Source organism: Cavia porcellus, unplaced genomic scaffold, assembly GCF_034190915.1.
Source record: "Cavia porcellus strain 051 isolate PalLab524CR breed Dunkin Hartley unplaced genomic scaffold, mCavPor4.1 scaffold_1, whole genome shotgun sequence".
Classification (NCBI taxonomy): domain Eukaryota; kingdom Metazoa; phylum Chordata; class Mammalia; order Rodentia; family Caviidae; genus Cavia; species Cavia porcellus.
In genome coordinates, this window is record NW_026947484.1 from 110,651,779 (window position 1) to 110,795,957 (window position 144,179).

Below are 144,179 nucleotides of genomic sequence, written 5' to 3' on the forward strand. Positions count from 1 at the left end.
ATCTATACTCAGCACTATGCTGATGTAATCCAGGTGACATTAAGTTGACCAACAGTTCTTATTTTTTCATTGATTCTAAATTTTATTTAAAGAGAAAATAAACAAAGCAGAAAAGGGATAGAAATAATACATAATTTCAAAAACAGTAAACAGTAAGAAATCATTAGTTGATAAATTACATAGTGTCCTCTTAGAAATAGTTATTCAAGTTACAAAAATAAAGCATACAAAGTGGACATTCAAACAGCAAGACTTCAAACAGTTCTGTTCAATGATCCAACAAAAACCTAGTAATATGGTTATCAATCCTACACACTTAAACTAACATGCAGTTATATCTTTTAGAGTACTTTATTTTCCTCTCTTTTTTACAATAACAATTAAACATTTTGGGTTTTATTACTCCTACATTTCTTATTACTTTTTACACTAGAGGCAATGTGATATTTATAAATATGATTCTTATTTATTTCACTAATGAGGATCGTCTCAAGTTGTTTCCATGTACCTATGAAGGACTCAAGATCATCCTTTTTATAGCTGGGTAACATTCCATCGTATAAAAATACCACATCTTTTTCATCCACTCTTCAGTTAATGGGCATGGTTGTCTCCAAGATTTAGCTATTACAAATTGTGCTGCTATGAATATGGGTGCACATATATCAGACCACCAGTTCTTAATTTGTAACAATCCATCCCTGGTCAACTTAATAACCATATGCATTTCCTTAAACTATAGTCCTTAGTGGTAGATTTGTGAAAATTAACACATCTTGCTCTATTCAGATTTACATTAATACAACAATTACATATATACAATTCTTTTTACACTTAAGTCCTGCACTGAAAGCAAAACATTTAAAGGATGATCAAGGTTCACCATTAAAACACAGTACTTTGATAAATTAACCTGGTTACAAACATAGAAACATTAAAGTCACACTAAAAGAACAATTACAATCACAGTCCTTGCTTCCCATTAACTCTTAATGTAGCATGGCAGACTAAAACATGAGGATCTCCTGCAATTCAAATGTACTTTTGATTTTTTTCATTGTCCTATTCTTCTAAACAACCATGGTCTCTGTTTCATCTCTGCAACCTACAATTCCAATAGAGCCTTCTCTCTGGACAAGTTTTTTAAATTACTCTGCTAGCTCTTTGCTGTAAATTTCCAACATAAATCTAGTCAAAGGTTCTCTAAAGCAACCATGTGACCATCCTAACAGTAGACTGCACTGAAATTTTTCTGCCACCCAGGTAATACCTCTAAATACAAGCAAAATGAAGACCAACTTTCAGCTAAAGCACAATATACTAGCTGGACTCCAGCAGCCATTGCAGTCTTTCCCAACAGAAGCCTCCCGAGCTTCATCTTAACTGGTAGCATTTCCATTAGTACTCTGATTTTCTGGGTTCTGACCAGACTCAATATAGTTTACAGCATACAGGGCTGTCTCTTTAACCAGTGTCTCAAAAATTTTCCAAATTAATTTCTAAGGCTCTTAAGACAAATGACCAGACAACATAACAGCAATAACCCCACTCTCCTGGTATCAATTTCTGTTGTAGCTAGGGGTTGTACACAGAGAACAATTAGAACCAGGACATGGATTTATAATATTATTTTTATGATGGTCACCCAGCGTTAACACAAGAAAATGCAGGAAATCTACCCACAGCGCTAAAGACATAAAATATTTAGCCAAGCGCCTGAATCCCACAGCAATGTCCCACTTGAATCCAGATGAAGACCCAGCATTCATGACAGTGCCTCCCATGAGTCCAACTGGAGGTCTAGAGCCTACAAGAAGGACTCATGCCAGTCTCTTTTACAGATACATTCCGGGAAACTAGGAAGTCTATGCCAGCAGAGTGAAGGAGCTGTGCTAGTATGTTGAGGGTTCTATGCTGGAGCTGAGAAGTCACACTCACAACAAAGACCATGGCTGTCCTGAAAAGCACCACAGTGATCCTCAGTGACATGGAGGCCCCGAGCTCCTCTGACCATAAGGACATTCCAGGAGTACATGCCAGGAAGCCAGCGTGATGGAGTTTATCCTGGAGACCAAGCAGCACATATCTTCCCCTCTGGGGCCAGGAAGTAATGCTCAATGTGAGGACCAGAGTTTCTCCAGGAGAACCTAATGGCTCAAATAGCAACACATAGGAGAACCCACATTACCTCAACACCTCAATGCATTAACACTTCAATGCAATAATTTCTCCTTCTGAATATTTCTATTTATGATGGCAACTTCCCTCAGGTGGAACATCTATGCTCAGCATCATGCTGATGTAATCCAGCTTGTGTTAAATTGACCAACAGTTCATAATCCATATACAAAAGATTGAAAGTAGAACCTTATTGTTACTCTTATTGTTACAAAAATCAATTCAAAATGAATCCAAGACAAAATGTAAGATCTGAGACTTGAACATTAGAAGGAAACACTTAAAGATATTTGGAAACAACTTCTGAACAAGATTCAAATAGCCCAGGAAATAACAAAGTCAACAGATTGAATTGTGTCAGGTTAAAAACTTCCTGCACCATAAAGGAAGTAACAAAGTGAGAAGACAGCCTACACAAAAAGAGAGAATCTTTTCCAGCTACTCTTCTGATAGGATTAATGTCTGTATAAATAAATTTAAAAATTCAAATTTACAGCAAAACAAAAATAAATTCAATCAGTAAATGTAAAAATGACAGGACAGTTCACAAAAGAACCACAAGTGGCCAACAATTGTATAAAACTGTGTTTAATACTTTTAGCCCTCAGGTAAATGCAAATCAAAACTACACAGAGATTCCATCTCACTCCAGTCAGTATGGCAGTACTCAGGGTACAAACAATATTACATGTTGGTAAGAATGCAGGGGAAAATATTTACTGACATTTTGTGAATATAAATTAGTACAACTACAATAGGAATCAATATGGAGGTTCCTCAAAAACTAAAAATAGCATTACCATGTGACTCAGATATACACCTTGGAATCTATTCAAAGAAATTAAAGTCAACATACAAGACAGATAATGGTACATCGTATTAACTGCAGCACAATTCATAATAGTCAAGTTATATAATCAGTCGGTGATCCTATCAACTAATGGAAATGCCACTAATTTTACTAAAAATAACAAAATCATGTCATTCTCAGGAAGAGAAAACTGGGGAAGTTCACTGTGGGTGAAATAAGCAAGACTCAGAAACACACATGTCACATTATTAAAGTAGAAGAGAAACTATTGAACAAGAGGAAGGGAAGGAAGAAGGGAAAAGTAAGAAAATTAATGGGATGTAGGTATAACTAAAGTATGTCCCATGCAAGCTTGAAAATCTCACAATAAAACCCAATGACTATCATAATACAATGACATAATACAATAATAAAAATTTGTAATTATTATTTGTTTTACAGCTTGAACATCTTTGCACACATTGTGACATGTTGCATATTTAAAGTGGAGACAATATGTTCCATAAATAATATATGTAAAATTCTTACATAAAAAGAAAAAGTGGAGTGGATATAAATAACCTCATAACAATAAATCCTACAACTGACAAAAAGTACAAATTTATTGGAACTATAGCAAAGACTAACACATAAAGAAATACGAATTTGGATAGTGCTGTGATGTTTGCTCTTGGATGTATCAACTTGGTGAGGTGAATGTTCTCTAGTTATTTACTGAAATACTAATCTAGGTGTTGCTGGGAAGGCAGACTAATAAGACAATGATAAATTAACTTAAAGAGAAGAAAATCCTAAGACATGTAGATTTTTCTGATTCATGTTGAAAAGTTCACAAGAACTGTTCCCTTTATGAAGAATATATTCTCTGAATGGACTCTAGCTTCACCTCACACCAAATGCCCCTTCCTGGTCTCCAGTCCTATTTGTTTAGTCAGCCTCCACAATCCTGTAAACCTCCAGCTTGGCAACAAATCTCTGAACATAACTTTCCTCTGTCTTGTTTTGCTCGCTCAGCATTCACTGACATAATTCTTGTAATTACTAGGGAAATTCAATTCACAATCCAAAACTTCCCCATATTGAAAGCCTCAGGTCCAAATAACTTACTGATGAATTATACCAAACACTTAAGGAAATAAAACTTCGGTCACACATAAGCTCGTTCACAAATCAGAGGGAGTGGTGTTTTAGTTTCCTTTCTCCTTGCTGAGAAAAAGCACCAAACACTTAAAGGTGGAAAAAGCTTATTTAGCTCACAATCTGTAGAAGTTTCAGTCCATAATTGACTATCTTCAAGGCAACATAGCATGGCAGACAAATATCACAGAGAAGGAACAATTCATGGTGGGCAGAAGTAGAAAACAAGCAAGAGACCTTAGCAGCCTTTTTTGACCTCCTTTATACACTAAACTACAGGGATTAAAGCAGTGTCAAATCAATCAATGGACTGAGTCAGTAATCACACCTTTAATCCTATTATAATGTATTCTCTATTCAGCCACTTCTGTAAAATTCCCACATATAACCTCATGAGGCTTTGCAGGGACATAGAGACACAAAACCTAACAAGTGGGAATATTAAGGGAGCATAGAGTAAGTTCCAGCAAGAAAAGAAATTTAAAGTCAAGTGCTCCAACTGATGAATGAAGATTTAGAAAGGTAAAACAGCATGTCAGGGTCATGCTGTCAGTATCTGATAATCTGGCTATAGTAGATCTCATTCAGTCTGCTCCAGCCTTGGAATGCTGAGTGAAAGACAATTGAAACAGATAGTAAAAAGGCACTTAACAACATATATTAAAGGCCACAAACCTCCCAGGAACTCTTAAGCACCGGGCATGGGTGAGTAATACATGGAACTTAAATTCAGCAAGGACAATAGACTTCAAACAAATGGCTATATTCATGATTATTTAATTGTAATGGTTAGGTATGTATTGAAGTCATGGGTCAGATTTATATGAGCATAAAACAACAGGAACAAACTTCATCTGAAGAATCAAGAGAAATCTTGAACCCATTATTGTATAGAGACTTTCAAGTGAAGAGGACTGTTTGTGGAAATCCTAGGGTGGGTGTAGAGAAAGGGATTTGGTGCATATAGCAGCACAATAAGCCAGCATCAAGAGGGAGCAATATGGGCCTGGATATTTGGAGATGGTCAAACAATTAGGGTATTTTCTAAATGCAACTGCTTGAACATCTTTGCACACATTGTAACATGTTGCATATCTAAATTGGAGAAAACAGAAAACAAATCTCACAGTTCCTCTAGCAATTTGGGAAGGAACAAGGACTAAGACCTTACCAGTCAAGATTATATCTGAGAAAGGAGGAGCTAGAAGGAGGCCTCCCTTCAGAACACATTTTGCTAGCAAGTGTGCTGGCTCCCTTTAGCTTCTCACTGAAGGTGCAAAGGTATATTTCTGTCACAGGTGTCACACTGATACTGCAGCACTGGTAGAAGTAACTTCTCTACCAGGCCACTTCTGTGGTGTGGCTTCAGACATTGTTCCTTTATACTTAGGTGCAAGGCTGTTTGTTCAATCTTCCCAACACGTTTTAACCTATCCAAGGTCTTTTAACTATCATTTTCCTGCTCACTAAGCCAGATTGAGCTTCCATTGTTTATAATTAATATTCCCAAACTGATCTAACCCTAAGTGTTATTCACTGCTATATGTTGGTTGCTCTGATCTCATTAAAGAGACATCATAATATTAGGGTCACTGGAAGAATTACTGAACAGAAAAATTAGGTCCAATTAATGCTATCATTCATTTTGGTCTTCATATGGATTATGCCAAACATTTATCACTAAGGGGGAGAAATGTATATTTAGAATATTCCAAGAAATCTCTTCCATAGGGCCTTCTTACAGGTGAATTTCTGAGTCCAGCTGCTAAAAATTCAATTTAACAAAATAAAAAATGTGACTGTCTCTGAACTACTGAATTTTTTTTCCAGCTCCATCCTTCCACAATATGAAAAGACTGGTATAATTTCCTGAGGGAATCCATAACCAGATGGAAGAGTAGCCAATGCTGGAATGGGGAAACCAAGAAATACAGTGTTAATGATAACTAGGAATTCAGTCAGCCTCCCCTATCACTGAGTCAAGACCTCGAGTGTCTGCTGTTACATCTCAAAGAATGGAGAGGCAATAGCTCTTCAAAATACTGTTCCCTAGGCAGATTGATGTGGAGTGTCTGCCTTCTACCAAACTGATCTTTGCTCCCCTACTTAACTTCTATTCTGCATTAGCTGCCACTATTGCATAAAGAATTCCTGCATCCTCTTGCATGGCTTTCTGTTCTCTCTTCATAAAATCTTACCTTTTGTAGCCTAAACAACTCTATTTTCTCTCCATTTCTATATATGGCCCAACCTGATGGCTTAAAGAAGCAGTATGGGCAGAGTTGGAGTCAGATAGACTATGCTATTTATTAAAAACATAACCCAGGTCAACTTATGTAATGACATATATTATCACATATATTAGAAAAGTAATATGCTGCAAGCATTAGTGATTCAATTTATATCTTGATTGTACACTATTTCTCAATGAGCAAAAATCATTTCTATATTGAACTACAATTGATTTAATAGATCAGTCATTGGTGATTGTGAACATTAAACACAAGTCAAACCTGGTTTCCAGAACATGCTCTAAAATGATAGTTATTCCATTGTTGTTATTCACAACAAAACTTGGAAGTATAATAAATTCTTCACCAAGAAGGAGAGATGAATATGGCAAAAAAAGTCTTGATTTTGGGACAAAAGAGAAATGTTTTGTTTTCCCAGCTGCCAGAAGCAGTCAGCTTTGTCAATGTTTGCTTAAGAGCAGTTTCCCAGGATGAGCCACAGCCAGTGCCTGCTAAAGATGGGAGCAATGTTCAAGCATTTAACCCACCTCTCTTTCTGAGAACAACTATTGCCTCCATGTTATAGATAGCACAGCCAGATCCAGAAAGGCCGCATCATTTACCTAAAATAACACTTGATGACTGACAGAACTGGGATTGAACTCTTTGATCCCAGAGTTAGGGCTTTTTACCACTGCACACCAACCAAGCTCCTTTGTTGAATAGGAACTCTTAGCCTCTCAGGAAATAACTGTGTAGCCATTTAAAGAGTGAATTTTCTTTATAACAGTCAATTGCAACTCCCTGAGCATCTTGGAGTTGTCAGGTTTTGTCTTTATTGGACACTGTCAGTCCTGGTCAAAGCACTAGTGTTTTGCCCTTGCCCTTCCTCCTAGGGAAAGAAGAATCATCTTTATGACTATAAGGAAAGGGTCCAGAACTTGTTCCATTTGTTCAGCCAACACTGCTGGACAGCTTCATGTATGAATGCCTTTGTTGGAATTGAGAGGGCCCAATGTAGGTGCTTTATGTTTGGGACAGAAACTTTAAGCTGATATGAATGACAGCTATTTGCAATATCAGAAACAGGAAGTCCATGTATTTTGTATTCCAGAGTAGAATTTTCATTAAAGAATAGAAGTTCCTGGGAGGTAGGTTTCATTCCCATGCAGGAAAAAGTTTCTAACCATGTGATTAACAGCAGAACTTGTTGCCTACCACCTATCAAGGCTTGTATTGATGGCAGAGTTTGAGCAAACACTGAGAGACCATTTCCCAGTAGGTATTTTAGAGCAGGCACCTATTAAGCATGTGGTTCTGCTCCTGTGATTTTTTTTCTCATCAGAGAATATTTCTCTTTAACTTTTCTCAAAGTTTTCATCAATTTTCCTCCCTCTGTAGGATAACCTCCATATGTTCTTTCTTTCCTGGGACATTATTTAAATTCCTTCTCCAACATCTTTGTCTAAAGCAAACATCTGACAGAGGATCCAGGTAGGAACAGAAAATCATATGCCTGGGAATTCCAGAAGTCTTATTTATTCAGTCTGATCTATGATTTTAGCTCAAATTCTTTAGTCTATACCTCCCTCTAACATTATCCTTTCTTGCTTTTGAGTATCTGGCTTTGGCCTCACCTGCAAGTTAAACAAGGCCCCTTTAGGTTGGTGAGAGTCCCTGAGATGGGTGTATGATCTGGACTGTCCAGTTGTTTCATTTAGGTCTAGGCACCTGTATGCTATCTAAAACTTCTTCATCTGTGACACTGAAATTTTTGATTTGAAAATTTCTTAGTAAATTCCACATTTATGTTGTCTGTCTATATTTCTATTTATGTACCTAACTATTCTATTCCTTCAAAATTCCATTTGGAAGAAAATGTCACTGGATCCAACCTCACATCTTCTAGCACAGATGGGCACTAGCCCAAGTCCTAAGGGAAGTCATCCCTACTTGCAGCTATCGCTTCAGCCATCATTCTTTAGCATGTGCTTCAGTGAGTGAAGGTGCTATAAGAAGGGCCTAACTTGGTGCCTTTGATATAACACTCAGTCAATTTTTATGAAAACAAAGTTTTTCCCAGCTTCTCATTTCTTCATTCTAAAATGAAACCTCTAACTCTTTTGTGTGGCAATCTCCAGTTTGTCAGGTACTGAATGACTCTCAAGTTTCCTTCACCTCAGCCAGTACAGGAACAGGGCAGAGATGTCATATGTCACAGTGCCCCTGGGGCCCTCAGTAGTGTATGAATAAAGGAGATGTGTCTTAGGAGGCAGAAGGGGGGAAGACCGTGTGTGGGGATGGCAGGTGGTAAACAAGTGGTGAAAGTCATAAACCTGGTGTTCTAGTCCTCAGCAAAAGTAAACTATGTATGTCCAGAGCACATATTATGTTAGTTAATACCAGAAAATAACCCTGGATTGGAAAGATTAAAAAAAAGGCCAGGAAAAAAATCTTAATGAGAATCTGATAAATAGACTGAGACTTCTCAGCACAAGAGCTGTTTTTGTGGACTTTTGATAGACCAAGGAAGGTGGGAGGTAGAGTAGATGTCAGTCCTGTCCTATCTAATGAGTGCTAACTGGCCATCAATTGTTCCATGGAATCAGGGGGATGCTGGGGGGCAGTCTTTCACCTGAAGATGGTTGGGGAGGATTAGAGTTGAGAGTAAGAGGAAACTGATAAACCAAAGACAACAATAGGAATGTGTTCTGAGGATATGGTCATGGGACAGAAGTAAATACTCATAAATGAAATACAGCTATCACAAGAGGAAAGCAGAAATCACTGGGCAGAGATAGAGAGGAGAGTAGGGGTCTTTGGGCAGTGCACAAATGATCACTAATTCCACAAGGTTGTGAGTACTGCCTTTCAAGGTTCTCAGAGCCAGGCCCATCTTTAAGATGTACTAAGCCACATCCACCTGCTCCCTACCCACCTGCATAATACTACCTCAATCATGCCTGCAGAAATATTCACCAAAATGCATGTAATTAGAATAGACTTCGTTAGAACCATGAAGCCACAAAGTTCAGGGACTACCCTTAGTGTAAACTCTATCACTCTACCTCCAGCCCTGGTGACAACCTATACCTCTCTCTCTTGGTTCACAGATGATAGATAAAAGGCTTTACTCCTACAGTTGATACCATATTTAGAAGATGAGAGCAAGCCAGGATTGTGATCTGATCTCACTCTGCCCTTCATATCTCTCTCCTCTCTCTCTTTCTCTCTCTCTCTTCCTCTCTCTCCCTCTCTCCCTCTCTCTGTGATCTAGGTGTGGTTCATATCTTGTGAGCAAATATGCCTGCTCTTTTGCTTCTCCAACAAAGTAAAAGTGCCACTGTCTTAATAAGCATGCTCAATGATTTTGAGGGAAATTATCTTAATCTGATTCCAAACATCAATGCTAGAAATGCTGTATAATGTTTAGCTTCTTGGTATAAAACGTGAGGGAGAGACACTAGCATAAAATATAAAGTACATTAAGATTTAGTCATACCATCCATAGACAAAGCCACAACTCCAAAAGTGCAGCACTGGAATTGATTTTTTCTCCTCTCCCCTTAACCACCCTGCAGGGCCCAGGCACGTGTGACTAAAATACGTCTATCTCTGTATCACTCTGCCTACCCACCACACTCATATTTCTTCCAGAGGAAATGGAACTGTGATTCATCAGAAAGTTGTAAAGCTAGAGTTCTCAGTGCAGAGGGAGTTTGACAAGTTTTTCAGAAGCTGGGTGAGACATAGGGGTGCCAGGAAATAATGGAAAATGGTTAAACCTGTTTGTTTTCTTTCTGCCCAGGTTGAGCCCAGGTTTAAAAAAAAAAAGAAAAGAAAAGAAGAAAACCTGCCCTGGATTTCATGCCACAAGGATCTCTAGGGCACAACAGACTGAAGATAGGCAGATCAGTGGAAAGACTATGCTGTGGTGGACAAAAAAAAAAAAAAAAAAAAAAAAAAAAAAAAACCTCCAAGGGGTTACCAGTAGCTCTATTTGAATAGAAAAAGACTGCAGTTATACACTGGAGTGAGGTGCAAGAAGGAAAGACATAAGACTAGAAAGACCTATAAAACATATATACAAAACAGACTGCAAAATAAGACAAAGCAGGACAGGCAACTAGCAGGAAAAAGTGAGGGGGTCACACCCAAAAGTCAGATGCACTGAGAGAATTCAGCAAAGGATACTTATGGCTCAAATCCATTTGACACCTGCTTGTCCCAATAAGAAGTAAGAGTACGGTCACTCCTGTTTATGTATTGTGCATGACTACTTTTCCCTACAATGAAAGAAAAGTTGAGAAAGTTGATACTAGTCTGATAAATCTAAAATGCTTATTATATGGACCTTGAAAACAAATGTTGGCTGACTACTGTTCTAGATCTACAGTGGCCTTTGAGGTGACTGAGTTTGAAGATTCTGGAGAGCAACACAAAGTTCCAGGTCACCCAATAGAATTTGGTAAAAATGAGGTAAAAACCCAGTGTGTTCACAATTCCCAGTAGTTTTTCAACTTCATTTTGAATGTTTCTTTTCCTTGTTGATTAAGCTTTGGGATCTAATTTAAAGCATGATGAGATATCAAGTTGAGGGTTTTACTCATGCTCCAGGCTAAGCTTTCTTACTGACCTAGATTTATTTGTCCCCTTTGCTCGTCTAACACATAAGATGGGCCACCACAAGAGACACAAATTAACAACAAAGAGGAATGACCGAGCTGTAAAGTGGTAGAACAGGTAAAGAAGTCCTAGGAAAATTTCCAACAGGGGCTGAGTAAGAAAAATGCCACAGCCACCCAAACACAATACATGCTTACATTCTTCTAGGGAGTGGATACATTTACCTATCTTGATTCTTTTTATTCCACTTTCCCTCCCCACCAACCTCTTTCCCTCTATCTCTACCTGCCTTCCTCCACTTGCATTATTATGCTTTTAGTTGCTGTTTGTAACATATAATGATTAGCTTCATTGTGGGTTTTTGGTTCATGTACATGGTGAAAGAGTTGTTGGCATGATAAAAGAGAAAATATAAAGTAAAAAATATCCTTTATTCCAAGAATGTGGAGAAAAGTTTATGACCATAGATGGTCTAGCCACCTCTACCAGAACCTGCAGTATGGGATATACAGGTAACCTCTGACCGGGAGTGGCGCTTAGGTGGGCATTGATTGAGGCACGAGGAGCTGATTGGAATTTTCTTCACATGCAAACAGGAAGGGGAATTGCAATTAAGGAAGAAACAGGAAGCAGTAGGCATTTCCACTTTGGCCTTCCGCCACATTAGACCACCACCATAACTGTACAGTAATTTACTCTAGGGCAAAAACCTATCACATGCCACATCTTACATCTTTTTATGTTCCTGTCTTCTGTCCTCTTCCCCTTACCCTTTGTCTCTTGGTCCCTTTCCCATTTGCAAAACATTTCCTTCCCTGTTTCTTTTTATCAATCTTTTATTTTGTGCTTCATTTATACTTTGCCTTATTCAAATGAGAAAAGCCATACAATATTTTAAGCGTGTATGTCTGACTTATTTCATTTAATATTACATTTTCAAGGTGTACCCATTTTTCCACATATATATCAGATTTATCCCCATTTATAGATGATTAGCATTCCATTAGGTATGGATACCACATTTTCTTTACTCATCTATCCCTTATTTCTTTACTCATTTATTGATGCTATTACAGATTGCTTCAGAGGATTAGCTATCATGAATTGTGCTGCTGTAATGATTGACATGCATGTACTGCTATAATATGATGTCTTTCACTCTTTTTGGAAGATAACTGGAGAGGAAATGCCTGGAACAAACAGAATTTCTACTTTTAGTTGTCTGAGAAATTTCTGTACTGATTTCTATAATAGTTTACATTCCCAACAACCTAGAATGACTCCTTTTTTACCAAAGCCATACTAGCATTTTTTTTTATTATTGGATTCCTTGATTAAAACTGCTATTCTTTCTGGCATGAGATGAAATCATAGTGTTGTTGTACTCTGTATTTCTCTAATGTCCAGAAATGTTGAGAATGTTTTCATTTGATTGATCATTTGTATTTCTTCTTCTGAGAAGTAGCTATTCATTGCATTTTCACGTTTCTATTAATTCCTTTATTTGGGGGAATCTACTGTTTTAAGTTATGTTTTCTAAATATTAGTTCTCTGTTTGAAGATTAACTAGCAATTTTCCCCCATTTTATAAGTAGTCTCTTCACTCGTTGTGTCCTTTGCTCTAGAAAAGCTTTTTACTGTAATTTGATGTAACCTCATTTGTTGATGCTTGCTATAATTTCTTATGCAATTGGAATTTTGTTCAGAAAGTCCTTATAAAATAGATAAAACTGGAGAGTTTTATCTATTTTATTTTCCAATAGGTTGTTTAATATTTAGATTTTTGATCTATTTTAATTTTAATTAGGTACATAATGAGAGATGAGGACAGCTTCTATATTCTGCATACAGGTAGCAAATTTTCCCAGCACTATTTGATGAAGAGGCTATCTTTCCTCCAATGTATGTCTTTGGCTCCTTTGTCAAGGATCAAACAGCTGAATGTATCTGGGGTTGTTTCGGCATCCTCTATTCTATTCCACTGATTTTTGTGCCTGTTTTTGTACCAATACCAGGCTTTTTAAAAAGTATTTTTTTATTAATACCAGGTTTTTTTTTTTTATCTGTAGTTTTTTTATGTGACTTGAAGTCCCAAGTCTCCTGCTTTGTTCTTGTTGCCTAGGATTACTTTGCAATTCTAGATCTCTTTTAGTTCCATACGAATTTTAGGGTTGTTTTTCTCTAGTTCTGTGAAGAATTCTCTAGATATTTTGACTGGGATTACATTAAATCTATGTCAGTTTTGCAAGTATGACTATTTTGAGAATACCCTATTCTCAAGTATGCAACTATGACTATTTTTAGAATATTCTACTTATGCAAGAAAAGGAGATAACTTTCCATTTTCTAATGTCCTCATCAATATCCTTTTCCAAAGTGAAAGGGTTTTGGCCCAGATAGGACACTGTAGCCAGGAAAACCTCAACCGGAAGCAGGAAGCCCCATCTCCCCTGCCCCTAGGAAGTTACCTGTGACGCCATCTTCCCACCCCTGGAAATTTACATATGGCGCCAAACCTGGGACCAATGGGCTACCTGTGTATCCCTAATGCCCGCCTTAGGTTCCACCCCAAACCGAGGCTATTTACAGGCCCCACGCCATGTGTCCGCCGGAGAGATCACCTGACGCCAGCGGTGGGGGTGCCGGTCATCTCTCTCTGTGTTCTCAGAATAAAGGCAGCTTTTTATTTTATATTTCTCATCTTTTGTTAATATTTTTCACCTTTTGGAAATAACCCTAGCACAAAGTACTATACATTTTAATTTTTTTGATTAGATTAATTCCTAAGTAACTAACTTTTCTTGTTGGTATTATTGATGGTATCATTTTCCTAATTTTTCACAGTGCATTTGTTACTGGTGTACAGAAACACTACTGATTTTTGTGTGTTGATTTTGTATCCTCATACATTGCTTAATTTGATTATTAATTCTAGGAGTCTTTTGGTAGAATTTTTATGTAGAGGATCATTTATTCTTCAAATAATGATAATTTGACCTCTTCCTTTCCTGTGGATATCCCTTTTATTTCTTTCTCTTGCTTGATTTCTCTGGTTAATGTTTTGAGTACTATGCTGCACAGAAATAGTCATAGTGGGCATTCTTGTCCTGTTGGTGATTTTACAGGTTAAGTTTCCCATTTTTTTATTTAATATGATATTGGCCATTGTTTTATAGTAAATAACTTTTATCAGGTTCAGTTAAAGTCTTTCTATATCTGTTTTCTACAGGGTTATTATCATATATGGATGCTATATTTTGTCAAAAGTTTTTCTGCATCTACTGATAAAATAAAGTGATATTTGTACTTGCTTTTATTTATGTGGTATACTACATTTATTGATCTGCACATATTGAACCATTCTTGCAACAGTGGGACGAAACCTAGTCATGATGTATAACCTTTTTGATGATATATTGCATAATATCTTTTTTTAAAAAATAGTAAAATCCAACAAAACAAAATGGAACAAAGCCTATCAAAACCAAGTAGCAAAACTGGTACAGAACGTCAAAGCCTATTACTAGGAAAACTACAATAGCTACCATAGTATATGTTGTTATCTTCACAATAGTTGTCTATTCTATCAGGTGTAGCAAAATCAAACCAAAAGAAAAACAAAATAAAACCAATAAAATATAATATTGAGTAAAACAAAATAATTAGAACAAACTAAAACAATGAGAATACTAAATTTCAAAGACAAGAAGAAGGAAATTCCCTATGTTTGCTATATTGCATAGTCATGCTGCCAAAAGATGCTCAGATTGCTGGACTCAGGCAAGCAAAATCAACCAGACAATACAACCATTTAGTTGCTTTATGTACCTTAGATGCTATCAACCCAGCCTGTCCTCTGAACCAGCTTTGCTTATGAGGGACGGGGGTTTGATTCTCAGCTTGCAGGCCAGTACGCTTACAAAGGCACTACTTTTCCTGGAAGCCACATGTGGCCTGCATGACTTAACAGAAAGGCTGGCTAGGTGGCTTCTTGTTGGATTGTCCCAGTACCAGTACCTATCTGCCAATATCTTAGTGAGGGTTTTTGCATCTATGTTCATTAGAAAATTGGCCTCTAATTTACTTTTTTAGTAGGGGCTTTCTCTTGTTTTGGGATCAAAGCCATGCTGAATTCCAGAAATAAGTTTGGAAGCAAACTTTTACTTTCAATTTAATTTATTAAAGAATTTGAGGAGTACTAATATTATTACATCCGTAAAAGTCTTACAGAATTCAGCAATGGATCCATCCTTTGACATTCCTTGACAAGAATTTTACTACTGCCTCACTTTAATTGCTTGTCATTGGGTTGTTTAGTATATTTATGTCATCTTGATTTAGTTGAGCTATCTGTCTATTTATTCAAGGTCTTCCAGTTTCTAGGAATATAATCTTTCACAGTGCTGTACACTAGCAAAAAGAGCTTCATTATGTTATGTTTGCTTTATGCCTAAGTTGTATGACTAAAGTACCTGTGACACCGCCATACTGTTCTGTATGTGTTTTTTTTTTTTTTTTTTTTTTTCCTGGGTGATCTAATTGATAAGTTAACCAATGCTCCTCCTGTAAAACATTGTAAATCCCTGGGAACCTGACCTAATTGATGTGTTAACCATTGCTGCCCTCTACAAATAACAGATGTTATCTAAAAGTGAGTGCTAAAATAAATTGACAAAGGATTGTTAATTCCTGCTAGACTTCTATGTCCTCTGCAAAGGGAAGCAAAGGTCTTCCTCATTCCTTAGCAGATTTCCTGATCCACACCCATAACCCCTTACTTTGTAAACTGTGCTTTCTACAAAAAGTCTAGAAAGTTTTGAGAGACATACAGCTTTTGCAAACTCCAACTGCACTGTGTCGCTGGGCCTAGGATAAAATAAATCAATGCTTCTTTTTTAAAAAAAAGAAAAAAACATGTCTTGCCTCATTTTTGGACTCGAGATTGGGAGTTCTAGGGGACTCATCTGTGGATTGCAAGACACAGTACCTATTATCTTGAAGTTCGACAGTACCCATTGTGACTTTACCTTTCGCATTTCTAATTTCACTTATATATTTTTTTCTCTTTCTTTTGGTGAGTTTGCCTAAGGGTTTGTCTATTTTGTTTATTCTTTTAAACAACAAGCTCTTGAGTGTGGCTGATGTGCTCCTGTCTTCTACTCTTTCTTTTTCTTTTTCTTGTTAGATGCAGAAATTTTTCCTTTTATTCCAAAGATCACCTTTCAGACATTTTCCACTTTCTTTCTTTCCCCTGACTCCAAGAAATATGAAAATATTCCATTCAAAAGACACAGTCACAAATCCCACAAACACATGGAGACTGAATAACACACTCTTGAGTAATCAGTGGGTCACAGGGGAAATTAAAGAAGAAATTAAACAATACCTACAAGCAAACAAAAATACAAATACAACTTACAGGAATCTGTGGGATACAATGAAAGCTGTCCTCAGAGGAAAATTTATTGCACTGAGTTCCCACATCAGGAAAACGGTTAGGGTTTGGGTTAGGGTTAGCATATGAAGTCAAATATTTCAAGGAAAGAGACACTATGGTAACTACTGTTAAGTCAGGTTATCCTGCGGTGAAACACTATGTTGCTTAAATTGTTCTGTTCTGACCTGTCTTGTTATGTCCTCTTTCATCTTAATCTCCCCCTATGTATATTTTTTTAATTAAAAAAAAAAAAAAGACACAGCCAGGCAGCATCCCCTGGGAAGGCTGGGCTGATCACACAGCCATCAGTGTGTTTTAGAAGAAAGATATTGCTTACATCCTTTTTCTGACCTTTCACCTCTGAATCAACATTCCAGTGTTCTCAGCTGCCACCTTCTCTGTCATACTGCCTTCTGCTGGTTACATGAGATCACTACAAAATACAGAAATTCCTGGTTTCTATCCACATTGAATTAAACAACTTTACTAAGGTTTCCAGAAGGATATACGGCTAAAAACTTAACACAGATATTTAACTTCATAGAAAACATGCCAGAATGTTTACAACTCCAACCCCCTTACTGAAGGCAATAATCTGTTTTTGTTTTCCCTTTAATAACCTCCACAAACCCTAAAAAATCATATCCTTTCCTCCAGACTCTGAGGTTATTACATGACTTCTACTGATGAGTCTTGTCTCCTGCCTGTTGTTGAGCATAGGGGAATTTCACAGAGGGAGGAAAGAGCCTGTGATGGGAGGCATAGATTATGCAATAAATTGTTGGAGTGACTCTAGAGGCAGTCAGGGGCCACATGATTGTGAGATGTGGACCCCCTTCAAGCAACAGAGTGTGCTTTTCCTCTTTGGTTACATAAAGAGAGTAAAATAAAGTCTCTAGTGAAGTATTCTCAGTGGTCTGCTAGATATTTACATCATCTACTCAGTTTTCCTCCCACTGGAAACTGGTTGTATGGACAGACCAGAGATGCCTGAGCTATGTCTAGGAATACAATGTGAATGCCTTTTTAAGGCAATGCTAGGACTAGGTTTCTTTTTCTTTAACTTTTGGCTAAATGTTTCTCAAGTCTCTACATTGTACTGTACACAATGAATTTTTCTCTGCAATGCATCACTTGAATAAATTTCAGCTAAACTACTGCCTTGGTAGGTAAGAACTCCCATCCATCTACACCACTGCCCAAGTCACTGATGTGTTTCTAGCACCACCATCTGGGAACTGCTGGTACTGTCATATTAAGGACACCCAAACTGCACTTAAGAAAGGAGCACAAGGCAAGTACATTTGTTTGTGAGGTAAGGCTTCAACAATACAGGCACACACTTCAATAAACTGTGGGTAATGAGGGAAGCCTTTTCCTGGTCCAGTAAAAAATCTGGGAAGTCATGTTTGTCAAGGGAAGTAAAGAATGAAGTACCATCCAAATGAAATAAGTTGCCATAGGTGGGTTAGGCATAGGAAAGTCCCAGAATGAGACAAATACCTACACAACATCTGTGTAAGAAGTGTTATACACTAACAAAAAGAGCTTCATTATGTTTGTGTTATGTCCAAGTTATATGACCAAAGTGCCTGTAGCACCGTCATATTGTTCTATATGTGCCATTTTCCTGGGTGACCTAATTGATATGTTAATCATTGCTTCCCTCTGCAAAAGACTGTAAATTCCTGGGAATCTTACCTAATTGATACGTTAACCATTGCTGCCTTCTGCAAAGGACAGATGTTATCTAAAGTTGAGTGCTAAAATTAGTTGACAAAGATTGTAAATTCCTGTCCTCCTTCTTCTCTGTCCTCTGCAAAGGGAAACAAAGGTCTTCCTCATTCCTGGTACAACTCAAGCAGATCAAAAATTGTTTACTTCCTGATCCATGCCCATAACCCCTTACAAAAGTAAATCGTGCTTTCTACAAAAAAGTCTGGAAAGTTTTGAGCAAGACACACAGCTTTTGCAAACTCCAACTGCACTGTGTCGCTGGGCCCAAGATAAAATAAATCAGCGCTGCTTTTTAAAAACATGTCTTTTTGGACACCAGGTTGGGGGCCCTTGGGGGGCTCGATTTTGGGCTACAAGAGTAGTAACTCCCCAGGAGATTTTCTACAACTCTTCCACCAGACCTTAATCTCAACATGTGGCTTTCACAACATGTTGATAAAACTTCTGTTTCATCTTTCTACAATATAGCTCTGTGAGTAAACAGCAACAAACCCACTTTACTCCTACCTGAACTATGGTATGCTTCAAGTCTTCTGCATCTTTGCACCCAAATGATGACCTCCATGCACATGTGCTTGCACACACACACACACACACACACACACACAGAGGGATGGGAGATGGAGAAAGGAAAAGAGAGAAGCTGTCTGCCTTGAGATGCTCAATAACTGTTAAAATGAGCTTCATTTGATGATAAAGATCAGAGCTGGAGGAGGTAAGTGTTAATATTGATAGTAATTTCACTTCAAGTATTTGAAAGAGATTGAGATTGCAGTAGTGAATATGAAAAATGCTAGACACTCAACCCTGGACTTCGCAGAGGACATTTTCCTGTGATGAGGAGCTCAGCAAGCCCTTACTGTGTCCTCTAACAAAGAAAGATGCCCAAGGACCTGAGGTGCAACTAAGCAAAATGGACCTGCCTCAGCCTCCTTTCTCCTCCCCATCTCCATCTAATGAGATATCACCAAGTAGTTTCCAAACCAAAGTTGTACCAGGGGCTTAGAGCAATAATGTCACTGCAGGTCCATGAGCAGTACGTGGATGAACATGAGAGCCCATTAACACTCTGCTTGGGGACCTTCCTGCTGCCTATGAGATGGCCCACTAGAGATGAGGAAGCCAAAGACCCAAATTACAGATGTGTTCTCTTAGTTTTAGGGCAGGGTATAATTTCCTTTGTTCCTTGTATATAGCTCTTCACTCAGAATTACTGTGCTGTGCTCAGCTGTGAGCAACAAATAGAGAAAAATGTCTTTACAGACCAGCTATTCCACATCAGTTCATGAAAGATCTCCCCCAAGCTCCTCCTTCAGAAACATCAACAGTGAACTACACAAATAGCCCTCTTTGGAGCATCTATTCCTAGACACCAGATTTGTTCTCTGGTCTCAGTTTTAATCTTGTGGCCAGGGTCAGCCTGTCCTCCTTAATGCTGCCTTCATCATTACTGCTGCCCTCTGCTGGCTAAGGCAGGAGGGAGCCACACCAGGAATCCTTCCTTCGCTCTGTGCCCTTGGTTTCACTAATGGGATTGGGATTCTTGAACATCAAGGAGAGACTGTCTTCTTAAAATTTTAAAAAGGTAGTAACAACTTACACAACAGACCCAGGATATTCTTACTTTCTTGGTCCCTCATCATCAAGAAGACATTTACAATACTTTGTATTCATCCCTTCCTCTCCTCAGACAGCAGACTCCTCTGTCAGCCCCCGAACTTTGCTGAGCACTCTGAGAGGATGAAACTTGCTTTCTACTCCCTCAATAAAGCAGCACCTCAGAATATTCCTGCACCTGCTCTCTTATTAGGTCTGAGGATGAAGTGTTTTCTACCAGAAAGGAGCAGCCTACTAAGCAAGCAGATCCTAAGGAGATAGTGTGGGACATTACAGAGTAAGGTAGAAGCGCAGCTGAATTAGGAGAACCCACTGGCTTACAAACTCCTCTCATTATTCCTCGTGGAGCCATCTGCTTTCCTCTCAAATAGAAGGACTCTCCCAGGCAGCATTATAGGAAGTGGGAGTAATGGGACCACCAGCCTCAGGGCCCTACTACATACTGGAGAAGAGTCTACAAGACACAATGAGTAGGATTTCAACTCTGAGCCAGCCTCCCAGGGACTAGTGTAGGGGAGAACATCTCCGGAGCAATTCTCTCAGCCTGGCTCTGGATCTGTTCATAAATGAGAAAGATATAAATCCAGGCAGGCCAACGGTTTGGTAAAAATCACACATGATTTCTATACATTCACCTGACTCCACTGCTTTCATAGATTAATGATTCTGTCAGTTCTACACTGACAAATTCATATTTATATCTTTGGATTCTTTAATCTTTTCTCTCTAAAACTGCTAAATTGTTTCAATTTATTGAACATATGTGTGATTCCTTGACTTGGGTGCTAGGGATACAGTCAAAAGTAGAATAGGACCAGAGAAGTCAGTGGTTTCCATCTTTCCTGCTGTGTAAGTACAGATCTTACAGAGGAGGCAGGAGTAGTGGGATACTAAAAGTAAGTCTGTAGGGTCATTGAAGAGTGTTCATTGTGTAAGCAAGGGATAGGCATTCCATACAGAGGAAACAACCCACAAAACTACCTCAGTTTTCATGGCCTGCATTCATTCAGTGTTTTACTCTTTCATTCACCAAATGCTTTTTTTCCTTAGCTCCATCTCCTTCTAGAACTAGATACAAAGCATCCTTCACATGGGAGGCAGAAAGATAAAGTACAGCCAGTTTAATTGTTTCAATGCAGCAACCAAAAGTGACAATTGAAATTTTCACCTGTGTTTATCCAGGAATGAAACCAGTGTTAGCAAAGCCAATCCTAAGATTATTCTTCCAGTTCTTGAGACTCTGTTGGAACAAAGATCCCTAGCCACTGGAAGAACCTTCCCATCGGACCCTTCACCTTAGGTAAGGGATATTAGGGGAAAAGGATGAGCACCTGGAGCTCAACCTCCCCACCAAAACTATAAGCCAAAGGCCAAATTTTATACCCTCAGGGGAATCAGGAAATATTCAGCCTTCAAATACTTGACAGGCAAAGGAATGGTTATCCCCAGTGTGTTTCCCTGGGATTTTAGGTTGAACCAGGCCAAATATGTGAGTCCTGGAGAATCATCTTGAAGTCATTGTCCCAGTTGTGGTCTCCTTTTTGAGAAAACTGATAGCTCATCGGTCTTGGGATAAGACTCCAGGGTAACACGGACTGGTACAGAGAGCATAGAAAGGGGGCTGAACCTGGGTTTCAGTCCAGAATTAGGAATGCAGATAACAAAAAAGGAGGATTGAAAGCACCACAAGATGGCAAGATCTAGTGGGTCACCAGATGAGAATCTTTTAAACAAGTCTTTACCTTGTCAACAAACCATTGTTTGAGCACTTCCTAAGATAAGGCACACAATTTAGGTAGGGACTCTTGTACCAGAATTCACTGTTAAGTGCTGAAAATTTCCTTAAGGCATCCAATAACTTTAAACCTCTTTCCCCTCAGCCACCAATTATGCTCAAGAGCTATATAAAGCAGTAATGCTCTATCCCTTGGCTTCTTCCAAGAGTGTACATGGGTTTGCCTCCTGCTTATCACATTATCTCTACCTATCCCATTGTCTCCTGATGACCAGATAATTTCCTTAGGGTAAGGATTAACATGCTAAATTCACAAGGACTTAAGCACTGACGACTGCTTTAAAGTCCTGAATAATACAAGTAGGTTAATAGAATGGAATGGTGGCTGAAATAAGTAAAGCATTGTACTCAGCCAGCAAACAGCTGCTCTTCTGCAGTCATGTTTGGAGACCTGATCCCAATTCTCCACTTGGAGCTGTTATAACCTAAGCCCCCCTAACTATCTCGCCATGAAGCCTGTTCTATATAAGCACCACCTGCTGCTTTCCCTCCCCTTCTCCCTTCACATCTAACTAGGTTAAGTTTTAATTTCCTGAAAGGCCACAAAACAAAGGCCTGAGGTAATAGCTCCTGACAACCCCCTTCCCTACCCGGTGGCCAGTCACAAATTGTGTTAATTGCATTAGATTGTACTATTCTTCACAAAAATAGTTTCGTTATATTTGTATCATAGCAATACCTGTAACTTGGCCTTACTGTGTATGTGTTTTCCTTTTCCCTCTGGGTAAAGGATTGATATGTTAATCAATCCTCTCCTGTGTAAAGAGTTGTATAATCTTACCTAATTGATATGTTAACCATTGTTGCCCTCTACAAATAACAGTTGTGGTGCTAAAGTAAGGTAACTAAGGTTGTTAATTGCTGTTAGACTTCTCTATTCTTTGCTAAGGAAAACAAGATTGCTTCTTATCTAAACTTGCTTGTATGCAGGGAGAGTTTTTAGCACAACCCTTACCTGATCTTGCTCTTCCCAAGACGTGTAATCGCCATTTCTGTTTGTAGTACACCACATCCCCATCCCCCTCTTTACATTGTGTGACCAGCAGCTGTTTGTGGATTTACAAGATAAAAGCCCTGACTTTTAGCTGTCAGGTACGCAGTCTCCAATTTGGCTCCCAGAGACTCATCACCAGGCCTGGCCTAATAAAGCCTTTGCTCCCTAAATTTTAATTTCTTGCTTCCTTGGATTTTATACCGGGGTCTGAGTTATCACATTTGGGGGCTCGTCTGGGATGGCAGCAAGACCCCAGGCCCATTTCTGAACATCTGAAAGTAAAGTAAGTACTCTGGAGGGGTTTGTTTGGGCCGTGGTCAGTTGTAGTTGTATTCTTGGAGGGGACACCCTCAAACTTTGGGAGTGTGGACCTCCTGAAGACAGAGTTAATTGGTTTTTTGGACAAATTCCATCTGTTTGTGACTCTGCCCTGGGTGGGGAACCGCTTCGTTGGTTAATTTAATTCCTCCAGATCCCAAAATTTGACTAATTTTTGAGCAAAGGCCATTTTGCTGCAGCTTGTCTTGTCTTGTATGTCTGTGTGACCATTTGTTCTAATTGTTCTCCTTTTGGTTACCCCAAATCTAACAGAAAATTCTCTCCTAGGAACCCCTTCTATGAGCCCAAAATGGACAAAGGGATTTAGATATTTATGTTCAGAGTTTTTGTACTTTAGAATTGTTTGCCTGTTTGAATTTGTTACTAACTTAGGGGCTTGTTGCTCATTTCTGTTGCAGGATCCATATGGCTTATTAGATTCAAGATTCATAATAAGAAAGATTATTTCCTTTAGCTCACCAAACTGTGCACGAAACAACCTTTGTTTGTGTGTTTAATGTTGTGGTGCCTTGTTTAATATTTTAGTCCTCAATTGATTACTTGCAACCTTGGCATGCCTTTTAAAAAAGAGTATTTTTCTTTCTGGTTAAAATGTAAACATATGTGCACACATATATGTATATATATGGTTTTTAAGAATCATATCAACTTTACCAAGTAAAAACCAGGTCCTACTGTAATTGAGCCAATTAAAAGGTTACAGTTTTGTTTTTAAAATACAGCATTTTTATGTGGTAAAAAAACATAAAATAATTAAATATGTTTTAGACTACTAAAAGGTGACTTCAAGGGTTTTGTTGAGAGTTTTGATGTTGTCTGAGAAGCGAGAGGAAAGGTAATTGACTGGTCATAGTAAAAAAGAGGGACAAGGAAAGTGGTTTTGTCTTCAAGTAAAAACGTCTGGCTGTGCCAGAATGTGAAAGAAGATAAAAACTCAACTTGGGGGATATATTGTAAGTTGTAGAAGGCTCAAGAGGATGTGACTTTTATTTGTCTTGCTTTATGGTACTGCAAATAACAGATTTGACAAGAAGCAAATGTGTTCAAAATTTGACAGTATTAGATCAGTTTTGATAGATTTATTTATAAGATTGGTAAACCTTTGCTGCAAAATGTGTCCATTAAAATGAGATTATAAGTGATACTAGAGATAAGATACAAGTTCTTGCATGTACTGTGAACATCTGGGAGATTATGCAGCACAATTTTGTTACCTATGAAAAAGCCCTTTTTTGTTAAGAATGTAATTTCAGTAAAATGATGGCCTGCCACGTGACATCCTGGGACAAAAAAGCGGTGTGCCATCCAGATGAAGCCGGCTCTCTGATCCGGAATGACAAAAACATGTTCTCCTTTTGTCCCACCCCAATTGGACATCCAGAGGTAAGGAGGCTTCCCAGTATCGCCAGTTGTTCTCTTTGCAACTCAGTTCAGCCCCACATGTTAGACAAAAATTGCAAAGGTTTGAGAGATTTGAGAAAATGCCCCTCAGCCAGTTAATAGAGATAGCACAAAAAGTCTTTGAGAACTAGAAAATTTACAAGAAGCTACCAACAAAAAGATAACTGAGGTGTTAGAATTGCTCTATGAGAGAAAATTTTTAAAAAACAGATGAGAGTTTGGATACTGTAGGCTAAATTTTACTGAAAAGCTCACCTCTATATGACTCCCATAAGGGGGAAACTCAAAACTCACTGAACTGGACTGATGAATATGAACAGGCCTTCCAGTAGCTCAAGCGGGCCTTGACAAAGGTCCCAGCCCTGGGACTCCCTGATGTTACCAAGCCGTTCACCTTGTTCATAGATAAACTCAGGGGCATTGCCAAAGGGGTCCTAACTCAGGACATTGGCCCTTGGAAGAGGCCTATAGCCTACCTCTCCAAAAGACTTGATCCCGTGACAGGAGGATGGCGCCCTGCCTAAGAATACAAGCTGCTATGACAATGTTACTTAAGGAGGGGAAGAAACTCGCTTTGGGCAAATGATTTCTGTGGTAACCTCTCACAGTTTAGAGACTCTTATCAAAACCCCTCCTGAAAAAAAAAAGGCTCTCAAATGCCAGAATTCTATACTGTCAAGCCCTGCTTCTAGACCCAGAGTCAGTGATATTCAAGACTTCTTCAGCTTTAAAGCCAGTCACTCTTATGCCTGATGACGACCTGGAGGAACAAAGGACACCTCTCCATGAGTGTGCTGACTGCAGCAGAACCTACAGGCTGATCTTACTGAACAGCCTTTGGGAAATGCCAACAACTATTTCATCGATGGAAGCAGCTTCATCCAGAATGGCAAACGAGTGGCCGGGGCAGCAGTGACCACCGAAAAGGAGGTACTCTGGGTTAAGCGGTTAGAGCCTGGCACCTCTGCCCAAAAGGCAGAGCTTGTTGCTTTGACTGAGAGGCTAAAACTAGCCATGGGAAAGAGGGTAAACATTTTTACTGACAGTAGATATGCTTTTGCTACTGTACATGTACATGGAGCCATCTATCAGGAGCAAGGTCTCTTAACCTCAGCTAGAACTAAGATTAAAAATGCTCCACAGATTGTAGACTTGCTGGAAGCTGTCTGGCTACCTCAACGAGTTGCTATTAATCATTGCAAGGCTCACCAGACAGGAAATGACCCTGTGACCTTAGAAAACAGTTTGGCAGATCAAGCTGCTCGAAAAATAGCAACCACATCAGAGGGGCCAACCATGGAAGTAACTCTGATGCTAGTCCCTCTGATCTTGTCAAAACCAGTCTACACAAAGAAAGACCTACAGTTAGCATCTCAACTTGGAGTGAAGTCCCCGTCTCCGGGGGCTGGTACCAGTTACCTGATGAACAAGTACTGTTATCAGAGGCACTAGGGCAGGAGCTGTTACACCGGGCTCACCAGACTAACCATTAAAAAAAAAAAAAAAAACTAAACTTGTGGAATTGTTCAGAACTCAGTTTTTATTCCAAAACTCTGCAAACTGACTGCTTCTTTGAGCTCCAGATGCCCACAGTGATTGTTAGTCAACTCAGCCAAGAGCTCTGCACTGGAGAACACCTGACATCAGGAGAACATTGGGAAGTAGACTTCATGGACATGGTAAAACTTAATTTACAGGGACACCACTATCTCTTGATATTAATAGACACTTTTACTGGCTGGGTAGAGGCTTTTCCTAGTAAGTCTGAGTCAGCATTAATGGTAGTTAAAAGGCTATTGCATGAGATCATACCTTGATTTGGCCTCCCACTATCAATGGGGTCTGATAATGACCTGGCTTTCATAGCCCAACTCACCCAAAAGTTAGCCCAGGCATTAAAGATTAATTAAAACTCCACTGTGCCTATCAGCTACAAAGCTCAGGGCAAGTAGAATGTATGAACCTAAGTCTCAAGGACATTTTAGCTAAGCTGTCTTCAAAAACTGGCAATAATTGGGTGAGCCTTCTTCCCTTTGCACTGTTAAGAGCTAGATGTACCCCATATGTTTCTAGAACTTCCCCCTTTGAAGCCATGTTTGGGATGCCCCCGCCATTGGTTCCAAGATTGTCAGAAGACAAATTAGTTGAAATTACTAATCGAGATCTTAAGTCCCTGCAGACACTCCAACCTGTGTTGGCCTCGATCCACCAGCTGTTTAGACAAAAACACCTGGACCCGCCTTCAGATTCACCTCTCAAGGTGCCAATCGAGCCGAGGACTCCAGTCTTGGTGCGATGTCACCACCGTGACTCCCTCGAACCGCGCTGGGAAGGATCTTTCATCGTGGTGCTCAGCACTCCCACTGCTGTCAAGGTAGCAGAAAAGACTGCATGGATTCACCATACCCCCGTCAAACCACTGGAAGCAACAGACAGCGAGGATTGTTCTCAATGGACTGTACAGCAGACTGGTAACCCCTTAAAGTTAAAATTGACTAAAACATAGTTAGATTATGCCAGTCATGAACTGGTTTAGCTTGCTTGCTTTGATTTTAATAACATTGATGCTGACCTTGCATGGTGGCTTTGATCCCCCTGTAAGCAAAGAACAATTGTTAAAGATCTTTGTATGGGAGCCCCTGTGATTGCAGAGGGGGCTTATTACTAAAGGTAGGGGTTATATTACTAAAGGTAAAGACACCAACTGGGGGGCAATTATACATACAATAGGAAACAAGGATTGAGATCCTTCCCACACAAATGATAAGTTGTATACATACAGTCTTCGGACAGATTGTGGGGACAAGTTAACATTCCTTGTTGCTATACCCTCAGTTACAGGGGGTTTGACTCAAAGGTGGATGTGTATGTTAAAGCCCCACGTGATACCTAACAAAGGCAGCCAGCCAGGGCCATGCCCTCAGAATTATTCTTAGTAATCAGAAATGCATTCCTCCTGCTATGACTCTGTATAAGAATGTATAGGCATAGAGAGCAAAACTTACTTCACTGCTGAGCTTATGAGGACAAGGGTCGAAAGTGTTAGAGGTCATTGGTCCACCAATCCGACAGTAATAGGAAGTTCAAAGTATGCCCAAGCCTCATGTCTCGGCAGTTGATAAATCAGTGTGCTGGAGCAGGGTGGCCCCTATACATGTATCTGATGGGGCAGCCCACAAGATAAGGTCAGAAAACTCATGATTGAGGAATGAGTCAAGCAGCAAGTAAAAATAATGTTTCCCCAGATAGATTACCACCCCTTGATGCTGCCTAAATTGTGGGGAGTTGATCTGGATGCTCAAACTTCTGATATTTTAGAGGCCACTCATAAAGCCTTAAATGCTTCCAACCTAACTTTGGTTAAAGAATTGCTGGTTATGCATTGCACAGGGCTCCCCCATGCTCCTTGCAATCCCCACCAATGTTTCTCTGACTATGGTGGAGGAACAAGATTACTTAAATTGTAGTGCTGGTCTCTCCCCACCCCCCTTTAGAGTACAACCAGTAGGCTTCAAGGACTCTCTCTGTCTCCAAGGAGGTTTTCATAATGATACCTCCAACACTGACGTGGGGTTCGTTGCATTTACTAATTGTAGTTCCATAATTAACTGGACTACCTCCCTTTATCCCGCCAAAGGACAAGTATTTATTTGTGGAGGAAATATGGCCTATACTTTCCTCCCAACTACCTGAAGAGGGATATATGTAACAGCGGTCCTATTGCCTGATATAGAGATCCTACCTGGGGATGAGCCTGTCCCCATTCCTAGTTTAGATTACATCACAGGCCACTCAAAGAAGGCAATTCAATTTATTCCTTATTGGTAGGCCTAGAAATATCAGAAGCCTTAGGTATGGGGACAGCAGGAGTAGGGGTTTCCGTCCAACTTTCCAACCAGATTGTTAGTGATGTGCAGGCATTATCTAATACTATTCAGGTCATTCAAGACCAAATAGACTCATTGGCTGAAGTAGTTCTCCAAAACAGAAGGGGACTAGATCTCCTAACAGCAGAACAAGTAGGGATCTGTGTGGCATTGCAGGAATGATGCTGCTTTTATGTAAATAAGTCTGGCATTGTCCAAGATAAAAATCAAGAGACTACAGGAAGACCTTAGAAACCTCAATTGACTCCTTAGCTGAAGTAGCTCTCCAAAATCGCAGAGGGCTAGACCTCCTGTTAGCTGAAAAAGGAGGACTATGCTTGGCTTTAGGAGAACAATGCTGCCTGTATGCTAATAAGTCTGGGGAGGTAAAACAAAATTTAGCTGAACTCCAAAAAGGTATTGAAGAAAGAAAAAGACTAAGGCGAGAAACTCTGTCCTCCTTCCCATCATGGATGACAAACATAAGAGCGACCATAGCCAGTCCTCTTGTTATGATTCTAATGTTAGTTACTTTAGGTCCCTACATAGTAAACAGGCTAACTGCATATATCAGGCATCAGATGCAGAGCATAAAATTAATGATGGTTAAACAACAAACATATGAACTTGTCCCCGAGATCTTTAGGTCAAAGATTTGACCTCAGTCACAACATCAGAGGGGAATGTTACAACCTAAGCCCCCCTAACTATCGCGCCGTGAAGCCTGTTCGGTATAAGTGCCACCTGCTGCTTTCCCTCCCCTTCCCCCTTCACATCTAACTAGGTTAAGTTTTAACTTCCCAAAAGGCCACAAAACAAAGGCCTGAGGTAATAGCTCCTGACAACCCCCTTCCCTACCCGGTGGCCAGTCACAAATTGTGTTAATTGCATTAGATTGTATTAGATTGTACTATTCTTCACAAAAATAGCTTCGTTATATTTGTATCATAGCAATACCTGTAACTTGGCCTTACTGTGTATGTGTTTTCCTTTTCCCTCTGGGTAAAGGATTGATATATTAATCAATCCTCTCCTGTGTAAAGAGTTGTATAATCTTACCTAATTGATATGTTAACCATTGTTGCCCTCTACAAATAACAGTTGTGGTGCTAAAGTAAGGTAACTAAGGTTGTTAACTGCTGTTAGACTTCTCTATTCTTTGCTAAGGAAAACAAGATTGCTTCTTATCTAAACTTGCTTGTATGCAGGGAGAGTTTTTAGCACAACCCTTACCTGATCTTGCTCTTCCCAAGACGTGTAATTGCCATTTCTGTTTTGTAGTACACCACATCCCCATCCCCCTCTTTACATTATGTGACCAGCAGCTGTTTGTGGATTTACAAGATAAAAGCCCTGACTTTTAGCTGTCAGGTACGCAGTCTCCAATTTGGCTCCCAGAGACTCATCACCAGGCCTGGCCTAATAAAGCCTTTGCTCCCTAAATTTTAATTTCTTGCTTCCTTGGATTTTATACCGGGATCCAAGTTATCACAGGAGCCAGCAACATTTTCCTTAACCCTCTTTTTGCACTCTCTACGCCTCCACTCAAAGTGTTTACCAACTTCTCTGTGACAGCCACATAGCAGTCTGTCCGCCTGCAGATCACTGTGCCTCTTTTTTAAATTTTTTTTATTTTAAAGATTAAGACAAATGAGGACATAACAAAGCAGATCAGAACAGAACAATTTAAGCAACACAGTAATTCACCACAAGACAACCCAATATAATAGTAGCTACCATAATATCTCTTTGAAATAGTTGAGCATGCCTTCATATACAATAGTATTAAGCATAACAAAATAGTATAAAACCATTCAAGTACTACAGGGCATTCAGAATCAAATAACAGAAAATGAACAATGACTACTATATTATCTCACTGTCCATAAAAATTTTGTTGATACTATCACACATATTAAAATCCAGTAAGATACAACATGATAGAACCAATGGAAACAAAAGAACAAAAGCATGGTAGGGCTTCAAAGCAAGATGATATTAAATCAGCACTGGCTATTATAATGTCTTGCTTTCTTCAAAATAGCTGTTCATACCATCACACATAATAAAATCAAACAAACCAAGATAAAATCATTCCAACTAATGAATGAAAACATTATAAATCTTCAAAGCAATGTAATGGAGAATCATGATTACCATACAATCTTACATACTCTTACCATTTCCTTACACCAGGGAGACTATAAATATTTACACAAGTGAGTTTGGTTTATTTCACTTATGAGTATGATCTCAAGTTGTATCTATCTACCTATAAATATCTCAAATTGACCATTCTTTATAGCTGAGTAGTACTCCATTGTATACAAATACCACAACTTTTTATCCATTCTTCTGTTGATGGACACTTAGGTTGTTTCAAAAATCTGGCTATTACAAATTGTGCTGCTATAAACATGGCTGCACATATATCACTGTGGTATGATGTTTTCAGTTCTTCTGGGAATATGCCCAGAAGTTCAATAGCTGGGTCGAATGGGACTTTCAATTCCAGTTATTGGAGGAATTTCCAGACTGACCTGCACAGTGGTTGCACCAGTCTACACTCCATCAACAGTGCAGGACAGTTCCTTTCTCCCCACAGCCTCTCAACCATTTGTTGTTGGTAGTTTTCTTAATCCTGACCATTCTTTCTGGAGTGAGATGGAATCTCAGTGTGGTTTCAATTTGCATTTCTCTAATGACTGATGATGAAGAACATTTTTTCATGTACTTATTTGCCATTTGTATTTCTTCATCTGAGAACTGTGTATTCATCTCAGATGCCCATTTTTAGATTGGATCTTTGAATTTGGGGGGGGGCTGATATTTTTAAATTCTTTATATGTTTTAGGCAAAAGTCCCTTGTCTGAGGGGGAGTTCACTAAGATCTTTTTCCCAGTTTGTGGGTTTTCTTTTCACTATGCTGGAGATTTCTTTTGACATGCAGACACTTTTCCCATCTCCTCTTTCTCTTCACACCCCACTTTTGTTCATTTTTATGCTTAATAGTCAAGAACCTTCACAAGGCCTGTAGTTAGGATACTATCCATCTCCCTGCCTCCACAGGGTGATCCAGCTCTTACGGATTTTTAAAGGGAGGAATAATAGTTATTTTTACCAGTTTTTAGTTCAGCCAGAAGTAAATCAGCAGTCAGTTCATCTGCATATACTGATTACTATTCCAGCCACTGGACCAGACAGAATAATTAGAGAGCAGAATATAAACACAGAGTATATAAAGAGTGAATAATGTAATTTAAGAACTTACCTATTACTTTAAATCAATAGAATTTGAGTAAAGCAAATTTTCCTCCTTAATGGAGATAGTCTTCATCCAATCATTTAAAGCTTGTGTTAAAAAAAAAAAGACTGATCTCTCTCAAAGGAATTCTGCCAGGAGATTGCCCTTGCATTTGAATTTATTGTGGATTCATCCTGGGGAGCAACTCCTTAAAAAAAAAAGAAACAAGACTTGCTAGGAAGATGGTAGAATGATAGGTACCAGGGTAGAGAGCCTCTCTGAGAAAAATAACTTAGATACTAGAATTTAACACCATGGAGAAGACCAGATGTAAGGAGAGGGATTCTCAAAACCCAGGAAGAAACTGATGAAAAAGAAAAAGAAAAAAAAAAAGAAAGAAAGAAGGAAAAATGTGGACAAAAGGCTGGAACCAGATGCACTCTCACTGGAGCTGGACCTGCCCTGTGCTAAGCATGCTTTGGAATCACACAACTCATAGTCACGCTGAAATCATAGTAGCACCAAAATCAGGGGTTAGTGAGTCCAAGGCCCTAGGCAGGAGGATGCGGCACAACAGAAAGCGGAATCAACATAGAGAGCTGCACTAACCTGTCATGAGTGGTAGGAATTGGGTCCCATGAAGGGGGTGACCAGCTGAACAACATTAGTGGAGTTGGGCAGGATGGGCCTGAACCCGGAACTGCAATGACATCAGTTGGCCACCTGTGGCCCAAAGAGGGATCTGCAAGGGCTAGGTCACAACCCTGGTTGGGTCCCAATAGCCAGGGACGAAACTGTCCCAAACCTGTGATATTCACACGGCACAGACTAATGTACTGAACGTACTCACTGGTTGACTAGCTCAGAGGAGAGGGGTCACTCCACATCATCCCTGCATGCACCTCACAGATCAACAGTAAACTGGAGAAGGCAGCAATGCCCTATCCAGCATGCTTCAGAAAAACCATAAGAAATACGGAAAGGGCCTGAGACCTCCACTATACACCTGTCTGAAAGAAACCAGAAACATGACAAGAGAAAGAAACAAGAAAAAGCCTCCAGCCACTAACCCAGGGAAAATAAGCCCAGGAGAGGTAAATACAAAAGAGATTGAGGACAGCAAACATGCAATATTGGCCACAGCATCAGCAGACATAAAGAAATACCTTTGGAACCTCATAGACAAACTTAAAACTAAAATTCTAATTCAAGTGAGGCAAGATATAAAAAGATTACCAAAAAAAGTGCTAAGCACCTCTCAAGAAGACACAGATGGAAGAACAGAGGAACTCAAAAAAAGGAGAGAAACCTTTGATAAAGAATATAGACAAAATCTAGAATACATGAAACAGATCCAAAGAGATTATCAGGAAACTAAAAACTCCATTGAAAGCTGGCACAATTCCTTGGCAGAAACTAAAGTTAGATTTTTAAAACTTGAAGATACATTTACAAGATGTAGTCATGAAAGGAGAGATCTCTTAAAAATAACAAGGAACTAAGAAGTAACAGTACAAAGGCTAGAAGATGACAAGAGAATCTATGACTTAAGAATAAAAAATGTGAACGAAGAAGCAGGAGTAAACCTAAATGAAATACAAAGGCTATTCACAGAAATAATTAAAGAAAACTTCTCATGCATAGTAAAAGGAAATGATATTCAGATATATGAGGCATACAGAACTCCAGCCAGCTACAACCAAAATATATCTACACCCAGCTATATAATAATCAAGATCCCAGAAATTCATCACAAGAACAGAATATTAAAAGTGATCAGAGAAAACAAACATCACCTATAAGGCAAAACTCATCAAAATTAAGACAGACTTCTTGACACAATCTATCAAAACAAGAAGAGCTTGGAGCAAAATATTGTACTCTGAAAAACTCTCTCTCAAAATTAGTGGAGAAACAAGTGTTTCCATGACAAAGAGGAACTGTGGGAGTTCATTACCATTAATCCAACCCTATAAAAATTTCTGAAGGACATTCTACAGAGAGAGAAAAAAATCACCAAGATTCCAGCAATAGTGGCAAAGAGGCCTCAATGATTGGGGCAGACAGTGGAATGAAGGAGAAAAGTAGACAACAAACAGCACAAAAATAGCACAGCAGAGATGAGGCAGAGAAGACTGGCTATAATCTCTAACACAGATGGCCTTGATACACTAACAAAAAGAAACACAGGCAGAGTAGATCAAGGGAAAGGGTCTATATTGAGATGCTCTGAAAAGGAAATATAATCTACCTGAAAGAGGGTTAATGAACCAAAAGTCAAAGATGAGAAAACAATGTTTGACGTGACAGGGAACCAGCGAGAAATAGGGGCAGCTCATCCCGCAGCTGCTGATAGGTTGCATAGTCATAACACTTTTGTGTAGTGGAGAACTACTCAGCTATAAGGAAGGAAAACCTTGAGGCTTTATTAGGTAGAGGAATACAGCTCAAGATCAAGCTAATGGATAAAAAGGTTCAGAACCATTTAGGTAGAGAGCAGGTTGCCCTCTAATCTAAAAACTAAAGGTGTTAGTGGCACCCAAAATGTACAAAAGACCCTGAGAAAGGGAAAGGGGAGGAACTGTCTAAAAAAGGAAGGCAGAGGACACTGTTAATAGTGTATCAGGATTTAAAAGCCACATTAGTCTTATCACTCTGTTTAGTTTTATTCTGTTCCAGTCTGTCTACTTATATTAGATTTGAGGGCACAGACAGCTATCCCAAAAAATAGTAGCATATACTATGGTAACTATCCTTAATTTCCTATTAACTTAACCTGAAGCCCTGTATTACTTACACTGTCTTACTATGACTGATCTTATTTGAATCAGGTTTGTTAGATCACTGTTTTGTCTTGACCAATTTTATTCAAATTTGGTATACTGAATAGTGTCAAGTCTAAGAGCAGAGGCAACTACTCTGAAGATGATAAGACGCAATAGAATACCCATTCTGGTTGGATTATTAACTGCTTTTGAAGCCCTATAATGTCTCCAATGTTTTGTTTTTATTAATATTGCTATGCAATGCTATGTTCAATTATATTATGCCAGATGATATAGACAATTGCATTGACAATAACAAGAGACATCATAGTACCTACTGTAAATCACCTAGTATTGTGGTTTTATATGTCTTTTTCATTTCATGTTTTTTCTAGGAATTTGTTTTGTTGTCTTGTTTTGATCTGTTTTTCCCTCAGATACAGAAAGGATAGGTATACATATAGAGATTCACACATGTATAGAACTTCTAAACAGTTTATGAGAACAGATTTTATAATGTACAGTGTAATGGACAGATACTCTGAAGAAAATGAGACAGTAAGATACCTAGTACTAATTCTGTAGCATCATGATATAACATCTAGCAATACTATTATTATCTGTCCAGAGTGATATTAGTCTGTTTTCTTTTGTTTAATTTCATCATACGTGAAGATATGGACAGTTATTTTGATGAGAATGAGAGACAATATGGCAGTCATTGTTGACTTCCCTGTTGTCTAGTCTTGAAGACCTAAAATGCCTTCCTGTTCCGATCAGTTTAGTACTATTTTGTTCAGGATGAATTCACTGTGTGTGAAGATATGGACAACTATTTGGAAGAAAACAAGAGGTAATAAGATAGACATTGAACATCTCCGGTGGTCTCGCTTTGAAATCTCTGATTCTTAACATGTTTCCTTATGATCTGTTTTATTGTTTAATTTTACCCTCTTTAAAATAAATTTAAAAATATACAAGGTATGTATGTAATATATAAGCATACATATTGGTTCTGCTTCTCCAAAGAACCTTAGCTAATACACTCATTCAAAAGTGTTCACCAAGGGATTACCAGGGACCCTTGGTCAGTGCAGAGAAGCAGCAGTGTAGCAATAGGAGCTGAGAAGTTGGATGTCTTGGCCCAGCCTGCAAAAGTCCACAGTGATGATCTTCTACCTGGAACTTTAATGCTCCAGGTGAAAGAATAGGTGTGGACTGACTCATAGCAGAGTATGAGGGCAGAATCAAAATCTCCTGGAGAAGCTCTGAGGAGACTGATATTGGGCTTCTCTTCAATGAAAGATGCGTTAGACATCTAGATTAAGAAGCTTAAAACTTTGGTCACAGTCGAGATGAATCAGATTGGAGAGACTGCTTCTGTACTCAATGCAATGGAAAACATTTCTGACTGGGTCTAGTGTGAATTTCTGGAATATTTTTGCTAGAAATTTACACACACATACACACATCTCATTTCTACTCAAAATAACTGAGTAATAGCAAGTATCCTTTCAGTCAGTGGCAGGAAGCTCCTTTGTCCCCCTCATTCATAGGTTGAGAAGCACCCTTTACTCCACACCATGATACAATCCATTTACTGGTGGTTTTCCTTTGGATACTCACTGGGTATCAGCTTAACCATCAAATTTATCCCTTTAATTCTTGTCATCTTGGCATGTGGTCACTGTTTTCCTCATTTAGGGAGAAGTTTGCTCCTCTTCTCACAGCCAGCAGATGATGATGCAGGTCTCTCTGACTTCAACCCTCCTGCCTCTGACCTCCACAGTGACACACTGATCCCTGGGCCCCCTTGCTTCCTCCCCTGAACAAGGTACCACATGAATGGCAGGGCTCAGGTTGAGTCACAATCTGGGAGTGGTCACCTGAGGGCAGAGTGGAGTGTGGCCACAGTCCCCCAAGGTTTCCTGTAGGCAGCTGTAGACTTCAGAGCTGTGCCAGAAAGTTTGCTGTGGTCATCCCCTAGGATGATGGCAGACATATGGTGCTTTAATTGAGAAGCTCTTCCTGCAAAGTGAAACATACAAAACAAAAAAGTATCTTCTATTTCTTACAGATTCTCATCGATGGAGTAAAGCAGCAGCAGCAATGACACTAAGACCTCTGCCAGCCCTACTCCGCCCACTGCCTGAGTCCTGTTGCCTCAGGCTAGCTGGCTAGCACTGACATGTTCTCCAGGCTCTCCTTTCAGTACCAGTCTTCTCTAGCTACCACTGGCTGGAGTGGGTAAAACAAGGCCCATTCCTCTATGGCTGCAACCTTTAACCACTGGTTTGCTGTTGACTTTGCCGATAATACTTGTCTCACAAGTGTCCTCAGACTCAGTTTATTGGTGCATACAATAAAATATTCAGACATCAAGAATTCTTGACAGGGCATTTTATTTCTGCAGAAAGACACAACAGTGCAGTAGCAGATGTGCCAGGCTCTGGAGAAGTGAAGTTTTAAGTCCTAGTAGGGGAAGCACCTGACCCTTTTCTCCACTGGCTGGGTTGAAAGTTCACAGTCTATCCTGATTGGCTATTTTAAGGAGCACTAAGAATGGACCCGAGGAGTTGCTAAACAGTGTTGTTAAGGAAGGGAAGAGCAGGAGAAAAGAGAGTAGGGGGAACAGAAGGTCCTTGGCTATTGATAAACTCTGGATTTATAGCTATTTTTCAGAATTTGAACTAAGCACGCCTTTCCCATAATTTCAGTGTGTTCTAGAAGGGCTGCCTTGGTTGAACTACAGTCTAAAGAAGAGGCACTCCTGTTTATACCCTTTTATAGAAAAGATGGCCAAAGTTTCTCACAGAAGGCTGCCGAAGAATCTCATAGAGGGAAAAACAACACAACCATATTCCATTTTTTTTCAGATTTCAGAGAGCAAGGTAATACTATCACCAGGTTGAAGTTTCCTGCCACTCTCTCCATGTTATCTCTTACTGTCATTTTAGTGTTAGTTAGACTCTTTCCAGGACAGACCACTTTCTCTCTGCAATCCCAGACCTGCAAGAATCATGGCCCAGCCTCTACTTGATCCATTAAAATGTTATCATTGAGGAATCTTGACTTTTTTTTTTTACAAAAAGATTAAACAAATCAGAAAATAGGTAGAAATATTACATACATTCAGAGAAAAAAAACAGTAAGAAATCATTAGTTGATGTTGTCGTTTTACAAATAGTTGTTCAAGGGACAAAAAAGGAACATGTAAAGTGGGAATTCAGAGAGACTGCAAAAAGTTCTAATCAACTGTCCAACAAAAACTTAGTAACATGGTTGTCAATCCTATGCATTTAAACATACATGCAGTTATCCATATCTTCATTTATGTTTAGATTAAACTAAAGCAGGTTAAAATCATTTTGAACAAAGAATAATAACATTGCTGGATTTCACTTCATAACACTCCACGATCAGCACTGGGTACTGCAGTGTCTTCTTTTTAAAACTGAATTTAGGCGACCTGCCTGGGCGGCTCTGGTAGGCGTCTCGGCAGCCAGAGTGGCCGCCTCCACAGCTGCCTTTAGTGGGATCCGGTTGAAGAGGAAGTGGAGGCGGCGCTCCCCTCAGCTTTCGCTTTGGCTCTCTGTGGACACTTAAGGGGAAACACAGTGCTTCTTCACGTGTTGCTAAAGGAGGAGTGGACAACACCAAAATGAGTCTGCATGGTGCTAGTGGGGGACATGAGAGATCAAGAGACAGGCGAACGTCAAGTGACAGATCACGAGATTCATCACATGAAAGAACAGAATCGCAGCTAACTCCTTGCATTAGAAATGTTACTTCTCCAACACAGCAGCACATGTTGAAAGAGAAAAAGATCACAGTTCCTCTCGTCCAAGCAGTACTGGTCCACAAAAAGCCTCTCCGAATGGTTCAGTTAGCAGTGCTGGGAACAGCAGAAAAGTAGTCAGTCAAGCTCAGACGGTAGCTGTAAGACACTTGGGGAGATGATATTTGTATATGAAAATGCAAAAGAAGGTGCTCGGAATATAAGAATGTCAGAACGAGTGACATTAATAGTGGATAACACTAGATTTGTTGTAGACCCATCCATTTTTACTGCATAGCCAAATACAATGTAGGGCAGGATGTTTGGGTCTGGCCAAAAACATAACTTTACATGTCCCAGTGAGAAAGGAGAGTATGAGGTGGCAGAAGGAATCGGTTCTACTGTATTTCGAGCTATTCTAGATTACTATAAGACAGGAATAATTCGTTGTCCTGATGGCATATCAATTCCTGAGCCAAGAGAAGCATGTGATATATCTCTTTTGAATACAGTACTATTAAATGTAGAGATCTCAGTGCCCTGATGCATGAGTTGTCCAATGATGGTGCTCGTAGACAATTTGAATTTTATCTGGAAGAAATGATCCTTCCTCTTATGGTAGCTAGTGCCCAGAGTGGGGAACGAGAATGCCATATAGTGGTGCTTACAGATGACGATGTAGTTGACTGGGACAAAGAGTATCCACCACAGATGGGAGAAGAATATTCGCAAATTATTTATAGCACAAAATTGTATAGATTTTTCAAGTACATCGAAAACAGAGACGTGGCCAAATCAGTTTTGAAGGAGAGGGGTCTGAAGAAAATTAGATTGGGAATAGAAGGCTATCCTACCTACAAAGAAAAAGTAAAGAAAAGGCCTGGGGGCTGCCCAGAAGTCATTTACAACTACGTCCAAAGACCCTTTATTCGAATGTCCTGGGAGAAGGAAGAAGGGAAGAGTCGGCATGTAGACTTCCAGTGTGTAAAGAGTAAATCTATCACCAACCTGGCAGCAGCTGCTGCAGACATTCCCCAGGACCAGCTGGTGGTCATGCACCCCACTCCACAGGTGGATGAGCTGGACATCTTCCCCATGCACCCTGCTTCTGGCAACAATGACCTCGATCCTGACGCACAGAACCCAATGCTGTGACGCTGTCGTGGAAACCATAGCACGCTACTCTTTGCAGTCTCATTCTGCACTGCAAGGCCACTCTTCTTCATTGTGAGGTGCACATGTTTAGGGTATTGCAGTGTAGGTTTGTTTAAAGACCAAAGGTAGCTGAATGGTTTTTTAAATGAGTACAACTCTAGCATCCTGAGGTTCCAGTTATAAAAATCTATTTGTTTACCAGTAGGTTTGTGAAATTGGTTCTTTGTATGGGGACAGTCCTTTTTCACATGTTAAGTCTTTTCAGAAGTGATGGGAATTGGCAGCTGGGGTGATTTCAATAAAGACTGATACTTATCACACCCCAGATAAAATGCAGAATATTATATAGTTGCACTTTATAAATGGTGGTTAAATGGAACTGTTCAAGCCATTTTATAGTTGTGATGTATAATGTAATTTAATAAATGCTTCTATCAAAGTATTCCTTCAGTAAAATGTGTATAGTTTGCTGCCCATGGTGAACAAAATAGTATTTATCTTGGGCTTATTTGAATGAGTAGGATGAGATTCAGTGCTCATATCTTATTGGTTCACTATCTCCAGTGCTGTTTCACCTTTTGAGAGTGAGTCCATGCAGGGAGTGTGAACATCAGAGGTGGTTTATTACCCAGTCTGCCTTACCCTTAATCTGTTCACAGATACTTATTTACTAATGCTTTTTTTCTTAAGCGTTATGAGATAGGAAAATGAAGTGTTTGCTCTTCATTTACTAAATGATTGTAAACTCAAGTTTTTCATCAAAATAAAATTCCATTGTTTTAATGTTTCAGACCAACTTTATAACCACCTTGGCAGATTTTTAGTCATAATTAGATTTTCTGTCTTACTGGCGTAAGTAAAACTAGCAATTAAATAGCTTTTGAAAGGAACTCTTATGTGTGACAAAGCACCTAAATTTCTAACTAATAATAAAATATACTATAAATCTAAAGTAACACAAAAGCTGAAAAGAGTATTTCCTATCTACCCTGTAATAAAATGAAATGACTTTACCTAAGTTTAAGAGCCAGCTTCAGATACTATTTCCATGTTATTTGCATTATATTGTGCTGCTCTGCCTAGCAGATTATTTATACAAATGTTGTCTTAAATATTCTGTGGCCTAATTCAAGAAAGAATCAGAAATATTTAGGTGGTTTTGGGTGTGTGGTCTCTTAATGCTTGAAGCTGGAAATACAGTTGGAAATAGTAAAGAAAGGTAGCAGTGGAGAGAAGTCAGTTCATTGCATGTAATTGTGAATATGTACATTCAAAGGATTTGAACTTTGTGTGTAAGCAATAATAACTTTGTTTTCACATAAATCAAAATGGCAACAATCTGGAAATTAACTTTTTCACAACACCTCTAGCATGGAGGAACTGATATAAATCCCAGAACTGTTATGAAGATCAGAAAGGCACTGCAAATGCTGGCTGTTGGAATACCCACGGGTGGAACTGGTGATACAACCCTAAAGCATGTACGAGTTTTTCTAATTATTTGAAGCGAGAACAGTATTTATAGAACAAGGGAAACATTTATTAAAAATATTTAACTGTCTAATACATTATACTTTAACCCATATTTATAGTAAAGGATTCTTACAAGGAAGAATAAACAGCTTTATAAATACAATTAGTATAAGAAATATCCACATGGGGGACTTCTTTGTAGTGTAAAAACACCATACATCTGAAATGACCATTTGCATATAAAAGCTACCAATGATGCTTCTGTGCACAATGATTAAAAAATTCAACACAAACAGAATCCAAAATATACAAGTAATGCAAGCTATCCACAGTTAGCCCAATAATCAATGATGAGGAAACACTGGAGCAGGCTTAGTTCCACTTTGTCTGAAGTTACACATAGTAGGATTGACTTGTATCAATGGCTCTGAGATGGCTTTTATGAAGTCAGTACATAAAAGCTGTTCTCTCCCTATCAAGTAAGCTTCACAGACCGTAAAACTCCACGAGTACTGCACTTTGATACTGTAGCTGTTGCCAAAGCAACATGTAGTGTTTACAGCGGCCATGGCAAGTCGCTGAAGTCAACAGGGCCACCCAGCCCAGTGTCTGCTTCCAGGAGGTTCATGATGACAGCCATTGCGGCCTCATCATTACTGGGGCTACTTGATCCTTGGTCATTATCTATCATGTCTATGCCTATGTGGGGGTTCTCACCTGTGAAAAGAAATAGAGACTGGTCAGTGATTAAAATAATCAAAGCATGTTCAGATCAAGTGATTTCTAAGTTTTTGTTTTGTTTTGTTTTGATCCTGGAGATTGAATCTAGGGCCCTGTGCCACTAAGCTACTTCCCCAGCCTTTTTTGTTTTGTCTTGAGACGAGGTCTCACTTAAATTGGTCAGGCTGGCCTTGAGCTTGCAATCTTTTTGCATCAGCCTCTTGTGACAGTAGTATAGATGTGTGCTGCCTTTAACAAGAAAATTATATTTCACAGTACAGGGAGACAGGCTGGTTCTGGGGCTATCCTGGCAATATATATTATATATTATATATTATAAACAGAGTCCAATGAAAAACAGTATACACACTTGAACAGTTTGCCATACAACAAATGTCTGCAAGTTAGTGGCCACTACTTTGAGTACCTCTTAGAATTTTACAGGCCAAAGGTTATTTCTATTAATCTTATGATATCAATAAATTTAGTATTAAAATATTTATAAATTTATAAAAGTTTTTCTTTTCCTAGTGTATACATTTTTTGGCAGACTCTGCATATTATATATAATATGTATTTATATATGTATAAATACGTTGCTGTTTTTCAGAGATAAAAACCAGAAATAACATAGTGCTTAAAATTCAATAAATGTTAAAAATAAAAAAATAAATAAAAAAAAACTGAATTTAAAGAAAGACTAAAAAAACCAGAAAACGGGTAGAAATAATACATAATTTCAAAGAAAAATAAACAGTAGAAAATCACTAGTTGATGATTACAGATTGTCTTCTTACAAATAGTTATTCCAGATACTAAATTGGAACATATAAAATGGGGATTCAAACAGTGAGATTGCAACCAGTACTGTTCAACTATCCAACAAAAACTTAGAAATATGGTTATCAATCCTCTACACTTAAACATATATGCAGTTACCCATATTCTCAATTATGTTGACTTTCAAAAAACTCAAGCAGGCTAATATCACTCTGAACAAAGAGTAACACAATTGCTGGGTTTCACATTATGACACTCCAGGATCAGCACTGGGTATTTTAGTGTCTCCTTTTCTTCAAAGTATCTGTTCATTTCATCAGTTGTCATAAGATCAGTTCTCATAAACTGTTTATAGATTCTACATATGCATGGGTCTTAACATGTATTTTTTTTTTAATTTTTAAAGTAGCAAATATGCAACAGCGAAAGACAGAACAAAGCCAATCGAGACAATGCAGTGAAATTGGTACAGGATTTCACAGTAGGATACTGGCGTAGTAGTACTAAGTACTATGGTATCTCTCTTTAACAATAGCTATCCAATCAATTACATATTGTAAAATCAAACCAAAAATAGAACATTGTAAAACCAATTGAGAATACTGAATAGAGCAAAAGAAATATAACAAAAAGTGAAAACAACCTACGCCTTCAAACAGAAGATAGAAGGAAATCCCCTATATTTACTATACTGCATATGGTCATCCTCCCAAGCGATGTTGAAATATCTATCCCTAGTAGCTAAGAGGGGAGGGGGCAGGTGGGAGAAGGGTGCTTGATTTTCAGCTCGCGTGGAAGTTGGCTCACAGGTAATAGCTCTCCTCCAGGCCCAAGCTGTAGGTACTTATCAAGAGGGCAGGTGAATAAGCTGCCTGAGTCCCTCCATGGCCGGAGCTCTGGAGCTCTGTTCTCCTCCTGGCCCGCGTTGCAGATGCTTACCAAGAGGGCAGGTGGATAAGCTGCCTGAATCCCTCCATGGCTGGAACTCTAGGAATCTTGGCTTTTGCTCAGTTAATTTCAAGACTGTTGTAGGTCCATAAAGGTAAAATTGACCACTGAGGACCAGCAAGAGTTACTAGAAAAGGATTAATAACTTAGTGAAGGAAACAGAGCCAAGGAAAAAGGAGAAATATCTTCCTTATGAGGGCCTCTTCCCTGGTCTCCAAGCCCAACTCCCAAAAAGAACTCTCCCCTTAGACCTTCAGCCTTCATTCAAGGGAAAGACATAGTTACTGGACAGAATGGGAGACATGGCATCTGTAGGACCCTAAGGACAAAGCATGACAGAAATTGGACAAGAGTACTGCTATCTTGACAAAAGCCCACCATTTCAGGAAACATTAAGTCTCTGTTTATTTAACCTTCAGTTTTTCAAACAAAAGATCAGATTACTAAAAAAGGGAATCAAAAGTTCCCTGCTAAAGTTTCCTTAAAGTCTGTCAGAAAACACTGCCACCCTTCCCAAACTTTAAAAGCTCCCCTGAGTCTGTAAGACAGCACCTTCTCCTGCCCATCATATCATAGAAGTTCCTCTCGGATTTGCCAATAAACCTGCTTGGACCATTGAGTTTACATCATGCCTCTCTCTCCTCTCAGTGGAGAATAAAATATTCCCTTGGAATTGTATTTAAGTTTTTATAGCATGATTCAGCAACAGTACTAAATAAAACAAAAAGATTCAAAACAGAATAGTTATAAGATGTATTTTCACAAACCATACCCGTATCTTTGATATTTTCAAGTTTCTTCTAGTACAGGGGAAAAAAAAGGCCATCCTAAAACAAGAACTGCTGAAAAAGAAAAGATAACAACTTTAAATTTTCCCTTGGTGCACTGAAGAGTTGGTGACCACACTGAATAACATTTATGTGACAGCATTTAATTTCCATGAAGATGCAATATATGTTTGGGTGCCCTGTATTTAAAAGGTACAAAACTTAATGAGAGAGACAAGCAAATCTAACACTCATCAGGACTTTAGTTGATGTTGTTGGAAATAAGCGCCCATAATTATCAGTGCTAGAAAGAATGCACTCAGACACAAGCAAAAGGATTTGACAAGGTGAAGTTTAAAATTTACTTCTGCAGAAAGCACAAATGCACTCAGACATGAGACAGCAGGTGCAATAAACAGCGGAAAAGAGGGGCCTTTAAGCCCTAATGCATAGGAAGCAGTAGTCCTTTAAATTCACTGGCTAATGTCAAAGGCTTATAGGGTATCTTGGTTGGTTAGTTTACGCAACACAAGGAAAGAATCTAAAGAACTGCTGAGGAGGGGGAGGAATGAGATGCAATTTTTTTTAAAATATGAAAACAAGAGGTCGGAATGATGCAGAGGAGCTGTAGTTGGAGAATACAGGCAGCCTCAGAACACAGAAAGGGCAGGAGGGACACAGCATCTCTCTGAAGCCTCCAGAACAAACCAGCCCTTGATTTAGATTTCTAATGCCTTGATTTTAGATTTCTGACCTCTAGAATTATAATCACATTGTGCTACTTTACCCACTAAATTTGTGATAATGTGTTACAAAAAAGTAGGCAACAAAAAATAATCCCTTCTGCTTAAAATTTCTAATGGAGACATGAGATGGAAGAAGTGAGGAGAAAGGAGGGAACCTAAATGGTATTTAGTTCATCTGGAGCTCCCGAGTTAAACTCAGCGTCATACTGGAGCCAACAGCAGAATGAGTTGACTGTCTGATGTTCAGAAGTCCTACAAACCAGTTGAAAAACCACTGACAACTTGAAATTGCCTATGTCCATCTATACATGTTGGATCTCCTAACCTGACCTCCAGTCACCTTTATCTTATCCAATCGTATTAAGAGTTCATGAATATGTACTACAGGTCATGCATTAGAGTGAATTCTGGGACAGGTGTGCACGTTAAGAGCCCCTGAAATGACACAGCATTCTATCAATCATTCGCTTCAATCACATCTAGAGATTTGTGGGTTGGGGGATCTGGTACTGGACTGAGATGCATATCCTTCAAATTCTGAAAGCCTGAGTTCTGGATGCAGTGCTTTTGTTTCCTATTACCCCAGCCCTTTTTCGTTCATGCAGTATCTTTCGGCAGTACAAACTCGCCCTTGCAACACAACACAATATCCTGTGATCGTCAATAAATGTAGCTGCTTTTGACTTACCACCAGGTGTCACTGTTGCTTGTTGTACACAGAGCCTGAATCATACATGCTAAATTCAATGTGGTATCAAAGCTGCCACCTAAATCCAGGCTTGTGGCACAAGGAATCTGTCATGCTTACTGCACATATCTCCTTCCCTCATACTCCCACCTCAAAGCAGTGTACTCCTTCAAGACTTCAACTCTCCCATGCTCCAAGGATGAAACTTTCTACACCACTGTTTTCCTCAAGTGGCAAATGATTCTTCCTAGATCCGTCCCAGAAAACAGCAGGGATTAGACAAAAGTGCCCTCAGTATCTCCTTGGGGCCAAATATACCACGCATCCCCCTTTATACCTTCTTTTTTTCTTCTGTGGTAGAAGCATTTAAAGTGAGATCTAGCCTCTTAAATTTTAAGTGCATAATGCAGTACTGTTTACTCCAGGTACAATGCTGTATAGCAGATCTCCAGAATTTACTCATCTTAAAGGAAATATTTTACCTGTTGATTAATAACTCATTTCCCCCTCCCTATATCTATTAGTCATTATCATTTCAGTATTGACTTTGTGGTTTTACGAAATTAACTATTTTAGGTACCTCATAAAAATGAAAACATGCAATATATGTTTCTGGCATCTTGATTTTTTTCACTTTGTATAACTTCAAGGACCTTACACATTGTTGGATATGGTAGAATTTCCATTTTTCTAAAAGCTAAGTAGCAATCCATTGCATGTAAACACCACATTTTCCTTATCCATTCATCTGACCATGAGCTTTTAGGTTGCTTCCACATGTTAGCTGCTTAGATCAGTGCTGGTTCTTCTAGCAGCTCTTGGTGACCAAAGAATATTATGAAAACAGAGCTCTGCTTCCTCTCACATTATTAAAAATTAGGAAGACTTCATATTTCTTATAAAACTGTTTAGGAACTTGACAAGAACTACCTTAAATCATTACTCCTTGTTATGGTAAAAATCCTAAGGAAGTTTTCTGACTTTAGAATCTCACATTGTATGAAGAAATTTTGTTCATGTTTTTCCATTTTCTTTGCATGCACAGATTTCTCCCTCCATGATCTGATGATGTGGAAAGAACTCCTAACCTGCTGATTTTTCTCCTCATTGGTATTCTCTTCCTTAAACCATCAACCTCAGTGAGAATCCAATTTAACTCATGTAGTAGGGCTGAGAAAGTGAGAGACCCGGCGAAAATAAAGGAAGCAAAGCGTTGGGGGGAAACCTTAGGAAATGTCCTAAAGTAGAATATGGGTTATTGACATACCATGGGGTAGTGAAAACAAATTCACTGAAGAGAAGACTCCATTCTGCCCACAAAATGCCTCATAGTCGCCTGGGCAAGACGCTTCTCTTTCACATTCACAATCTCAATTTCTGTATACTTGCTCTGGAAGAAGGATTCATCAGGCAGAAAATTTTCATGAGTGTTCGGGGATGAATTAGAGATACAGGGAAATTGAGGCACAACTGTAAGGAAGAGGAGATTGAGATTCAGGTAAAATGACTAATACCCAAGTCCATTTCTGCTTCAAATCCTGAGCCAGATGAGGGCTGTATGCTAGAAATATCCAAAGTGATATGTGATTCCTAGTTCACAACATCCAGTAGTGTCTCCTTCTGGGTTTCCCAGACCTGACACATGTACACTGGTAAACAGAAAACACAATAAAGCCAAAATTTCTGATACTCAGAATCTTGTAGGGCTTGTAAAATATTACGGACATGCAGGGTGTACAGGTATGCAGAGAATGCCTGAATGGTCTCATGACTCTTTTTGGTATTAATGCTCATACTGCTATCTTTTATCAGTAACATTTACATCAACTCTGTTTCAAAACTGAAATCATTAATAGTTAATATTGAAGTGTATAATCTTATCATGAAAACCATCAAGAATTTTCACTGGAAAACAGAAGAAAAACGAATATGGAGAAGATTCCAAGGAAAATATTATAGAAGAGGGATTTTAGGACCAAGATCAATGAAATAAGAAAGACAGAGAGAGCGTACCAGCAAGACAAGGGATAAAGAATTCAAGCCAACACTAACAAAATGGTTAACTAATATATACTGCAAACATTTCTTAGAGGTTCTTCATACATAAAATCTCTATTCTTTCAGATAACCTTAAATACTATGAAGCAGTGCAGAACAGCACAGATTCTGTACTTGGAAATGTATCTAGCATGTTATATGTACTCAATACAAGTTAGATATTATCCTAAAACAAATGTTAAGACTATCATTATATAGCTGGGAGAACTGAGACTTTTAGAATGGTTAAGTAGATGACTAGGAAGTCATTAGTTAAAAGATGCAGGATTTGAATCCAGAAACTATAGACACTATAGTCCAAAGTATCAACCCTTAATCTAAGCCAGGCTTTGACACTTAGCTCCTTTTCCAGCCTCTCTTCTGAGACCCAGCCTCTAGTGAAGCCTCTCATGTCATAAAAATAAATGTGACAAAACTGGCATTATGGAGCTTTAAAAAGGAGGAATTTAACAACTGGGAAAAAGATGAACAAATTACATTCTGTTGAAAGTTCAGTAAATGATATACTGTCATTCAGTAGGAGCTTTCTGAGCAAGACTTAGGAAAGGGGAGAAAGGAGAGAGGAAGGTGACAACAGTGAGGAGAAATCATCATACATTTGATACTGCTGTGGCAAATGATGCCTTCTCCATATGCAGACTGGTTGCTTTGTCCAGAGGATCACAACAGATGGAGATAGGTCTCCTGTGATGGACGCAGAACAACTTCTTTAATAACTTTGGGAAGACAGGTCTCATGAACAAAACTGTAGACAAATGCAGTAAGGGCGCAGTCTACACTAAGACTGTGACATTTATACCATTTATCCCAGGAAGTTAAATTCTGGCTCACTCCGCAGTTTCATTGAGGCTTACTTTACCTGTGTCTGGCATTATCTGTTGTAAATACCAAGTAAACCCTGTATTAAGATTCTTTATCTTCCCTACTCTCTTTCTTGTTCCCCAAACTTGCTCTGGACCAGCTCATATTCATCCACTTAGTAAACTCTGTTGGAATGAAACAAACTCCTGGTATCAGGGCTTCCCCATGAAGCAAGGACAAATAACCACCCAAGGTTTGCCCCGGTATTCATGCTTAGTTTTCTCACACTCAAATCCCTACTGCTTTCAGCTCTCATTAACTATAATGCTGCCATCTTTAAATCTGGACCATCTTTAATTTTTCTTCATTGCTTACGAAGTCAGTAACCAAGCCTTATAAATCTACCTCTCTGATGATGTCTCTCACTGGGAATAGTTCTTCTGTAAGTACTGCCTTCCTTCAAACATGAAGATATTGGTAATTTCTTTAAAATAGATTGATTCTATTCTCACTCCACCACCTGATCACCCAATCCATCCCACACTTTGCTGTCAGAATTTTAACATGTTGGACATGGTCATAGTAAAATTTTAATCCAGTGTCACTTGTATAACTGATTATTGAATGAATGTTAAGGTAAATCCAAAGCCCAGGCTCATGTTTAGGCTCTATGCCTAAGCCCTGTTTATCTTCCCCTCACCACCCTCCCACTACTACCAATACGCATCTCTATTCTAACCACAAAACCCACTGGCCTGGCTCTTGGAAAGGAGAAAAAGGAACTCTGGGAGGAGAACATTCCTCTTTTTTTTTTCATTTTTATCGGTACCAGGGATTGAACTCATGACCGCCTGCTTGCAAGGCAGGTGCTTAGGCCGCTGAGCTAAATCCCCAGCCCCTAAACATTTCTAAGGTAGGATCTTGAGTTAACTCATTGGTCAAGAATGATGAGGAGTGTAAGACTTTCTTTATAATACAGAACATTTACCTTGAATATTAAGGAGTGGCCATGGCCTAATTTAAAAAAAAGAAATGCTATATCCTACACCCTACTCCCCCCCCCAAAAATCTGAATTTTTTCAAGGACACTGAGAAAAGGTGCTTAAATAATCCTTGGATTTGGGCCAAGGAGTATGGTATGGTAAAAGGAAGGTTTTGCTACAAAAATAGGAAGAAAGGGAGAGTCTGACTGGCTATGATCCAGAGGAGCTCTCCAGAAGGGTGAAGGTGCAATTTCACAGGAGTTAAAACTGTGAGTCTGTGGACACAAACCACTGGTAAGGAACAAGCCAGCTTCTGCTCTCTGAGCAACAGTGAACCTCAGACATTTTTTATTCTGTGGCTTTATCCTAGGGTAGGATAAAAAGTGTCTGGGGCACAAGGTATCCTCACTATGGCCTGATCTTGCCAGCGTTGATTCTGAGAGACTCTGAAAGGGCTGAGAAAACAAAGGACTGATTTATTATGTCTCTATTCTTATATTCAAGGAGCTGAGTTGAGCTGGGAGCCTTGGAGTCACCTAACAATCACTGCTGGTGATGCCATGATGATGTCACAGATGGGCATGTCCCTGCTCCACTCTTGGTGTCCTCAGAACTGGATTGAGGAACTAGAGGGAAAATCCACCTTCCCCAGCACAGCTGTACTATCGATCCCACTCTATTACTTGTCAGGTTAACTACCAGCACAAAGGGGTGAGTTGCATCTGGACAACTAGAAATGCTGCTCTTTTACTTTTCCTGCCCTGGGAGTGACATACAGCATCTCAAGCACTAAGCAGGGATGAGAAGATTGTATTTGGTCAAAGTTTCCTGTCTTTTTTAGTGAGCAAGAATTTGTGTGCATCTCACTCTATCAAATAGACACAGCAATTTTAGAGTTAGATTTAATAATCTGCATTCCTAGAGAACTATGCTGATTTTAAAATTAAATTAGGTAAAAATTTTATTTTTATATTGTGAAGAGAAATCAGAAGTATGCCAGTTAGATCCACTAGTAATGTCAGACTGAAAAGTTCTTTCCATATTCCGAAGTTAAACTGATCAGAAAGGAAAACCTAGCCCAAAGCAAAACTCAAAGAAAAAGAATTCCTTCTGAAAATCATATTCTACGGTTCTAACATGCATATTTTTGATAAGTTAGAATTTCACAGTTTGTGAAAATATTCCTTATTTTTTCTTAACTCTAATTGCTTGGCAGAATCTGGAGGCAATGGAAGGGAAAGTTTAGAATGATCCATGGATAGCAGGGATTAGTTACTATTTTAGCCTCCATCCTTAACAAAAGAAAGAGACTTTTAAGGTTTTTGAAAGCCACAGGGTACAAAGTGTCTAGGGCTCTAAAGTCCACTCATGCACCATCCATTTATCTAGAAATATAAGTAGCCTTATAGAAATTAAAACTTTTTTTAACTGTACTTTGGATGCCTTTAGCATCCTTCATCCTAGCATTACTTCATCCTTGAAGTAATGGTTTTAATTAATTACACAAAATACATAGGAAATATCAGCTATATTTTCCCAATTTTTTATTACTACATGTTTACAGTACATGCATTTGACAATCATCTTGGGGAGTAGGTACATGTATGTAACAGTTTGTTTCTTTTTAAATCTCTTTCCCTTTTCTTTTCCCTTTCCCCTTCCTTCTGTAACTCCTCTTTCCTCATGTTCATGGCATATAATCTTTAAATACAATGAGGTTATCAGGCTGTTGTACATGTATTATCTGTGTGTCTGGAGTGATTTTTACCTTTTTCATTTCTAATTGCATTGATGTGTGTTTTTTCTCTTTCTCTTGGTAAGTTTGGCTAAGTGCTTATCTATTTTATTTTTTCTTTCAAAGAACCAGCACTTGATTTGATTTTTTTGACTTGATTTTTTTGTACATTTTTATCTCTATTTCATATTTCTGCTTTTATCTTTATAATATCCCTCTTTAATTTTGATTTGGTTCTGGATTGTTGTTGTTTCTCAAGTATCTTGAAATTCCTCAAAAGATTATTTACTTAAACTCACTTGCTTTCCTAATATGAAGGTTAACAGTGATGAATTTTCCTCTTAGAACTGCTTTGATAGCACCTAGAGATTTCAGTGAGTTGTATGTGCAGTCATTGTCAATAACTTTCAGAAATTTTTAAATTTCATCTTTGATTTCTTGTCACCCACTGGATACTTAGGAGAGTGTTCTTAATTTTCCAGGAGCTTCTACATTTTCTGCAATTACTTCTGTCATTGATTTCTATTTTCATTGATTAGTATTCTGATAATATGCATGAGGTAATTTCAATTCTTTTATACTTACTTAAATAGGTTTTGTGGACTGGTATATGATTCATTTTGGAAAAAGTATACTCTGTTGTAGAGGGGAGGAATACTCTATAGACATCTATTCAGTCCACATGTTCTCAACTATATTAAAATGGTTCTTACAATTGATGGAGGGGAGGAATATCCCAGGGCCCTAGGTTAAGAACTGTCACTAGAACCCAAAGAATGAAAACAAGAAAGAGACAAGCAACCAGAAAAAGGGCAGAGAGATCAAGACATGCTGCCACAAATACACAACAAGAATGAGGACAGCTCTTCAATAAGAAGGTCTACAGCCTGGCCAGGGATTGAGTTCAGTGGCTCAAGCACTTGTCTGATAAGCAGAAGGTTGTGAGTTCAATCCCTGGTACCTAACATAAAAAAAAATAAAATGAATTCCAGAGCCTGAACACATGGGGTCACTTCTCAAGAAGAATAGGGAGGATGATTGAGAAAGCCAAAGGAATTCTTTTCTGCTTACCATCTGTCTTGTATTTCTTTGCAAGGCCTGCGTAATCCAGAAACGATGTCAACTGATGATAAGAGTAAGCCTACAGACCCCAAGAATGAGCCCAAGTACTGTGACCCCAGGTGTGAACAAAAGTGTGAGTCCAAATGCCAGCCCAGCTGTTTAAAGAAGCTACTGCAACGCTGCTCAGAAAAGTGCCCAAAGCAGAAGTGTCCTCCACCACCAAAGTGCCCACCATGTCCCCCGCCGTGCCCCTCGCCATGTCCCCCACCATGTCCACCATGCCCCCCACCATGTCCACCATGTCCCCCACCATGCATCCATCAGTGCCCTCACAGGCCTTGCTCCAAGCCCTGTCCACCTAAGTGTACCCCTGCCTGCCTACCTCCAGAGTGAGGCACCATGGCTGCCACAACCCAACTACCACCACCATGTACAACACCTGGGTTGGAACTAAAGCCATGACCTGACAAGTAAAGGTGATATCCTGCTGTGCATTACTTCCTTCTGTCTTGGTGGTTTTGCTTTCTTTTGTTGTTATTTTACAGCATGAAAGCATCAAGAACCAAGTCATAAGGAGTGAGGTCAGAGCTGCAGACCTCCACTATCAAAGACCTTCAAGTCCTGGCTACCCTCTGTCCTTGTCTACAACTTAAGAGGGACCTGCCTCTCCTAAAGGATATACTGCATGAACCCAGGCCCCTGGTAGAGCAGAGATCGATAAAGCAGCTGGTGAAATGCAGGAACCCCAGGAAGTGAGATGTAGACAGCCTGAGGGAAAAAGAGTGGGACATTGGCAAAAGGCCCAGGAAGGCTCAAGCAAAGAAGATCTACCCACTTTGCTGTTAGCCCTATTTCATAATGCCTCAGAGGCCTCTAAGTATCTACCAGGTGAGTTTAATCCCTAGCTTTGTTCCCTAGCAACTTTGTGACCTTATTTATGCAAGTTGCTTAACTTTTCTGTGCCTTAGTTTCCTTCTTTCTGCCAAAGTTACAGCACTATTCTGAGACTCAGAAATCAGTAAATGCCTAGGGTCCAAGGTACTAGAAAATAGTGGGTGTTGGGTGAAGGGAGTAATCCTACACTTGCCATTGTCTAACACGCACACATCTGAACTTAATTGCTCTGCACTTCTCCTGCTGAGCAGGCTGGACAGGCTGTAACAAATCCCACTAGACTCAGCTACACATTCTTAAAAAAGAAAAGAAAATAGAAAAAATTGGGTCAGTCCCTTGGTTTTGATATTGTTTCAAAAAAAAAAAAAAAAACCTTAGATATAAGAAACCAGATCTGCATATAGGAGCATCCCAATTAGGAATAAACAGAGAAGACATTCCCAGCTGACATGTTAGTAGAGGTCATTTGCAAAGAGCTGCAGTCCATGTCTGACTGGCTTAATTCACAAAAGGGAATTTAGTGGCTTATGTTGCTGAGGGTATGAAAGTGAAACACAGAAGAGAAAACTGCAGCAGCAATGAAGCACTTCAGAGGCTGAGGGCACAGACAGGCGCTCAACATGTTAGTCTCACTCGGCCGTCTCACATATATCCCATCCTCTCCTAACGTCCCTACTATGCACAAACTGGGTATGAAGGTACTCGGGTTGTTTCCAGAAAAGGACAGTGGTGGCCTGGAAGGTCATGTGTCCACCCCTTTGGGCAAACAGATGAGCACAAATGAGCAATGGACTATTACAGTCCGCAGGATTTAAATGAAAATAGGTTTAGCATTCTCTACAGTCAGAATAAGAGGTTGTAAAAAAGGTCAATCTGGGATAGTTCTCCAAATCATGGTACATCATCTTCCCGAGTCTAGAGAATGGTTTAAGCAGGAAACCCTGTGGCAAGCAGAGTCCAAACTATGCCAAATAAAAGATTCCAGGGACTCCTTTCTGACCCAGACCATGTTATCAGCTAGTTACAGATGTAGATCTTTAGAACACAGAGCAACACAATGACTTTAGCATTCCACCTCATTTTTCAAATGTGAAAATTAGTGGTTACGTCTCTTATATGAAGATGTCTTGAAATCTCAGGGTCTCCAGGCAAGAATGAGAGACTGAATTGCCTGCCAGAGGCCAAGAACCACTAGAATCTCATGTTAGAGCTGTGGTGGACTGCAGATGACAAGAAGAAAACCTTCCTACCTCACAGAGGATCAGAAAGAAGAAAAATGCTGAAGGTGTAGGTTATCATAGAGCAGATGCTTGACATGCACAAACCCTTGGGTTAGACCCAGCACAGGGAATAAAAAAATAAAATAAATAAAGGAGGGAAAGAAAGGAAGGGGTAGAAAATAATGTGACATCCCTATTGCTCTGTTAAATTACCACTTTCAAATAATAAGTCCCAGAACTCCAGGGTAAAAAATTATGGCACTGTTAAGTGGACTAAATATCTTCCTACATAGCTTTTTAGGAAATAATTTGGCCAACATAAGAATGTATATCAAAGGCATAATGATTCAATATTTTGACTCAATGGATTTACTTTATAGAATTTAAGCAAAGAAAAATAATTGCAAACTGAGAAGAAAAATAATTACAAAATGGTAGGAAATGCTATATAAATAAATGTGATCATAGTATAACTTTAAAAATTCAAATATCTAACAATGCTTGATTAAATGAACATAGGCCTATTAGTCCATGCAACATTACACAACTCATATAAAATGTACTAAAGAGGGGGTAAGGATGTGGCTCAGTGATGGAGTACTTGCCCTGTATGCAGCAGATTCTGGGTTCAATCTCCAGCAAAGAAAAATGTGTAAGGGCTCATTTGAGTGTGTGGCACAAAACAATTATCTGTAACCAAAAGCTTCAATGAATAGCTAATAGAAATTTGTGGATATTCTATTTTACCATAATGGGATGATTGATAACTAGTATTTTTTCCACTGGTTTCATTAATATGCTTTTATTCATTTTGTAACAGAAAAATAAATAATGTGAAATAATTATGAACACTTCTTGGACCTCACCAAAGTTTCTGGGAGACTCTGGAAGAACATCTCAGGGGATATGACTCATGTAAAAGGCACTCCACCTGGGAGCATCCTCATGTAGGACCAAAGACTAAGGTCCCCAGGTAGCTCTGTGACAGCTGGGACTGGGACTGTGTCCCTGAGAACTCACCACAGATTAGGAGGAGGCCACTCTGAGAACATGAACGCATCCACTACCAATTTAGTTATCATTTCTCTGATTAGATGAAACCAAAGATAGACATCGCTTAATAGCTGCTTTTCCAGCAAAGAGCTTGATCAAAGGGAGTTCTGGGGAAGATAGCTAGAATGTGATGAGAGTGACTCTCTCCACAGAAGGCTATAATTACTTCCAGTCCCAGGGTAGTCACCAGAGCTGGGCCCCAAAGGGTCGAGGATGAATAAATAAGGAACATTCAAAGTGTGACATCACTAGACTGTACAGCACAGACCTGATGATTCACAGATTAAGGAGAAGAGGAAGACAATCCCTCTTATTTCAAGGCTAAACAGTTTTGGGGGTCCACTAACAGAGTCACAAAGGGAGACCCTCACCACCGATTCCCTTGTAATGTCCTTTCTCAAAAATTTAGCAGCGGCCAAGGATACAGCAGGCATAAGCGCCTGCCTGGCAAGTGCAAGGTCCTATGTTCAATTCCCAGTACCTAAATAAATAAACAAAAACCTGGTAGACTATAGTTAGACTTGAGAAGTCTCTATGTCACCCCCAAAACCTAGGAGATTGGAGTCAGTTGGCTGTGAGCACACTCAGTGCTCTGAGTGGACTGAGCACAGAAAGTCTTAATTTAATTCTGGATGGGATCTTAGAGGTGTCTGCCACTTCCACATAGGATTGGCAACCAGGGAAGCAGCAAGGTCTAACTGGTTACTAGAACAGGCCTGTTTTTCCTATCCTGCTTCCACATGCCCAAAGATTCTAGCCCATGGAAATGAACAGAGGCACATTCTAGAGGACTTTATTGATGCCAAGTCCTAACTGCTACCATGCCACACATGCTCCGCAAATACGCAGATAATTCAGTAAGTCATTTGCAAAATAAAGATTCTAAGACACCAACTTAAGATAAAATACATACTTGGGTATTTTCAGCTGCACTTTTCTCCCAGGAACATAAAAAAAAAAAAGTTTCACTCACTTTGGAGCTGTCCCTGCTCCACTGCTTTGTCTATGAAAGGAAATCCTCCTAAGACTGAGGATTCATGTCTTTTTTCCACCAAAAATCCCCTCATCTCTCATACCACTCAAAATTCTTAACTGGTTGTCAAAGGGTTATTGATAAAACTCAAATGTATCTCTCTTTCTTAATCACTTGAGGCTTCCCTTTGCCTCGACCCAGCTTAAATGACTTAATCTGTAGTGCAAAAATTTTCAAGATCTACCACTTGCCTAATTATATAGCCACTTTACCATCTCAAAAACTTCTTAGCAGACAATAGTTGCATTTCCTGTCACAGAACAGTGTTTTGGCTTTGAAACTTAACACTTGCTTTTCTTCTATGTTCTTCTTCCACTGAGTTACCTCTAAATGATCACCTGCACAAATCTTCATCTTTTAACCCAACTCAGGGGTCACCTCTTCTAAGAAGTTTCTTAGTTCCCCATCTTCTGGTCATCCACTACACATTTTGGTCAATTATAACTTGTCACTAGACTGTAAGCATACAGAGAAGATATATATCACAAGCATTCAATAATAAGTTAGTGGGTGCTAGGGGAGTTAGGGGCACATTTCCAAAGATGAAAATTTGCTTTGGACTGACACTAATCCATTGTGTTTCTTAACACCACTGCAGAGAAAGAAATGCAGCAGTGGGAAAAGGGGAGAAGGCACTGAACATGAGGGGCCTGGGATTGAGAGAGGCAGCCCTGGCCTTGGTCACAGTCTTGGCCTTAGTCACTTATTTGGGGACATAAAATGCTGATCCTTCCAGCTTTGTCCAGGCAGCACTCATGCAGTCTCTCTTCTTGGGAGACTTGGGAGTGGTGGTTTGACATTATACAGATGTGGATTCTAAACTAGTTCTATACCATCCAGCTGAGAAGTACAAACAAATTTTTGCTTCAGGGCAAGATGGGGTTTCAGTGTGTTTGTTAAAGAGTGAGAAAATTTCACGAAGAGCGAAGAGTGGAGTGATGATGTGAGTCAACTGATGCCAAACCCCTGGCATGAAAAACCAAACTTAGTAATCCAGGATACCAGTAATGCTTGATACCTAGATGAGCACTTGGAATCCTGTGCTGCCATCCAATGCAGAAGATACTTCTTATCATCTGCTGTGTGCAGCAGGGGGTTAAAAAAAGAAACAGGCAGCACAAGCACATGCTTGTCAAGTGCAAGGTCCTGAGTTCAATCTGGTACCAAAAGAAACAGAGAGAGAGGGAGGGGAGAGGAGAGGAGAGACGGCAAGTTCTTAAACAGAATGAGTTCGAAGGGAGCTCCCCTTCTATCCACTCCCAAGAGATCTGCAGGATGGGCTGGGAGACTTCTGCATCACTGAACATCACTGGATGTGCACTCAGGGCCCTCGATGTTTTTTGTTTTTTTTTTTTTTTTTTTTGTCTTTTTCATTAGTACCAGGGATCGAACTCATGACTACCTGGTTGCAGGGCAGGCGCTTATGCCGCTGAGCTAAATCCCCAGCCCCAGCCCTCGAGATGTTTAATAAGTAATTGAATTGTTTCTCCCAAAAAGGGAAACAACCAAAGTCACCGTGAGTTGCTTATGAGAAGATTCGAGGCTTTCCAACCCCAGTTTAGGCCAGGAAGAGCAAGACTCCACATTCAAAAGAGGGTAGTTGGAAAACCACCAGCAAACTTCAACAATTCAGGAACAGCTTTTTTCCTGTCTGTGTATGTGGTCTATAACATGGGTTCCCCAACCCCTGAACATGAAGGCGTATGTATATGTAAATATTCTCACGTCTCCAAAACTGTTTAGAACCACCGACTGGCCTGGTATCCTATCTTCCTGAAACTTATAAAGAATCTCTAATATAGTAGCTTTCTAAATGTTTCTTTAAATGTTTTATAGCTCATATAGACACAAGCTCACTTGTATAAGCTGACCTTGAACAATGACCTAACACTTGTCTCTCCTTTCTTTGTTCCAAAAATGTAGTCAATAAGTACTTGTGTGCCTCCTGTTTAAAACATATCGCTGGGGCTAAAGGGAGGAAGTGGAATTAGGTGTCCTCTCATGTCCCTTGTACCCCAAGGGCCATTCCCAAGTCTTTGATTCAGACTCCTTTGTCACTGAGAAAGGAAGGGAAAGGAATGATGGACTCTCCCTCAGGAATTTACAAGCTTAATAAACTCCAGAGACAGGTACTCCACAGGAAAAGGGATGAGCCACAAGCTGTACTTTTCAGCTTTATCGGGATCCACTGCCCTGTAATATGCAGATGAATGAATCAGAGGACTCTGAAAAATATTATTATCTGAACGCAGGAGATAGTTATTTGATGGGAATGAGGGCAACTGGAATGTCCAGCACACACCTCTGTCTCTTCTGCTGACCCTCATTATGCTCTGGTTCTCAATAATAATAGCTTCAGTAGTTCAAAATCTGAAATGTCAGATGACATGGAATCAGATTAGCCCCAATCTTGCTGGAGGGTTGGTGACAGTTACCAAACCTATTAATCTTGTCATCTGTAGTCTCAATGTGGAGTAGCACTATCTCCCTAAAACTATGCAACTATAAGTCCCAGTGACTAGTCCAATGAAGATGATTCATGAGGAGCTCAAACCCCAAATACTCTCACCCTGTACATGTAAGTAAAGACCTAAATTCACTCAGCTGCCCAAATGGGTCAATGCCAATTGAGGAGGACAGGAGATTGGGTCTTTCTATGGGCCTATTACAAACTAATCAAAGAGGCAGCACCTCCACACACAGATAGCCACACTTACAAGGTTGCATAGATACCTAGGGAAATCATACTTATGATCGCATTTATAATGCAACAGGATTTGAGAGCCCAACAGACCCTACTGAAGGCCTAATTCTCCTGTTTTAATGATGATGAAAATGTGGCTAGAGAAGATCTGGGAATAGTATGAAGTCATACACTTTGTTAGGGCCTGAGCCACGTACCCTGGCCTCTGAGGAGTACATTGTCTATTGATCACAGTGAACAGAAAAATAAAGTCAAAAAACAAATGGTACAGTAGAGGACTCTGCCATAGGGAGAAAAAAAATCACAGAAAGCTTTGTGATGAAATGAGTCCCAAACTGATTCAGATTGCACCAAACTTCTGTAAGTAGCTCAGTTGCCCTAAGTGTTAGTGTTTAGATTCCCTACATTAATTAATCCTCATAAATTTTTGAAACTGTATTCAACTTTCTCAAAAAAGAAAAAAACCGAGATTGTGAGAGGCTGCCACTTATCTAATATTGCACATGGTCCACATAATAGACTCAGTGCTGAAGCCTGAATTCAGTTCTTTTTCCACGCATCGCTGTGTCTCCTTTACTCAGTGTTTAAGGGTCCTGACATGGACAAGTAGGAATCTACTTAAATGCAGGAACCCTAAGAGGAGAGTTTACTGCTTCATTTGAGATTTCCCTCCTCCAGATTTCCCAAGAGTCCCAGATACTGTGGAGGTGTATCAGCTTACTGCTATTGTAACCACAAATTTTGTGGCTTAAAGTAACAAAAAAGTGTGTTATAGTTCTCGAGGCCAGAAGTCTACGACAAGTCTTACAGGACTAAAGTCACAGTGCCAATAAGGCTGCATAAGACCGTCTTTCTGGATGCTCCATAAGACCGTCTCCTTACTTTTCCCAGCTACTAGACCACCCTCAGTTTGGGCTCCTGGGATCCTTCTGTCTCTAAAGCCACAAACAGGCAGTCAAGTCTTCCATTCAAGACAAAAATTCTTCTGCCTTTTTTTCCACTTTTAAAGATCCTTGTGGTTGTATGGGCACCAACTGGATAATCCAGTATAATCTCTCTATTTGAAAGTCATCTGATTAGCAATTTAGATCCATAAACTACCTTTCATGCTACCTTAATTCTCATTTGCCAAGTAACCAAACACTTTTAACAATTCTAGAGATTAAACTATGGATATCTTTGGGAGGTCATTATACTGTCTTGCACAAAAGAATTTTTGTGTCAGTTTCAAGAATATTTCACTGTCATGAATCAATTCAATGACAGATAAGGAGGTTTTTTAAAGAACACCTTGTGGTGTTCGTGCATTCGATACCTACCATGAGAAGAAAACCTCTATTGTTCTGAGCATTGCCATTTAGTCACTCTACCCTTGGGCTCAACCAAAACCACAGAAAGGTATGTGAGAGTAGAGTCACTTCATGCACCCTGTTTCAAAGAAACTTTTGGAAATCTCAGTCAAGCTGTTCTCCCTAATTACTCATTCATTCCTTTTCTAAATTGGCTTCGTATTTTCTTTTCATTTTACCTGCTTAACAAGGATTCATTTTTCAAGGATGTCTGAAAAGCCATTTTCCACTCTCATTGCTGAAGCAATTCTTATCATCAGGCAAGGCATAACACACATCTTCTTCCCAGCAGCTTTCTACGATCTTCTTCCCAAGATCAATAAGAGGAGTTTTTTTCTGGAGTATGTTTGAGATCTGACTTCTGCCTATCTTCTCTATAAGCTATCAGTCCTTTATAAGATAGGCTTAAAATGACTAAAGGAATAAATTCAGAAATTCACTGGTAATTTCTTGCCTCTGAGGACACAGGAGAGCGTGTGTCTTAAACATAATTTTACAGAAAAGACAAAAGTTACAAAGGGGAGAGAAGAAATAGAAGAGGAGATACACAAGAAAAGAAAGAGAAGGAAAAAGAAGATAGGGGTCTACCAATCATAATTACTCAGTTCCAAGATTCCCCCAATGACCTTAACTATTCAGATACATCTTCCAAGTCCCTCCCACCTCAGCATCTTCCTATTAGGAAACCTAGGGCCGATGCTGGAGTCATACAAGTCCTATTTGCACCCATATTAAAAATCAAAGTAACTACCTGCTCCCAGCCCAGCTTACCTTTTAAAAACTTTCCAGCTATCCAGTGTCTAAAACCTATAGAAACATTCAAAGGCATCCCTTATTTTAACCAATACTTCTCTTAAGAAATGACCTAAGCCTATCTCTTCAAGTTAAGGGTTTAAATTAACTTCAAGTTCAGGACAGAAAGCACATCATCATCTTAAAAGCATCTGGGAATTGATCAACATTAGAATCACTTTATGAACTAGAGGATTCTTTCATAACTAATCCATTCCTACTGGCAAAGGATATCTTCCTCTACTCCTAGATATCTCTCATATTCACCACTTAATTCTTGCATTAATCCATTTATCCTATCAATAATAATTTATCTCACATCATCTTCCACTTACTGTACGCATGGCACAGTACAGCCTCTACCCTTTCTGAGCTCAAAACCCAAGATAATAATATAATCTTCCACATAAATAACTGGCATTCATGATAGTAATAATGAATGTCAAATAAATAGCACCAACAATAGAGAATATAGGAGTTTGTAAAGAGGTGAATTCTTTTCTGGTTCATGGTAACCAGAAAGGCTTTTAGAAGGTAGCACTTGAATGGATCTTGAGGAATACTCAGAATTTCAACAGCAAAGAACCTCAGGTTAAAGGTGACAGTGTAAACCAAGACTTAGAGGTGTAAAGGAAACAGGGTGTGTTCCCTTTGAAACTTTTCCTCTCATCCTCTGGCTTTTATTGGCCTGAGTTCTAAGAAAAGGCTTTTAGAAGGCAAAGAGACAAGCTAAACTTGCTGTGACCTGTCCTCTTGGTCAGCATGAAAACTCTGTGACTACATTTTCAGAAGATGTCATAAATAGTGGTTGAGAAGATGAAGACTGCATGTCCTTTCCCTCCACCCCACTTTCTAACACGAAGAGGACAAATGACCCCAATTTCCCTCAGGACCTACATGCAGGAAAAATCATTGTCCAGAGAGCTATATCCCTTTTATTTGCTTGGAACCACAAGTCAAGCTGTCTTCCTTGGGTCTGGAAAAGTGACTTTCCAGGCTCCTCAAAGAAGCATCCAATGGAAATGTCAGAATCTTGCTATATGAACCGTTGGCCCAGACAGACCCCAAGGTTTAGACAAAAAGTTTTCCCACTCATGAAGATGAGATGAGCAAGATGGATCTTATCTCTCATCCCATTCTGAACCAGCTTGGTCAGACAAGATGCCTTAACTCATAGTTTAACAGACTGAGATAACATTTTATGAACATACTTTTTCTGCTGCCTCTAATGAAACAGATCTGACAGGACCTCCTCCCTGCTGAGGTCTGGTGAAGGCCAGAGGCCAAAACTCAGGCTGATTAACAGGCATCCCAAGCAGTGACTCAAATCATCTGTTATTTCAGAGGAAGCACATTGTGGTGATGCCACGACGAGAATTTCAGCCCCACGTGGCCCACTGGTCCTGTGGGAGGACACACCAAGCACTATATAAAAGTCCTTCATCTTGCTATGCTCCACAATCCACGTTCTTGGTTGAATCTTGTTGAACATCAGGTAAGTGGAGACATCTGTGCCCTCTTTCTCCTGCTGCTTAATCTATGTGAGACCAAAGTTCTGTTCTTCCTTGGAGTGTATTTTCTACCAATTTTTAAAAGTGATTTATCATTTCTTGGGCACTGAAAACTACCTTCTGTATTCTATCTAGTTTCTTGCTTCTGATTTTCAAAAGTATTAGTAAAAGAAAAAGAAGAGTGGACCTAGGATTTGGGATTATAGCTGTCCAGAGAAAAGCTAAGAAAATACTTTCACTTTGTAGGTGAGTGTCAGAAAGGAATGGAGCAGGGATGGAAAGAGAAATGGATAAAGAGTAAAGGAAAACATGAATTCTTAAGGTTAAAACCCCCTTTCCTTCTCTCAACCCTTCATTCCCCATTTCCCAGTCTACTATTTTTTTTTTTTTTTTTTTGTCTTTTTCGTTTTTATCGGTACCGGGGATCGAACTCACAACTGCCTGCTTGCAAGGCAGGTGCTTATGCCGCTGAGCTAAATCCCCAGCCCCTCCAGTCTACTATTTTTAATGCAGATGATTTTTTAAAATTTTGTGTTTGTTTCAGGTTCTACGAATCACCTTAGTATGTCCAGTGATCAGCAGTACAAGCAGCCATGTGCACCCCCACCAAATCTTCAAAAGACCCAACAGCAGTGTCAGGCACAGGCTGAAGTAGTGTGCATCCCCCAAGACCAGGGCTGTTGCCAAAAGAACCTGGGACAAGATCAAGAAGTATGTGTCTCTCAGTGCCCAGAGTTAACCCAAGAAAACTGCCCACAGCAAGTCCAAGATCTGTGCCAAAACCAGTGTCAACCTCAGTGTATGGAGCCATGCCAGGAGCTAGCCCAGGAAAAATGTGTGGAGGTGAGCCCACAGAAAGTGCAGGAGAAGTGTTCACCCACTGACAAGGTGAACTAGCTGCTCATAAGCCATGTGGGATCAAGAAGACCAAAGGATGAAAACCCAATCCCAACCCCAACTCTGATAACCCTTTTCCTTTGTATACAGTGTACTTCTTGCCTCTTGGCTTCCTCAGTACTCCAGGACTTGGTCTCTGAAGACAGTTTTTGCTGTATTTTATTAACCTCTCTGAATAAGTATTGCTCTCAGCAGCCTGGTAGAAGATCTCAAATGTAGGACTGGTGTGGTTATCAAGGAGACCACCAAAGCCTAATACAGCTCTGTTGGGGCAAAATTGGATCAAGCCCTTGGTATGTAATGATGAAGGATGACTTTGCTCATCTTTTATAATATCAAAATCTTATTCAAACTTCACAACCATCTGACTGATAGACTTTGTGTTTATCATCACTGCTACAACTATGAATGTTAAGAGGTTGGATATGATGAGAAAACCAAAACTTGGGTACTTTTTTCTCTGCCCCTAACAGAGACAATGATTGGGCACTGCCATGTTTGTTACGCTTTTTTAAAATGAAACAAAATTATGTAAACGATTGAGTTTAAACAGCCAATAAGGAAAGGCAAGATGGAATCTTGCCTTTGTGCTTCCTAGCTAGTCTGCTTGAGGACCTTTGTTTTCATCATGTACACTCTGCAGAGATATGATTTGTGGCTCTGTGATACAAGCTGGTCTGTTTTCCAGCTTCCTCACCTTCTTCTCCCTGGTGAAGGTGAAATACATAATAAAGCTGTTCCTAAGGCTGATATCTGACTTGGTGTGTTCTCTGTCCTCTTCACCACCTAAACATTTTCTGTCCTTGTGGTTATTTTCTCCTTTTGGGAGGAAATCTTAAGTGGAAACAAAAACCAGATCTCACAAGTACATTGAGCCATCAATACCAAAAGAATTCTCCCTTGGGTCACCTGGACCACCTCACTCACAGGCTCTCCCAGGCTCATCCTAGCACACACTTTAAATATGAGAACATGCATGCAGCAGAAAGCTAGGACCTGCTCACATTCAAAATGACAGCTCTAGGTGTTTCCATTACAGCATCTTTCCTCTTTGAACCACGCTTTCCAGGAAAAAAAGACTGAAATGAGGAAGGGAGAAATTGTGTTAGAAATGTCCTAAATCAACTCATTTTACCTAAAAACATAATATCCATGTTGGAGAGAACTACTAAACATGCCTCTGAGATGAACACAGACAAGGATCAAACTTGTCAGCCCTGCTATCTGGCCATTTCAGGAAGCCAGACAACCTGGATAGCCTGGCCATACACTGGTGCTTTTCTACCTGTAAAGGAAATACAGACTATTTACTTAAATTTTTATGTGGAAGGGTCACAGAAGCACAGGACTAACAGGAAAAAATAAATAGCTATGTCAAAAGTCAACCTCCTACAGGAAAGAGGAACTTATCCATTCTCGGCACCCTCTTTACTCAGTCAATATGAGAAAAAGATCCCTCCTTGAAGGTTGTATGTGGTCCCTGTCTCACCTGTTGGCTGAAGTGAGGGCCTTGAGGCACTGGAATCACATAGATCATAGAGATATTCTAGGATAGGACAGAATTGTAGCATAAGTTTGGTAAGGCTTCAAGAGACAACATATATAGAACTATTACATATTCACTGAGTCTGCAGGTGTTGGGCCAGGCCATAAGCTCTACAGCTATTCTCTAAGGGAATCCTACCAACGGCTTCAGAGAGTTCAGTTGCCCTTGTCTGGTCATATAAAACCAATAAATGATGAATTCAGGATTCTAATTCAAGTCATTTCAACAACTGAACAGAACTCCCATTCATCTGACAGAAATGAACATGCCATGCAGAAAAAAATACTAGAAACCATCTCCTCATTGGTTCATTCCTCCACCTAACGAAGTGCCGCTTGATCACTTGCCAAATTTCAGGATTCATGCATGACAGGTTCTAGAGAGATGATGGTGAACCAGGTGGCTGGTGTCCCTGTGAAGAGCCAGGAGCTATCTTTTCTTCAGGCCATCTGTCATTCCAAAAGCATTCTGGACATCTCAAACCCCTGAACATCTCTAGATACAGGACTTTTAGTTCTCTTGCCTCTCACTTGTTAGAATAGGCTTTCTCATCCACACCCAACTTTGGAATAAGACAGCTGATCTCCAAGGCCCAGGTGCTCAGCATGGTTCCAACTGCTCCCTAGGATTGCATCCTGAAGAGGCTTCAGGGAATGTCTCTCTACATGTGAAGTTTCTGATAGGGCTGAGGGAAGCACACAGACACTTTTCTGACTTGGATCAAACCCAAGAACATTTTTGTTCTCTGCTCTTTAAGACAAGCACAGTTAAGAGTTCATGATCAGACATCCAGACATTAAGAAGCAGTTCAGGACTAATGAGCAGGGAAGGTCCAATATATCAAATAGAGAACAACCTGGTGATTACTGGGGAGGCCTCAACATATGCGAAGGTGATAAGCCTGCAAACTTCAGATATGTGAGCAACATCAAGCAGCCAGCAGACCTTCACCCAGCTGTCATGGGAACCAGCATATCTCCTCTGAGGTGCTGCTTCTGGAGCCTGGTCCCTAATGACACAAATGCAGGTCGCAACCACAAAGCCCTGAGACCAAGCCACAGCTATAACCATGCATATAGCCAGATTGCTCCAGCTGTTTGCATCTGGACTGAAGCCTTTTGGAAAGGGGAAGGAGCAGTGTAAGGAGAATCACAGATGTCATAGACTTTATTTGTCAGTTAACTCAAAGTGTGTGACAGGTGTAAGCCTACAGGCTCCACATACTATGAGGGAAGCTCAAAGGAGGGTAATATGGATTTTCCGATTCATTGATTATGTATCTTTAGAGAACCTCTGTGTAAAATGTGGGCCAGACTCTGGAGATTCATGATGGTTTAGGGGTGAGGGTTACACCAGTAAAGCAATTATCTAAAGAATTTTCTTATCAGAAACTTATATTTAATCTAGAGAATACCCTAGAAAGCAGGAAGATAGTCCTCAAATATATTATGTACTTTTATGAAGAATAAATGTGAACAACTAAAGCACAGAGAAAGACTTAAGGACAGAAGTTATAAATTTTGTCTTAGCTTAAGAACATTCTGAGATCTGTCTGATGGTAGCAAGAGTTGTCTAAACACTGTGCATCATAAAATGGAGGCATGCAAATGAGAGGGGGATAGACAGTTCTTCCAAAGCCCCTAACTCTAAGACTCATACAACTCTAACTCCTGATCAGAACTGGGATTTAGGGGAAGGGATCCTGCTAGGCAAGGGGGACTCAAAAGTTTTGACCCCAAGGTCAGGAGATAGAAAGTCCATTGGTCTCTAGAACACTTCTTAGAAAAGACAAATTGCTAGGGACTAGCAGATTATAAAATACAGATTGAAGTTTAAAAAAACAAAACAAAACAAAACAAGAACAGGTAAGTGATAGAAAATGGCTCCTCCCAATTCAGGATTTTCTTAGTATGTTTTAAGTGGCCACATATATTCCAGCCCTGAGTAGCACCTTACAGTAATTCCTCACTGCCTTGCAAACCCAGTCTTCTCCACTGAGTTTTTTCTCTGCCTCTTTCCCCTTTATTATGATTCCTTGGTCCCCTGGTTCTCTTTGAGCCTGTGGGAGACCTGTGCACATACTACAGACCCCAAGAATCCAGTTGAGGGCCTAACTCAAGGAGGTAGCTCAAGTGAGCTACCTGTTTTCCTACCTAACAACACATTGCAGCTTCCTTTATGCCTGTACCTTCCTCTCTCCATCCACCCTCTCTCCCTTCAAACAGTCACCTCTAGAAAGCCTTCCATGATGCTAAGTGCATGTGCTAAGTACACAGGTAGGCCCCTGCAGCCTGTCACTTGGGCTCCATGCACTCGGACTAGTCATGTGGTCCTATTACAGTTCCCTGTGTATGAAGATTTGTCTCCTGCCAACATCACAGCTCCAGATGGCAGTTCCTGGGCCATACCGAGTACTTTGCCTGACTTCACAGAGTAGACCACATGGAGATCCAGGATAGCCTCACAGTCACAGTCAGCCAACCACGACAGTCCTTGCAGCAGGGGAAAAGGAGAATTTGCATCGCAGAGATCAGTGAAAGAGGCCTCTTGTACTGTTAAATCAACCAGCTCATTTTGATTTGCCTGGAACTATTCCATTTTTCACACTGGAAGTCCCGTATTTTTGGAAACATACTCAGTTCTAGATAAACTGGGATGCCTGACTGTTATAATTATGTACCTATGTGTGTAACACATGGTGCCTGATATGGTGGAAACATGGAGGAAAACCAGACCAGGTTTTCTATTCTAGATGAATTTACAGCCCAAGAAGTCTCCTAGGAAAACTGACAATATAGAAAGGTTATTACCTGGTGCCTGTCCCATTGATATTTCCCCATTGGCAACTGTGTGTATGAATGTGTGCGCGTGTATGAGTACATATGTATTCGAGCGTGCATGCATACATGGGTGTGTGTGATCGGCACTAGATCAGCAGGCAGGTACAAGGATAGTCCTGTATAAAGATACACTATCAAGTCTTGACTCAGACAGTGCCTCCATCCCCACTGCCATCATTGGACCTACAGGCAGCAAGTTGGGCCTGCATCCCATAGTCACCTGCCTTGTGCTTGGAGTTAGCTGGAAGAAGAGACACACTTTGTGTATAGCAAGACCTTCTTATCTCAATCTCCACCATTTCCCCTTTCCCCAGCTAGTCTCACCCTCAAACTGCCTGCCTTCTTTTAGAAGTCACTTGCGACCACTTTCCCCTTCCCAGTAGCACCACCTAATGGCCACAGACACTCTCGGCCTTTTGCTGGTCAGAGACAGCTGCACATGCTGGGACTCATGCCAAAGCTAGGTGCCCAGAGGCAAGACTACAGAGATTTAGACTCTAATTCAGTAGGCAGAAAGACTACCTATTCAAAACAGAATTAAGTGCATTATACATTAAAACAACATACATAATGGCTCAGGTCACAGGCTCAGGCATCGGACTGCAGAATTCAAACTAACTCCACCACTAGTACTGTTCACTTAAAAGGGAAAAGGGATTCTAGGAGCCTCCTATTTGCCAAGTTGAGTTCTAAGCCCTGGATCCAGAGTCCCTGCTCCACCCCATTCACAAAGTACATAAAGGTAGAAACAGACAGGAAATAAATAAGCAGATGCATACATGAGAAAGTAAAGAAGATAAAACAAGGTTCTTACAGTCAGGGTTTACAAAGGAATGTATTTAATATAGGATGCATAATTTATAAGATTGTATAATATCCATCCAAAGATTCAAATACAAGAGTGTAGGAGCTCTGTTCACACACTAGAGACCCCAAGATTTCAGTGGAGGGCCTAGATGCCATGACAATGTCCTTCAGGAGTCCAGCTGAAGACCTAGAGCCTATAGCAAAGTCCTCCACAAGTCTAACTGGAGGCCTAGAATACAGATAATGTCTCATACAATTCTGCATCAAGGATCTGCACTAGAGGCAAGAACTGATGCTCAAAGCAAGGACCAGACGCCATCAAAAAGAACCACATCCATCCTCAACAATAGCGAGGACCCAAGCTCCTCTGATGATGAGAACAGTTGAGTTCATATCAGGAAAACCAGTGTGACAAGCTTCGCCAGGATATCAATAATACACCATTCTTCTCTCCAGTTTTCTTTTTATGTTGTTGGCAACAGTCCTCAGGTGGGCCTTCCATGCCCAGCACCATACTGATTCAGTTCATCTTGGTGTAACAAGCTGATCATTATAATCCATCACAAAAGTGGTGAGAGAGTGAGAGGGGAAGGAATGAGTGGAAATGTGATTAACAGCAAAGAGCCAGCCACATAGGCAGTGTCAGTGTCCACACAGAAAGAATAACAATTGCAAGAGTTCTTTAGGTCAGATGGCATCACAAGTCCATTCCAGATATTGCATTTGAAGGCAGATGCTAAGCTCTAGTCCATCTAAATGAATGTGAGCAGCAAGAATGAGTTGGGACTGTCCCTTTGGGCACCTTGTCAAATGAGCTGTGGCTGAGGATGGGATATTTATTCAGAGATAAGAAGACTTCAGAGATACAACAGCTATGTTCAGGCTGTCCAAATGTTAAGGAGAGAACCACTGGACTTACTCTTTGTGATGCAGAAGGAAGGCCATAAGCCAATGATTCAAAGCATAGGAAAACAGGATTTTGCTCATGTTAAAAATAAAATATAGCAAATAAAAAGGAATGTTTATGCCATAGTGAGCTTAGATCTTTGAACGTATGCAAGCAGAGACTACATGTCTAGCCAGAAAGTTATAGAAAATTCAGGGTAGATAATTAAACTTTTCATAAGTCTCATATAGAGTACTCTTGTGCTTGAATTGCTCACAGTTGTCACTAAACTTTATTTCACTCTGAATGCAATGAAAGTTTTTAGTGGCCCCTGTCACTGAAGCAACAGCATGTTTAGGGCAGAAGAGAACTAGTATTATATTGGCCACAGCACAAACTTTTCCTCAAGCTCAGAGCTGACTTCAGCAAAGGTTCAAGTGTCAGTCCTTGCCTGTTCTGTTTGCTCCCACTTTCTCACTCCTGTCGCAGCACCACAAACAGGAACTCCTGTTTCTTCCCTGAGACAGAACTGAGAAAAACGTGGTCTAGGGAATCACAGAAAATATCCTATGCTTTCAAAGTTTCAAGTTTTTATGTTGCACACCCTGGTAATAAAAATATTTAGCAGGATAAATGAACTTGTGAAGAAGATATTCAACTTCACTGTTCATAAAAGGATGTAAATTGAAATCTCAATGGAACAACGTTCTGGTTGGACTAAATAAAATTTAAAAAAGCAGAAAGAACAGTATCAGTGAGACTGTGGGAATTCAAACTCAAGCAGCTGTTTTGGAAAACTCCTTGGCAGTAATTACAGAAGCCAAATATAAGCATAACCAATGCCTGAGCCATTCCTCTCTGAGGCATAAGCCCTGTGCTTGTCAACAAAAACCATCTTACAATGTTCATTCAACTATTATTCATAATAGTCAAAAATCAGAAGTAACCCTAAAGGTCATCAATGAATAAAGGGACTATGGATATTCACACAATAGGATTCTGAAAAGCAATGCATATGAATACCTACATAAAATAATGTGGGTGAATCTCACACACAGATTAAGTAGGCAGAAAAAAAATGCTTTAAAAATCCTTAAGATGATGTAATAGTATAAACAAAAATTTTTATAGGCAAAGAGATAATATAGAAACCATTGTTCGTTTTCCGTTAGCTGGTTCTAAATACCCTGTAATACTTTCATCCTCTTGAATGGTTTCACACTGTCTTGATATGTTTAATCTATAATATATGAAGTTATATTCAAATATTTCAAGGAAAGAGACACTATGGCAACTACTATTAAGTCCGGTTATCTTGTGGTGAAGCACTAGGTTGCTGAAATTGTCATGCTTTGACCTGTATTGTTATGTTGTTATGTCCTCTTTTATCTCAAGCTCCCCCTTATTCATAAAAAAAATTATTATTTTTTTAATTAAGAGAAAAAAATCAAAAAAATTAGCAGGATATATTATATTGACTTTTTGACTTCCTATTAACTTCATTTGAAGCCCTGTATTACTCCCACTATCTTGTTTTGACTTATTTTACTCTGTTCCGCTGTGTTTGATAGTATCAAGTTTGAGGGTACAGGCAAATATTTCGAAGGCAATAAAATTCACTATGATGCCCATTCTGGTTTGACTATTATCTTCTTTTGAAGGCCTGTAATGTTTCCAATGTTTAGGTTTTATTGGTCTTGTTCTGTACTGTTTTGTTCAATTTTATTATACCTAACGATATAGGCAATTTTTTTTAAGGAAGCAAGAGGCATTATGGTAACCATTGTTGATAACCTTGTATTCTGTTTTTACATCATGTACTATGTCTATCCTTTGTTTTGACTGACAGCTTTGTTTTGTCATATTTAGTTTTATTCTCTTCCAAAAAAAAAGTAATAAGAACTATGAGAGTAATAAAACCCAAAATGTACAAATGTTGTTGTAAAAAAGACAGGAAAAGAAAAAGTGCTCTAAAGGATACAACTGCAAGTGTGTTTAGGTGTGTTAAAATAGATGATCATATTACTAAGTTTTTGCTGGATCAGTGAACACAACTGTTTGCAATCTCACTGTTTGAATGTCCACTTTGTATGCTTTAATCCTATAACTTGAACAACTATTTCTAAGACGACAATATGTAATCTATTAACTAGTGATTTCTTACCGTTTTTTTAAAATTCTGTATTACTTGTACCCTTATACTGTTTTGGTTTTTTTCCTTTAAATAAATAAAAAAAAATCCTTAAGACAACCATATATAAAATTGTCACTCATGAATCAGCTGTTTATGTTGTCCAGTATAAAATATAATGTATGGTTCTGTTTACATCATTTATTGAAAATACAAAAATTAGCAAAACAAATCTATGTTATGGAATCAAGCTAATGACCATGACAATAAATGGGAGGAAACACAAGGGAGTTGCCTGTGTCACTAGTACATTCATTTTCTCAATGTTGTGTCAATGTGTGAACATTGTTAAACTGTGTTTACTATTTATGTCCACTTTTCAAAATGTGTGCTTTAATAAGGATTTAAGTTTGGATAGTATTGCATACTGTTTAAAAATAATAGAAGAACATTATTATCCTAATACAAGTTAGAGGACAAACACAAAATACAGAGAATTTTAAAATATAACAAAAAATAAACACAGAAAAAAATTTTGGCCCCAGTAAAGAATGTTAGACATCCTCTGTGGACAAGAGTTCCTTCTGGAAATTTTTTATAATGAAAAGCCGAGTTACCTAATGGCTATACAACCATAGGCAAACCTCCAAGCCTCAGCTTCTGTACTTGTAAAATTCAACTGATAGCCATCCACTCATGTCTCTCCTGGTGGCTGTCTTCATGAGCATATATGATATTTATGAAACTATTTAGTAATAGAAAAATAATGAAATTATTACTACTCAAAGAGTTACTACTAACATAGAATATTGCATGTTATTAGGACTAATTCTACAAGAAAGAGCCTAGAATTTCATTAGGAGTAGTTCATGATTTCAAGAGAAGTGTTCCCCTTCTGTACAACTGCAAAGCTTCTAGCCAAAGATATTGCAGTATAATTCCTACATCAGGCATACAGTAGAAACAATAGTAACAACAATAGCAATTCTTGCTCTCTGGAGGGGTAGGTACTAGGAATTAAACTTAGGACCTTGCAATTGCCAGGCAGGTGCTGAGCCACTGAGCTAAAACCTAACCTAACAATAGTAATTTTAAGCACTTTACATATATTAACTACTATTGTAATATTTACAACAAATGAAAAAAGTGGGTCATATAATATGATTATTTTACAGGTAATAAAACAAGATTCAAGGAAATGAAGTAAGATCTAATAGATAATAACCAAGGAAGCTAAATCCTCAGTCTGGATCCTGGCAGTCTGGATCCAGAGTCTAACCTATTCTTAAAATAGTTCAAAATTGCTTTTCCTAAGTCAGTATCAAGATAAGCTTCCTACATTAATCTATATAATTCAACAAGTATTTCTGAGCCCTGTGACATGCCAACTTTTTTTCAGCATAACAAATGCAATGGTTAACAAACAAACACATTCCTGCTCCCCAAGCCCATAGACTAGTAGAGGAGCCAGTGGATATTAACATGAACAAAAAAAAAAAAAAAACAAACATGTAAACATATAATTCTAAAATTTATTCCATTTGACGTGATTTCTAGGGCATATGAAACAATAAATTGGGCAATTTTCCAGGTGAACAGAAAGTGAAAAGTTTTAACCAGAGAAAACAAAGAGTTTTTTAAAATTCTGATATAGAACAAGGTTTTAGATAGGATACAAAGATAAAAGGGACTGTGACCTACAGTAGTGATAGGAGGGATTTAGGCAGCACTATGATCGTGCAAAGGCTCTTGAAGTCACATTAAAGATTTGGACTTTTGTCCTAAGAGTAATATAAAGGATAAAGATATATAAGCAGAAAGAATGTCATGATTATATTTGCATATTTTAAATATTACTCTAGATAAAAGTATGAAGACTGGATTAGAGGAAGCCAGCAAAAGGAGGGATACAAAATTCATGAAGACACCACTGCTATAATCCAACTTTCTAGAAGGATTGCTATAAGGCAACACTCACCATTTTTTGAGCTGGGGAACATTATGGTAGGAACAGATTTGGGGTCAGTTAGGAGAAAACCAGGAAGCTAGTTTTGAAGGCATTAATTTTGAGGTGTATAAAACATCCAACAACATAAAAAGACTGTATCAGTGAATCAGATAACAGAAAAGTCAGGGATGGAAATCTATATTTGGGAGTATCATTACTTGAGCAGCATGCAAATTCTGAGGGTGGATAAAATACAAACTGAGAAAAAAAGAGGATTGGAGAGCCTCCCCTGAGATACTTCAATACTTGGAGATAGGGTAGGGGAAGAGATTGCGGCAAAAAGATTGGGGAAAAAAAGTGAATTACTTAGGAGAAATTTGAAGAAGAGTATGCAACAACTCTGAATGCCACTGAGAACCAGGAAGAGCTCATACAGAGTGACAATGTAAAGTAAAGGTGTTGTAGTGGGAAAGTCCAGCCAGGCCAGTCATCCCGTGCTTTCTATCATACTTTGAGGGCTATTATATGTATTTCCGAAACTGCATCTGTTGCTCAGTTGGGAGTGATGGTCATTCCCTCAGATCACTATTCAGACGATAACTCACCTGTGGATAGTTTCTTGTGTACATTTGGATTTTCATCCTTGAGACTTGTCTTGGTCAGATGGAACCTGGGATTTGGAATAGTGTGTCAGGGGTGATGGTGGTGAGTGTTTTCAAAGTCTAGGTGATACAGATGAATGGTTATATAATGATCGTAATGAATGACTGCTGCAAGTAAGAGGGGATCCTGAGGGAATCTTTCTTTAGATGTGAAATAACTGACAAAAGCATACTGAGCACATCAACTATGAGCACATCAACTATGATTTTTACATATCTTTAATATTATAACATATCTTACATTACTTACTGCATTTATATTCATGTATTAATTATATCATCCAGTGAGGCTTTATGGGTAGCAACTACATGCCAGATCTTCCTTAAGATGCTGAAGATACAACAGTAAATAAAGCAAAAGCTCTATCTTTGTGGAGAATACATTCTAGAAAACAACAGAAGCTTATTCATTGACTCAGTAAGTTCTCACTGAAAATCTATTCAAAGCCAAGCACAATGGCAGACTTTGATACGTTACAGACTCTCATCAGTCAAGCTATTCTGGGTTGGTAACCTATGCCCAAAGTGAATATGTGCCCATAAACGTATAATATAGGCTTGATCATATCAACGAACATGCACCTGCCTGACCAGGTATCCCATGAGCCTTCAAATAGCATGTGTGTGAAATTTATGACATTCAGAGAGCAATGGGAAAACCCTAAAGGGTTTTAAGCAAAGAGCTATCTTATTTGATTCAAAGGGCCTTAAGCAAGAGATGTTTTATTTGATTCAAAACTGTAAAAGTTTAGTTTGTCAAAAAGCAGATAAAGGGCAGGTAATAAAGCAAGAAACAAGAGTGGGATAAGGACATGCTCCTGTAGTTATCACTACAAGAATGGTAGATGCCAGTGGTAGAGACAGAAAAAAGCTGACTGCTATAAGCTCAAAAATCCAAAATGTGTTGTTATTATAACTTGATCTCTTCCTTGTAAAACTTGTGTAATTGCCAGTTAAGCTGCAACCCTGTAACATACCCACTATGTAACCCCCTCCTGCCTCCCTGGTTCCTGAAACTGCTTGTTCCGCCTCCCTGGTTCCTTTTATGGGGACAAACTGATCCTAAGACCCCACCCTCACCCCTCTCCTTGCAGCTTGCTATTTTATAACTCCCTGCAGTCCCTGGCTCAGGCGCACACTTTCCTGACTGCCCTCAGGGACAGTGTTGCCCCTGAACTCAGCTAATAAAGCACTTTTTAAAATTTTTTGGAGTCCACCATTTTTCTGTCCATATCACTTACTCCAACCATTCTGGAGAAATAATTAAGAAGAAAGTACAGTTAACATATATAGGGTAAAGGAGAACAAAGACAGATTTCTGGCTTGAGTCACTAGGGGTATGGTGGAGCATTTACAGAGAGGTGAAGACTAGGGGAAATTTGGACATATAAATGTGGCCTGTTGGGTTACAAGTGTGTGTGTGTGTGTGTGTGTGTGTGTGTGTGTGCACTTGGTGAAGGAAAAGAAATTTAAGAGGATGGAGCCAAGAAAGACAAAGGGTAGTGTCTTGGTTACTTTTCTTTCATTGCTGAGATAAAATACCCAACACCCAAAATAAAGGAAAGAACAGTTTGTGGAGGTTTCAGTACATAATCAGCCAGCTCCAAGCAAGGGTGGCATGGCACACAAGCAACAGTTCAGGGTGACAGAATACAGCAAAAACAGCAAGAACAAAAGAGAAGGTTGGGTATTTAGCTCAGTAGTGTAAGTCCCTACCGGGCAAGCACAAGGCCGTCAGTTTGATCATCAGTACCAAAAAAAAAAAAAGGGGGGGGAGTGAGCAAACCTCTTCTCCCTTATATTAAAAGCAAGCTCCCCATACCCCCTAGGGTTTTGCAGCTCACATCATCTCTCCTCCTTCCTCTTGCACAGGATAAGGATGTTTACAAAGTGAGGACTCTGGCTCCCTGCTGTGTTACTTAGTTAAAATTCTAAACTTCTCAAGTTGACATAATGTATCAGTCATAACAGGTAGCATTCAGAGAAACAAAGGAGAATCAATGGAGTCAAACAATACTAGTAGGTCAAGCAACACAGTGTGAGGAGAGTAGTTTGAGTGGTGGCTCAGAGCCAAAACAAAATGGAGTGCACTGAAGATCTACAGGGAGGTACCAAGGGGTTTTCTGAATTCACTTGCATTAGTTTGCTATTTAGAGAAAATCCTAGACCAGACCTACTGAGGAACAGGAAAGGCCTCAGTGAAAGATGCCTGGCTGCAGGGCTCTGGATATGAGCAGATCAACGGTAAGAGTTGTATCTGGGCAGCTGCATCCCAAACCAATGCAGAAGTCCAGGCTTTCATTTATAGGGCGTCCATGGGTGGACCTGAACTATTCATGCAAATACCATGCCCCAGTTGCAGAGGCAGTCGTGCCTGAGCCTTTAATGCAAGGCCAAATCACACCCAAATGGTAAACCTGTTTCAGTCCAAGTCAAATTCTATGTAGAGTGGCACCATAGAGCTTGTTTGACTCACCTCCACCTCTCAGCCCCCACTATATCCTACCAGATGAAAATGCAACTAACTACTTGACCTTACTCTTTAAGAGTTTCACACATGAAATCTGTACATAGCAATCTCTCATACCATATATTGTAGGCGCACACATATACAAGGCCAATACAATGACTTCTGGTACTAGGGCCATGATTTCTTCTCCACTTGCGCCTGACCAGAAGCACAAACTATGTCAGCTAGAGGCAAAAATTCAGCCCTTTGATGCTACAAGGCCACCATGTTTGGTTGTCATAGCAACCTTTCTATGAAGTTTAAATGTCCTTGGATTTCATCTGACCCTGGAAGAAGCCCCCAACCCATAGTTCAGCATTAATCTTCAAAGGACCCCTGCCATGAAGAAAGGACATAGCTAACCTCAGGGAGACTCTAAGATGAAGAGGAAGGCAGTTTACCACTGAGGGAGTGTAGAGACCCAGTCCTGGCCCAAGATCATCCCCCATTTGAGGGGCAAGGAAATGTTCCCTACTGGTCAATAATCCCTGATGCTAAGATCTCATAAAGTCTGAGAGTATAAATACATCACACCTTTGACCTCAGGTTTGTCAGACTTTGACTTTTAAAATGTACTGTATAAATACTGAAATTTAAAAAAAATCTTATTCACATTTAATAAGTTCTGTCCAAAGTATAGCAAGTGCATTTTTCCAGTCATATAACTGATGTCTAACTAAGGCTAAAAACAGAACTAAAACAATGATCCTGACAGTCCAGTCCCTACATATTTGCAGTTTAATATGTATTCCACTAAAACCATCACCCACATTTTCCTTAATCCATTTTCAAAAGCAAGGATATAGTTGCCAAATCCTCAGAATGTGAGCCAGTGCTGTGTTAAAACACCCCTGAAAAGCCCTCATCAAGTGACCCCACACCAGGTCCCCACCCCTGCCTCCAGCTCTAGGGACTCAAGTGACACTTGTAAGGTAACACCTATCTAAGGGATGCTAGGCTTAGTGGAAATGACTCATAGACAGAGTTCCCCCTATGCATTGAAAGAGGACAATTGTGTAAGGTGTTTTTGACAGGCTGGGAGGAGGAGTCAGATGTAATGCAGTGAGGAGTACAATTATCACTACTTCTGCTAGAATCTCCAGATGACAAATCCCTTTTAGGGGTCCATGGCCTCAGATATTGCCAAAGTTAAAGGTGGATGGGTCTCATTGCTTATGGCAAGTAGTTTAAAAGGTCTCTATGCTTCAGCTTCCTATTAAATCAAATCATCACTCACATCTAACACTCCTCTGAGTACCAGGTGCAAGACCTAGGATCAGAAGGTCCGTATCTGTGAAAGGATAGGGTTGTAGCAGGTACTTTATAAGGTTCTTTCGATCTCTGACATCCAGAGCTTCTAAGCAGGAATCACAGGAACCTCCTACGTGAAGTCTCTATAGGAAACCACCTATACATATTAAACCAAAGGAAAAGTGACCTAGAGAACTAAAGCATAAGGTCCTGAAGGAGGAAGGCTTGATCTCCAGCACCATACTACACACTAGAGGCAAATTCCTAGTATAAACAATGTAATAGCTAATCAAACTGGCATGTTGTGTTCAGTCACCTCTTCATTCTTTCAGTAAGCACTTAATGGAAACTTTCTGTGCCTGGTATTGAACCACACCATGGAAACTCACAAACAGTAAGACAGGGTCACTGCCCAAAGGGTCTTAAAGCCTATAGGAAAGACTGATAACCAAAACAGGAAAAAAAGAATTTATACCATGCTGAAATAAATATAATATTGAGGAAATGTGTAGCTTGAAAAGTGGCTGAGAGTGAGCAGTTCTGCAAAGTGGGTGAGAAACTGAATTTCCTAAGATACAAGTTACTACACAGGACCCTTGTTTCAATCTAGCCTCTAATTCAAAGTACATCATGTCTCTCGTATTTTCAGTTTCTAGATTTTTAAGATGAAATTGCTGAAGTACATGTTCAAAAATTTCTAGCCAACTGATAAACTTCTGTATATCAAAAAAATCAATGCAATGACTCCAACTCCCAACATGAACCCAAAGATCCAAATATATTTGTCTCTCCTGGTCTCAAAATTAATATGGCCTTAGGGACTAGATAAGTTCAGCCCTTAATGTTTGGCAATGATCAAATATTCAGGATCAGTAACAACTGTAATATTTTAGGGGACAGTCATATAAGGGGAATAAATGCAGCTCCCAGTATGGTAGATCACAGATATGCTGAATTTGTGCTCTCCAAAAATCGAAGAAAAAATTTTAGGGAACCACAAAGGTTAAGAGTAGGAAAAATGTATTGAGAGACACAACTCCCAAGAGATAGGAGGGGACCTGAAAGTGGGTTGCCACAGAGCCCACTTCATAGGGGATGTTTTATAGCGCAATCTCACCAGGTAGGTACAAAGTTACAAAGTGAATCAAAACTATGATCAACCATTAAGATTATAAGTATAGTGACTTAGGTAATATTAATCTAGTGGGGAAGTAGGTCATGTAGCAAGTGTACATGGAAAGAACAAAGACCTTTTAAGGAAGAGATGGACTAGGAGGTCTTGGTCAACCACCTGGGTGACTGATGTCTATCTAAACTTTATTGGGCCAGGTGATACCAATTATAGTATAATCTTTAATTTATTGCCACGTCATTGGGGAGGCATGTGGGCCTCATTTTTATCTTCAAGCCTGGCCTTCAACAGATGCACCTCCTGCCAGAGTTATAATGTGTTCACATTTTCTGCACTGACTCCCTCAAGGGTCTAGTCCTCTTTGAGTGGCTACAATATTTCTACCTCACTTAGTTGTCTCTAATTGCAGGACGTTCTCAAGTACCTGTAAACACAGAAATGTTCTACATGAAATGGATTTGTGCCTTCTTGCCAGAATTGTAAGATCAATAATACAGTTCTACATCCATAATCACATAAGGATCCAAGACACTAAGTGATAGAAACTAATTACTGCCAGAAAATATGTACCAATATTATTTAGTTGACTCAACAACCCCATGATGCAAACTTATACATTGTCCTAGAAGGTGGTGACAATGGAAATAACAAAGACAAAACATTTTGCAACTGATTCAAAACAAAGAGGTCTGAAACAAGCCAGTCTGCTCACAGAGGAACCTCACAGAAGTTTTACCAGTAACTACACAACCTACAGTATTTGTTTTTAAGACAAAATAAGCCTTGAATTAGAAATCAGAAGACTGAGGATTCAGTCAAGGACCTCTATAAAAAATACAGCTGATTCTAAGATATGTCCTAGAGAAAACCCAACTTTGTTTGTGAGGGTTCCAAAAGCCTGGATACATTAGATATGGGTAGACTACAATCTGGTTTGACTTCTCAATTTGAATACCAGATTACCAATGTTACTATCCAATGATCTGTTTTTCAAACCCTAAGAAAATACACTCAACAGTGCTTCCATGATGTAACTGAGCGTGGGACTTCCAACGCTCAGGTATTCAGGGTCCTGAAGAAGATTCAAATGAAAGAATAATGATTGACAGGAGTAACATTATTGTTCATTTATTGTGTGCATCTTACTTAACGTACACAACAGCTCTCTATCATAGTTGCTACCTTTTCCTTCATTTTGAAATTAGGACTCTGACATGGAGATTTCAAAGTCAGAAAACTAGTAAAAAGGTGAGGCCCATATCCAGACCCAGGCACTTTGTGTGCGTGTGTGTGTGTGTGTGTGTGTGTGTGTGTGTGTCTGTCTGTCTGTCTGACAGAGAGAGAGAGAGAGAGAGAGAGAGAGAGAGAGAGAGAGAGAGTTGTTGATTGGTTTTTGTTTGTTTTGTGCTGGGAGTCAAACCCAGAGCCTCATACATGCTAAGCGAAGTGTTCTACCACTAAGAGGCTCACCATCCCTGAACAATTTGACTCAGCCTTTCTCCTAAACGTTGAGAAAAATAGTCTTAAGTCACTACTGCCAGTCCTCTCTCCAAAATCATATCTGCAGATCAGATGTTCAAAAACTTCCTTAGATGGAATCATCAGGTGTTGACCTGGGATTTTATGCAGGATTTAATGAAAAGCGACCATAAGAAGCCAATACTATACATGTTATCACACTTGGTGTACATGTCATGGAGACTTGGTGTTCCATATCACTCAATGTCTTTTCTCGAAAGTTATTCTAATCGGTATTTCTTGCGGGGCGAGGGGAGATCTCTCTTGAGGAAGATCAAGAACTCTGCAACTTATTCTGATTTTTTGTTCTCATTGCATGTGAACAATGCCTGATTTAATCATGAGAAAAACATGATAGTTTCATCAGTCAAAACTAAGGAATATTCTAAAATACCTGAGTAGCTCTCCTCAAAGTGGCCAAGATCCTCACAAACAAGTCTGGGAGATTGTCACAGTCAGGAATCTATGGAGAAATGATGACTAAGATGATGTCCTGGATGGGATACTGGGTCTGAAAAGGAATACCATGAAAAACAAACAAGTGAAATTCAAATAAAATGTGACCATTACTTAATTAATTAATCAAATTACTTAATTAATCAAATTAAATGTCACCACTGAAACTGAATGGCTGTGACAAATGTACAATAAGACATTAGTGGGTCGAAGCATAAAGGAACATTACACTCTCCTTGTAACTAACTATTCTGTAATTCTATAACTATTATAAAATAATTTTTTAAAATGTCTTGGTTAAATGAGAAAGAAGTTCTATGTTTCTATACAGGAAAATACAAAAGTACCATTTTTCCCAAATTAATTTATAAAGTAAATACAATTCTAATCAAAATTAAATGACAAAATTCTTTGAGTTTATTGATTGAAAAAATAAGATAATCAAGTAAAAAAATATATCTTGAAAATTACTGAAAATCTTTCTGTGACTACAAATATTAAAGTATTTTACAAAGCTATAAAAAATTAGAAATGTAAACACAGGAAAAGACATAGATTATGGAACAAAAGAGCCAAAAAAAAGCCAAGACTACCTAGTTAACTGATAAATAATAAAGCCAAAAATATAGGGATCTTATTATAAAAATATCATATTAATTTAATTTGAATTTAAAAGTAAAACTAAAAAATTAAACATTGGAGAAACATAGCTGGATGTCAAGGTGAGCTATTTTATGTAAGAATATAGAAAATTCCTATTTACACATCTACAGATAGACATACAGATTACACAGAAAAATTGGGAAAACACATTTACAACACATGATCAGCAAGAGAATAATATCTTTAACACATACATTAAAGAAGTTAATAGGAAAAAAGATGGAACAATTCATCAGAAACAATATATGGAATTTTCTGTCATAAATGGAACTCAACAGATAAATACAGAAATACCTATAAAGATGTCAAAAGGTTCATCACTAGTAATCAAAGAAGTAAAATTAAAGCAAAAATTTGGAGTGTCAGGTTGGCAAACAACCAAAGGAATGATAATATTCAGTGTTGACCAAGGCATGTGGAAAGATCACTCTCATAGGATGCCTGTGGGAGTCTAAACTGGGACACTCTTTGAGAACACACTGGTAACAATAACAGCAATGATGATGATAATAGCCAGGAGATCTGAGCTCACTGTGGGTCAGGCTACAAGCTATGCACTTACCATATATTAAGCTACCTGCATCTCATAGCAACACTATAAGAAGGAGTTACTGCATCTATATTCACCAGAGAAGAAATCATTGTGCTAAGAAATTTTCCAAAACTGTTGTTGGCCAATAATCAAGTTGTATTTAATCCTAAGAGATCCACAGCCTTTGTCTTTTATGCATACAGAAGACATGAGAGATGCATTGTGAACCTGGGAATCCCATTTCTAGGAAATTACCATAAAAACAAAAAGAGATGTATAAAGGTATTTATTGCAACAATTTATAGAAGTACAAAATTATAAATTATAAAAACTATTAGCAGGAAACTGATTAAATAGATAATATCCATAATTATCTATTAATGGAATATTCAATCACTAAAAGCAACTGTGGAAAATAATGACATATTAAGTAAAAAAGGTAGGCTCTAAAATAATAAAAAAGGAATTATTGCTCTACAATAATATCAGTGTCAACCAGGAATACATATTACTTATCTGTTATTGTTGACGCTTTCTATGTACTGCAAACAGTGCATGGGGAGAGCGTTCCTAGAGATTAAATCCAGGGCTTGATGTAGGCTAAGCAAGGGCTCTACCACTGAACTATATTCTCAGCCTTTATTTTTAATTTTGCAACAGGATCCTCTAAAGTTACCCAAAGCTGAAATCAAACTTACAATCTTTCTGGCCATTTACTACCATGCCTAGTATACTGCATTGCTTTTAGAATCAAAAGGTTTTGTTCACTGCTGAAAGAAAAAAAAAGTAAAACTTATCATATGGACATTTTAAAACTTTTTCCTGCGTTATCTTACTCTATTTTTACTTTTGACAAAATCTATGCATATGGGAAGTATAAAATATGATGCTTTGGTACATGTATACTTTGTAGAATGTTTAAAACAAGGTAATTTATATGTTAAAAAAAAACAGCCTTTTGATTCTCATGTTTGATCTATCAGCCTTTCCTTAGCTCTGATTTCTGAATATGCTTTGTAACATACATATTCTTTGCTAATCAACTAACTAAATGAAATATAACTCAAAGATTCTTGATTTGGCCATTTGAGGGAACTGGAGGTGAGAGCTCATCATAAATTTAAATTACTTAAGAGTTAATTGATGAATTCCTTCCAATATATTTGTGCTTGTCAGCCTTTGAGTACAATAGACAAACAGCGATCCTGGACCATGAGAATGCTCCCTTGGCCCAGCCCAGGATGAAGGCTAACAGGCTGGTCACTGGGGAAGGGGCTAGAATATGTCTGCAGCAGTGAGTGATGGGAAGGGAACCCCCTCAAAGCACATGAAAGTTGGGCATCAGTACTATATTGTTTGATCTTAAGAGCATCTTGCGCTCCTTGACAGGTGAGACCACCTACAACCTAGCTGAAAAGTAATCTGTTATCACAATAGACAATAATCACAACATACAGGTCTTAGTTTTCTCATCCACATGGGGCAGTGTTACTCAACTTTTGCAGTATACTGAGCCTTTACTCCTGTTGCATAGTTAGTCTCTATGATAGTGCAGCACTTATAGTCTAACAAATGCATTCATGCCCATTATCCAACTTCATGCCAGGAACAGCATCAAAGTCTGGAGTAACAGCGCCTTCTGACACGTCCAGAGCAGTGTCTGTTGGTGCCCACTGAGTAACAGTAAACATGGCATCAAATGGACATGAATGACAAAGATATCACAGATTTCTACCTGTAAAACAGAGGCATTAACACTTTCTCATACTGTTGAGATAACACCAGGTCCTCATGATAAAGTAACTGACCCATGAAAAGAACCAAATTCTTTGAAGAATCAACACATTTAAATGTGGATTTCGGGAACCCTCAGGTAACCCAACCTCCTGAACTCACAAGTTCCAGATGGCTCAAAGTTCCCAAGAGCCAAGGGCTTGATGTGGCAGGAACTTGTGCAGGGTCAGATGGGGCTATACCTTATTATATCATAGCCCCCTTCATCCACTTATTCTTACAAGTAAGCAGTTAAGAAATTCTTTTTTCTTGTCAGAAAGAACAAGAAACGCAGCACCTGAAGGGGCTGGGTTGCCAAACTGCCCTGCTGAGTTCCAGAGGTAACATCAGGTCTGTCCTGGGAGGGAGCAGTTTCTGCAGAATATGTGCTGACCTAGCCTTTCCCTTGTGATGCAAGCAGGAAGTCACTAGTGCCTCTGCAAACCTTGCCAGAGGCCTCAACAATTGAGGCCATCCACCCTGAAGGATAGGTCAAAAGAACACCTGCTCATCCCTCAGGCCTAGGTATAATGGGGACCAGAGAATGAGACTTCCCTGAGCATAAAGCAAACATATGCTGACTGAAGGCTCTGCTTTCCACAACTGTGCAAAGTAATACCCCACTATGGCATGAGGAACTTGGGTCTCACTTCTCTCTGCCTTCTGAAGACAACTGCAGTATGGCAAAAGAGCCCTGGAGCCACGTATACACTATGTGTTCCAGTACCTCAGAGTGCTTATTTACTCAGCTGGAGAATGGGAGTGACCACAGTACCAAATTCGTAAGTTATTTTAAGAATTACAGGAAATAACTCTGAGACATCTGGTCAGAGCTAAGGTATTCATGACATGGTCAGACAGGCCCATGGAACCAAGCTCAAGCATCCTTATCAAGATCCACCTTCTGTCCTTCCCAAGAACTCTACCAGCATCTGCCAGTACCAATTCATCCTGATCGTGCTGTCTCAGAAGGACTGTGCTGACCTGAAAGCCCTTTGGCTCTTCCTTAGAATGGCAGTATTTGGAGAAAAAACTTACCTTGTAAAGTTGAGATATAATCATACTTCTTTCCTAAATCTAACTTTTGATAGTTACCTACACTTTTGAAAATAAAAGTCAAAATTCCTTCAAAGGTGACTTTTAGGTGCCCCTGCAATACCACCACTTGTCTCATTCTTCCCTGCCATCCTTTTAAACCCTTCCAGTAGTTCATACATATGCCCAGTGCCACCCCACATCTCTATATATGCTCTCTACTTTTTTCATTCCTCCCTGGCCTATTTATCCCTCTTTCATATTTCAAAGGATTCTGACCCAAGTATTCTTCTCCACTGAAAAGGAAGAATCCCTTGGTGTCCCTCCTCACTTTTCTAGCATCCTCAGGGTGTGTCCATGAGTATCCACCTCTTGCAATCTTCAGTTACATTTACATTTCTCCATACTACAAGGTGAGCTCCTCAGGTTAGGGCCTATGTCTTGTTCATCTTTGTATCTCCAATTACTGTCACAATGAATAAAAGGAAAGTTCTTTCTTACTCCAGTACAATTTTTTGAATCAAAAGGACATTTCTTTCCAGTTTACCTCTAGCATTATACCATTTCAAACTAGTTGATCACTCTCTTCCAGCCTCAAATCCAAGGCTTTTTCTCCTTTAATCTATTTCCTGAACATCCTGACAACTCAATTCCTCATCTATCAGCTTCTCCTTCATCACAAATGAATATTTATATATCTACATGTGCATTCAACTACATTTACATTGATCTTATACATGAGAGAACACTGAAAATGCAATGGTAGTTGGCCAGTACGCCCTATAAAGTTTAAGAATGTGTTCTGTAGCTACAGAACAAATACTACAAATTGATCTATCTGAGATTGAAACCATGGTTTCATTTCCATTTTGTTAAGATAAACCAAATGCATACCCTAAAGATGAGTTGCATCACAATATGGGGATAGCAAAGGTAATGGGAAGAACAATTCTACAGCCCCAGTAGCCACCAGTCATTCCTGGAATAATATTGACATTTGTTAAATGCTTTCTATATGATGAGAAGAGATGAGAAGAATATTAAAATACTAACCATGGTACACAAACTGACAACATTGACACTTAAAAGTTGTGTGTGCTTTTTGCCTCTATTTCTTCATGAATAAAATGGAGATGGTCATGGGATCTACAGCATAGTGATTAAATTAGTTACTATGTAAAAATGTTTACTAGAGGGCCCAGCATATAGTTAAGATCCTAAAATGTGAACCCTGAACCCTCAAAAGTTAATCTTAAGCTAAGGTTATTAGCCTTCACCACTAAGGTCATCTGTCATGGAGTTTGCTGTGTCATTTGAGATGTCAAGAAGACAAAAATAAAATCAAAAAGTAGAAGAGAAAACAGATACCTACTCAATACAATTGTATATTTCCAATGCATCCTTTAAAGTAAAAGAATGTAGCAATTTTATTTACCTTTAAGTAACTATCAATCACATGTATGCTTGAGCCTTGTTTGCAAGAAAGAAAATCAGAAGGATATCTATAAAAATAGATATAAATATATACCATTTATATTATATATACTATATAGGAGTGTGTATATACTAACATACATGTGCACAGAAACACACATATATTTAGGTAGATGTATAGATTTAAGAATGGCTAAACTGTGGCATAGCCAATCTATAAATTACTAAGTAATAATCTGAGTAAAAATGTAAATATATACCTGCCAACACTATGCTCAGGCATGGTTTTAAGTGCCTATATAAATTAATGCATTTCATCTTCACAAGAACACAGTGCATTTCAATAATACCAATCAACAGAGGATAAAGGAAGTTAAATAACTCATATTATACAACTATTAATTGACAAATTTATAATTTGAATTGGCAATTAGGAGCCAGGAGCCATTCTTGTAGTCATAGTGTGCCGATTTATTGTTGAGTGAAAAAAAACAAAAGACAAAGAAAATAGTACACTATTCAGGTAAAATATACAAAAGATACAATATCATGTTGTTTATAAATATGTACATAAAGACAAAAGAAAATATTCTACAAAATATATCACATCAAACTATAATATAGGTTGTCTGTGTGAAGAATTTAAAGAAGCAAGGAATGGGAATGGCCACCAGGAAGAATTTTACCCTAACCTTAGAAGTCTTAAATTTTTAAAACAGAATGCAACCCATTGTTGTAGAATTATTAAAAGCTTATGAATAAAAATATAAGAAACCAAACCAACTACTTTTGGATTAAATGAGCTCCCTTCAGAAAACAAAAATGACTTTAATTTCCACTCCTAAAGAATTCTATAATGGAGATTCAGACATCAGTGAGAGATTTGATCACTGGACTAGAAGCTTATCTCAGCTGCTGGTCCCCTAAAACAAAAAGAAAAAGAAATTCTCCACATACTTCAAATTAAACTCAAATTTTGGCCCAAGATTTATCCCAGAACTCTCCCTAGTCCCATGAAAGACATTGCTTCTATTTACTCAAATGTAATAATTCCTTTTAATTTCTTTCCCCTTTTCTAATTTTAACTTCTTTACTAATACAAAGTAATTTAATTATTCTTCTGAAGTCCTTTAATCATGTGAAGATAGTAATTTATTCCCAAGCCTTCTCCATTCTATTACGGTAATGGTGGTGCTGAGAATGACCAGTAACAGAAATGATAGTGATGGTAGAAATAGTGGTAATGAGAATGAATCATGATACTAGTATAGAAAAAGTTGTAGTGGTGATGATGGAAGTGGTGATGGAGGTGATGTGGCTCTGGAGATGATGGAGGTGGTGGTAATAGTGGAGTGACAAGTTTACAATGGTGGTGGTGATAGTTATTACAAGAATGAGTGGAGGTTGCATGATAGTAGCCGTGATGGTGACAGTAGTGGTGATGATGGTAGTGGTGATGCTAAACATGGTGGACATGACAGCAGTAACAGAGATGATGGAGGAGATGGTGATGGTAATGATGGTGAGAATTGGTGGTGGCACCATAAGTCCTTTTGATCATGGTGGTGATGATGGTGGCAGCAGTTAAAGTACTGATGCAGGGTCTCGTGAAGGTAGTAGTATTGATACTGACAATGAGCAGAAGCAATAGCCATAATGTGGGGACAGTGAAATGATGATGCTGTTGCAATAGATGACAATAGAATGGTTGAAATTTGCTGTAATACTAAAAGATGCATGATCATTAGATCATGCAGATAGGGTGGCAATGGTATCGGTAAGAATGGAAACAGAGGAGTTGAATGCAAAGAAAAAAGTAACACTAAAGTAAGTATTGACTGAGAGCAAAGTACACAGAAAGTAGATGAGAATGAGGGCAGCAAACAGATCAATACTGTCCAGGGTGGGATACCTACAGGACCTTACTTATACCTTCCCACCCACAGCTCTTTATTCTGAATCTTATTCTTCATGTCTATTCCATTTGGGATTTTTGCAGCACAGTAATTTCCTACCTGCACATGAAAGAAGGGAAAATGGGAGAGAAGTAAAGTAAATACACCAAGGCAAGCTCTTAGAGGCTGTATTCACCCACTCTGGGTAAGCCTGGTCATCAGGAAGGAGCTGAGGTTGCATTCCAGGGGAGGTGGCAATGCTCTACTAGTCGTATCCACCCCAACACTCCCACAGACACTAAGCCCTCCCTGCTAAGGGACATTTGGCCTGTTATGCCACAGATGTAAGTAAGTAGTAATTAAGCTCAGAAAACAAAAAGTAATTTATTGTTTTGTTTTTTTTTTTTGAATCAGTGTGTCCACAACAGTCTAAGCACAGAGTAATCACAACATCTACGGCCTCTCTGGCACCCACTGGCATTTCTGAATGAAACTCATTCCAGAGAAAACAAGTAATTTGGACTCAAGCCAATTAATTCCATATCCATTGCCAAGATTTTGGCTGAATCACCTCCATTGTCTCATATTTGACTGACTGGGGATTAAGTACAATAGGAGCAACAACTAAGGTCACCCTGCTCTTACAACTTCCTCAGTGCCTTCCTCTGGCTTTTACTGGGTTTCCAGGTGTGACACTATGCTGAGCAAGTATGTAGCTTAAGTGTGGTATCTATGTGCCCTGTCCATAACCAACTTGCAAATGATTATGACAATGATAGAGATGGTTGTGCCACCAAGGGCTCCCAGAGTGGACTCAATGACCTACCCAGCAGGACAGCATCGCCTATAATTATCACTCTTTCCTCAGCTTTTCCTCCTTCTTCCCTCAAAAGCCTGGTCACCTAATCCTAACCTGGTACAATCACCTTGGATAGGATGCTTCCCCTGCCTTTATTTAGCCTTCACATGAAGGGCACTACCATATGATGGACACTTAGCTAAGTACTAGAGGTTCATAATTAACATGCTTCAGTCCTATCCTCAAGGATTTTTTAAACCAGCAAGGGAGATGAGTTTGTAACACATAATGCAAACATAATATGGTAAGTGAGGGATTTTGTACTTTTTTAAAAAGTTAAGCTCAATGCAACATGGGCCACAGAAAAGGGATTCATAATTTATTGCCAGAAGTTTCTTAGGAGAAATTATATATAGTTTGGCTGAGAACCTCCTTTTCTTTCAAGGTTGAGCAGGAATCACAAAGCCTAAGCATCCTTTGCTATAGGGACCCACAATAGTCTTCCTGAGTTTCTCATGGAAGCTTAGTAACTCAGCTTTAATTCTAGCTTATTAGGGTCCTTAATTTTCTGCGTTCTTCAGAAACTTCAGCCTGTACTATCACCAGGATTAAAGCACCAAACCCAACAAAGTGAATTTCTGACCCAAAAGATTTTTTGAGAACTCTCTTATCCCCTTACCCCAATCCAATGCTAGTGGCCTCTATGGAGGAGGTCAACCTAGACTTTACTAGAAATTACTTTGAGATATTGTAAGCATCCAGTGTTTCCCTTATGAAATTTTCAATTTTATCAAAGCTTACCAAAGTTTTGTCTAATCTGGAGGTCAGCCATTCCAATCCAGTCTTGTATAAATAAGGAAAGTAAGATGGACAATTGGGGTTGGCACTGCATAAAATTAGTCCTTGTGCCTTTCAGCAAAAATGCATATCCCACAGGGACAGGAGGGTTTTGTCTGCTTTATCTTTGTATGGGATAACTAGATAGCTCTCAGAAAATATTTCCTGATGCTGACATTGATATAGAATTGTATGATACAGGACATTGAAATTGTTTAAAAGTATGAGCTTTGAAGTCAGACCACAACAAAGAAAAACAATTGACTGAGGCCCAGAGTTACCTTTGACTGTGTGACCTCAGTAAGTGCTTTATGTTCCTTACATCATACTCGTCATATATAAAATGTAGACAGAGCCCCACAGTATAGTGATATGCAAATGAAGTAACACATGTAGAGTATTAAACATGGTACTTAGCACATAAAAAACCTCAACAAATAGACATTGTTGTCATTAGCAATAACAGCACTGAGTAACTCAGGGAAAAAATAGAAAGAACCGAACAAAGACTAGCCAAACCCCAAAAACAACATAACCAAAGAGAAGAAGAATCCATCTCATAGACAGTCCCCAGCCCCACACCCATTAATACCTGACATTTTGTCAAAAAAGATTCTAACTTTCAGCTATATTTCTGACCCTTATACACTGTGTTCCTAGGTGGAGACACACCCCAAACTGCTATCAGTTGCCGCATTCTAATTGTATAATCCTTCTTTGAAGATTTAATCAAACACCAAATTCACTTATTTCTGGTAGTTTTCCCACATAACAGCCTGTTTAATTCTCACAGCATCATCAAAATGCAAGTGAATCAAATCTCTTTTATACATAAATACATAGGTTTGCAAAGATTAAGTAACAACTTGGTCCCACCTTCAGTAACCAAGCTTCTATCTCAACTTTCCTGACACCAATTAAATCACCACTTTTATCACAACTCAGGGCCCATTTCTAAGAATGAAACTGGATGCAGAATGGAAGAGGCTGGGGGTACTGTAGATATGATGACAGGCTCCAAGGAGACACTACAAACTGTACAGCATGCCTCTGGCCTTCTCCAAAGATGCTCTGGGTCAACTCTTGAGCCTTGAAACACTGTGTCCACAGATCTGCTTTGGCAGAGAGAGGTGGCCATGCTCTCACATTTCAGACCTTTTCCTCCCCTTAGCTGACATGGGCAGGGTTCCTGTACTACAAGTCTGCATTTCCCAGGAGGATGCTAGGAGTTTCCAATAGGAAAACAGCAAGGTCTCCAGCTGTCCTCCAATATTTTCTAACCCTCCATAGTCCATATACTTCCTCCACAGTTTCACCCATATCTAGGCACCACCCCTACTGTTATTTATTTAATATTTTCTCACGATTAACTCTATTTTTACTTAGCCATAATTACTTTAAAAGATGTATTATGAAATGCTCTCTTTGGATCTCATCCTAAGCAATAATATCCATAAAATCATAAATCTGAGCACACTTACACAGATGTAAGTATATACATCACACATGTCACAGGCATATGGACACACTTAAAACATCCTAATGCACATTAAAAGCAATGTGTAGACTCTATAATAGTAAGAGTTCTAGCAGCAAGCACACTGCTATATGCAACTCTTCTTCAATTTACATAGGATATAACAGAGATTACATGGAGTAAAATATCCTAATTAATCATGGAGGGCAATTAAATGTCATTAATAACTTAATCAGATGTTAATATCACAATCATTTTGAAAATAACCCAGAAATCTGTGTATCACCTGCCTAGTTTAAAACTTGTAAAATGCTGTCTCACTTATCTTGCCCTTTTGGGGCCAAAGAGGCTGGTAACCTCTTGGATTTGTTCAAACTATATCAGAAATTCCAGAGTTGGTTATGGGGAGAGGAAGATATTAATCTCATCAGATTCAAGCCAGCATTATTACAAATCTGCATGAAAATCTTCTATCCTTTCTACCTACCTTTTCTCTCTTCTTGCCTCCATTCTTCTTTTTTTTTGTTGTTTTTAACTTTACTTTCAACACATACTGACTCACTGCCTAATAGGAACTTGGGTTACAGTGGCAACCCTGTCCTCCAGAATCAAACAATCTCATTGGAGTGGCAAAAATAGACCACAACTTCAAAAGCTAGGCCAGCAATCTGCAAGTATGAAATGTTAATTCAATCAACCACCAGCAATCAGAGGCCTGTGCCAGGAATTTTGTTGGGCTTTTGGGATCCAAAATAGTGAACAAGACCTAGCTGCCCCTCAGTCTAGAAGGAAACAAGATCACTAAGCTGCAAGACTGAAGTGCTCTCTCAATCAGACTGTGATGCTAGAGAACAGATCCTGGAAGGGGTATTTGATAAGAGTATTAAAAGTTAAATAGATGTTAGTCAGCACTCACAGATACAAGAAAAGGCACAGTAAAGCATGTGAAGGTATTAAAAATATGGCTTTTCCATTGTTAATTTTCTTGCTGTCTGGTTTTAAAGGCCTGTAATGCTTTCATTATTGTCTTGATAAGTTTTATACTATTTTATTTTGTATGAATTCATTGTGTATGAAGATACAGACAACTATTTAGAAGAAAGCAAGACTTTATGGTAGCCACTGTTGATCTCCTATTGTCTTGCTTTGAAATCCTATGTCACTTATATTGCTTTCTTCTGATCTGCTTTGTTCTGTTTCATTCTCTTTAAAATAAAAAAAATTAATAAAATAAAGCAAAATAAATAAATATGGCTACTAAAACTAATGGTAGCTGAGACTACAGAGTGACATAGGGATGTCTGCATGACAACAGTGCTACATGAAAAGTCAGCAAACAAAATTAAGAGTTTATATAAACAGGAAGTATAAATAAAGAACAAGAAAAATACTTACCAAGGGTTGGCAGTATACCTCTGTCTGGCAAGCATAAGGCCCTGAGTTCAATTTCTGGTATTAAAAAAAAAAAAAAAATTACCAAAATTTTAATACTAACAGTATTTTCAAATTTGTAATGAAACTATTTTGTTGTTGGTGCTTGTTTTGCTTTGTTTTGTTTCCATTTATACAGTAGAAAGACCTGCTAGTGGACAAGAGAGCCAGTTCTGCCACAGGGTCTTCATTGCATACACACATACACACACATATGCACGTATATGGCACAAATTAATCCTTCCTTTTGGGTCCAATTGCAGAACGATCCAAAGCAACTTACATGCCTTGCCACATGCCTTTCTTAATCCATGTGACTATATCCACCCTTGGTAATGACACTCTGCGTACTTGGTTACCCAACCCTCCTGCTGTATTCTTCCTCCTCATACTTAGTTCAGGTAAAGAAATGCTCTTGGGAGAAAAGTTCCTAAAATGTCTCTGAAGTGAGTCGAGGCTGGCATCCAAGGAAGTGGAGGTTTACTTGTTGTCTTCTAAGAGACCCCAGACTCTTGTCATCTGATCCAATTTCTTCCCTGCCTCTGACCTGCCTCATTTCTCTGTCTCCTTTGACTAGAAAGGGATCACAGGAAGGAGGCATTACTACTCTAAAAGACAGGAATGGGTTTAGTAATGTTGACTGCATAGGTGAAGAAACAAGTTTGGGGGCCACTTCCTTGCCTTATCTCATAGATTATTGGTGTTCAGTACAGACTTGGATGCGGGCGCTGCAATAGCCCAAGATCTCAGAAGAGGAAAGATTCTGCTTTTACCCTTCAGATAGTAACAGAGGCTAACAAAACACACAGCTTCTAGCTCTGCTGCAGGGCTATTCAGAAAACTCTGGATCCAATGGCCCATATGCAGCCTGTGAGAAGGCATGATTAAAGTGATACTGAAAAACTAAAAAGCAAGAGACAGAGAACCTGGCACCTTGAAGTGTAGAGGAAGGGTGGCAAGGAAAGTAGTTTGCTGTCACTGGTTTATTTAACCTATAGTTTCTATGGGAATTTAAATCACATTCTATTCCCCTGGGCTATTAAACTAAACTCTTATCCTCTCCTTGGCTGACCAACAAATATGTATCAATATTTATTCTGAGTTTCAGTCCTGAGTTAGATGAAGATATGGAGACTTAAGGATTTTATCTCACCTGGATGATGCTCCTAGCCCAGAAAGGTAGGTGCCTAGGAACCAGACATGAATCTTGGTTCTCTACTATTTTGCTTTAGAATTATTTGAATACAGGGAAAGCACCAAATGAAGTAACTAGAGACCCCCTAACCAAATTGTAGCCATTTTGACTTTTTTAAGCAATGAGAAGGCTTGCTCCTGGAGCCATTTATTTGATTTCAACAGACTTAGCTGCTGAAATAAAGAACACATTTTAAATAATGATCAAAAATTAAGGATAATCAGCAAGACTGATGAGCAAGGTTTACTGGCCATAGCAAAAACGAGATTCAGATTTGGTCTTCAATTGTATATCTTGTTTTCTACTTGTGGGCAAGACAGATGTCATACCCGAAGCCTACTGAAGCCACAGAGAATTCCTGAAAGTAGCATTTAAGAATCAAAACTAGATTTGAAATCAAAGTGGAAACAGTTCTTACCTTGACTTGTTTTTCAGTGATCCCCATCTGATCACAAAGGGGAAGTACCTTAGTGGAGGTCACGTAACATGACATGTAATTAAAAGGCATGGATTAAAGCTTTTAGGTCAAAGATGCCAATAGGCTAAGACTAAACTGTACATGATCTTTTCTTTTTGCCATGCTGATTTGCATATTCTGTTTGCCTTAGGATTCAGTTAAACATACATAATCTCCCCAAAGGATATCTGGGGTTTGGCTGATTGGAAAAGCAACAGTTTTAGATCAGTTTTATCATACACCTGAGAGGCCTCAGGCAACATTCCCTAACTTAAAACAGGCCTGAGGAAGACAAATACTGTTCACTACTCCTCCCTGCTCATAAAGCTTATATGAGAGGCAAATGTGAGCCCTGAGCCATCAGGCTATAAAACAGCTTGCTTAACTGTGAAAGCTGGAATTTGCCATATCAGCAATTTACCTCCAGCTCCAGAGGCTAGTGTGTGCTGGTCAGCAGCTTCCTTCACCTTAGTGGGGTCAGCTACAAACTTTTACTGTCATCTTATTTCCACTCACACTGCCAGCTCTAAGAAGACCAGCTCTTATCAGGAAAGAGCCGAATAACCACAGTCTACAGTGGAAAGAATAATGACACTGATGCTTAGAGTCGCAGATTTTAGTTTTTGTTCTGCTGTGTACCTCCAGGGAATAGTTTAACCTCTGTGGGCTGAGGATGCTTTGCCAGCCTCCACAAATGAAAGAGTTGAATCTCTGTATGCCTTCTTTGGAACCTGCAGCCCAGTAATGCATAATACTATTCCAGGAAAATTGGCAATACTGATGAAGTCACCCTCTGTCTCTTGCCCCCCAAAGGGTATGAACCTGAGTGTGACAGGGAAGCCTCTCTTGTCCCATCCTATGGGTCCAAAGAGAAAAGTCAGATTGTGCATGGAAAGAATACAGGATTCAGAATCAAAAGACTTAAGTCTAAGTCCTGAATTTACCCCTAAAAAGTTGTGAAAATTTGCAAAAAATCCTTAACCTCTTCAAGCCACTTCCACATCCAGAAACGATGGTAACAAAACCCCCAAGCACACAGCACTGTTGGGAGGTTAGAACACAGTGACCACTGCCAATAAACCAAACAGCCTGTCCACACTGGAAGTGTCCAGGCCCAGGCAACTGTAGTGCTAGGTACAGTTACCTGCATACAATGATAAGCTCCCTGGGAGGTTCTGAACAACACTACAGTAATTTTTGCCCTTGGTAGAGTGAGCTCCAGGAGGATCCAAAAATCCACACATTCTGATAAAGCTCCAGGACCTGAGGATAGATAACCATATTACTGAATTTTTGGGATCATTGAACAAAACTGTTTGCACTCTCACTGTTTGAAAGTCCACTTTATATGCTTTAATTTTGTAACTTGAACAACTATTTCTAAGATGAGAATATGTAATCTATTAACTAGTGATTTCTTACTGTTTATTTTTTTAAATTTTGTATTACTTGTACCCTTTTTCTGTTTTTTTTTTTTTCTCCTTAAATAAAAAAAAAAAGAGAAAGAGAGAGAGAGTAATGAGAAGCCTGCTCCTAAGGACAGCTCTAACTTAAGAGTTATGTCACAAGCAAGAAATAATTATTACCATCTATCCCTTAAATTCTGGGAAAGGGAAAGTAATGTGGGACATCGAATTTGTGGGGGGGATGATTACAGGAAAGCTGCCAGGAGACGGAATTTCGTTACAGAGCAGTTCTCCTTGACCGTTGTTCTCCCTACTTAACATCCAGGTACAACCACTCCTTCAAACTGCTGGCTAGCAGGGCTGGAGAGGAGGGAAGTAGCCACCTTAGAGGCCACCTTGTATTTCTTGGGCCAGAACATAGAAGATAATTCTTTCTATTCCACAGAGGTGTAAAGGCTTTAATCTCACCTTGCCAACCTCCCAAGGCCCTGGTCTATGTGTATGTTATTCTTTACAAACCACCTGTTGCCCTTTTAACTTCAGTTACACAAGAATTGTATGGTTTTGGTTACATAAAGGTTTTGACAAACAGACTTGTGTCAGATGAAGCATCAGTCTGGGGCCCAGAAGGGCAGGTTTCATGTACCTCAGATCAGAGAAACAGCCTTCTGCCCCTCCCTTCCGACATGGCCTCCAACACAGTTTGTGAAGATGGTGGGGCTGTGCATCATCACGGAGCTGGGTGTCTTCATATCATCTTTCCCTCTCTCCTGCCCTAAATATGCTTGAATAAGAAGTTGAGTTCCCTGCAAAGATAATCTAAACTGCAAAGATAATCTAAATTCTCAACATTTTGTGAAGCTGAAGTTTCTCCAAAGGACTTATCTACGATTCCAGATAAGCCTCAACATGTCCTTAACACCATGGACTGCTACAACTTTCTAAGAAATCTTGTTTCCCCCAAAATAAGACCTAAGCAGAAAATAATCAGCTATGTAAACTACAGATCAAAAATGGCAGTTCCAATCACTATGCCTTACCTGCCATTACAAAGTAGCCACTGAGCAAGAGAATAGTGAGGCATAATCTTCTGCATGACACCAGCCATCACCATGGTAATGACCAGAGCTTATTTCCAGGTTAATTTTTATTTTCAGGGAAATATAGACTACACACACACACACACACACACACACACACACATAGCCTTCCTACATGAAGTCTACCCATCAGACAGATATTGAAAGAATTGTCAGAGAAAGCACAATGAAATTCTATTAGCCAATCAATGTCACTTCCAATAGGTATCCATAGATTCCCTGCAATGGGTCTGTCCACTTACATAATAGCTGGTTTGAATCTTCAGTTTCAAGCTAAACCTTCCATTTCTAATCATCTGAAAGGATCGACCCATCACTTTCAGTGAATAGGCCCCCAAAATTCCCTTTCATTCCAACAGTATTTACTGAGCACCTATTAATGCCTACCACCATACTAGTACTTTAAAATCTTTTCTCTAATAATCTTTCCCTTCTACAGTTACAGATATAGTCAAGAACCATACAGATACAGTTATAAGACAGGATCTAAGCTGTCATGCCGTACAAGCCATATATGCTAGCAAATGTATACATCAAGGTTAAGTATATAAAGGCTGTAGATATTAAAAATCTGCCATACCAAGTCATACAAAACCTCACATAATCCTACAATGGCCTATCATCTCCTAACTGTTACGATAAAAGATGATAATTATTATCCACACAGATATCCCATTAAGACTACTTCTAGTCTAGAATTACAAATTAGAAAACATGCTTGTATAATCACATCTCATGCAAGGTTAGTACAGACTGAGACGCACAAGATTTGCTATTGACTCTTCTCTGAGGCTCAGCACTTTGCATAGTGTGTTTGTGTTGGTTGGACCAATGAATAAAGACTTAAATATGGACCTTTACTAAGACCTTAAAACTGGCAGAAAAAAGGAAAGGAAATACCTTATCAATCTTTGAAAAACATAAGCTTCCAAAACCAACATGGAAGAATGAAAGCCTGTCATTCTGGAGACCATGGATAAACCTGAAGTATACTATATTAAGAAAAATAAGGGGAAAAAGGCAAATGATAACGGAGAAAAGAGAGAAAAGGAATAGGAATAGAAATATAGCTACATAGGAAGAATAAATTTTAGCATTTTATAGCATAGTAGCATAATTATCAGTTATAACTTATTATATATGTCTAATAGCAAAAAAAAAAAGCTCAAAATGAAGCTTGAAATGCTAACCACCTCTGATTTGATCATTTCACCCTGGATGAATGTGTCAATTTCTCAAATGCACAGCTAATGTGTCAATTAATAAAAAAATGCTTAAATGGATAATTTAAGATTATTAATGGTTTGGGGTCATCTGTACTTGAGAGTCTCAAATTTTAGAATTCCACAGAGAAATAACGACATCCTCAAACAATGTTATTTTGACATATAAAGTTATGAAAAAAACCACTATAGCATCTCACCTCCACTTTTATAAGTATTTTAACACAAAAAAAAAAAAATAGGAAAGCCATGATTTCAGAATTATAGACTTTCCTTCCCATGAACATTCTACCAACATCATTTTACTTAAGACGTCTACTAAGAACTGATGAACACATGGTAATGGGCCAATGTGGACCACAGGTTAGTGTGGGAGTCATAGTTCCCTTTTCCTATATGGCTCATACAAATAAATGATTCCTTTTTCTACTCATGAGATTGTTTCCCTCTAAAATCTTCAGCTTCAGAGAAAACTGCCTTCTCCAACAGATTCTGGCTTCCTTCTCTTGAGTGTTCTTGAAGGAGAGAAACACCTGGATTCAGGTGAGTTCTTGCTATTCAAACTGAAACCAGTGCTACAAGTTTCTGAAAGCCATGTTTAATCAAGATCATTTGAATTATTAAAACTCCACTATAATTAACAGTCAATTTCTTATTGGAGCAGTTGTTTCAACACATAGCTGGGTGTAATAGTTTGAATGTGATACCTTAAATAATAACTGAGTTCCAATGACGAAAGAAGGGAGAGCTTTGCTGCTCTACAAACACAGAAGTGATGCTCCCAGGCTACAGTCAACAGAAAAATTTTGAATTAACCTCCTAGGAGAAAACTTAAGCTTGTTCCAAACCATTCATAGACTCCTTTCTGGCCTTAGTATTCATGGTTAAATGAGGTTGGAAGTAAGGATGTGCAATTATGTCACAAAACAGAAAAGCCAGCATCACCTTTTATACTTTAACCATTCTCTTTCCATATGCCTACAGAATAGATATTACTATTCCTATCTGATAGACAAGCAACCAAGGCTCAGAAAGCTTAATCATTCAATAGTCAACAAACACTTGCCCAGTGCCTTCCATCTACAGGCACTGCATAAAGAGCTATGACTTAGACCAAGGTGACATAGATGGCAAGTAGCAAAGGGAGCACCCAAACCCAGTCATGTAACCTCAGATCTATTTCATTCCATAGTTACCCCCCAGGCTGAGGTCAGCGTTGCCCCAAGATATCAAAAGTCAAAGGGCCATGGCAGAAAAGACTATTCAGTTCATTTCTTTAGTCTGTACCTCTGCAAAGTCAATATTGAATTCCAATGCCTGCTTTCTACAAAGACAATTCAAAGTAGCCCCTAGTGTCATCTACAGCACTGTCTAAAACGTGCTGTCCACATCTGGGAGCTGGGGCACCTGTACGCTTACAACCCAGTGGGTAGGGCAGAAACATTCCAGCAAAGCTCTCATGAAACCCAGGAAAGAAATTGTGGCAAAAGAGAAACAGATTCTAAAGTTCTAAGGTTTCCAAACCAATAAGATAAGAAGCCATGGGATTTGAAAGGTCCCATTCCTTGGATCTACTATTGAGATCTCCAGTTTGATTCTCACAGGCTGCCTCACACATCTGGGACCTAGGCTTCAAGCTGGTTATGATATGTGACCCATTCCAGAGATTCTGGAAACGTCTGCCATCCACTCTGGTTGGACATCCCCACTGACCAGCCCACTCTATTGTTGCATCAGAGAAGTGGACCAGTCATACACTTGGCTGCTCATCTCAAGAATGCCAAAATCTTCATGAATGGGCCACCCTGGGCCTGCAATCTCAAGGAGGTGGGGCTGACAACTCTGGGTCATGGTCACGTAAGTGAGGTCAAACAGGAGAGGTTGGCCTGATCAATAGATGAGTCAGGACAGGCAAAGAGTATAAAACCTCAGGAGTTCCAGTGCTTCTCACATCGCCAGCATCATCTCTCCTCATTCATCCTACCTGTTGATTTGGGTAAGTGGGGATTTATTGGCTCTCATCTTCCCAGCTAGGCTTCAGTGGCTGGGGACTCTCTCTACTTTGGGAGTTGGTTAGTTTGGTGTACCAAGTTTCAAATTCAGCATATCGTAAAAGAGATGCCTGAGATGTAGGAGATACTTGTCCAAAGGACCACCTGGATCTTCCTCCCTATGCCCAGACAAGGCCAAGAAAGGCCCTGCCTCTATTAGTAACTAGCCATTGTGTTGTGGCCTCACTCAGTGGAACAGGTCAAGAGTTTGAATTCAAGACGTTGAAAAAAAAAAACAGGTTGTAAGAATCCTCTGGTACCCCAACACATTTCCCTAGATTGTGCTGGAAATGGTAAAATTCCCCTTCCTAAGTAGAGATTTTTGGTAATTTTCTATTTGAACTCAGAGAATCAGTGTTGGGAGTGAAACAAGCCTGAGAAACAAATATTCAAACTGCTCCATTTTATGAAGATGAGAAGCAGCAAGAGTGTTGTGATCTGCTCTAAAAAACACACCCTTGAGTCAGGCAGAGCTTGGAGAGAGGGTAGGTGCTACTAACTTGGCTATTCCAACGTGGCCAAGGCTTTCTGAAAGAGTAATTAACTCTTTGCCAAAAGTAGTAACCCATCTGAAAGTTGGGGCGTCTGAAAGGTAGAGCCTAACCAAGCAGGCTGCTCTCAGAGCAGAGAGGCTGTTACCATGGATACTGCCTACCATTCACAGCACCCTCGTGTGGCTAGCCCAGTAATGCTTTTCTGCTCTCTTTTCAGGGTGTCCTTCCTCCTTAGCAAGATGTCTCACCAGAAAAAGCAGCCTACCCCCTACCCTCCAGTGGTTTGCAAGACCTCTGGTGGTGGAGGTGGTGGTGGAGGTGGTTCCAGCTGCGGTGGCGGCGGCGGCGGCGGCGGCAGCTCTAGCTGTGGAGGAGGCTACTCCGGCGGCGGTTCCAGCTGTGGCGGGGGTTACTCCGGCGGCGGCTCGAGCTGCGGCGGCTACTCAGGGGGCGGCTCCTCCGGAGGCGGCTCCAGCTGTGGAGGTGGCGGTAGCTCGGGAGGAGGTATCAAGTATTCCGGAGGCAGCGGCGGCGGCTCCAGCTGCGGTGGCGGCTACTCCGGCGGCGGTTCCAGCTGTGGTGGCTACTCAGGGGGCGGCTCCTCCGGAGGCGGCTCCAGCTGTGGCGGGGGTTACTCCGGCGGCGGCTCCAGCTGTGGCGGCTACTCAGGGGGCGGCTCCTCCGGAGGCGGCTCCAGCTGTGGAGGTGGCGGTAGCTCCGGAGGAGGCATTAAATACTCCGGAGGCAGCGGCGGCGGTTCCAGCTGCGGCGGCGGCTCCTCCAGCGGCGGCTCCGGCCAGCACTACCACTGCCACAGCTCCGGCGGCGGCTCCTCCGGGGGCGCTTCAGGTTGTGGAGGCGGCTCTTCTGGGGGCAGCGGCGGCTACTCCGGGGGCGGTGGCTCCAACTGCGGCGGCGGCTCCTCCGGGGGCGGGTCTTCCGGCCAGTATTACCAATGCCAGAGCCACGGCGGCAGCTCCTCCGGGGGCGGTTCCGGCTGCGGCGGCGGCTACTCTGGAGGCGGCGGCTCCTCCGGGGGCGGTTCTGGCTGCGGCGGCGGCTACTCTGGAGGAGGCGGCGGCGGCGGCGGCGCTAGCTGCGGCGGGGGCTATTCTGGGGGCGGCGGCGGCTCTGGTGGTCAGAGTTACCAGTGCCAGAGCTACGGCGGCTCCTCCGGGGGCGGTTCCAGCTGCGGCGGCGGCTACTCGGGAGGCGGCGGCTTTGGCTGTGGCGGCTCCTCCGGGGGCGGTGGCTCTAGCTGTGGCGGGGGCTCCTCTGGAGGCAGCGGCAGCTCTGGTGGTCATTACCACCAATGCCAGAGCCACGGCGGCTCTTCCGGAGGCGGTTCCGGTTGCGGCGGCGGCTCCTCCGGGGGCAGCGGCTGCGGCGGGGGCTCCTCCGGGGGCAGCGGCTGCGGCGGGGGCTCCTCCGGGGGCAGCGGCTGCGGCGGGGGCTCCTCCGGGGGCGGGGGTGGCTCCGGCCACGGAGGAGGCTCCTCTAGCGGCGGCTCCTCTGGCGGTGGCAAGGGCGTCCCGATCTGTCACCAGACCCAGCAGAAGCAGGCACCTAGCTGGCCATGCAAATAAGCCCCCCTGGATACTGCGGAGGCAAAACAGCTGGAGATGTTCTCCGTGGGCATCAATGGGCTTAATGTTCTCATGATACTGCTCCAGGTTTCCAAATTTTTCGTGTCTCTACCTACCTAGAAGAAGCCATGGGAGTTCTTAGACTGCATCTCATTCTGCAGTTTTTCCTTCTTGGTTTCTGTATGACTACCTCCCAATTCCAGTGCCTTTTCAATCAATAAATTATGCAATTCATGAGAATCTCTGAATCTGTAGCCGTTTTTGTAGCTTAAAATTAATCTGTTCCATTCTGTCTTAACCTTTTTTTCCATTCATTTGTCCACTGTGTCGTTAATAATCTCTTGAGGCAATGTCAAGTGACAGAAGTTGGCAATGGGAAATGGCTAGTGAACAATGACTAAAAGTCTGCTTTAAGACTTGAAACCATGAAATGGTCCCCAAAGGAGGATCTGATTAAAGTACCTTACTAAACTGCCTCCAAGAAGTTGGTAGCCAAGGAGGATGGGGAGGGGATCTGTTCTTTGAGCTCAAATCTTTTAAAAGGTTGTCTTGGAAAGATGGTCTGTCTCATAGTCCAGCGCTTATGTAGGGTTTAAAAACAAAGTGATTATCCATTGAGAACTATGCTCTTTCCTATGCTACCCAAGCTTACAAGAGAAAGAAAAAATATATTGAGTATTCATGAGTCTCTCAAATGTGTGAGGCACCTTAATAGGTAGTTGCAAAGACAGAAGGAAGTAGGGAACCTAGTCCCGTCCCTCTCGGAAAAGTGTCAGATAATTTAGGAAGATGCAGCATAAATGTGTGAGATACAGTTACCAGAAAGTCCATGAGAAAAGAGAAGACTTTCTAATCAGCAAGGAAGAAGCTACAGGTGCTCCAAGAATGTGGTAATTGCATAGCTCTCAATAGAGATATAGACCATTAGACCAGATCCTCTTCTGCATTCTAGTTTTACCAGCTTTAGATAAATGTTAATTTATTGATTTTCTTAAAGCAAAACACCAATAAGCCAAGGTCCCCTCCCTACCTAGTCACTGCTACCAACTGAAAAGTTCTACCACAGAATCACCCACCACCACCTTCATCATTTTATATTAGAAATTTACAGAGATAAAAACAGCTGGCTTAACAATGCACTTGCTGCATTATTTTTATATTAGCTTTTAAACGAATGAGACTCAAGTCTAGAGAAAATGGATTACATGCATTTCATCCTATAGCTTCTATGAATTAGAGCTAAACTATCAAATCATAATATATAGAACACACAAGACTTAGAAAAAGAATCAGAATTGCTGGAGCCTTCAGAATGAAAAGAGTGGCAACTAAATTGCTTAAAATTTTTTGCCTACTAGAATGCTCCCAGATTGAGCATTAGAAAGCATCTAGCCAAGAAATGCTGACAGATGCAGAAAAAAAGTAAACCCCCTCTTCCTTTCTCTATCCAAAGGATCCAGAAAGAGCATAGTAAGACTGACAATTCTTTGACAGCATCTACCCTATTTCAACTACCACGGAGAAGAAATGAACAGGAATTTTGAGTTTTTACCATTAAAGCATGAACTTACTCTGTGTGCTAAGGCGATGGTACACTTCCCCCACACAGTGGTGTGGTATAAGCAGAGGTCTACAATAATAGAGGATTAAAAGTTAACTATACACACAATCACTTGTCAAGAACATAGAAAATCTTGCATTTAATGAAAAAAAAACCAATCAATAGATTCCAGCACATATTTTGGAATTACCTGTCGAGATGTTTAAAGAAACTTATTTTTTAAAAAAAAGCTACATTAAGAAACTACAAAAGCACTTTAAAAAATCCAAAAATAGAAGATATAAAAATATGGAAATTTTAGATGAAATATAATAACCTATTATAGAACTGAAATTTATAACTATCAAAAACTCACTGAATAGCCTCAGTAAAAAGATGATGGAGAAAAACTCAAAAAGGTTAATTGATCAATAGACTGGAAAAACTAAGAGATTCAACAATCTGTAAGAAAACGAAAGATTTGGCATTTGTATCAGAATCCCAGAAGTAAAACAAGAGTGTGAGACTGAAATATTAAAAGATATAATGGATGATAGTACTACAAACACAATGCAAAAAAAGTTTTTAAAGAAGTTGGTGAGTAAATCTTCAAATTTGAAAAGATTCATAAAGACAAGACATCTCTTATCACAAGTCATAAAGGCCAGGAAAAAAAAAAAAACATTTTTCAAGTGATAAAAGAGAACTGACGCAAATACTATAATCCAGTAAAACTATCCTGCAAGAATGAAGATAAAACAAAGATATTTCTTATGAAAGAAAACAAATACATTTATTGCTAGCAGATCCATCTCAATATAATGGCTAAAGGAAGTTCCTCTAAGAAAAAAGAAATGATAAAAAAAAGCCATGTGGCACATCAGGAATAATGAGAGGGACATGAGGAGAAGATCAACATGGCCAGTTTGGGTACAACAACAAGCAAGATGAAGTATGGACTGTTCACTGGAGGAGGCAAGTATCCTGATGCCTGAGGTAAGGGCTACAGAGAAAGTCAGATACAAGAGAGCAAGTGGAAAGAGAAAATCATTGGACAAACTCCAGTATCACGAGAAATTGAAAGGAGAAATTGCTCCTGGATCTAGGCACCCCTTGCACTGCAGGGCCAGGATACAGCCATCTCAAGAGAAAATTAGCCTATCTGAGGGAGGGTCCTGGCATTTTATAGGTTGCTTGGCAATTGGAATGGGCTCACAATCACTCTGTATAACCTATATACCAGGAGGAGGATCATTGTAAGTGACATACTTAGAAACCAGTTTCAGAAAGAATGACAGCCAGAGAACTGTGTATGTGAGGATACCAATGGGTACTCTGGAAGTGGAAAACAAATATGCCACTGGGATTAGAGACCTGACTCTGAGTGCTGATAGGTTGTGGCTCAAGAACCCTGTGAGTAATCTCAGTCTGGATTTAGTGGGACATTGGGCAGAGAAGAGCCTTAACCAACCCAGAAATAATTAATCACTTGTCCTTATCCTGTACACCAGAAATTGGAAGCAGAGGGACAAAACGTTACACCTAAGTCAGAGAGCTTCTGGCAATGCACTGCACAAAAAACTGAAGGGAAAGCAGGATTTGCTCTGCAATGAAGGGAGAATAGAAGAGAGCCTCAGAGGAAGTCCACAGAGAACCCTTTAATATGCAAAGCAGACCACATCTTTCACTCTCCAAATTAACTGAGTGAATCAAATCTTGGGCCTGAGACTACAGCCTGTACTTAGCTACGCCCAATACACAGTTTGCAACCAGGAAGCAGAATTAGAGTCATTCAGAGCAGAATCCCCTGCTCCAAGGCATAAAATTAAGCAGAACAAAACGGTAACATGCCTTGGAGGTGTGGAATCAGATTCTGACTGCAACATTAAGAGGGATGTGTGAATATTTTTATTGTATGCTATAGCAACTGTGTGAAGATTTCTGTTTGTTTCCTCGTGTTTGTTTTGGTTTGGTTTCACTTCACTCTTGCTTTCCTCCTCCTCCTCCTCCTCCTCTTTTTTTCTTCTTTCTCTTCCTCTTCTTCTCCTTCTTGTTCCTCTGCTCCTGCTTGTGCTTCTTCTACTTTCTGTTATCATCATCATCATTTCAATTAGATTTTCCTTATTTTGATCTCTCTCTTTTGGTCCTTGTTTCCTATTATGTTTCTTTGTCTTCAGTTTATTATCTTCTTATCCTCTCTTTGTCTCCTTGTGTATAGGAAGTATCTGTATATGCTTTTATGTCTTCTTTTTGTTTGTTTGTTTGTTTTGTTACTGGGAATAAAACTCACAATTTTGTACTTGCAGGCAGACATTGTGCCGCTGAGCTATATTCCCAACACTGAGGTACCTGTATATGAATAAAAGAGAATAAGAACTAACCAATGTTTTAACTTAAATAATCCCTTTCATGAGTTCATTAGTGTAACTCTTACCAAAATTGTGCATAGAAGACACAAACATAACAATACAAACATACTGATAGGTTCCAATACCCTATACCAAAAAAAAAAAAAGAGAGAAAGAAAGCAAGAAAATAAGAAAGAAAGAAAGAAATATAAGAAAATAAGGCAACAAAAGCCTGCCAGAACTCCCAAAATGCCCAGAAAAGATACAACGGGTAACTATGGAGAGCTGGAATGTGCCTGAAGTATATGAAATGATAAAGGAAGAAGCAAAAAAAAAAAAAAAAAAAAAATCTCAAGGAGCTCAAAGATGATATAATGAAGTAGAGTAGAATAATTAATGAAACTGATCTGTGAGCTTAAAGAGTCCAAAAAACAAAAAAAATAGAAAAGCTAACTAAAGCCACTCAAAACATGAATGACAAGTTTGCCAAAGAATTAGACTCCATATAAAGGTAACAAACAAAAATCTTGCATTTAAAGAATTCTATTGAAGATATGAGCAGAAGAAGTGACCGAGGGGAAGAAAACGAAATGAGAATAGTGGGTCTAGAAGACTGGTCTGATAAACAAAATCATGTATGTCAAAAATAAGACACAAGCTGATTCAATAGCTACTACATGATGCAAAGAAGACTCACCAAAAATTAACTGGAGAAAGAAGTCAGAGAACAGCACAAATGGAATAAAAAAATCTGTTTACAGAAATCATGGCAGATAAATTTCCAAGTATTCAACATACAGGTAAGTGAGGCATATAAAATCCCAAAAGGAACTAGGATGGGGGAAAGGAGAAAAGAAGGAAGGAAGGAAGGAAAAAGAGAAAAAAAATGCAAGTTGGTTGTACTATTAGTTTCTCTTAGTTCATGGGAAAGGAAGATTTGCACTAATATGGATTGTAGAATTTTTATGCCCATATCTTGTACTTTGAGTAATTAAAGATAATATGTAATATGTTAATCATTGTTATTCTCTTGTTATGAAATTTTGATTTACCTTTCTTCCATATGTATCAGTCAAGATTTACTAGAGACATAGATATAACACAAGATATACAACTGTGTAAGAAATGACAAGATTACAACGGTCAGCCACAAAGTTGAATAAAGGAGTGTGCAGAGGGTTTCTGCATGCTAGAGGTTGAAGGGTCCAGCCAAAAGTCTGGAGATTACTGCAGTGTCCTGTGCAAATCCATATAACGAGGCCAATGAAGTGTACTATAGAAAGCTGAAGAATCTAAGATGGAAGGCTAAAGATTCTACGACGAAAGCTGAAGGGTCCCAGTCTGTGCTAGAAGCTAGGAGACCACATCCAAGCTGAAGGCAAAGACTGAATCTCCTCCAAGAAGCAGCAATCCATCCCTCCTCATTTGCCTTTTATTGTTTGCAGGCTGCTCCCCTGGGGTGGGTGTATCATTCGTACCATCTGCCTGACCTCTTCTTGCACAAGGATGAAAATATTACAAACTAGAGACCTTGTACCCCTGCCGAATCACTTAATTAAAGTTCTGGCCTCAAACTGACACAATGAATAATATTCTAGAAAGGTAAATGCTTGTTCTCTATAACCCAGGACGTAGAGCTGCTGAATCACTTCTAGATTTCTCAAGTTGACACAATGTGTAAACCATAGCACCATCAAATAAAAAGATTTTTTTAAAAATCGCAAATAGTCATAAAGCATATTGAAATAAATACAAAAGAATTGAAATTATTGCATGCCTTCTATTTGATCATACTTCACTAAAGCTAGAAATCATTGGCAAAGCCACAGAAATTTGCAAATACCTGTACATAAAATGATACACATTTGAAGCATTTATGAATCTCAGAAGAAAAAAACAATTCCTGGAATCGAACAATAAAGCCAGTGCAACATACTAGAACTGATGGGACCCAATGAAAGTATCTTAACAAGAAAAGTTATCATTATGAATGTTTGCATTAGAAAAATAGTGACTCCAAATAAAGAGACTCATTGTTCACATAAAGTTTCTAGAAAAACAAGAAAAGTATAAATACAAATAATACAAGGAAAAATAAAGAGTATAAATTAAAGAAATTGACACTAAGAAAATAGCACAAATAAGGAATAAGTCATAGAGCTAATCTTTGAAGGATAAACAAAATACACAAACCCTTAACCAAACTTACCAAAAGAAGGAGAGAAAAGGCTCATGTCAATGCAATTAGAACTGATTAAGAAGGACTTTGAGACTTGGCATCCAAATGGTGGACTACAGCAATGTGAAGAAGAGAAGGAGGAGAGGAGTGGATTCTTAGAACCCAGGAAAATTGTAAATTGAGAATTCAAGCCACAGAGAAAGTGAAGAGAGAGATTTCAGTGAAAAAAAGAGAGATGGCAAGTGTGCTTTTTCCCGGAGCCTACACTCATGAAATGGAAAAGATAGCTTAAACTTGCAGACCCACAGTACCTACTGGTAAACTCAGAGGCATCCATGAAGAAAGGCACCAATAGAATGGAGCAGTGGACAGAGGAGACTGCAATGGGTGGTGAGTTATTTGGGTTCACACAATGCTAAAAGAAGGTTGTTGGCCAGTAGCCATCATAGAGAGTAAGCAAGAAGTCAAGGAGTCAAATTCAAGTAGGCAGGAGGTACAGAGTATTATAGGCTGATCAAATCAGGTTTCAGCCTCACAGTCAAAAATAAATCTGAACTTCACTGAATGAAAAACGCAGGCTTTCTGCAATTATCCACTACCCCATGGTAAAACTACAGCTGGCATGCTGGGATTAATCACTAGGACTCAGGCTCTGTTTGCCCACAGTGTCTACCACTGACAATAGAGACACCCTTGAAATGGACTTTTTTTCTTAGTTTCTTCCTTTTTGTCTTTGTTTTCCTATTTTTGTTTTTGGTTATTTTATTTTTTTCTTAAAGGTTTGTTCTTGTTTTAATATGAGTAATTACACAGTTTCTAGTTTTTTTGTCATTATTCTCTTCTGATCCTGTTTTCATCTCTTCCTTCTCTCTTTCCCTCCTATTTTCTTCAGTTTCTCAAAGTTTGCTTGATTTTCATTTTACCCTCTAGCCTTACATTTAATCTCACTCTCTCTTCTTTCATTTCTCTATTTTTTTCCTGCTTGTAAATTTAACCACTTTTGAATCGCATCTGGGAACTAGCACCATGTATGGGCTGCCACCAAACTGGGAACAGCCAGATCCGAGCCTTTTCCCCATGGGTCAGTGCCACTCATGGGATGCAGGGAGAGAGAACAAGTCCCCACCAGGAAGCAAACTCCATCTGGGAACCAGTGCCATGCTTGGACCATTGCCAGACTGGGAACAGCCAGACTCCAGCCCCTTCTAACATGCAAGTTGGCAAACAAGAAGTACCCTGCCGCATCAGTAAGCACCCGGCTCATCTGGAGAAACACAGTCTGTGATGATAGCTATTTAGATGAAATGCAATTGGATGCCTATGTTGCTTTGGTGTTTCACTGACCTTGCAGGTCTTAGGCCCAGTGGCCTGATCATTGGTTCAGAGGATAGTGGTATGAAGTTTGGCATCTAAGGGAAGTCTCTTTCTGAGGATTGTAGCAATTATTGATTGTCTATTGTTTTGAAGTCCTATACCATTTCCATTGTTTTTTGGGGTTGGGTTTTATATTCTTTTGTTTTGTTTGATTGTGTTAAATCTGATTACATGAGCAGCTATTTCAAAGATAGCAAGATATACTATGGTAGCCATTTTGGATTTACTATTGGTTTGTTTTGAAATCTTGTATTACATTCATTGTTTTATTTTTATTGTTTCTATTCTATTCTATTCTGTTTGATTTTTACTATGTCCAAAAGTATCTATGGCTATATTGAAGACAACAAAAAGCATTATGATAATTATTGTTGATTTTGTAATGTTTTGAAGTCCTGTATCACTACAATGGGTTTTTTTATTGGTTTTATTAGCCTTGATTTTATCCTCTTTAAAATAAAACTAAACAAATAGATAAATGAATTTAACCATTTTTAAATTTTCCCCCTTGAGAAAGTTTTTCTGTGAGTTCTACTGTTTCTGTCCACTCTTTCTTAATTCTCTACTTCTTTTTCTTAAAATTTCTGTTAGTACATGTTTTCAGTGCATATGTTTATAGTCATTATGAGGAGTTGATACATGTTACAAATACATTTTACTTCTTTTTTTACTTCTTTTTCATTTCTCTAAGTTTTTGTTCATTGTTTAAGACTAAGCTACTCTAGTAATCAGAAGTCACAAAACAATTACACTTCAAGGTCTCTGGAGTCACCCTGCCATAGTGACTGGGTGGGAGACTGCCACAAGAGACAGACACAGAGCAGGAGTGGGCTAGTTATAGATCCCCTGATAAGTTTAAGCAAGAGTGAGCTCAACTTGTCAAAGATATGCCAGTTTCATCCTCTGTGGTGAGAACCCAACTCTATCATGTGGTTTTCTGAGATAGCTCTAACTGACAGTGCTGATAAATCCAGCAGACTGCTTATCCCCCCTTGCTTCCTACACCTAGCACAGAACTGAGGGATCTATTTGCTTTTCCTACTTGCCAACATGATTGGGGATATACATCAGCTTGGTCAGTTACTATATTATGGGATAAGTGGACAGAAAGAACAAAGTATGGATCCCAACGGATGTACCACAAAAGCCTATAGTTGGAGGCAACAGTAACTTGGAATGTATAGAAGAGCACAAACATTAAGAGCCTTGGAGTGAATACAGCCCTGAGTTAAACACCATGCTCTTTTCTGACCACAAACAGCAGGAATGGCAGGGCAGGACTCAGCCTTCACAGAGCAAAATTTGATGTGAAAACAAAATAGGCCATATTTGTGACTCACTATTCCTCATTCATATCTGGTGGATTCCCATACCATGGATTCTGTAAAGAAATCACCCAAAAACAAGGAGGAAATTTTTTATCTTGTTTCTCTACTTTTAGTTTCTCTTTCTTATCTTTTGATCTTTGTATTTATTCTTTTTTCTCATATTTCTTGTTTTTTTAACCTAGTTCTATTAACTTTCTTTTATTCCTTAATTGACTTTTTAATCTTACTTTAATCTTGTCTTTTCTTTATCAAATTTTGTTTCTTTCATTTTCCCCTCCAACCACACTTCTATTTTTATTACTATTAAGCTTTAGCCATTATTAACTATTTACTCCGTGGTGGTATTACTTTTCTAATGTTAATGGTGGTATAGGGTTTTTTTAAAGTAGATTTTTACTTTATGTTAACATTTTGTTTGTCTTTGTATCTATATTTCTAGTGTAGATCTCTTTTGTATCATTAAGAATGGTGTAGCTGTAGCTATTACTGGTTCAATAATCAATTTGTCTCTGGCTCTTATTATTCCTCATTTCCTTTCCATTGTTCATCGTGGCATACGCATTGCTTTTAATTAGTTTATATTGTATGCTAATATCTAGTCTGTCTTTGTGTCATCAACATTACTGCAGTTCATTTTCTCCTCTGTGTGTTGCAGGGGAGGAAGCCCTCAAAGGAACTTTAGACACTAGCAAAACTCTCAATAACTATACTGAATAAATTGATGAGAGGTGTATACACCAGAACATAACAAAACCCAAGTTAACCCAAAGTTAACTAAAGAGATCTTCATGGTAACAAAATTTCTCTGCCCTAATTGATTTTCAACTGCCAGCACAAAAGCATTAGAAACATGAAAAAAAAAAAAAAAAAAAAAAAAAAAAAAAAAAACAAGGCAACAAGGTGCTCTTCCCAAACCTCTAACGTTTAAGAGCTGATCTCATGGGCATTAAAGTAGAAGAAGCTATAGACAAAAAATATTTGAAGATATAAAAGAAGAAACATATTAGCAGGTGCATAAGATGTTTAACAGTTTTAAAGAGTATTTAAACAGAAAAATATCAATAAAATATTTGATACTCTTAAGAAACAAACAATATATTAATTGAGTTAAGCAAGGCAATAGAGAATCAAATCACCATTTTGGAAAAGAATTAGAAAACATAAAAGTAAAGCCAGAAAAGAAAAATGAGATGAAAAAGTTTATAGAAAACTTGGATGCCTGCCCAATGTGAGGAGAGAGTGTGAGAACGAAAAGGCAAGGTAGGTGCAGTATATCATGGACTCAGTGATACCATAAAAATGATAAGACAATATGGAAGTTGAACTCAAAAGTTGCTAGGTGATTTAAAAACAACCAACTTAGAAATATAGAAATAAAAAAAATATAGAAGATGACTCAAAACATAACAAGTTTATTCACTTGTTTATTCATAGCAGAAGTTTATTCACAAGTTTGTTCATAGCAGAAAAATGTCCCATTGTAGGAATGAACCCATGTATAAGAGGCACAACCATAAAGGAATCTTTCCATGACATATTACAATGAAATTACATAAATTCAACAAAAGAAGAAAACTTTTAAAAGTGTTAGTAACTATAAGTAAGTAACTTATAAAGGAAGCCCATCAGAATAACTAAGTTTCTAAGCACAAACCTTCAAAGCCAAGAGAGCTTGGAGTGAAGTTTTCCAAGTCTTGGAAGGAAAAAATGTCAAGCCAGATTTTTATAACTTGCAAAACTGACTTAAAAATTGATAGAGCAGTAAATATTTGCCATGACAAAGAAAACATAAAGAAATTCATGACCACTAAATCAGCATTGCAGAAAATAATTAAATGAACCTTAGATCAAGACAGACAGGCCACCAGCACAAAAGAGCCCAAAGAAAAATATATACCTAACTGGAAGTTAAGTAGTTAAAAGAAAAAGAAAAAAAAGGGATCAGTACTGGAAAAATAATACAATGGCAGGATTCAATAAACACCTTACAATAATAACTCTCAATGTCAATGTTTTCAAATCCCCAGTCAAATTACCCAAGCTAGAATTTTGGATCAAGAAACGAGATCCAGCTTATATCACCTATAGAGATACACCTCATCCCAAAGGAAATACATAGACTGAGAGTGAACTATTACTCCACTATAGCCCCCCAAATAGCAGGAGTTGATATCTTATTTTCAGACACAGTAGGCCTCAAGCTAAAGCTGATGAGAAGAAACAAAGATAGCCACTATATAGTGGTAAAATGAAATCAACAAGAAGAGATAACAGTCATAAATATGCACTAAATGTCAGTGTGCTCAACTTTATAACAAAATCTACTAGACTTAAAAGGACAGGTACCAATGCTTTTCTGTGAGTCAGGAGTGGCCATGCATCCTAGGAACAGAACCAAGAAAAAGCCAACCCTTTCCTGTGAGCCAGTCAAGGTGTTGTTTGGCTTCATACTGTTTTGCTTTATTTGATTTTATTATATTTGATGACATGGGCAGCTATTTCAAAGATAATAAGACATATTATGGTAGCCATTGTTGACTCCCTATTATCTTGTTTTGAAGTCCGGTATCACTTTCATTGTTTTGTTTGGATTGGTTTTATTATATTCTGTTTTGTTTGATTTTATTATGTCTGATGGTATTCTGAAGATAACAGAGCAATATAGTAGCCATTGTTGATTTCCTATTACCTTATTTTAAAGTCCTATATCACTTTCACGGTTTTGTTTTTATTGGCTTTATTTTGTTTTATTTTGTTTGGTTTTATTCTCTTTAAAAAATAAATCATAGTGGGGGACTTTATTATTCCACTTTTACAATTAGGAACCAAAGATAAAGCAAGAAATATCAGCGTTGAAACATGCAATTGAAATGGATTTAACAGACCTCTACAGAGTGTTTTATCTGACAGGAACAGAATGCACATTTTTTTCAACAGCATTCAGGATGCTTTCCAACATAGACCATATCTTAGGCTTTAAGCATACTTAAATAAATACAAAAGAATTAAAAGCCTGAAAATTATTGGATCACAGTGAAATTAAGCTGGAAAACAACACCAACAGAAGCCACAGAAACGATATAAACACATAAAGATTAAATAGTGTGTTACATAAACAATAGATCACAGAAGAATTCAGGAAAGAAATAAAACAAAGTCCAAAAATCAAATGACAATGGAAGCACAGCATATCAAAACTTGTGGGATGAAAATGGTTTACATCTGTAAATGAACATACAGAAAGAATAGAGGGATCCCAAATAACTTAAGGATGACTCATGAACTCCTAGAAAGTTACAAAAAATCCAAATATTAAACCATTAGAAGGAAAGAAATTATAACAATTGGAGTGAAAATTATTAAAACTGAGACAAGCAAACAATATGAGGGACTAATGAATCAAAGAGTGGACTCTGAAAAAGTGGGAAGAGAACCTGGATGGAGGTGGAAGGGACAAGAAAGGAAAGGGAAATAAAAAAGATTAAAGGTATATATATATGTATATATATATATATTTAATGGTATATATATATACATACCATTTCTGCCATGATAAATATAAATACTGTGTTATAAGTATATGCTAATAAAAATTAGAAAACATAAATATATATTGATTTGTCAATCAAAATAAATAAGGTAAAACAAAAGTAATAAGTTTAGCCTGGTCATTTTCTTTCTTTTTCTGGGTCTATGCATTGAGATGTTATTACTGTCTTGGTTCTTCTTTACTTGATCTGTTGCTGTACACACAAAACTTGCATTTCAAGTATTCAACAATAATGTAGTGACAATAATGACACAACATACAAAGCACCTTCACAGATGTATCTCATCTGACTCTTAAGTCTTGTGAAATACACTAAGTAGAAATCATTGCCATCTTATGAATGAAGAAACTGAGGCCTAGCATTGTTTACCTAAGGTCATTCATTAAGGTTGGTGTCAGATCAACACATTGAGTCAGAATTGAGAGCCAAATTTTGGTGCTAATTCAAAAGAAGCTTTATGTCCTCTTGCTTGGTATCAACTCTGAATATAAATTTTTTAATTTTAAAAAACAAGAGATAAACTAAATCAGTGCCTTTAAATCTTTATGAATACATAAAAATTCCCTGAACTGTCAGTAGTGCAAATTTCTAAGCTTTTCCTCTTACAGGATCTGATGTAAAAGTCTGAAGTATAATCTAGGAATCTGTGTTTTAATTATTACATGAAGTCTTTCTGATACAGATGATCCAAGGTCCATTCTCTGAAAAGCACAGTTACATTTTCTATAAAGCTGCCTCCAGCTCTGGAGTGTTTGGTTCTATGATTTCAGTTATCATGGGGCATGACAATATGTTGTTCTGGTGTCCTGTAATTTGGAGACAAAGGTGGTTAGACTGCAAAAAGTATAGTAATTATCAGTGAGTTGAACACAACTTAATCTTACCAAAAATCCCTCTTTTATTTATAAAAATCAGGGAATTATTCTATGAACAGGATGATGTACTGCTTAAGTGAAATAACTTACGTACTCAGGACATTTTTGGTGCTTCAAAGCAATAATTTTTCAGAAAAATTTTAAAATTATATTCTCCATTCATTGTAGACCACCCTTCAGAAGCTGAAAGCCCTCACAGTCTTCCTCCCGTTTGCTTACATTTTCCATCACTCACCCATGCTCTGCAGTGTTCGTGTTTTCTGCTGTCATTCCATGAATCTTGATGTTTCCTGCTTTGATGCCAATTTTCCTCCAAAAATCCCTTTTCATTCTTCACCTAGTTACTTGCAACTACTTATTCATGCTTTAATAATGTTTGTATTACTCTAGGAGATTTTTCTCAATTCCCCAAGCCCTTCATTTGTGTCTTTTTTAATCTTCATATACTTCATGGTAGTACTCAGCTGACTATGTCGTGTATCGCTTACAAGTCTGTCATTTATTCACCAGCCACATATTAAGGCTGTGGTGTCAAGAACAAGAAATCCTGGATGGAAGAGAAATATGCACTGCCCCATCAAATCTGCCAGGAGTGAGAAATCAGTCTGTTTGTTTTATGCCACCAGGAAGCCTATGACTTGGAAGAAAATGGCAACTGGTAACAAGGCCTACTTTGACTACTTTGATTTCATACCAACAGTATAAAGGAAGATATCCAAGAAAATAGAGGGGAAACGTTGAAATTTGTACATATGGAAAGGAGTATAGATGTATCTTTATATTAAGTGACATACGAATTGTTATGAACTGAAATATGTCCCCCCAGATTATGTTTGTTGACGTCCAATCCCCAATGTGATGGTTTTTGGGAATGGAGCCTTTGGCAGGTAAATAATTTTAGATGAAGTTATAAGAATGTGGTCCTGGTCTGGTGGGACTAGCATCCTTGTAGAAATGTTGCCCCTCCCCTCCTCTCTCCCTTCTCTTCCCTTCCCTTCCCCTCCTCTTTCCTCTCCTCTTCTCTTTTCTTCCCCTCTTGTCTCCTCCCCTCTCCTCTCTCCTTGTCTCCTCTGCCCTCTCTTTTCCTGTCTCCTCTTTCTATACAGCAAGAAGGCAGTCACCTGCAAGACAGGAAGAGAGCTCTCACCAGAAACCAACAATGACGACATCCTGATCTTGAGCTTTCAGCATTTAGAACTGTTCACAGTAAATGTCTGTTTTCAAGCCATGCAGTATGTGGTATTTTGTCATGCAGTCTGAGCAAACTAATACATACTTTGTGACTGCATAGTAAGTAACTAACTCATCATATTCTACAAATTAATACATAAAAGATTCTGTAGCTGGACTCAAGAATAGAACTCATTGGATATTTCTCTTCTAAACTGTTTCCTCATTGGATAGTTCATTTCTAAACTGTTCCTCTGTTCCTGGAAAAAGCATTTAGAAGTTGTAACTCCACTGTTGCTGTGAACTTCAAATGGGGCTAGATACACTTTTGCTTAAAGAGAAAGCAAAACTAAGTACAGGGAAATGTCTTTATTTTTAAAAGGTGGCTCCCCCACCCCTTAATTATTGGTTTCTGCCAAAGAGCCAGTCTGGTGTGCCAGAAAATTCAAAATGTGGAGTAAAATAACTGGCTTTGAGAATCAGGTATTCTGTGGTTTGACTTTGGACAGATCACTCGACCTACCTGAGCTCCACAAAACAAAGAGAGCACCCTACACCGTTGCCCTTATGTTGGACAGCTATAGTTCCCTTCTTAGTGAAAGAAGCCCATGAGTCCTCGCTTCAGTGAGCCAGTGACATTCCACGTGTAAGCACCAGCAGATCTTGCCTGCCCCCTTGTGGTAAATGATGACACTGCACCTTATGTCTCAGGTGATGCTTTTCCAGCTCCAAAGTGCTGTAGTTGGTGTGGTGCTGTACAGGTCTGACAGTGGTTCACTGGGCTTAGTCACAATTTCCACAAGAGTAGTTTAAACTGTCTGTGAATTTCCATCTTATTAAAGTGTGCGTGTCAAAAGAAATCTCCAGAATAGTGAAAAGAAAACCCACAAACTGGGAAAAAAATTTAGTGACTTCTCCCTTAGACAAAGGACTTCTGTCTAAAACATAAAAGAATTAAAAAATCAGACCCCTGAAATTCAAAGACCCAATCCAAAAACGGACATCTGACATGAATACACAGTTCTCAGATGAAATACGGATGGCAAATAAATACATGAAAAAATGTTCATTATCATTACTCATTAGAGAAATGAAGATTAACACTGAGATTCCATCTCACTCCAGAAAGAATGTCCAGGGTCAAGAAAACTATCAACAAAATGCTGGACAGGCTGTGGGGAAAAAGGAACTCTCCTACACTGTTGGTGGGAGTGTGTACTGGTGCAACCACTATGGAGGTCAGTCTGGAGATTCCTCAAAAACCTGGGATTGGAAATCCCATTTGACCCAGCTATCCCACTTCTAGGCATATTCCCAGAAGAACTGAAAACATCATACCACAGTAATATACGTACACCCTTGTTTATAGCAGCACAATTTGTGATAGCCAGAACTTGAAAACAACCTAAGTGTCCATCAACTGAGGAATGGATAAAAAAGTTGTGGTATTTTTATACAATGGAGCACTACTCAGCTACAAGAATGATCACATTGAGATATTTATAAATAAATGGATGCAACTTGAGACCATACTCATAAGCGAAATAAATCAAACTCACATGTATAAATATCGTATAGTCTCCCTAGTATAAGAAATGGTAAGAATACATAAGATTTTATGGTAATCATGATTCCCCTTTACATTGCTTTGAAGTCTTACAGTGTTTTCATCCATTAGTTGTAATGGTTTTATTCTGTTTTGTTTGATTTTATTATGTGTGATGGTATGAACAATATTTTGAAGAAAATAAAACATTATGACAGCCATTGCAGATTTACTATTATCTTGCTTTGAAGTCCTACCATGCTTTTGTTCCTCTGTTTCCATTGGTTCTATCATGTTGTATCTTATTGGATTTTAATATATGTGACAATATAAACAAATTTTCTATGGAAAATGAGACAATATAGTAGCCATTGTTCATTTTCTGTTATTTGGTTCTGAATGCCCTGTAATACTTTCATTCTCTTGAATGGTTTTATACTATTGTATTATGTGTAATACTATTGTACGTGAAGGTACTCTCAACTATTTCAAAGAAAGAGATATTATGGTAGCTATTGCTAATATCAGGTTGTCTTGTGGTTAAGTACTGTGCTGCTTACATTGTTCTGTTCTGATCTGCTTTGTTCTGCCCTCTTTTGTCTTAATCTCTTTTTAAAAAACTGTCTGTGAATCCTTTATGAACATTAGCAGTATGTTGTCTAAACAGAGGAAAAAGTACAGGCTTTGAATTCAGACAAGCTTAAGTTTGCAGACTCTAATTCATGCCCTGAGCAATTAGGCCACCTTGGCTCCTCAATGTCACTGATTGAAAGTGGAAGCTGCCTGTTTGTCACCTTTCCTAAGCCCCCTGGTCTTTTGAAAAGCAGCAAATTATTAGAAGATGTAAAACAACTACATCATTCCTTCACTCTGGAAAAGAGAGATTTCCCACAGCAGCTATCTTATAGAAGCAGATGAGAGAAACCATGTTCAGAGAGATTAGTTTCCAAAGACACCATGTTTATATTTATGTTTTTATATTTTTTATTTCACAAGCAATCATCACCTAATTCAAAGAAAACTTCCTTTGGTAGAAAAAGAATAGGAAGGATTGGAGTGGGAAATCAGAAAACTATTTCTCAGAGAAGAAGAAAATTGTGCTTCAAGGAGCCCCCAACAGAGATTCCTGGTTCCCTGAAAGGGTGGTACACAACTCAATTGAAGCCTCCCATTCTGTAGGATCATTCAGAGCTAAGGGCTTTATTTTGCCAGTATCTATGATGACATTTATTTGTGACTCTCCCAAGTTATGATGCAAGTCCCATAAGCTATTAAGCCACCACCAAATTCCATAACTGGCTTAGATCCTGAGCACACAAAGATGGGTGGTACACAAGCCTTAACACTTTCTGAGCTCAAGGTCTAGTGAGAAACAGAGAAATGAATCATGCAATTAGTTCATTAACCATCTCACAAATATTCATTTATCACTTGGATACTGCGTGTGTACCTCAGAATAAGACAGAACTCAGATTCACAGAGCTAACAACCTTATTGCATGATAAAGAGAAATAAGCTAAATTCCAGAACAAAATGAAAAACAAGAGTTCTCAGGGGCCTTACCTAGAGCTCTCTGCAGGGAGAAGTGAGGAAAGATGCAAAGAAGATCTAATATTTATATTGGAGTTTCATGAACCTTTAAGCTATTCATCAGAAAAGTGCATTCAGAGGCATTAACCTCAGAGGCTTTCTATACTGTGGGAAACGGTGCGCTGGTTGAGTCATGAGAGAACAAGAGCAACATAAAGGACGTGGAACCTGAAGAGGAGGTCTTGGTGCAGATTGCAAAGTTCCTAGTGTGTCAAAACAAGAAATTTTGATTTTATCCTGTGAGTAATAGGAATACAAGGCCCTGACAATTCAGACATGTTTGCTTTTAAAGATTATCACACAAATAGTATAAAAAATGAACCACAATGTGACTAAAGATGGACTTCAGTAAGAATGATAACATAACTTAGGCCACGGCTTGAGAGCAGAATGGAGAAGTTATAGTCAGGGGACATTTCTGAGCTCAAAATCATAAGGTTTGCCAACAACTGATTGTAGATAATAGTTAATGTATGTTGGTGTCAGTTGCTATAAGGCACTCCATCTGTATATCTTGTTTAATACTCACAATAGTCTGGTAAGTTATATATTTACATATCCCAGTTTACAGTTCTGGAAGTGGAGGTCTAGATTTGGTTCCATTTTCATCTGAATTCAAAGGACAAGGGCTGCGCCAGTAACAATTCTACCTTCTCATTAGATGTGGATAAAGAAGAAGAGGAGAAGCTGACATGGAATTTTCCAGTTTGGGAAGAGCTTTTGAACAATGATGGTATAGTCACTGCTCTGTGAGAGCTAAGCTGTCCATACAAGAGTCCATTACACTCATGGGTCTGATGGTCAGAGAGGGATCTTGGCTATGCTGGGAAAATTAAGCACCATCAATATATAGGAGCTTAAAACTATGACCACAGGCAAGAACTTAACTCTGTAGTAACGCAGAAGAAAAAGACAACAAGGCAAAGCTCAGAGTAATTTTGATATTCCAAGTGAGTAGAAGGAAAGAACTACAGAGATGTATGATAGGAGGCAGTAAAAGAAACAATAGGAAATCAGGCACAGCAAGCCTTTTCTGCAGTGATTCCTGTTGTTTGGGTTTCTGTATTTGGGAAAGCATAGTATTATCTGTAAGTGTGGATTTCAGAAAACAGGCTCAGAATCAATCAAATGAACAAAAATATATCCGATCTGCACATCCTTTAATGGTTGTGTGTTTCTCAGACTTCAATAAATATTGAAATTATACTAGCCTAGGGAGGATCCTTCAGAAATTGTACTTTCACACCTTCTCCTGCAGAAGAGCGTTTCTTTCTGTACTTAGGACAAGACCTCTGAAAATAGACCCCAGCTTCTTTAGTCTACAGTGAGTCATTAGAGCACTGTCATAAAGTGTTTCAAAATCCAAACCAGTGACATTTTCTCATTTACGCCTTCAGAGCTCTCTAATAAATGAGACAGGTTGTTTCCCTCATAAAACATTTTTATCTCATATCTTAGCTATGGGATAATCTAGATGAGCGAGGTTCAGCAGAAATACAAAGTGCCATAAATGAGAATTACAGTCATAGAGAGGTATACAGAATTGAGAAAGAAGAAATAGAACAGTCTATTCTCACAAAAAGCAGAATTTTCTAAATGGAAAATCCAAAGAATTGACAGTAGAAAAGAATAGTAAATATAGCAAGGTCACAGAATACAAGGTTAATACCCAGAGGCTAACTGATTTCTTCAATACAAGCAGTGAGTAATTTGAATTTCAAAGTTAAAATAATACAGTTTACAAGAGCACCCCAAATAATAAAATATAACTATAAATTAAATAAAAAATATACAATATTTATATGAAGAAAATTCCAAAACTAATGAATTTTTAAAATCTAAATAATCTATATTCATAAACTGAAATACTCAACATTCATGTGCCAATTCTTCCCATCTTTATCTATAAATCTATTATAATCAAAGTCAAAATCTCAGAAGATAAATGTTGAAAAACTGACTTGAAAGTTTATGTGAAAAAATGAAAGATCTAGAAGAGCTAGCACAATAGTGCAGGAGAAATAAAGAAGCCTGATTTCAAGATTATAAAGATGCAGTAATCAACAGTGTAGATCGGTGAAAGTATAAACATACAAATCAATGGAACAGAAGAAAAGTAGTCTTTTGAAGAAAGTGTGTTGGAATCACTGAATGGTCTCTATGAAAAAACGAACTTAGACAAAGATACCTGTCACAAAATTTAGCTTAAAATGCATCACAGCTGTAGGCATAAAGTTTAAAATATTCCAGGAGAAAAGCTAGGGACTTTGGACTTGGAATTAAGCTCTGAGATATGATATCAAAAACATTTTTCATGAAATGAAAACCGACAGATTAGACCTAACTAAAATCAAAGACTTCTGCTCTGCAAATTACAATATCAAAGATAAAAATGCAAGCAATGGACTAGGAGAAAGTATTTGTAAAATGCATATATAGTAGAAGATCTATATCTAAAATATGAGAATACGTCTTTAAACTTAATGATAAGAAAATAGCCCATTATGAAATAAGCAAATATCCAAAAAGATACCTCACCAAAAGTATGCAGATGATAAATAAACATGTAAAAAGATACTAAGTACTATTTTATTATTAAGGAATTGCAGTGACTTACTATATACTTTTATTAACGTGGCTAGCATACAAAAAACTGACATTAAATGCTTATGAAGATGTAGAACAATAGGAAGTTTCATCCATTACAGATAGAAACACAAAATAATATACCTGTTTAGGAAAACAGTCTGTCAATTTGTTTTTTAATTAACTAAGTTTATAGATACATTTTAGATATACATAATAATCACATTCATCATAGGCAATTTGTACCTGTATATCTTGATTCGTTCTTTCTCTGTTCCTCTCCTTCCCTTCAACCCCTTGTCCCCTTGATTTATTCGTTTTCTTCTCATTTTTTCTTTTCCCTTCCTTCCTTTCCCCTCCTGCCTCCCTAGTTCTCCTTCCAATTTGAACATTTTCTTCCTATTTCACAATATCTGTTACACATTTTGGTCCTTATTTATACTTACAGTTTCTCACATCAGAGAAATAATACAGTATTTGAACATGTGAGTCTGATTTATTTCACTTAAGAGCATGGTCTCAAGGTGAATCCATTTAGTTAGAAATTTCTCAAGCTAATCTTTCTTTATGGCTGAGTAGTACTCCATTGTATAAAAAACCACATCTTCATTCATTTAGCAGTTGATGGACATTTGGGTTGTTTCTGGTATTTAGTTATTACAAACTGAGCTGCTATAAACATGAGTGTATGTATATTGCTATGGTACAATGTATTTAATTCTTTTGGCAAGATGCAAAGAAGGAGAATACCTGGGTGGAAAGGAACCTTCAGTTTTAGTTTTTAAAGGAATCTCTACACTGATTTCCACAGTGGTTTAATCAGTCTACACTCCCACCAACAGTGAAGAAGCATTCCTCTTTCCCCAGAGTCACTCCAGCATTTGTTATTGGTTGATTACTTGATAATAACCATTACACCAGAGAGATATGGAATCTTAGAGTTGTTTTAATTTGTATCTATCAAATGATCAGTTATTTTGAATACTTTTTCATATATTTATTTGCAGTTTCTACTTATTCACTTTAAAATTGTCTATTTAAGATGCCCATTTTTGGACTGGATCTTTAAATTTGGGGGGGTCTCATTTTTTTGAATTCTTTGTATTTTCTAGATGATGGTCCTTTGCTTAAGGAACAGCTGTCAAATTTTTTCCCCATAATGTGAGTTATCTCTTCACTCTGTTTGTGGTTTCTTTTGCTATTCAAATGCTTTTTAATAAGATGACATCCCAATGGTTGAGTCTTTGCCATAGTTCCTGTGACTGAGGTTTTGTTTATAAAGTCTTGGTCTACACAAATGTCTTTAAGGGTTCTACCTACTCTATCTTCCAGAAGATTTTCTTTGATCCATTTCAATTTTAGTTTAGTGAGGGTTGAAAGATATGAGTCTAGTTTCAATCTTTGTCACGTGGAAAGTCAGTTTTTCCAACATCAGTTTTTGAAAAGACGCTTCTTCCGGTGAAGGCATTTGGCTCCTATGTCAAAGATAAGGTGGCTAAGTATGTTTGGATCTTCTAATCTGTTCCATTGATCCCTGAGTCTGTTTTTTGCCAGTACCATGCTGATTTTTTCCCCAGTAACTTTGTAGTATAGTTTCAAGTCAGGGATTGTGATACTACTTGCCTTGTCTTTGTTGCTCAGAATCACCTTTCCTATCTAGATCTCTTCTGGTTTCAAATGAATTTCAGAATTGTTTTCTCTAATTCTGTGAGATATACTATTGGAATTTTGATTTAGATTGCATTATATGGGACAACAATTGTGAAGTTTGACCATTTTCAACATATCGGATCTTCCTACCCAAGAATAAGGGATATCATTCCAATTTCTGATAATTCTTTTCAATTTCCCTTTTCATAAAACCATAACTGTTGATGTAATGCTCTTTTACTTCCTTTGTTACATTGATTCCTAGGTATTTCATTTTTTGCATGCTATTGTGAAAGTTGCTGTTTCTCTAATTTGTCTCTCAGTGAGTTTGTTATTCATGTACAGGAATTCTATTGATTTTTTGAGAGTTAATTTTGTATTCACCTATGCTGTTGAATTTTTTTACTTCTAGAAGTCTTTTGGTGGAGTTTTTGGAATCTCATATGTAGAATATCATGTCATCTGTGAATAATGATAGTTTAACTTCCTCCTTTCCTATCCTTATTCCTTTTATTTATCTCTCTTGTCTAATTACTCTGACTAATGTTTTCAGAACTATACTGAATAGTAGTGGGGACAGTAGATATCTTTGTCTTATTTGTGATTTAGGAGTGAAAGCTTTCGGATTTGGACATTTAGATCAAAGTTGCCTGTTAATTTTTCATAAATGCCTTTACCAGATTGAGATAAAAAACCAACTATTTTAATTTTCTATAGGGCTTTTTTTTTGTCATGAATGGGTGTTGGACTTAGTCAAATGCTTTTTCTTCATCTATTGAGATGATCATGTGCTTTTTATCCTTGACTCTGTTAATATAGTGCATTACACTTATTGATTTGCATATGTTGAACCATACTTGCATCACTAGGCTGAATCCTACTTGGTCATGGTATATAATCTTCTTGATGGTTTGTTGCATTCTGTTTGCTTGTATTTTACTGATAATTTTTGCATTTATGTTCATTAGATAGATTGGCTTATAGCTCTCTTCCTTAGTTGTGCCATTCTCTGATTTTGGTACTAGGGTAATGCTGGCTTCTAGGGGTGAATTTGGGAGTATGTCTTCTTTTTCAATTTCATTAAAATTTTTGAGAAGTAGCAGTATTTTCATATGAGTTTTGGGTGTGACTTCTTTTTCCTAGAAGCTGGAGGTTCATCATTAGGTGTTTTAGTTTGTTTGTGTTGAGTTTTGTTGCTATTGTTGTTTACTCTATATTCTTGACTACTTACCACTGTAAATTTCCCTCATAGCACTAGTTTCATTCTGTCACCAAAGTTCTGATAAGTAGTATTGGCATAAGCACCATTGTACAAATTGTCTAATATCTTCTTTAAGTTCATCTGTGACACATTGGTGGTTCAGGAGGATGGTATCTAATTTCTATGTGTTTATAAAGTTCTTGAGCTATCTTTTCCCACTGATTTCCAAATTCTTGCATTATGGTCTGATAATATATATGGGATGATTTAAATTGCTTTGCATTTACTTAAGCTAATATGTGAGCTAATATGGGGTCTATTTTGGAAAATGTCCTGTAGGTAGCTGAGAATATGTATTCTGATGTTGTAGAGAGAAAGGTTCTATAGACATCTACTATATACACTTCTTTAAAAGGTTGGTTCAGTTCTAATATTTCATTGTTGATGTTTTGTCTGGTTGATCTATCTATTTGTAAAGGTGGGGTACTGAGGTCTTCACTAAAATTGTATTAGTACTTATTTTATCTTTCAGTTGTTAACACTCATTTTATATAGTTGGGTGGTCTCTTATTTGGTGCATATATATTCGTGATTGTTATTTCTTACTCACGGGTTGCTTTTAGCTTAATCTCTGGGGTAAAGCTTACAAATGCCTACAGTGTGTAATATTACTGCTAGTACTTAGAATCCTTGGGAAATGAATATTTCTTAGAGGTGTCTTCCAAGTATAGCTGATTTTTGGAATTTGAACCTGTTATAAGATCCTACCTCTTCAGTTTATTGGGGATGAGAAGTTGCTGCCAGTTGGTTTGCCCCTGGTTCTTCAGCAGTGGCCTATGTTATTATTTATGAACCCCAGGCAAATTTAGTTTTGGTAAACCAGGAAGAAGAGCTGATAAGAATACTTACATCACCTTTCTTAAAGTGTATAATCAGAAATAACAACAGCATGAAACATAGTCAAGAAAATGACAAAGTGAAGTTATTATTATTATTATTTGTATCTGGGATGAAACTCACACCTTCACACTTGCCAGGCAGGCACGGTGCCACCAAGCTAAATCCTCGGCCCTAAGATAATTTATTAATTTTCCACCTTTCACTGTATTAGCTAGATTTGTGATATATAACAAAATCTAAAATGAACCAGAAAATTGTATACAGTAAATAATTCCTCAATATGGAAATTTTACCCTCAGGGTAGAAAATTTAAAAATGGCTGGGGTAAATAGAGACATAAAAGGGGAAGAGATTATAAGCAACACTGGAGGACAAAGAAAGATCATGCAAACTTTGTAAAACTAGTGAAGAAGACAGGAGAGAAGGAAAAGGAAGGAATAACAGAAGAACAGAACAACAATAATAACAAAACTTGGAATTGTGTTCACACTCATAAAAACAAGAACAATCAAAAAAGGAGAAAAGAGAGAGTCACTAGGTGAAGAGAAAGCTACTAGATGATGACAAAATGATGGAGTATACAAAAAAGTGAAAAGATGCAAAAGCCAACCAAAAGACTGTGTGTGTGTGTGTGTGTGTGTGTGTGTGTGTGTGAGAGAGAGAGAGAGAGAGAGTAGGAATCAAACCTCTACCACTGAGCTACAACTCCAGCCCAGAATGAGTCTCTAATGGCCAAACTGGGACCTGAATGAGAGTGTATCAGCCTAATAAGGTAAGAGGAGAAAGAAGTCAATAGTGATTTTAAATTTTTGGCTTGAGCTCCTAGAAAAGAACAAATTGTGAAAAGTTTTTTTCATTTGTTTGTTTGTTCAGTTTGCTTTGTTTGTTGTTTGCTTGCTTGTTTGCTGTAAATTGAATTCAAGGCCTTCACATCAAGCTACATCCCAAGATTCATTCTCTCTCTCTCTCTCTCTCTCTCTCTCTCTCTCTCTCTCTCTCTTTTTTGACAGTTTCTCATTTTGGCTAAATTACAGGTTGCATGAGGTAGGCCTGAACTCCCATCCAGTAGAAGTGAGGGAACATCCAAGATTCCTAGCTCCTCTTGGACTGGATGTCTATGAGATAACTAAGTGTAGAGATAAATAACAAGTTAAAATTTGAACCAGATGTTAAACAAAATAGTTCGGGTAAGAGACGAGTTTTCAGAAAGGGGACCCAGAGGAGGCTGAATTGGTTAGGACAAGAGAAAGAGCTCCTTGGCCTTTAACAGTGCAGGGCCTCATTTCTCCTCTGGCTGATGTAGAGGTTTTGGGATGTGGCTGCAGAAGCCTATGCAAGTGCTCAGGGAGCAGAGAGAGATACTCCAGATTGCCTGATTTCTCTTCTGAGAGTAGATGTTTGGGAGAAAGCCTGGGAACAAGAGTTGAGCCATTCCTGCTCCATACGTGAGGACAATGAGAGCAGAAGCAACTCAGAGCTGGAGACTTGTCCTGAGGAGGAACTGGGAGCAAACCTGGAAAAAGAGGGCTTGGTTCTCCTGACATGGAGTCAAGGACAATTTACCTCTCTGTTGGGTTCCAAATGTGAAGCCACACCTGCAGCGACTGCCCCAGCAGGTCTGCACCACCAGCTGCCCCAACCCGCTCCCGGCTTACTGCACCAGCCAGGGACCATGTTCTCACTTTGCAGGCCCGGGCCATCTCCTGCTAAGTAAGTGCTAGCTCCACACAGACTAGGGCTATCCATGCACGAAGACAGCTCTCTTGTGCCACCTACCGGCGAACCAGGGCAACAGGGTAGTTCCCTCCTGCATGGTTTCCTTGTATGGCCCAGAGTTAGGGGTGTCACTTTAACCTTTAGACCCTAAACCATCTCTGACCTAGGAAATACCCAAATCACTTATTACAGCCTATTGTTTTACAGAAGAAGATACAGAGGGTATTTATTCATTCCATAAACAGTTGCCCAACTGCTGCTGCTCTTGAATGCCCCTGACACTCAGGAACTAGAGATAACCTGGAGATGTCTCTTATTCATAAAGTAAAGGTCTAATGAGTAAAGCATATATAAATTAAATAACCAAAGAATTTAAAATGCAATTTGAAATGATGCAACATTGGGAAGGGACAAATTTTTGAAAGAAACTTTTATGAATGGCTGAAGACATTATCTTTGAACTAAAAACTGAAGAGTGGTTCTAAACTAGTCAGGCAAAGAAGTGTGTGTAGGAGGGGATATTCCTACAGTATGTGAGACCTCACAGGAGAAGAGTTAGAAAAGTGTATGTCATACTCCCTTCCCTTCCTGATTCCCCACCTCCTACATCCCATCTTCAAATGAAAACCACCCTAAAGAAAGCCAATATTGCTTGTTCATTTATTCTATTTAAGAAGAGATGAGTATGTTATCCTTCAATTTATCCATAATATGGTAATTTCTTCTCTTTCCTTTAAATATCAACTTGATGTTTCATTATTTCCTAGGTTTGGTTTGGTTTGATCTATTTGTTTGTTTGTTTTGACACAGAATCTTGGTATATAGTCCAAGCTTGCCTTGAACCTTAGCTATCCTCCTGCCTCAGCCTCCTAAGGTGTGCACTAACACACCCAATATTTCCTAATTTTGACAGACTAGCAACCAAAAATCTTGAACATGTGTCTTTGACCTCACCAGAACCAAGATTCTCTGTAATTTAACTAGCAACATATGTTTAATGTCCTCAAATATAAGTCTAATGGTCATAAAAGTTGGTCTAACCTCCACAAAACATGAATTAATCAGAAAAGTCCTAACATGTCACACTTGGCATCTTATGTGAATACAATGTTTCTCTACAGCACTACTAACTAATAAGGTGGTATATGAAAAGTTCATTAGAAGATCTAAGGAGCTACCTAGAGGCAAGTTGGTCACAATAGTAGATGATGCATACTTGAACAGTGAAATTCGTATGTGTAAAAAGACTTAAGAGAGAAAAAAAGGAAAGAATTAAAGGATATATTTGCCTTTTAGTAAGAAACAATGGTGAAAGTTTTAGATTGTGATTTTAAGGAATATTGGTGACAAGTGATGAGTGCACATACTCAATAATGAGAATGGATTAATCAATAGTCATAAACAATGGTACTTGTTATACACACACACATACACATACATGAGTGTGTGCATGCAGCAGTATATGTCTGTATTTCAGTCACAATTGTTCTTTCCTTCCAGCAGACTTTAACTTGCAGGAATTGGAAGACAGACAGTGGTTGTTAGTGTCTTTGGGGTTGGTATAAGAAATAGAAGCAACTTCTTATGGCTAATGGGTTGTTATCAGCTTTGAGGGAGATCTCTGCCAAAAAGCATACAAAACAACAGTAGTACATATTAACCCTTGGACAAGCACCCAATTTACATCCTTTATTAATCTACAAAAGGGTAATGATAGTGCCCTCTTGTTTGCAGCAGCATTCTTGTGAGGGTCAACTAGGTGATTCACACAAAATTGCACTGAACTCCTTGCCTAATATGAGGGATGTTGGGTGAATGGATGGATAATAATGCAAGATTTGAAGATAAAGCTGTGAGCAATGAATCATAAAGGATGACAAAATCAAGATTCAAAATGATTTCAAAAGATTTGAATTATAGGGAAACACTACTAACATGAATCAAGTCAACCTGGAGTCCTGCTTATAAGCTGACAAACAAGTTTGGTGAGGGTGTGATGGGGTTAGACTTGAATAAATAGCAGCTGTGATTAAGTGGGGTTTGATGATGTGGTGTGGTGGCCAGACAAGTAAAGCAATCTTAAATTGCTGTGCTATGGTTGTCTTGTTTGCCACTATTGCTATTGTTGTTATTATGAAATGAATCGAGAATACACTATTCACATAGCAATTTTACTTGTATCATCTCATTAACTGAAGAATTTTATTGGATCAGTGGAAATCGTTGCTCCAGTGAACTCTGTGACAAAGAACTTTTGGCTGTTGGTTCACTTCCTTTCATATCTGTGAAAGGCATGTGAACACCTGAAAGACAGCTGATGAGCATAAAGGACCAGAGTTTTAGCGCAGCAGTGGCATACACTCTATGTGTGCCCTTAAAGGATCCTTCAGCTATCATGTAGCAATGGCAATTTCTGGTCAAAAAATCTGTCTTGGAGGTTAAATGAAATCCCACATCTCATGTGCCTTTCACAAAGTCTGCATGTGGAGAGGACAACCAGTGTCACCAACTCTCAGCTTTCACAGTCACCCAATATGGAGATCTGCACTGGAGTCTTCTGAAACCTCCTCTGGCCCCTGTTCAGTTTCCAGCTACTTCTTTTATCTTCACAGGCTGGGCTCTTTCCCACCTCTAACCAAGTTGAAATGTGAATGAGAACAAACCTAGGCACTAGCACTGGCTCCCAGGCAAGCCAATAGAGTCCCATAGTCCTGATCCCCACATATTGGTGTCTGGCAAGTCTGAAAAGTGCACTAGCAACAAGAAAGAGCATGAAAAAGACAAGTTTGGTTCCTCACATCTCATAATCTAGTAGAAAATCCAGATGCTAAAATGTTTTCATACACACAGAGAAAAAACATTACTGAAGTTGAATAGTTGCTAGTGAGGAACAGAATAGGAGAATTCTGGTGCCTTGAGAAGTGATGGTTAGAGGAAATGGTATGTGGGGGTGGGGTGGGGAGTAGTAAATTCCACAACTGCCCTCCAAAGCAGGTAGCTGCAGCATTCTTGGAGAGCTCTCAGCTATTCCAGGAGGGAGCCCCTCCAAGCCCTACCCATGCGCAGATATTTGTTACTGAAACCCATTGTGGAAAATTCCCCAAGAAGTCCCAGCCACACCTTTTAGAAATCCAAACCCACCACTACTCCTCCCATTTAATAACCTCTTTCCTTCAGAGCTCAGCTCTATTAAATGCTGGAGCTCAGCAGAAGCTGCTGAGCCAGAAATGTACCTGGTCCTACTCTTCCTGGCTGTAAGTTTCTGGAAACCAAATATGTCTCAAGAGCTACCCTGCCCTTGGGCTTCTGCCCTCCCCTCTTGCTCCTCTAGCTCCAAAAGCCCCAGGGTATGGTGCACAGGTGATTGTCAGTGCCAGAATGACCTGTGCAAGTCCATGGGGTATGCATGACCACCACTATTTTTCTCCCACTATTTCTTTCACTCTAGTGTGTTTTGCAGAAAGAGCAAAGGAGGCACATACAGAGCAGAAAAGCTGACAGAAAGTCAGGAGCAGTGAGGTAGAGAGTGACACAACTTGAGGAAAAGAGAGACAGGCAAAGAGTGTGAGTGGAAGGAGGTAGAGACAAAGACAAAGAAAAAAAGACTAAGATGTGGAAAGAAAAGTTCCAGAGGGCAAAGAAGAGTGTAGGAAGCAGGGGAAGAGGGGAAGAGCCTCAGGGGAATGCTACCAATGGGTCTTTGGGAGAGCTCAGCCTTGGGAAACTCAACCATTTACTTTCCAGGGCTGTAACTACCACAGTGAGAAGATCACAAAGGCCTAGAGGTGGCAATGCACACTGGTACTGGAAAATATGACTCCTCCCAGATTGCACCACTGATGGGGAAGCCACTAGAGGGGAAGGGTGATGAATGGCCTGGAATGAAGAAAAAATTAACCTATGAGATTCCTGTGAGGATTCTGAGGCATCACAGCACTGGGCTGGGTTCCCTGCAGCCCAAAAATGCTGGCAAGGCTCCCATACCAGCTGAGGGAGCACTGGCACCCAGCCCTGTGGACTCCACCCCACCTTTCATTCCACAGGCACATATGTGGCCCCAACAGCATGCCTGACCAAGCCCAAAGCCCTAGAGATAAAACCAGCCAGGAGCATACATAGCTGCCAAGCAGGCTAGGGGCCTGGAGGAAGGAAGCAGGACAGAGACAAGCCACCAAGAGGTCTGAGAAAGTCATTTCTGGTTTAGAGAGTCAGGAACTTACTGTAAGAATTGGTTTTTGAAAGTCACCTTAGAAAACAGGGCAAATAGTGGAGATCAAGATAGGGGGTAGGAATGGTGTGGTTAACAGCATCAGCACAGAGAACTCAGAAAGACTCCTTCTTTGGAAAACAGGCAGGAGAATCCCACATGACATCCTAAGACATTTTACTTTTCTCTGTTGGAAAGGAGAGGCCTTTGCTTGACTTCCAGCAGTGGGCTGAGAGGAGCCTCAATCAGAATTCCTCTTGCTTTTTGAACTTACTGTGTGAACTGCCCCTTTGGGTTCAATCTTCTGTAAGATAGAGAATTTTAACTACCTAAGTACACACTAGTCTAGAAATAAAGAAAACTCTGGAGTCTTTTTCTCCCAGATTATAACTGTGGAAAACAAGTCAAGGGAATCCTCTTACCCTGACAGTCTCAGCGGTCTGGAAGATATATGACTCTCCTCTCTCAATGGCTACCTCAGATCTGCACATCTCTGTAAGGGTCCTCCTGCTCATCCCAAGGTTTGGGCTCCCCAAGCATCCCAGCTTGGTTCCTACAAAGGTGTGTGGTTCCTGCTAGAACTAAAGGGGAGTAATAGAAAGCAACAATCACAACAATGCTGGCAATATTAATTAGAATACGCGAGTTAACTTCAGTGGAATGCAGGCTGTATGTTGAGCATGAATTCCAAGATGCTTGCATATATTCATTCATAGAATCCTTACAACAGTCCTCTGAAGTAGTCTTAGCACATCCACCACTGTAAATGAGTAGAAGAATTTCAAAATCAAAGGACACAGAGACAAACTGCATGCAATGGCTGCTTTAAAAGCATCTGCTGGCTGAGTGTTCTGATTTTACTCAGATTGTATATTAAAGATTAACAAAAGTAAGTATCTTAGAAAAAGTACTAACCCAGATGATGCAAAATTGCAGTGTGTGTGTGTGTGTGTGTGTGTGTGTGTGTGTGTGTGTGTTTTACTGAACAGGCTGAATTGAACCAGCCTGTTCATCAGCTGTCTGCCTTCTCACTGATCTATATCCCCATCCCTATTTTTTATTTCTATTTTGAGGCAGGGTCTTGCTAAATTGCTCAAGCTAGGCTCAAAATTGTGGTTGTCCTGCCTGAGGTTTTTATAATTATGGAAACAAAGGAGTCGGTAACCTCCAGAAATCCTTTCATCATGACAGTCCAGTAGACTTGAGTCTTTCTTTCTCCATGGACAGCCTCAAATTTCCCAACCTGGGTCAAGAATTACAGAATACTGTGGTTTTGAGGCCTCTATGTGTGTTGGTGGAGATGGGAGGTCTAGAGTCTTCCCAAAACATGCTTACTGCAAGATCTGGGTTGCGGTACTGCAATGAGTCCCTGAGGCCTGGAAATGGTGTTTAAATCAAGGGAAGAAACCCTTTCCTTTGGAGGTTTGTAAGGAATTCAAAGATACCAAAAGTTGATGTCTCTTTTGTGCTGTTTGAAAAGAATCACTCAGATTGTCATCCAAGTCAAATTTATTTCTTCGGTCTAGAGGCTGAGAAATGCAAGGCAGGAGAGGTCCACATGGGAGGAGGCTCTCCTTGCTGTGTCACCAGATAGCAGAACATGGGAGGGCAAGGAAGCATATGGAGTGAGGAGAGACAGAACGAAGAAAAAGATCGGACTCACAACAAAGCACACTCACAACAGCAACATTAATGCGCTAATTATCTTTAAAAAGCCCTGCTTTTTAAATGCCTTTGCCAGTTTGCAATGAGACTTCCAGAAAGTGACTTCACTGTCTAAGCATAGTAGAGAGCTTTTTCTTTTTCTTTTCTTTTCTTTGGTTTTTTTTTTTTTTTTTTAAATAGGGGGTCTAACTTACAACCTTCTGCTTGTCAGACAGGCACTTGTGTGCTGCTGAGCTAAATCCCCAGTAGAGAGCTTTTTATGAGACCATTTCTGAGCATCTCACAATCTGCCCTTAAAATTACCTTCTAACCCTCCTGCAAGAGAGGCTGTTAAACTCACTATTCTGAGGAGCTGTCTTCAGGACGTGCCCTGCTCTTATTGCCCCAGGAAGGGCTGGGTGGGCCAAGTGACCCTTGGAGAGGCATCCTATCGCAAGAGCTCTCTGAAGCAGCATTCCTCTGGATGTGTAAATCTGGAAAAGTTCTGGACCAAGCCTGTCTGGACCGGTTGATCTTGTAGACAAACCATCCCTTCCCTTGTTTATCTCCCAGGACACCTTAGGGAAAATGATAAGGGGGGAAGAGTCAACCTAGTGAGACCTCAGGAAGCCTTGGGGAAGCACAAAGAGCTGTGTACATGTGAGCCTATTAAAGTCTAACTTGTATAAACTGAGTAAACTGTCACAGCAAAATACAGTGTAAATAAGAAAGGAAAGAAACATCTGGAGTGGGAGGAGCCCATGTTTCTGGCTCTGTCATGGTTTGTGTCAGTGGCTTCCAGGACTCATGCGTTTGCATTATGCATTTGTGATTGGTTCATTGTCTAGTGCTTGGATTGGAGGTGTGAGTGCTACACCAGCCTAGGGGTGGAGCCAGGATGTAATGTAATGGCAGGAAGAAAATGTGTCTCTCTCTTTTGCCAGTTTCTGCCTTGCTGTTTGTAGCCACCATGAACTGTGGCCCCACCATACCACCCTGCCTTGGAGCCAACTGAGTATGGACTGAAACCTCCAAAAACTGTAAGAAATAAACCTTCCCTTCCCAGCTTTGGTCATCAGCTATTTTGTCTCAGCAACAAGTAAAAAGTAACTAAGACAAGGGCTCCTTCCTTGTCTCCTTCTCCTTTTCTCAGATAAAACTCATTAAAAAAATAAACTACCTTCCATGCCTCTACATACAGCAGTGCTGTCTGACCCCTATTTAAATGGATGTGCCTGTTCTGACATCAAGGCTCTGGGTCCTGGCACTACCCAGTACACAGTGGAATCTGATCAGGCACAAGTAGACAGCAGGCATTGGGAAGTTTGTGAGGATACTGCCCTGACCTGGTCATAGTGGTGCACCCAGTACCTACCTCAGGGGTAGGGATATAGGATCATAGAGATACAGCACCCATTACAGAAAAGCTACCAGAACCGTCACTGAACCTCAGATTGGAAGGGAATAGGATAGAGAGATGCAGGAGGGATGGAACCCTGTCCACAATGACTTTCCAAAGAAGATAGGATGGAGCAAACTGGCTAAGTGAATAGGGGCCACGACTAATTTATTCTTTAATTCATCCATTTCTTCAATAAACATCTAAGAAAACTTATTAAATTCCAGACATTGCTCAGGAACTGAAGACATAGAAATAAATAAATATCAGCTACTCCCTGGAAAAAACTTACATTTACAGGCTTTAAATAAGAGCCTCATACATATCTGTACAAGTGCTTGTGTGAGCAGAGAAGAGGGGTGGGCAACCCTATCTGGGTGATGGGCAAGGGCTGGGGGCTGCCAGCCAGACCACAGGAGACGGGATACCAGGCAAAAAGACAGACACAAAGGGAAATACAAGCAGGACAGGAACCAGCCCCTCATCTCATCTGGCTGAGCAGCTCAGACATAGAGGTCTGTGAGTGTCCAGCTGTGGGAACCTGGGGACACTGGAGGATGTTAACAGGAAAGAACATTCTCATCCCAACCTGGGAAAAAGGAACAAGGTAGGGCTGGCAGAGGAGGGAGACACAAGTGCTCAGGCAAAATGAGAGGTGAGGACAAAACCCAGTGAAAGGAAGAGCAGCCCCAGAAGGAGAGGAGGCTGCTCTCAGTGTTTGAAGTGAGGCCACGTCTTGATGATGTTGTATAAAGCCTTTCCAGGAGACAGAGTATCAACCACATCACTATGGCCCAACAGCAGGTAGTCGGGGACCAGGTGCCCCTTGACCACAGCACACTGGATCAGGTCCTGGGCTGCCTTCAGCGCAACTGCATTTGGAGGTTTTTCTGCAAAACACATTTACTCAATCAATCATTAGGGCTACAAGGTCACTTGTTTTAGGGCAGGGACAAGCACCTAGATCCCATCTCTGCTTCCCTCACCCCACTGCATACCACCACTACCTCAGCCAACTCATTTACATGAACTGTGGAATCAGGTACAAAAAGAAGACAAGGCTAAGGTCTTCACCCATTCCTCCTGCTCAAAGTTTCTTTCAGAAAGTCAAAAACAGCTCTGGAATAGAAGTCCAGCAGGATACATCACTTCTCAGTAGGTGAAACCCACCAAATCATCCACCACTATGCCACAGGATGTGGAGTGTAGCTCAGATTGTTAGCAAGGAAGCACACACATTTGCCAGCTGACCCATAAAACCTCAAAGATTTCAGATGATTTTTTTTCTCTCTTGCCCCATGCTTTCTTGAACATGGCTTTAAAGTGAGATGGGTCTGGAAATGGGAATGGTGAATTAGGGATAAATGTTTTTCTGGGTGGGATTTCTAGTGACAGTCATCCCTTGTTGACAGTCTACTTTGAAATTAAAATGTTTCACCAACAGTGCCTGGCACCCAGTGCTGCCTTTTGCCTTATTATAATATTCATCCAGAACCCCTCTACCCATGCTCACCCCTTACCTACAAAATTGCCCATGAAGGCAATTCCCAGAGCGATATCATTGTATCCGTAGGTGTGAGACCCTTGGCTGTACCAGCCAAGCCCTTCATACACTCCACCATCCTCGCCTACCAGGAAGCTGAGATTGGGCAAAGAAAAATGAAAAAGTCACTTTAGAGAGCAGGATGTTTTGTTTCACTTCTTAAATCATTAATGACTGGATGTTTCTCATGTGCCAACAACAAAAACACAATCCACTGCAATGTGGGTTTTGCCCTCACCATGCCACTGACCCTGACCCTTCTGAGTGACCAGCATCTTCCTTGGTAAACAGAGGACATTTCTCTTACTTTTGGAAAACATGGGCCATGCTGACTATATTTCTTGAAATGTTTTTCCCTCAGACTTTCATAGGCCTATGCTCTACTGATTCTGTCTACTCCACTGCTTTCCATTGGGACTCTGCCATCCACCTTGCTTTCCTCAGATCTTAGGATGTTGTGTTCCTCAGAACACTGCTCTTCCTCCTCAGGACTGTGGCCTAGTCCTATCTCTCCTTTCCCTCAACCTACTCCCCTTGGACAATCACTCCCATAGCTTCAATTACCATCCATAAAATCCAACATATCCAGACAAAACCATCATCTTCTTCAATTTCTCCAGCCAGAAAATTGGACATCCTAAATGCCTCTCTCTCTCTCTCCCAGCTCCATCCAACCACTGATCATGACTTGGCAGTTTTGTTTCCTACACAGCTTTTAAATCTCCCCACCTCTGTTTATGAGTTGCCATTATCCCTGTCCTGGGTCACTGATGACTGAAATAATTCCCTGCCCTAGGGTTTGTCTCCTTCCAATCCATTTAGAAAGCAGCACCAAATGATTTTTCTAACATACAAATCCTATCACAGGGCTTTAAATAGTCTCTGGATACCTTTCAAATAGTCAATCGTCAGGGTCAATGATAAAGGGCCATGATGTGACTCCTTTAAGCCTCTCTAGCTTATCTCTTACTATTTTTCTTTTGGAAGCTTAGTTTTAGACTTGAGTTAAACTGATTTCATCCTTCTAAAACAGTGTTCTTTCTAGCTCCCAGGCTCCACAATATGATTTTCTCCTTTATCTGGACCATTCTTTCTTCTTTGCTAAGCTGATTTCCACTGCTTCTGCATGTGCCAACATGAACACCCCTCCCTCCGGGACTATTCTCTGATGCCAGTCATCTTCCAAAGTCTTGAATAGAGGCTCATTATATGCATATTTTGTTTTATCCATCACGGGGCCTAACATTTTGTATATAATTACTTGTTTATCACTTCTCTTAACTCTATAGGGGAAGGAAAGTGTTATGGTTTGATAACTAGTGGTCAACTTAATGCCAGCTGGATTACATCAGCATGCATTGAGAGAAGATGCTCCACCTGAGAAGGATTGCCATAGAGAAGAGAGGTGTGGAGAGGGATTGAGGTGTTATGGAGGCATTGTTGGTTCTCCTATGAGTTGCTGTCTGAGCTGTTGGTTCTCCTGGAGAAGCTTTGGTCTTCACATCGAGCATTGCTTCCTGGCTCCGGAGGGGAAGACATGTGCTGCCTGGTCTCCAGGATGAATTCATCACACTGCTTCCTGGCACGTACCTGACTGTGCTTGTCATCGGAGGAGCTCGGGGCCTCCATGTCGCTGAGGACAGCTGTGATTCCTTTCAGGACAACCTCACTCTTTGTTGTGAGTGTGACTTCTCAGCTCCAGTGTAGAACCCTCATCCCACTAGCATAGCTCCTTCATCCTGCTAGCATAGACTTTCTGGCTTCCACCACTGACCCTTGGGTCTTCCCGGCACGAATCCGTAAAAGAGACTGGCATGAGTCCTTGTGGGCCTTGAACTTCCAGTTGGACTCGTGGAGGCATTGTCCTGAGCTCTGGGTTTTTATCTGTACTCATGTGGGACATTGCCATGGGGTTTAGACTCTTGACTAAATAATCTATGTTGTTGGTGTTGCGGATGGATTTCCTGCATTCTCCTGTGTTAACTTCCAGAGACCATTATAAAAATATTATAAACTCCATGTCCTGATCTGAATTGTTCTCTGTGTATAACCCCAGACTACAACAGACAGATAGAAATGTTAGGGAGTTAAAAAATAGTGAGTAATACTTTGTCTTTGTTGCAGTCCACATTGGGGCTAGCAATGGTATATGACATGACCAGAGTGACCAGAGAAAGGAAAGATTTCCCCAAAAAGTTTCAAAGTCAAGAGACAGGGATCATGTTTCTTGATGACTGAATGATGAGGAAAACAAATGTTGCCTCAGCTTTTAACTTTTGCCTTTTGGAATTTCTAAATGTGAAGCCCATCCTCTATAACTCATGTTAAGTAACTATAGCAAGACAAACAAAACTGCCCCATGCCACAGGTTCTCGCCTCTGGCCACAGTCTTCCTTAAAACATGAGAGTCAGCCAGTCAGAATAATATGCTTGACCAAGATCAGAAACTGTGATTATGACTCTGAATAATGGAAATTTACTATATTCTATCCCTAAATTCTTCTATAAAAACCCCAAGGAGTCTCTCAAGTAGCTTTTGCTATTCTAGTAAAAGGATAATTTGCTATCCTGTTAAAAGGATAAAAGGATTTTTTGTTATATACTTGCCTTTAAAGGATCCAAAGGAAAATATTTTCATTTCACTCCCTGTTTTTAAATAGGAAATATATTGTTGGCCCTAAGCAGAGATGAGGCAAAAGAGGGATAGGAAGGTTAAAAGCTCCCCTATCTATAAATGACATCAATGGCAGAAGAACAACAGGATTCTAACATCAGAGAGAGCAAGTCTGGGTTCGGGTCAGATATAGGCAGGGGAGATGAGGGCCTTCACCTCTGACAGGTGACAAGGAGCCACATAAAAGGCACCCTCCTTCAATGTCCTTTCCCAAAGCTACCCAGTCTTACATTGTCACTACTGCTTCTGAAGTTTTCTTTTCCGGGTCTTCTCAAGAACATATCCATGAGGAATAATCAAGTCTAGCCATATTCAGTCAGACTTGTACAGGAAAGAAAGATGATGCTTTATTTAAAGCACTGAGTATGGATCAAGAGGTTACTCAGTATTGGTTCTGTTCCCAAGCCTTCCTTTCCACAGCTCTCATCTTACTTACTGATATCCGATGTCACAAAAATCTTGTTTGTCCATGTGAAATGACTGTATACCTCTGATGCGAAGCAGGCAGTCCATGGATACATTACAGCCTGTTCCGGCTGTGTGGATAATGATGGCATATTTGGCTGGGAGGTTCATTTGAGGGCAGTGTGTCTCTCTGGCTTCCCAAGTAGATCGTGGGATGATGTTGGGGCAAACTGGGATGCAGTAAAAAACCAAGGAAATGAGAATTTGCCTTTGTACACTATCAGCAGTCACAGAATCATAGGCTGGGTTGTGCCTCAGTCTCTCTCCGACATCCAGTATTTATTGGCACTTCCTAACATGAACTTAACTGCAAGAGCCTAAAAAGTCTAGGTGAGATTCTCTAGATCAGGTCACTGGGGATACAGGATAGGGTTCTCAGAACTATAGAAACCAGTGTATAAATAGAATGGACTGTTGGTCAGGCAGAATCAGTCATTTTCTTCAAAAAACAAGAATTCCTACATGTTTACATATGCATTATAAATACATTACAAATACATGTCCGTTAGTGAACAGGACAGATATGAAAACATTAGCTGTCTCTGAGCTGATAACATGTGTATGAAAATAATCTAAAATCTGTAAAATAATCTACAAATATTAACTTACTATTGAAGACTTTACCATCCTAAAAGCAGTAATAACTTTATTAAGAGATTTATAATGTTAAAAATTTAATTAAAAATGTCAATGAGGGGCTAGGGATTTAGCTCAGTAGCATAAGTGCCTGCCAAGCGAGCACGAGGTCATGAGTTCAATTCCTGGCACTAAAAAAAAATGCCAGTGAGTCTCCGAAAAGGCCTACCTCAGCACAAATATTTCAAGTGCTGACATTTTACCTTTTTTTTTTTTTTTTGGTATCAGGGATTGAACTCACGACCTCACGCTTGCCAGGCAGGAGCTTGTAACACTAAGCTAAATCCCTGGCCCCTATCAGTTTTAAATTATTTTTTCTTTTTAAGACAGTGTGACACTTTTATTACTCAGTTTCTTGGAGTATTCACTATGATATCAACATAATCTGTGAATTCAAGTGTTTCTCAGTTCTGTGGCCATTTGCATATTGACTGTTTTTCGCAGTTAAGAAAGTTGTGTGTGTAAATACAGTATAGTCACACAAATATGTAAATTCAGTCACACAAATATGTAAATATATTTATTGCATTCCACTCCCATGCATTGTTTCTTTCATAGTTTCTGGGCCAAGATCATATATTTCACTTGTTGGTTAGCTTACTTTCTGATTTTCCTCACTGTGTCATGACCTCCCTGAAGGTAGGGAGGTCTGCCTGCTTTGTTCACAGCTGTATGACCAGTATCTGAAGAGCACCTGATAATAAATATTTGCTGAATGACACTTGTGCACATGTGTGCACACACACATATTTGTATTAAGAATGAGTCCATGTAAATATACTAGTGGGATTGAGAGGAGACCAGGAAGTTGCCTTCTCAGAATCTCCTAGGTCCCAAAATTATGACATGAATGAGAAGTTCTTGATGAAAGAAGCCCACAAGAATCCAACAGGAAAGAGCACTCCCAGATGCAGCTGTGTGAGAATAAGTAGGAAGATGAGGTGGGGCTTACCTTTACTGGATATCACTGGATGTTGAGAGCCCAAGCAGACTTCTTCTTTCAAGAGATGCAGCTGAATATACCTGGGTGACAGGTGACCATTCTGGATTGCGTAGACAATTAAGCCCTCTGCAGCTGATAAGGCAGCTGGGCTGGGACTGCTGCCTTAAAGAGGGTGACAGGGAACATAGAACTGTCAGGAAGGAACTCCAATTTAGCCTAGACTTTTGAGGGAGGACAAATGCTCATCTACTCATGACTAACAGTGAGTAGAAAGAGAAGAAATTGGTCCAAAGGCCAGAACAGAGGGTCTAAGATATAAGAACTATTTGGACAGTTTTGACTGCAAAACGTAGGCTTTATTTATCAACTTCAACTCCAGATGGAAAGACCAGGAGGAGGAGACACATCTGAGTAAGGCAAGTGTGTTCTACCATGGGAAAAATGTAACAGTTATTTACTAAGTAACTGTCATCATCAGGCATGTGCTAACCCTTTCATATCCATTAGCTCATATAGTTCTCACAGAAAACCTCTAAGATAAATGCTCCTACTAGCCTGATTATCAATCAAGGATACTGGCAGGCACCAGTTAATTGTCTATTGGCTCTCAAGTCCATCCCTGTTTGTGCAATTTTCAGTTGCTTAGTGACCTGGAAGCCTACAAATGACATCTCCCAGAATTCCTTGCCTAGTGGCTTCTGTTTAGTTTCTACCAACAGAAGACACTAGAATAAGATATAAGCCATGCTTTTCTGTCTCTGACAGTCAGAGCATTGGTCTCAGACAATGTCAGATTCCAGAAGTACTGGCAGTAACTGAGTTCAAGTAATGTCCATTGTTTACTCAGAAGTACAGACCAGAAAAAGGAAGAACTCAAGAAATGCATGTCATAGAATCCAGCGGGGGGAAAAAAAAAACTTCAAAAGGGGGATGATTATTAGAGAAGACAAATATGATATAAGCTGAAAAGATAAGTGTGTGAGACTAGGGGATGGAGGAAGAATGCACACTACTCTCTGGATAAGATTTCATAAGAGTTCATGGCCATTACCTATCTTACTGCCAAAGAAGGCAATACCCAAGGAGACGTTGTTGTAGCCCGGAGTGTGCAGTCCTTGGACATTCCAGCCAACACCTTCATATACCCTGCCATCATCCCCGACCAGGAAGCTGCCAAGCAAGGACATTTGGGTAAAATGATAAATCTCTATAACAGAACACTTCACACAGATCCTCAAAAGATAAGCAGGGGCTGGGGATTTAGCTAAGCGGCATAAGCACCTGCCTTGCAAGTGTGTGGTCGCTGAGTTCGATGCCCGGTACCAATTTAAAAAAAAAGAAAAAGGTAGACAGTGTTCTAGAGGTTGTAAATAAGCACTCTTCTTCAATAACATAACTATGAGGGAGAGAAGAATAACCAATTTTAAACTTCCAAGCACATAGGATTTAGAGATCAGCATCTGTAATCATTTAGAAACATGTGACTGAAGTAGTTGATGCTGCAGTAACATGCTAAGGCAGAGGAGGTAGCAGTGGAAGGGACAGATAGGCTATAGTTCATGCAGTCTATACAGCATTCACGGAGGGAAGGCCAGGAGCCCCACCATTGTGGGGATTATTCTTTCCAAAATGAGCATTGAGAAGTCATTTCTCTTTTTCTTTAAAATTCTATGAGAAGGGGACTCCATTTCTCTGTTTCCTCTGTCTCTGTCTCTGTCTCAGAAATGCTTTGGGCTTCCAGTGAAATCTTCACAATAGATACTCAATGTACAATGCAAAATTCTTTCATGCAGTTTGAGCTGGTGCTCTGCTCCTCACCATTCTGATTCCTATTCCTATGATACCTGATCTCCCTGTTAAGATGGCCATCAAGGTAATGAATAGGAGACTGCTTCACAGGGTGCAAGCCCTAGGGGTGAAGAAAGAGACAAAACTGAGCTAATAGACATTCTCAAAACCGTTCTAGGTCTTTATTTCCTTGTAGTGTGTCACTTAATACAATTTCTTCAGTCTTTCTATACCATGGCATCTTAATCTGCAAAGTGAAGGCAGTAATATTTCTTCTGCCTATTCCTTGGAGTATTTGGAGGGCTTATCTGAGTCATATTTTTGAAGAATTTTGTGCACAGAGTCATCCAACAAGCTTCCAAGGATGACTGTAGCTAACCTTTGATTGCTTTTAGACTCCCAGGGTCAAAAAACCACTTATAAAAGTAAATGGCTCAGAATTATTCCCCTTAATGATTTTTGGAGGAATCAAGATTTTGCTTGATTACTTTTAAATATGTTTTATTTTGTCTATTATAAAAGCAATATAAATGAAGCCTCCTAAAATGGAGAAGCAGAGAAGAGGATGTGGGGAGCACCATAGGAGAGGTAACTGAATATGAGCTTCAAGCACTTGACTGACTTCTTACTTGAAGGCCAAGTCACACCAGCCTTTGATGTGGACAGAATGGGACTGCATGCCCCGCAGCAGTTGGATACAGATGCTCTGCTCCTGGCACTCCATCCCCGGCAGCTGCTCCGTGATGAGGTAGGGCACAGGTGGGCTCAACAGAGCACTGCAGGTGAGTGGTCTTGCTCCCCATTCATTGCGGTATACCATGATGGGAGTACCTGCAAAAGAGACCACAGAGTGGCATGCAGTAAGCCCTGCCCAGCCGGGGCTGCCAAGGAGGAGGCCCACATCACCCATAGCCTCCCCTTCTCATC

The 144,179-nt window shown here is 39.3% G+C and overlaps 4 protein-coding genes, 1 long non-coding RNA gene and 1 pseudogene across 10 annotated transcripts in view; 4 read left to right on the forward strand and 2 right to left on the reverse strand.

The window, feature by feature from the left end:
- The first annotated feature begins 37,648 nt into the window (after positions 1–37,648).
- LOC100733561 (BTB/POZ domain-containing protein 10-like) lies at positions 37,649–39,907 on the forward strand (annotated as a pseudogene).
- A 722-nt stretch (positions 39,908–40,629) lies between these two features.
- On the reverse strand, positions 40,630–101,221 carry LOC106025557 (uncharacterized). Of its 6 annotated transcripts, none has more exons than XR_010048887.1 (7): positions 101,062–101,221; positions 92,852–92,905; positions 80,950–81,066; positions 47,888–47,975; positions 46,501–46,703; positions 43,805–43,874; positions 40,630–41,301 (listed from the first exon to the last, which is right to left on the reverse strand). It is a non-coding gene; the product is annotated as an uncharacterized LOC106025557 (long non-coding RNA). The 6 variants fall into 6 exon arrangements; XR_010048899.1 differs by lacking the exon at positions 47,888–47,975 and adding an exon at positions 74,089–74,153; XR_010048900.1 differs by lacking the exon at positions 47,888–47,975 and having other exon boundaries at positions 46,501–46,623.
- Positions 49,639–52,687, forward strand: Lelp1 (late cornified envelope like proline rich 1). Its single transcript, XM_063253752.1, has 2 exons — positions 49,639–49,786; positions 51,907–52,687. Exon 2 carries the CDS (start codon positions 51,927–51,929, stop codon positions 52,263–52,265), a length of 339 nt encoding a protein of 112 aa, XP_063109822.1. The 5' UTR covers positions 49,639–49,786; positions 51,907–51,926; the 3' UTR covers positions 52,266–52,687.
- On the forward strand, positions 62,309–64,075 carry Prr9 (proline rich 9). Its single transcript, XM_013143105.3, has 2 exons — positions 62,309–62,412; positions 62,973–64,075. Exon 2 carries the CDS (start codon positions 62,993–62,995, stop codon positions 63,323–63,325), a length of 333 nt encoding a protein of 110 aa, XP_012998559.1. The 5' UTR covers positions 62,309–62,412; positions 62,973–62,992; the 3' UTR covers positions 63,326–64,075.
- On the forward strand, positions 100,071–102,639 carry Loricrin (loricrin cornified envelope precursor protein). The gene is made up of 2 exons (XM_063253749.1): positions 100,071–100,264; positions 101,031–102,639. The coding sequence occupies exon 2, from the start codon at positions 101,053–101,055 to the stop codon at positions 102,397–102,399; it is 1,347 nt and encodes a 448-aa protein (XP_063109819.1). The 5' UTR covers positions 100,071–100,264; positions 101,031–101,052; the 3' UTR covers positions 102,400–102,639.
- Positions 102,640–133,662: 31,023 nt separating this feature from the next.
- Positions 133,663–144,179, reverse strand: part of Pglyrp3 (peptidoglycan recognition protein 3) — a 15,575-nt gene continuing 5,058 nt past the window's right edge. Inside the window, exons 3-8 of the mRNA XM_063253782.1 lie at positions 143,882–144,083; positions 142,516–142,634; positions 141,474–141,626; positions 139,857–140,055; positions 136,724–136,842; positions 133,663–136,093 (exon numbers count right to left, since the gene is read on the reverse strand). Coding sequence (XP_063109852.1) covers positions 135,915–136,093; positions 136,724–136,842; positions 139,857–140,055; positions 141,474–141,626; positions 142,516–142,634; positions 143,882–144,083 — 971 coding nt within the window. The 3' untranslated portion in view covers positions 133,663–135,914. The remainder of the gene's footprint in view (positions 136,094–136,723; positions 136,843–139,856; positions 140,056–141,473; positions 141,627–142,515; positions 142,635–143,881; positions 144,084–144,179) is intronic.

What these genes read in the sequence shown, in the direction of transcription:
- Loricrin (XM_063253749.1), top strand. Translation starts at nt 101,053, where the DNA reads ATGTCTCACCAGAAAAAGCAGCCTACCCCCTACCCTCCAGTGGTTTGC.
- Prr9 (XM_013143105.3), top strand. Translation starts at nt 62,993, where the DNA reads ATGTCCAGTGATCAGCAGTACAAGCAGCCATGTGCACCCCCACCAAAT.
- Lelp1 (XM_063253752.1), top strand. Translation starts at nt 51,927, where the DNA reads ATGTCAACTGATGATAAGAGTAAGCCTACAGACCCCAAGAATGAGCCC.